This window comes from Bubalus kerabau, chromosome 9 (assembly GCF_029407905.1).
Source record: "Bubalus kerabau isolate K-KA32 ecotype Philippines breed swamp buffalo chromosome 9, PCC_UOA_SB_1v2, whole genome shotgun sequence".
Taxonomy (NCBI): domain Eukaryota; kingdom Metazoa; phylum Chordata; class Mammalia; order Artiodactyla; family Bovidae; genus Bubalus; species Bubalus kerabau.
In genome coordinates, this window is record NC_073632.1 from 108,710,005 (window position 1) to 108,854,183 (window position 144,179).

General features: G+C 43.0%; 1 protein-coding gene across 1 annotated transcript; it reads right to left on the reverse strand.

Annotated features, from left to right (window-relative positions):
• Positions 1–2,378: 2,378 nt before the first annotated feature.
• On the reverse strand, positions 2,379–102,941 carry PDE10A (phosphodiesterase 10A). Its single transcript, XM_055591450.1, has 20 exons — positions 102,789–102,941; positions 81,799–81,919; positions 81,255–81,304; positions 69,646–69,786; positions 66,372–66,527; positions 64,479–64,529; positions 63,048–63,106; positions 61,085–61,136; positions 51,707–51,849; positions 49,318–49,410; positions 46,134–46,320; positions 31,862–32,004; positions 29,405–29,488; positions 27,782–27,932; positions 26,515–26,670; positions 18,551–18,723; positions 10,517–10,628; positions 7,089–7,169; positions 5,521–5,609; positions 2,379–3,280 (listed from the first exon to the last, which is right to left on the reverse strand). The coding sequence occupies exons 1-20, from the start codon at positions 102,939–102,941 to the stop codon at positions 3,163–3,165; spliced, it is 2,313 nt and encodes a 770-aa protein (XP_055447425.1). The 3' UTR covers positions 2,379–3,162.
• Positions 102,942–144,179: the final 41,238 nt, after the last annotated feature.

Here is a 144,179-nt window from a genome sequence, read left to right on the forward strand (position 1 = left end):
GACGAAGGACAACTGTGTGTGAATAATTTAAAACTTGGTCTCTCCTCCAAGGCTGGCTTCTCACGTGCTTCTTGAAAATAACTAAAGCTGGGAAATGGATCACACAATTCCTGCCCTAGTAAAAGGGCTGTATTTGAGGATTCCTTTCCACGTTAATTGCATTTAAGACTCTCCGTTTAATTAAATCACAGTCAACTAGTAATTAACCAGATACTTGCATTTTTTAGAATTTTATTCCACTGTCCAAGTTCAGTATTTCATGTCGTTGTTAGCATGCATTTCCAAGAAAATTTCTAGGTAAAAAATATATTCACTATCTCTGGAAAGAGAATGGAATAATTGCATTTGATGATAAAAACTGTTCTCTATTATAAATGAAAACCAATAAAAATTTTTGAAAATTAAATATTCAACATATACTCACAACTGGTTACCAAATTTATACTGAACAGGGAACTTGGGCCCAATATAAAATACCACCTTAATGAGAAACTCATCAAAACACTTCTCAATGACAACCATCTGTCCTTTAAAGAAAAGATCTGGGGAAAAGACAAGATGGAACTCTAAAAGCGTGTCTGCTAAATAAATCTGCTGAGATACAAAATACTCCCAACGGCGTGTTTTCCACAACAGATTGTTAACTAAACACCGAGGCCCCTTTCATCTTAGGTGAGTCTATGATTCCCAAGTCGCTCTTACACATGATGGAAGCAGTATTAACAGTTTACCTTAGAATACAGTCCTTTGTTCAAACTTTGCTTCTATTATGACGAGTCACAAGAAATTAACCAACCAATAAATCCACATACACTTCTTTGGGAAACTACTGTTCAAACCACATGTCACATCATGTAACACACTTGGCTATGTCAAAATAAGACACTTTTCTCTAATCATCAGGTCAGAACAGCAAACTTAAATGCAAAAATAGCCAGAGGCTTCCCTCCCCAGGACTGCTCTTTGCAGGAGCAGAATTCACACATTCTTTTAAAATCTTTTTAATAACACAGCAGCCTTAAATAATAGTTCCTTCCCCCTAGCAATTCAGTCTCCAGGTTCAGTTAGATGGCCTAAGGCACTCTCCTGATTAACGTTAAATCTCGTGGGTCCAGTTTTAAACATTTGGATGTAGAAAGTTTGGATGTATGCAACATTTTAGAATTCAATTCTATGAATACACTAACGTGAAAGAGGGCTTTTTCTAGTCAGCTTTATATTCAACAATATACATTTTTCCACATGAAAAATCACTGCTTTTGAAGAATGGGGCTGATTTGTACTTTTCACAGATGTGTCTGCATCTCTCTCCCTTTCTCTCTCTCACATATGTATGTGTGTGCATATCTACACACGTGTGTATGTCTACATGCATGTACACGTGTGCACAGCTGCACACGTCCATGTGTGTGTGAAACTAGCCACAGTGGCATTCTCTGTTATTCATTTTATGTCATACTGTAAAATTGTAACGGCAAATGGAGCTCCAAGTCAGGAAGAGGGCCACTTTTAGAAGCCCATAAGGAAACTGAACACAGCGTTAATTTTAAAATAAGAATGATGTTTATCTATAGCTAACTCTGCTACAGACCAATCATATCTTAGAAACATCCGATTTAATAATTTTTGCAAAAACCAAGCTCATATGAACAACAATGTATACAGTATTGGATATGTGAAATAATCTTTTAAAAAATTTATTTCATTAAGAGGAATGTTCCAGTTTCCTGCTACGAGGATGGTGGATAAGCCACTTGTTAGGGACAACTCAGTACTTCAGAGACTCTAATTCCTTCAGGTCAGGACCAGCAGCTTCGGAGGTTAAGCTTTAACAGGCACCAGGAGTGACTGGCTTTGAATCCTTGCAGGAATGGGGCTGACTAAATTTTGTATACTTCTTTCCAAACATTTACACTGTAGAGTAATATGAGCTTACCAAACTGATACAGAAGCACCTTTGCAGACACAGGGTTTTCTGTGGATGTCTGACCTTGAGTGGAGCAGAAAGGGCAGAGGTGGGCCCGGATACAGCTGTGTCCTCTGGCCTCCCTGCTGTGGGCACAGAGCTTCTGAAAGACCATCGGGTGGAAGAGGGAAGGATGTGGGAGAGGAACGCAGCAGGCCAGAGTGAAGATTCCAGGAGGCTTAGATTTTATGGTTTAATTGATTTTAAGAGAAATGTATGGTCTCTTAAATAACCTGTAGAATAAATCTTTCATTTTTGAATGTGAGTTTAAGATTTTGCAATGACATCAAGTGAAAACATAAAAGCATCATTATTAAAAATTCACACTTTACATCCATAAGACTTGTCCGTTGAAAAACATTTGTATGCCTTGCTTTTATTTTGTTTTTGTGTGTGTGTGTGTGTGTGTGTGTGTATAAAGGGTTTAGGAAATTTGCCAAGACTACAATAAAGGAAAAAAAATAAAAAAAATTCTCTTAACATCTTTAGAACTGATATTGGAGTTCTTAGATTTATTATGATGTATATCTGCATCTCTTCTCGAGAGGATAGAAAATCTACTTTCTTTAGTGTTAAATTTACACATCTAAGCCCTTTATATAAATTTAAAGAGTACACTTTAGTCCACCTAACCTTTTTCAATTCACGAGGCTCTGAACCCAAGTCTGACTGTTTCCATCAATGATTGCAGAAAGACACTTCTTGCTCTGTCAGCTCGATGCCACGGGCTGAGGCTGCCTGCCACGATCCACGCTAAGGACAACCAGGTCACACACGAACATCCACAAGCGCAACGTGTCAAAGCTCCTGTTTATAGCCAACAACATCAAAGCAACACTGGCGTGGAAGCCAGAGTGCAGTGCCATCTTAGTACCGTTTCAACCCTCACTAGAAAGATACAGCGGGAAAGTACCCCTTCTAAGCGTCCGTCTCCATAAAGGCCTCCGCCTAGCAGCCCATCACAAAAGGCCGGGCCACGAGTCAGCAGGCGTCTCTGGGCGGCGCGTCTCGGGGCCTGGCCAATCACCGTCGAGGACGCGGCAGGGAGCCATCTGCTGGACGTGCGCACTTGATGGTCCTTCTTGAAGAGGTCTGCATCCCAGTTTAACAGGTGTAGGTTCCCCCCAAAAATAAAAGGAAGAAAAGTCAAAGAAGCAGGATGAGCATTTTCAGGTGGGACGGCCCGCTGGGGGCCGTCAGTCATCGGTCTTCACGGGCAGCCTCTCTGGGGACCCCTCAGCCTCTGGCAGGTCCGGGATCCCCAGGGCGCTCTCCTCACCCCGGATCACCTTCTCCCACTGGCTCAGGTTATTCCTGGAACGAGGAAGGCAGAGACAGGGGACATTTCAGAAAAGACTTCTGGACTCTGTCCCCACACCACCCACTGTGTAACTTGGGCATAACTTAGCCTGCTGGCTTCTGGGTGTCACCCTGATCATATATAATATTCATTTAAAACACTGTAATATATTTTAGATGGCATATTAAAAAGCAGATGTTACTTTGCCAACAAAGGTCCGTCTAGTCAAGGCTATGGTTTTTCCAGTAGTCATATATGGATGTGAGAGTTGGACTATAAAGAAAGCTGAGCACCGAAGAATGGATGCTTTTGAACTGTGGTGTTGGAGAAGACTCTTGAGAGTCCCTTGGACTGCAAGGAGATCCAACCAGTCCATCCTAAAGGAGATCAGTCCTGGGTGTTCATTGGAAGGACTGATGCTGAAGCTGAAACTCCAATACTTTGGCCACCTCATGCGAAGAGTTGACTCATTGGAAAAGACCCGGATGCTGGGAGGGATTGGGGGCAGGAGGAGAAGGGGACGACAGAGGATGAGATGGTTGGATGGCATCACCGACTCAACGGACATGGGTTTGAGTGAACTCCGGGAGTTGGTGGTCGCAGAGTCGGACACGACTGAGCGACTGAACCAACTGACTGGCTGATAACAGCTGTCCCCTGGACCCTGCACTGCAGTTCGGGGTCCTCAGAGGGGGCCACACCCGCTGGAGCCGAGGCCCCATCCCACCAGCTTCAGGCTGTGGAGGCGAACAGGCAGCCCACGCTCCGAGTTTCTGACTCAGTCAGGATTCACTGGGAGAGCAGACTGGGCCATCAGGTCACACACAGGTGGAGAGGAAGGAAGGGGGGGCATCCATGACGACCCCCCAGCCAGGCCTTTGCATCCTGCGGGGCGGAAGTGTGTGCCCCTGTGCAGGTCAGTCCCGCCCATCACACACCGCATGCTGAACACTGTGTCAGGCGTTAAAAATCACCTCAAGTTACACCTGCTACGGACCTTTGAGATTTCCTTGTTAGGTGGTTGATTTGTGCTCCCCTGGCCTCTGGTCTCAAATGCACCCTCAGCTCCCCCACCCCCCCAGTCTCTCTCAGGATCTGCAGCTCAAACACGAGGGCATCTTGGTCTCCCTTCAACGGTGGAGCACTCCTGCTGCCTGGCTGCCCCTGGCCCGCCCCGTCCAACCCCGCAGAGACCCCATCCACATCTCCACCTTGACGGGATGTCAAAATCAGAAGGGAACCTTAGTGTTGGCAAGCACAGAATGCTAAGAGATCTTTGTACAAAGAAACCCCTAAAATATAACCTGAAAAATGTAACGCTTTAGCTTCTGTACCATATCATCAGGTGTCATTTCCCCCAAACCTAAAGAGACTTCTTGGTATACTGGAAAAAAGACGCACACTAACTTTGCTGTGTTTCCTTGGCTCAACAAAACATGCTGGGGCGTTGTGTGCATTGCCACAGGTGCAGAGAAGAAAGAGGACCACTTAAACAGGAGGCAGCAGTGTCTCTGTTAAATCTTCTTGCATGTTAGTTTTATTTGTTTTCCTTAAAAAAAGCCCGTTCGTGAGTTTCAACAGCAGAGGACAGGGGAGCCCTAAAAGCCTCTGATTGTGTCTGCAACCTTCCAGCCACAGGTCTGGTGCACCCACTCCAGCCCCCATTGTGGTTCCGGCCGAGCGGTTACAAAAACAGTCCCCACGCCCACTCTCCTGCAGAAAGCCAACACACGGCTGTTTGCTCATTGCCTGTCACCCTCCCCAGGGGAATTTCCTTTCCAGGTGAAATGAAATCTTAGAAAATTCCCAACGTTCTGAGCTGAGTTTAGCCTTTAAAAAGGATAATGAGAGCACACAGAGAAATCTGAGCTAGAACAGGTCAGCTGGAGGCCTGCCTTTCTTTCGGGAGGAAAACGAAACTTAAGATCGCATTCAAGATCCCGTCTCTACCCTTCAAACAGTAAACTGTGTGATTTAAACTGAGTCCCCTTCCAAACCAGCAGCTCAGAAAAGACATTATCGTCTTTTAAAAAACAGCATCAGCCAGGGGTCTGTGAGTCATAAGAAAGAACATTCCCGCTCCTTTTTGGTGAATGAACGACTTTGTGAATAAACACTCTTGACTTATATTTGTCACACAGGCAAACAGTTACTCTAACCTGTAGTGAAGACATCATATCTAGATGGGGCAAAAAACGCTGCCCAGATTTTTACTTTTGATGGAAAAGCGTCGAGGTGAAGCTGGTGTACATACCTGCAGGCCTTCAGGAGCGGTTCCGTGGCGGGGAAGATCTGGGTGAGGGTGGTGTAGCATGGAATGGCCACGGCATTGTAGAACCCCAGCTGGCCCAGCACAGAAGCGCAGACAAGAAACACGACGGCACGTTAGCAATTCTAGCAGCGCTGTCAAAATTCATCAAGTGCATTTTCTACTTCTCAAGCCCGCCTGAGAATCTAAGCACTCTGGTTTTGCTAAGTAACATTTGCCTCAGTGAACACTCCTGCAGATGACCGTTTAAAATTCATTAAAATATGTTCACAATATAAAACATAAAAAATTTAAATCATAAAAAGAAGCTACTTTAAAACCCAAGTACAGTATTCAGTGGGATTCTTATTATAGATCAGTTGTAATTCATGACCTATTCTTAGGAGTCTTTTACTAAATGGCAAAGAATAATTGCACAATAATCCAAGTCAGAAGCAATGTATTTGGGAAAATACTAGCGGATCGCAGAAATATCTTATTTAAAATTCACTAATACTATAAATGGATCTGGAATTTTGGCAAAAAAAATGCACTGCTCTTAATGGAATCACACGAGAACAAAGTCCACTTTCTGACGGCATTTTCAGTTCTCTTATCAAGAATCCCATTGGGGTCACTGCTCAACTGCCTCCAAGGAAAAGCTAATACTGTCAGCTTCCTCTCTTAACTACGTTACAAGATGAATTCCAAAAATTGAACAAATCAAATGTAAAATGATGAAATTAAAAATAAGCTGAAGAAAATAAAGATATTCTCTCAGCATGGGACAGGACTCTTACAATGTCAAAGCAGGACTAAACTGCAAAATACACTCTCAACAGGCATGGCATGCGTGTCGGTGCAAGCCAGACAGGGAAGGAAAGCGAGCCTCCTGTGGAGGAGCTGGCTATGGAGTCGAGAAAAGTGCCCCTGAGCGACAAGGATGGGCAAATCACACCTTCCCACACTGCGCTGGTGCCCGCCAAGAGACGTAATTAACATCCTTATCGTGACGTCAGAAGATTGATAGTTTTAAAAGACCATCATCAAAGGAATATATCACACCACAGGCGCATACATGCAAAGTTAAGAAGGCCCTAGAGCTCTCAAAGCATCAAAAATTAATGCAAAGTATGTTGTAAGACCTGAAAAGAAAATAATGAGTGCCAGTTTACAGTAAGACAAAACTCAAAATGTACTGAAACATTATTCATTATTTGTTAGGAAATGCAGACCTAACCAAACTCTATAATGTTATTGTCCAAAAAATATCTTTGTACATTCGATGACAAAATATTTTTTGTTTGCTAAAATATATTAACGTTTCAACTTCATCCATCCCCTCTATTTCAAGTAAGAAAAGAAAGCCTGTAATTTACTGCAATTTTATCTGTAGAAAGAGGCGATGACAAGGCTAGTTATGAAGTCTTTAAATCTAGCTAGGATTTCCCACTCAAGGGGCATCTAAATGGAGCAGACTTCAGCGGGTTCCAGCTCCCGTCAGCTGGCATGTGCTTCTTACCCCCATCCGCTGTCGACCACTGTGGACGACCGCTTGACCACACAGCCCATACCTGGCCTTGTGGGACCTCGTCCTTCTTGTCTCTGTCCATCATGGGAATGGGCTGTATCCCCAGCTTCTTCATTTCATCGCCCTGGGAGAAACGGGGGGAAACCAGGCTCTCTCAGTTTCACGCAGAGTTATAAAACGTCGGCATTAACGTGCTGTTCCCTCTGTTCATTAATGTTTTTCAAAATGAATATTATTTCTGGCTAATGACCACACAAATGTCAGAATAATAAAAATGTAGTGTACTGCTGTGGGTTTTTATCCTCATGTTCCTCTCCTGTGCTGAATTACCAGAAACCCAGCCATCACTTCCGCTTCATTTTGTAGAAGTTGGTGAAAGTTATACCAGAAGGACACGTGTGTGTGAGGAGGAACACACGTGTGTGTGAGGAGGAACACACGTGTGTGTGAGGAGGAACACGTGTGTGTGAGGAGGAACACGTGTGTGTGAGGAGGAACACACGTGTGTGAGAGGAGGAACACGTGTGTGTGAGGAGGAACACGTGTGTGTGAGGAGGAACACGTGTGTGAGGAGGAACACACGTGTGTGTGAGGAGGAACACGTGTGTGTGAGGAGGAACACGTGTGTATGAGGAGGAACACAAGAGCAAGGATGGAATAACCTCATGGCCTTCACCTCACTCTTTCAGCTGGTTTTCTCACACGCACCGAGACAGATGAAGCCAGTGTGAAGAGGAACACCGACCCATCAAGAGTAAAGAGCAGCTGCTAAAACATGTCAGTAAGACACAATATAACTGGCTAGAGATCAGCATGAAGGTTAAAATCATGGATGTTTACTGAAGATGTATAGTATCAGGGCCACTGTAAATATTACGTCACTTGATCTTCATGAAATACTATGAGTTAGATATTATTATCCCCATTTTACACATTTAAAAACTACCTTACCCTTTTTATTTCTTTTTTAAGGTTAAAGATTATTAAGTCCTTAGCATTTCTTAATTATTAATATTTTTGACTATTTTGTTGTGCTTGTTTTCAGAAATCTGAAGCATAAAGCATCCTGAGTTTGCTAAGACAGGGTCCCGGGACGAATGATCATAGCCCTCGTTAAGGATGTGTGAGCACAGGACCAGAACGCTGTCTTAACTACGTAAAGTCACTGGAAGCGGTCTGCTCTGAGGTTACTGGTTTAAACATGAACTGCGCTAGTTCTCACACTTTCTTCTTCTCTGCCCTAAGGGAATGAAAATGACCAGGCCCCCTCAAGGATTTCACAAGCCCCGAGACATACAAAGATTTTAAATAAGCAGTGATTCGTACAGGCACCTAGCAACAAACGCTGACGCCGACAAGGAGAACACCTCAGCGGGACGGATGGCCGGTGTGCGCATGTGGTCTGCGGTGTCGGGGCTGAGGGGGGAGGGCTGCGGGGGTGTGGGGCGGGGGGCTCCAGGCGGATGGAATTGCACAGCACAGTCAGGGACCCAGGCCACAGAGGGGCCGTGGGCTTGGCGCATCAAGCTCGTGACTTCTGTCTTCACCACAGCGAGGGGAGACAGGCGGTTGCCGGGAAACAGAACTTGTCCCGAAGCAGCAAGAGTGGCAGCTGAGGCTGAGACGGGTCACAAAGCTGGCCCGAGGTGTCAGCCTCAGTACTACGGTGGGATGATCATCTCGGACAGTGTGACACCAAAGACCCCACACTCTTAGCTACTGTTACACTGATTCTAGAAGACAGGCAAGGAGCCCAGCTGCACGCTGCAATAATCCAGGCGAGAGCTTGTGAGGGTCTGACGGAGGGGAGAGGGTGGGGCGGGGAGGAGGGCAGCGTGGACTTCATGAACATCTGTGAAACCACGGCAAGGCTTGGGCACTGCAGCTCTGCTTCCTCTCTGGGACGGTGAGGTCCTTGCAGATGGCATCTGTGAGCCTACTGGGAGCTCGGTCAATCTCTGTGCACCCCTTAACCAATGCTGTGCTTAACCACTGCACCACTTAACCAATGCTGTGCCTAACCCCTGCACTGCTTAACCAACGAGGAATAGAAAGGGAAAAGAAATCGACACGTTTGTCCCCTTTTGCTTCATGTTTTAGAATACAAATATAGTTGTTAAGGTATGAAGTATATCACTGCTAAATAAATCAAAGTGTCTGCAAAACAGTCAGCAGGCTTCAGACAAGCTTTCTTATGTGGTACGTATAGCATTAACTATGTTACTAGTTTAGACATACACGCAAATTAAGCTGATTATGATAATAAAGTCAAATATTACAGCTCAGACATGTACATTTAAAAACAATCTTGAGTCTGAGAGTAACTAGATTTTCACACACACACACACACACACACACGATAAAATTTTTTTCAAAAAAGAAACATTCAAGAGGATGTATATACAATGTGTACAGCTGAGCTACCAGGGAAGCTGGCGTAGAAACAATACCTTCAGTATAATCAACCCAAGGCCTGTGGTCCTCACTCAATAAAAACTTCTTTGGTATTACTATTATGAGACAAAACCAACATCATAGACCATTTCTATTCATCATTACCTGAATGGTTTACTGTTTTTTTTTTTTTTTTCAGTTTTTATATCTGTTCTTCTATTGGATGAGATTTAAGCTATGAGGTTTATGGTTTTTACCAAACTCTTTGTCCTCCAAATTTACTTTGACTTCTTCTACCCAAATGAGGTGCACAAACATTTTACAGTTTATTTTTCCATAAACTTATTTTTAATATGCAGGGATCTAAGCATCTGTGGGTTCATTTGAACAAGAGAATTATATCCTACTTATTCATGACCAACTCAGAGCAAATTGAGGAGCAAAGACACATTTCTGATAATTTAGATAATTCAGTCAAGAAAAGGTATTCATGAAAGCAATGTACACAGCTGTTTCATATGTCGGGAGTCCGTGAGTGCGTGAGTTAAAAGGTATTCATGAAAGCAATGTACACAGCTGTTTCATATGTCGGGAGTCCGTGAGTGCGCAAGTCAATGCCTGCGGAGCTCAGCATTTGCAGCTTAACTGGCTGTTTGGCACATTCGCAATGTGATCGCAGGTGTCTACGGTACATCATTAGTCCCTCAAATTTCCTGCTGCAGGCAAATACAGCCTGTGTGTGGGTCCCTCTTAATACTTTCTCTAGTGGCCATAAAAGGGATGACCACTAATAATTATTGAAGAGATGACAAGGATTGGCTATTAAATAAAGAAAACTGCTGCACTGCTGTTCAGGGAATCAGTTCCTGAACCGTTTCAGTGGAGAGCAGGATTTACACACGTATCCAAGTCGGACGCTCTGACTTTATACCTGTATGCAGGCTGAACAGTAGGGTTTAAGGCACTGCTCGCAACGTGAGCAGCTACTGTTACTACATTATCCCTGTATTTAATATCCCCTCAATTTTTCCTCACTTCTTGACATCGTCTGCATTCACATGAAACCCCAGGACGTACCTCCGCCCAGAATTCTGCATATATGTCGTTGGCCGTCAGTCTCGTCACTGGCCACAGCTTTGTCACAGAACAAAGATCACAGGCGGTCATCATCAAGCCGATGACACGGTCTCTAGAACACAACGAGACAAGACTGGTCAGCACAGCGTTTGCACAGGTACAGGAACAGCTAGGTAGACTTCTGCAGTTTCAGGACCAAGCGCGGCTTCAGGCTGGCACTGCTGCATGCATCGGGGAGGAAAGACAGCTTTTCAGAGCAGATGCAGCTGGAGGGAGACAAAGGACACAGTTAAGGGATGGTGTCGCTTTAATCGTGAGAACACCGGTCACTGCTCTCCCTAGTTCCATGAAGAGTGCATACTCTGCTCCTGCTTCCTGCTGAAATACGTCATGTTGGCCTGGCCCTGACACCTTCTAAATCCCTGCTATACCTGACTGCCACAAACCAGATTTTGAATTTCATGGAATTGTGAAACTTTAGAGTGGAAAGAAACCTTGGGTGGGGGAGGCTTGGAAACCTATCCAATCCTTTCACTTTACAGAAGGAGAATGTGAGATACAAATGAGTGCAACGATGTCTTCGAGGTGTAAACAGTCCAGGACCGGCCAGAGGACTCAGATTTCCAGACAGCTCTCTCACCGCCTCACCTGCAGAGAAGGGCAGGGTCGCCAACTGCTGTACAAACTCTAACATCCCCACGGAAAGGAGGTTGTTTTTCCTCAATTGCTTTGCACTCACCACCATGTGTTCTAGGTCCCCCCTCCCCCGAAATATGGTTCATTCAGTCTTTCCTCTAGAGGACAAGTAAAAATTGCCTAAAAAGTATTTAAACATACCCACCCCCTATATAATTGTAATGGATTTGGTCTACCCTAAATGAAGTCTACACTTAAGTGTGGCACTACACGCTAGCTATTAAGAGCTTTTAATATACTGACTTAAACTTTTACAAAGCAAATTGCATAATGATAGAAGGCAAATTATGGAGAAAGACGCAAAACTTGGTAACAAGCGAGAAGATGTCGCCATTGCCCCTCCCACCTAAACTCCAGAGTCTGAGGACTCTGCTGCTGCTCAAGGGCGTTGGTCTTCCTGGAGGGGTGCAGACAGACCCCATCTGTGGGCAAGGGCTGCCCTGGGGCCTGAGCCTGTCGACCAGGGCTCGCAGCAGAGCAAGAGGCTTGGCTGGAGCTTCTGATTTAGGGGTGCTCCCTCAAGCAAAGATTCCTGGATCTCTGGGAGACCCTGCTTTGTCTATTATCCATGCTTTGGTGCCGAGCACTTGTGAGGTTTTGCATTAATACTTTCCATCAGCCAATTTCTTTCAGCCCATTAGCCAGGTGGCTCAGTGATAATGAATCCACCTGCCAATGCAGGAGATACGAGAGACATGGGTTCGATCCCTGGGTGGGGAAGATCTCTGGAGAAGGAAATGGCAGCCCACTCCAGTATTCTTGCCTGAAAATCCCATGGACAGCAGAGCCTGTCGGGCTACAGTCCAAAGGGTTGCAAAGAGTTGGACATGACTGAGTGACTGAGCACAGCGTTAGTAATCTCTTCTACAACTTTACTTTTCATAAGGACAAGTGGGTATCGTGTATCTAACAGGCAGTCTAGATGACTTTAAAAATGTCACTGAGACTTAAAACGTGTACTCACCCTGTGACCCCTAAACGGATGTCATGTGAAGATATAAACCCCTTAAATGATCAGAAAGCCCACGTTTTCTTGCTGAGATGGTTTCCTAAGCACTTTGTGGTTTACAGGAAGAATATTTATTTCTGGATTTGGGCTTCTAAAGCAATGACTGTATTTTCTGTTTGCGTAACAGGCCAGTTCATTTAAACAGAAACAGAACATGAAAAATACTATTATTTTGTTAACAAATAATTATTTCATGAGACTTAAATAATTCAGTCTCATTCAATCTACATTCACACAAAAGAATCAGCATTCATTTCTTTTGGATAAATATTGCAATAAGCTTCATCTCAAGAAAGATTTCGTATCTCATAAATCTAAGGAAAAAATGTTAACATAAATGGGCACTAGGAGGCATGTGAACCAATTTTCTCCCTGGGTACCATTAGGGTTGAAAGGATAATAACCTACTTATCATTCAGACTTCACTGTCCAAATTACCTAGAAAAAAATTTTTACCAGTATTTTACTGTTAACCAAACAAATAAAAACAAGACAGATAAGATCTGTATTAAATGCCTTTAAAAAAAAAACTTTTTTTTTTTTTTACTGTTAATGACTAATTAGTTGGATAGTCATGGTTCCCTGGAAATATTAACCTGAATTGGAACTGTGTCGTTTCTATGAATGGGATATAGGCCTAACTGGTGACTCACTCACTTCAGTCGCTTAGTCATGCATGTCTGACTCCATGTGACCCCATGGACTGCAGCATGGAGACCTAATTCATACTGCATTCCAATAGCCAACTCTGAAAGGGATGGAGTTTATGCCAACTGTGCTCTTGGCATGACCCTGCCTGTCCTCCTCACTAAGAAGCTGCAGTGAGAGCCCGGTACGCGGTGCCTCTGCTGCTGACGGTTCTCAGGAGGGCAGCCTCGGGGGGGCGGTTCACCACATTCATTTATTCCAAAAAGTCCTGAAGGCCTGTATGTGTCACACATGGTTCTAGAAATGAGTAAAATAAGCCCTGCTCAGAAGAATTGATGCTTTTCAACTGTGGTGTTGGAGAAGACTCTCGAGAGTCCCTTGGACTGCAAGGAGATCCAACCAGTCCATCCTAGAGGAAATCAGTCCTGGGTGTTCATTGGAAGGACTGATGCTGAAGCTGAAACGCCAATATTTTGGCCACCTGATGCGAAGAGCTGACTCATTTGAAAAGACCCTGCTGTTGGGAAAGACTGAAGGCAGGAGAAGGGGACGACAGAGGATGAGATGGTTAGATGCCACCACCAACTCAAGGGACATGAGTTTGGGTAAACTCCAGGAGTTGGTGATGGACAGGGAGGCCTGGCGTGCTGCGGTTCTTGGGGTCGCAAAGAGTCGGACTGAACTGAACTGAACTTGTAGGAGTAAAGTTCTAGCGGGGAAAAGCAGAAGGTAAGGAGAAAATTTTCATTCAATGAGTCTATAGAAAAATACTTTAAAGGAGGCAAACATATGAAGATGAGTGAGAGTCCAGTGGCGATGACAATGTGCAAGTCCTAACTCGGGAATAAGCGCTGAGTGGTTGTGGAACAGCAGGAAAGCCAGTCCGGCAGAAACGCAGCAGGGAGGTGGGGCGTGGGCTGCTTGTTGCAGAGTCTGGAGACAGACGGGAACATTCTGACGGCAAGCACCTGGAGGCTGCGGGTACAAGCGCGACCCGCCACGTTTTTAGAGAGGCCCCTCAGGAGTGCTCAGTGGAGGACAGGCTGAAGACCTGTGTGGGGGAGGCTGCTGAGAAGGCCTGCAGGAGAACGCCGGCATCCAGAGGCGTGAGCACAGCAGTGTGAATCGAGGCGACGGCAGAGGCCCCTGGACTGCAGAGACCCAACCGGTGCATCCTAGAGGAGATCAACCCCGAATATCCACTGGAAGGACTGACGCTGAAGCTCCAATACTTTGGCCACCTGATGCAAAGAGCCAACTTATTGGAAAAGACCTGATGCTGGGGAAGACTGAAGGTAGGAGGAGAAGGGGACGACAGAGGATGAGATGGCTGGATGGCATCACCGACTCAATGAACAAGAGTTTGAGCAAGCTCAGGGAGAAGGTGAAGGACAGGGAAGCCTGACGTGCTACAGTCCATGGGGTTGGACACGACTTAGCGACTGAACTACAAGTGGAGACAAAGAAAGTAGGAGGAACATTAGAGGCAGTGCGTGAGTATTCAGTCATGTACGACTCTCTGAGACCCCAGGGACTGTAGCCGCCAGACTCCTGTATCCATGGAATTTTCCAGTCAAGAACACTGGAGTGGGTTGCCATTTCCTACTCCAATTTTAAGGAAACGCTATAGTGTTGTCTATCATGGTTGTAGTGATTTACATTTCCACCAACAGTACAGCAGAAACTAACACATTTTAAATCAACTACATGCCAATACAAATTAAAAAAAAAAATCATTTTTTAAAAGCCAAGGAACTGAGAGTCCTAAAGGAAGCAGTGATTCAAAGTCTCAACCACCGCTGATGACAAGACACACTTTAGACATAAAGCTGCAGACAGTGTGGCGGTAAAGCGCTGGAAAAAGTATTGCCAAGAAGTGAGCACAGTCACAGGAAACTAACCCCTCTCACCACACGGGCCGTAGCCTTGTCTCGCTCAGCGAAGCAATGAGCCATGCCCTGTAGGGCCACCCGAGACGGATGGGTCACGGCGGAGAGTTCTGACAAAACGGGGTCCACGGGAGAAGGGAATGGCAAACCACTTCAGTATTCCTGCCTTGAGAACCCCATGAAACCAGGGGGTCGCAAAGAGTCGGACACGACTGAGCGATTGAACTGAACTGAAGCAAGCAAGGGAAGGCTGGTGTGGCTACGTGACACAGAGAACTTTAAGGCGAGAGGTACCATCAGGATAGAAAGAGACTCTCATAGTGACACGAGGCTCAGTCGTGGAGAAGACAAAAGAAATACACAATGTCTAGGCACCTAATGAAGTTTCTAAACACACGAAGCAAAACTGAGAAATATATCAAATTCATAACTTTTTAAATACTGGAAACTGTATTTCCATTAAAAATGGGAAAAATACATTCACAAGTGATAAAATCTATGATATGACCAGTATAATTTTACTAACAAAAAGTGATAGGATCTGTGCAAACAAACCATATAAAATATTATTCAAGACTAAAAAGTCACAGCAATGCTCTTGGATAAGCCGCCAATATACTCTCATTTACAAGTGAAGAGATAAATGCAATAGAGCTGCAATTAAAATCCCAAGGTGGATATTTTTAATTGAAAACAAACCTGATTGATGGAATGTTCTTTTTGTTTATAAGTATTCACTATGAAGAGGATAAAGGGTCAATATGTGTGTAATTTATACGGAAATGGCACAGTGAAAAATGGGCAAAAAGTATTTTAAAATGTTAATAATTCTTGAGTATGGGTATTAGTATACATTTCAGCCTAATTTCTACCATTCTTAAGTTTGAAATTTTTCTTATAAAAATATAAAAATGCATTTATTAAGTACCAATTTCCATGAAATTTTTGGAAAGCAAATGAAAGATGAAAATTATCTTGCCAGGTATGTATGATAAATTTTAACATAGTTATAATAGTCAAAATAGTATGACCACAGTTGAGGATTAGATAATTAACACTTAAATGGCTTAATGAGTCAAAAGAAGTATTCTAGTCTATATGAAAACTTCAATTCAATGGAAAAGAACAGATTGTTAATTGAATGGTATTGATTCAACTCATCAGAAAGAACTAAAGTTTTGTTCATAAAAATGTAATTCTAGAAGCATTAAGATCCAATTACAAAAATATGCAAAGAAAAATTTAAGCACAATTTACATTCCTTTGAGGATAGGGGAGGCCTTCATAAGCAAGACAGGAAGCCAGACTTGAAAAAAACAAATGACAGATTTGGACTCAAGAAATTTAATTTCTTTGCAGTTAAAATACAAATAAAAATTATGAAAGACACTTAAAAGAAAATGTAACATGACAGAGAAAATCTTAATATCCTTAACAAAAATTAAAATGTGAACTGATTTGTGAAAAATTGTAATGAATCCAACAAAGAAAATACACAAATTGTAAACAAAAAGAAGTAGGAACAACAGTCAACAAACATGGAAAGGTCTGGAATGCAGGCATCTATCAGAGAACAGCGTGTTCAAAGAAAAACGGCTTTTTCCCTATGTTAGAAAAAGTGTAAATTTCTACAGTTCTTTTAGAAAATTTAATTTTCTTTTAGAAAATTTTCTAACATCATATGTGATGTGACATATATATTTATAAAGGACAGTAGATAAGAGAGTTGGTAACAGAATTAATAATAGTGCAAAATTCCAGAAACATTTGATTAATAGAAAGAAGGTTTAATGAGCCAACCCCAGAGACTGAGGAAGCTCTATGATCAAGTTTTTGTTTAAAAATATAAGCTCGTGCAGAAACACACAGCCGTGAATAAACACAGGGGAAGGCATGGGATGGTACCACACCAAGCCTGCTATTAGCTGTGGACCACAGACAGAGCAGGGCACCCTCGGGCTTCTCATCCACGCTGTGCGGATAGGGGCCATTCTACGTGAGGGGCTTGAGCAGCAGTGTCTGGTATCTGCAGGGGTCAGGGAATGAATGCCTCCCCCACCGACACACTGACGGTCGGCTCTATTATTGCTTTTCTTGTATATGGCTGCACTCTTTAAACTGTTAAAACAAATATGCATTATCTTTAAAATTACTAATCACCCCGAAATTATTCAGTCATCATAACTATCCAGTATACACCACTAACCTGTATACATGCATGACACACCAAGCATAATATCATTTGCAATTACATTTTTAAAATTTTCTATTTTATAATAATATTATTATCATAATCATTTTGCTAAAAACATGTGCAAGAAACTTGATCCTACTTACACGGCTCTTCTTTGTAACCTAAAGACAATGGAGACACAGAGTTTTCAGCAACAGAGTTTTCAGCAACTCGAAGGATGCCGTAATGTCGGGCATATTTCTCCAATCTTATAATTGCCATAAGAAAGAGAACTGTGAATAAACACCTGTTCCTACAGGTCTTGGCACAAGAACTACACGTGAAATCTGCCAGAGGCAGAGACACATGAAGACTGCAAATTGCTTGGCACCCCTCGGGCTGCAGGCGGAGGAGCGGGTATCTGTGTGACACGGACGCTCCCACATCCTAGGAGGCTCCCGGCAACATGTCCAGATGACTCTGTGAAATTAAGACTCTCTAAGAAATTAAGCATTTCTTTTCCTCAAAGTGACTCCCCGTAAAACGTTTCATGATCATATTCTTGAGGAGATTAAGTTTATTATGCATCTGTATAGTTATTTGTAAACATAAAGTTTTGTGTTTGGGACCCCTGAGCAAATTGCTTCTAAAAACTAAAAGTAGATTCCTCTGGAAAGAAACGTTAGGACCAGTACCTTAATGGATCACAGAGTAGGGCACACAAAGCACCTGAATAAAGAGTGGATTCAAGTTCAGCAAGACTGGAATGAACCAATAAGCAAGTGTTCCCAGGTCTAAAGATGTATCACTTAAGATGGACTTGGTCAGATATGGACCCTGAAACAGCAAAGTCCTAGAAAGAGAGGCTGGCAGTAACCACCTACACGCTGGCCAGGGCAAGAGGCGTTTTAGCCAATGGACTGAGATCTAACGGACAGACGGGTGGCCAGGCTCACAAAGAAAAGACCTGATGCGTTCCTGAATCCAGCAGGCAAGTCACACCTTCTCAGAAAAAAAGGAATCAAGCCACCTCAGCCTGATGCCACTGGAGCATTTAAGGACCCTCATTCTCTCTGTTTTGACTCCACGTTCAAACAGACTCTGGATGGCCACTCAGCTTCCTAAGATTGTGACCACACTGAGTGCCAATATTCTGATGTGTAGAGCTCCAATACACGTTTGTAGATTAATAACATGGAAAGCAATTCTTACACATCAGTCACACTGGCTTGGCGAGTAAGATTTGGATTCTGATGAATCCATTTCTGTTTGCTTCTGAGTCTGAGAGGTCAATGACCAAATGCTGGGTTGTGATAAATCTGAGGAGAGGCGTCTTGCACAATGACTTCCCTTTGACAGTACCCACTCCTACGCGACCAGTGTAAATTCCAATTGGTAGTTTAGTTATCTTCACAACACACTGTCAGCGATCTTGTCAAGCAATGAAATATCCAAAGTAAATATAAAATGCACATAAAACAAACAAAAAGAAAACCCCAAAAATTCCCTTTACATTTCTGTTTTCAAATATAAATTTGAAATTACGCTTTTGTTTTAAAATATACATTTATTCCAAATAACACTACCCAGGCTACTGAACTTTCAGAAGCACTTTTTACCTATGTGATTGGTTATTAAGGTTCAGCGACCCGGTCTGGTACATCTCTTCCAGCTGCTTCCGGTTCCCGAAGTACAGCGCGAGGTCCGTGGCGATGATGGCTTTGCGGATGATCTCAAGCACCTGCTCGTATTCGCTGGAGCTCAGGGTGGAGAAGATGTTGTGCCCTTCCAACTAGGGGAAGACACAAGCAAACACACATGAGCACAAACACCCACACGCCCACAGCAAGCACCGGCTCCCGCCTCTCGACACAGGCGGTGCCGGGAAACAACAGCTGGTTGTCGTTTAGGTCACGAACAGAAGCTGCCTGCAGTGCAGACCCGGGTTTGATCCTCTGGACAAGGAAATGGCAACTCACCGCAGTAAACTTGCCTGGAGAATTCCACGGACAGAGAAGCCTGACGGGCTACAGTCCATGGGGTCACAAAGAGTCAGATACGACTGAGCGACTAACGCTTTCAGGACACATTTGGGGGGAATGAAAGGATAGTTTGAAATGACCAATGAAATCAGTGTTTTGGTTTCTCCTTATGATACAACAATGAAGCTACCTCTTAAATGAACTATTTAAACCACATAACATTTCCCACCACAGAATTCCAGCAATTTAAATATATACCTAGTTTGGGGAATATTTCCAGTAAGTAATTAAAGGATTGGAATATGTAAAATATTTAAGTGAAATAATTTTCCTTTTACACTAATTAAAAATTTTAGTAATTTTCATATTATAGTAGAAATTAATGGGCTTAAAAAATCATCTACACCCTTGTCCATTTCTGCAAGCCTAGTGAATATTAACCTGATTACTCTGTACCAGAGAAGAAAATGTCCCAGTACTGGAAAATTCATAGGCATATTAAAAACTCTCCCTACAAACATGAGTGCTTCTACATAAAACACACATCCTTGAGGCACAAAAACTGGAAGGCCATCCACTTTTTGTCCTCACGGTACCTGGACACAGCAGATCACCACCCTGAACAAGACCAAACACCTGTCATTCAGATTCTATTTCCTCAGAATTATTCTTCTATATGCGAATCTCTTCAACCTTTTTCCAATAATTTCCCTCAGAATTTTAAGTTTTGATTTGTAATTGAGACTAAAATGTGGCATTTCTGTTCAAACAAAAAAGGTTGAGATTCAACTTGTGGGTTCATCAATTATTTTTTAATGATTTATTAGTCAACATAATTATACTGAGCTACTACTGAGTTGGTAAAGAATCTGTCTGCAATGTGGGAGACCTGGTTTTGATCTCTCCATTGGGAAGATCCCATGGAGAAGGGAACAGGTACCCAGTCCAGTATTCTAGCCTGGAGAATTCCACTAGAATTCTCTGTATAGTCTATTCCACTGGATAGTCCATGGGGTCTCAAAGAGTTGGACACGACTGAGCAACAAACGCTTTCATAATTGTACTATAAATTGACTTTTGTTTCCAGTTGTCTTAAACTATATTTACTCACTGATAAAATATGTTACAAACTTGAAATTATTAAAGTACATTTCTTTACAAAATCAGATACCTCAGTAAGACATCATCTGCTTCCTATTACTCTGAAATAAGGCTGTGTGTTCTCCATTTATTTTCAGTTATCAGAATCTTTCTGAATTATTTACTGTTAAGGTATTATATTTATATTTAAATTATCCTATGGTACAATGGTACAACCCAACAATGGAGTTACTTATAATCGGTTCTTGTTCTGACAATGATATCTGTAGAATGGTCTAAGATTATATATCCCTTTCAAACTCATGATTTCACTTTCAAATGATAAAATTTCAATAAATCTTTGATATATAGCTAAAATGAAGCATTTGCTGAAACATTAATGACATTTTTATTTGACTAAAGAAAGCCAGCCCAGCCCTCACTCTCCGGCAGTCCTGCCCCCTCTCCCCACATTATGAATCACTACTGTGGGAACAGTAGGCAGAGGCTGACGCATTCTGGGACTTTGGAAGGAAAAAAGTCAATGATGCATCCAGCATTCAAAACAATGATGCTTTGAAAAATATACAATATTTATTTTGATGTTTAATTGCCAACTGCATCAACCATATACTCGGGAACGTAAGAGCACTGTAATTAAGAACACAGATTTTGGAGTCAAACAACTCTGGTTGTTAATATCCTTCCGCTCCTTACGAGCTGTGTGACAATGAACAAATACCTTAACCTCTTGGATGTACATTACTCTTATTTGGAAAATGGACATGAATAATAATACCTGTCTCTCCGGATTCCACAAAAAGCAATGTATTGATAAGTGCAAAGTTCTTGTTTATTGGAAGTACCTAAAAATGAGGAGGGCTTCCCTGGTGGCTCAGACGGTACAGAATCCGCCTCAATGTGGGAGAGGCCTGGGTTCAATTCCTGGGTTGGGAAGATCTCCTGGAGGAGGGCATGGCAACCCACTCCAGTATTCTTGCCTGGAGAATCCCATGGACAGAGAAGCCTGGCGGGCTACAATCCAGGGCATCACAGAAAGCTGGACACTGCTGAGCGCAGCACAAACTGCTGCAGCAGTGAGTATGCTGGCACGGCTGGTGATGAAGTCTAGCCGTGTGACTTCTGCAGGCGGCTTCAGGGAGAGCGAGGAGAGACAAGCAAACAGGCCTCCATGTCCAGAAGCGAACAGGATGGCCAGAGGCCCCCTCTCTGTTTAGGATTCATCTGTAGGAAAGGCTGGGTTTCAGCTAAGCTCTGCAATAAGCTAACACACTGCAGCCTGTAAGTCGGGACAGTGTTGAGCGTGAGTACAATTCTGCTACAGTTGCAACAGACGACAGTAAATCCCACCTACTGCAGACGGGCTGTGCCACCGAAATGCTACCACTAGAAAAACTCATGAAAATGCCACAGGATCCCAAAATGTTGGGATAAAGGTGATGTTTTAAAAACCTAAACATATTTCAAAAGCACTAGGCAATTTAAGATTAATGGAATAGTGAGACAGTTTTCTGAGTAATGAGAATAATCCTCCCTAATTGTTCTGGTTTCTAAAATGCTGGCTTTTGGGTACCCACCATGAGGTATTCAGTATTCAAAACAATCATTAACATCTTCTTATGAAATACATTAATATTAAAATGAACATTATTATGAATATTAAATAAAGGAATAGTGAATGAGCATTAAAATGGCTTTAGTATTCTAACACTAAAAACACATGGGTGCGTTTTAGATAAGAAAACAGAGCTTATTCAGTCACTGCACACAGACTAGACCCCGTGCCTGAAGTCATTCCACTTGACTCCACGACTCAGCCACCTACACGCCCTGTCCTGAGGACACGTATCTACTCGCTTCCCCCTAAATGAAAGCTGGCAGCTTCCAGTCTCCACACTACGCCCACACTGCTCTGCCCTCTCCGACTCTGAGTCCACAGTAGTCACGTTGCCCACAGAGCCCATGTCAGCAGATGCGGCAGAGGCCCGCAGCGGCGGCGATAAACAGGGCTTACCACGCAGGGGAGAGGTGCACTAAACTCACAGACAGAAGATTCCGGGACATGTGAGATGTCTGCCAGCGTCTGAGGGGCTCAGGGCCGAGGGAAGGGGCACACACCTGCGCCCCAGCTGTGTGGGGATGTCATACAATAATTTCGCTGGAGGAGGAAATGCCTGAGCTGACCCTTGAAGACAAGGAGACGCTTGAAAGAAAGAAAGAAAGTGGGAACTGGACAGGGCAGAGAGTCAGGAAGAGTTTGGGGCCACAGAAGCATGGTAGATACAACGGTTCTGGAACGGGCAGGGGCCGTTCATCAAGGACTGCGTATCAGTTAAGAAAGGAACTTTATTACCCACTGGTCACTTTTATAACAGGAGAATAACACGTTCAGACATATACGTGGAAGGCAGACCTGAGACCCACGAGCCTGGGGAAACGGCGGTCACCAGGGGAAAAAGCAGTCAGACAGACAGCTTCCAATGAAGGCGGAATCTGGGACATCCCGGGGGAAGGTCCCTGCCGGCCACGCAGGAGGCTGCGGTGCCCAGATGGGCCCATGCGGCGTCCACCACGGACGCCAGCGGGCGCTTCTGTCCAGCCGCCCGCGGCCTGCACACAGCCCAGCTCCATCACTGGAGGGCAGACCTGGGGCCACTGAGACAGGGCGGCTCAGCCCCACTGAGAACGGGAGCCTCTCTTCTCTCCTGGTGCGCAGAGACTTCCTCCTTCATTCCTGACGTGATCTCCTGCCTACACCGCCCAGCAGGGTGGGAACTTCCCTGCATCCTCGTCACACAGAGAGATACCCGCCTGGCCCCCTGTACCAGGACAGATACCCACAAGGGTGAACGACAGACACCCGCCGGCCCCCTGTACTGCAACGGATACCCAACCTGCACCACGAATAATACTGTGTGTGTGGGTGTTGGACTGAGGTCAGCTGTCAAGGCCATTGGCTCAGTCTCTCTGTGCATCGGTGCTGCTGTGGTCACATGGGGTCCTCTTCCCCGTGTCCCCCCACCCCCCGTTGTCCAGACTGTCCACTAAGGAAGTGCGGCAACCCACTAAAAGTCAGCCTTGGGGTGAACAAGGCTGATACACACACACGAGTGTGCACACACCTGGCTTGGAGAAGGCCTGTGGGCAGCTCCCCTATCCGTCAGAGTGAACTCTTTCTCTCCGGCCACGTGGCCGGAGGGCGCCGTCGCAGGACCGCTGAGGTCTGCTTGGTGATGGGGAAGAAGTGTGCGCGGCGCTCCGGGCTGCCACGGGCAGAGCCGCTCCTTACAGGGGTCGCTGGCGGACAGAGCTCCCAGAGCAGTCTGTGTGTGCTAACAAAGCACTGCCTGATAGTTCAGCGACGGGACGGTGGCATTTTTACCATTACCCGAGGATGTCACCTTAACTGTATAGCCTGGAAAGCCTCCTGACCACACTCACACTTGGCGGGACTTGGTGACTGGAGGCGGGGAGGGCGACCCTGCCAGGTTCGCTGCGCCGCGATGGGTGAGCAAGGCGCCACCGAAGGAGCTGCAGAAGAAGCACACGGGTCGGCCGCGCGGACGCCGAGTCCAGCGTCTGGAGGCAGAACCTCAGCAAGTCCCGGGTGGACACGCAGGGCCGAGAGGCAAGCCTGGGAGGGCGGTGGGGCTGCAGGAGGTGGGCAGAGGGCAGGGGTCCTGCCTCCCTCTCGTGCTGCTGGGGCGGAGCTGGTGCCCTTCTCACGGTACCCCAGGCCTAAATCCTGTGCTAGGAGGCCCGTCTGCTGTTGGCAGGAATTCTCAGAGGCAGTTGGATGCATCTGAGAAGGAAAACTCAGGAGCGTGTAAAATCAGCAGGGCAGACATCTCCAGAACACGAAGGGAAACCCTCCGAAATACTCCTGCCCATGGGGGTGGGGCCATGAGTCTATTCCCGGCCGTTTCCCCAGTCACAGATGCACAGGAGGTGCCGGTCAGTCCAGGATAAGCCTGAGCCTGTGGCCACGCCTGGTTCCTCTAGCCAGCGACCCCAGTCCTCTACTGAGGACCGCACCTTCTCTAAAGACACGAGAGCAAATGCACAAACGTACCTCACCAGTGACGGAAATCCCTTCTCTAATACTTGGAATCTAATGCCCCCAACAACTCTGTGGATGTCAACAGCTTGACTGAACTTAATTCACTGCCTTGAGTTTCAGTGACCATGTTCTGACCATTCTGGGAACACTGCATTATGTAATATGCAGTCCCCACTTCGCTGAGGATTTGCTGAAAATGAGATAAACCGTTGACACTGCCTTCAGCATCAGCGGCAAAAAAGAGAGGCCGCCTCCCGTGCCTGGTCACAGCCCCCCCACTTCCGTGCCTGGGTCACAGCCCCCCAACTTCCGTGCCTGGTCACAGCCCCCCCACTTCCGTGCCTGGTCACAGCCTCCCCACTTCCATGCCTGGTCGCAGCCCCCCCACTTCCGTGCCTGGTCGCAGCCCCCCCACTTCCGTGCCTGGTCGCAGCCCCCCCACTTCCGTGCCTGGTCGCAGCCCCCCCACTTCCGTGCCTGGTCGCAGCCCCCCACTTCCGTGCCTGGTCGCAGCCCCCCCACTTCCGTGCCTGGTCGCAGCCCCCCCACTTCCGTGCCTGGTCGCAGCCCCCCCACTTCCGTGACTGGTCACAGCTCCCCACTTCCGTGCCTGGTCGCAGCCCCCCCCACTTCCGTGCCTGGTCACAGCCCCCCAACTTCCGTGCCTGGTCACAGCCCCCCCACTTCCGTGCCTGGTCACAGCCGCCCCACCCGCCCGCTGGTATCACTGCCATTATCACTCAGGTCAGGTTTCAGTCCCTCCGGCAGCAATGGACTTCGCAACCCTGGCCTTTTTAAAAGCTAATTCTATTATGTTTAGAAAAGGTTTTCCAAAGAAACGTTATGAAGGCTATCAAAATTCACTGTCAGATTAAATAGCAGAGATGTCATCAAAGCCAAATGCATGAACTCACTTAGGACTCAGGAAGCACACGGGGTTGAGGAGGCCTAAATATCTCTAAGCAAAAGATGCTGACGTCATCTCTGGCATTTGCCTTTCTTCCTGTACAAGTAAATGGTCTCACAGGATGAGTAAGGGCAAAGTAGGTATAAACCGTCATAAAGTTTTATAATATCTGCCTACAGAAAGCTCATTTTAGTATGTGTGTGTTTTAATATATATATGTGCGTATGTATAACACACATTTATTATACACACACATATATAGGTACACACATATCTATATTATATGCATATATGCAAACACATACACACCCACACATATCCATACACATCTTTCATCTTGCTTAAATTTCCAGGTATATATGGATCTATCTACCTATCCATCCAAACCATCCATCCATCCATACCTACATCACTTAACAAAATGAAGGACAGGGACCATCAGGAATGGTGACTCCCTGTGGCTTTCGGGGACAGAACTGGCCTGGGGGACAGGTGGGACGTTCGGCCCTTGCTGGACGAGGCTCTGGCTGGGCAGACCTCTCCCCTCCCCGGCAGGGACTCAGAGGAGCACCTGCACTCCAGCACACTCACGGTCATCTTGGCAGCCCCGAGGAAAAGGGGCGTGGACAGGCACAGTCTGCTGGGCTCGGGAAGATTCGGTGTGCGGCACCCCCAGGCACGGGGACAGGGGGACACTGAGGAGCCCCCTGGAGAAGCTGGCGGGAGGAAATCAGCCCTGGGTGGGCGGAGGCCTGGGCTACTCCAGGAAGGAAGGCTGCCCTGAGCGGTAAACACCCTCTGCATCGCAGGTGACCACAGCGGTCACTGCTGACGTCCTGCCGGGGGTGCCTCACATTCTTGCAAATTCAGAATCCTTCCGGTAACCAGACCCGTCCGTAATCAGGGGACCTAATGAGACGTCTCTTCCTCCTTTGAGGTGCTAACTCTGAGAGGAGGAGACGGGGTCCACTATTCTGAGTCAAACACAGAGCATATTTTAAAAATTGTGACGGAAATCAAACCACTACGAGGTAATAGCTACTTATTTAAGACGAGTTTGAGGAAAAGCTTTAAGTGAAGAAGCAAATGCATCTCACTGTGACGTGAGAACCGTCAGCATCCAGAGCAGTCACTAAGAACATCGTAAAAGCAGTAGAATTACAAACACACAAAAGGAAAAAAAGAACTTCAATGCACTTAAAATCTTACCTGCCTAACTTTAGAGATTTGCTGGTCAGCACATTCTGGTTGTAGAATATGACAATCCACATAGATTAAATGAACTATGTGAAATAGTTCATTTGCTTCAGGGTATAAGGTACTTAAAAATCGAATGTGGTTACAAAATATATATATATATATATATAAATCTTCAAAAAAGAGCCTTTTTTCAAAAAAAAAAAAAACCCAACACTATCTGAGGATGACTCTAAGGAACGGTTCTACAGTAAAACGTGGCTGCTGTTTTTAAAGAGGGCCCCAACTGCCTAAGCCAGGAGTCTCTCGGAAGACGACGGGGCCCTGGTGGCTGACCTGCAGGATGGACACGGTCTGGGAGAAGTGGTGCTGCTCCATGGTGGACGTGGAGTAGAGCGCGGCCAGGGGGTGGTCGAACTTCTGCAGGTAGCTGTTGCTGAATCCCCGGTGGTCCAGGTCGTGGCACAGACACGCGATGAGCAGCCCTTTGCGCTTAAGAGACAACACAGCACAGACGTTCAAAACAAAGAAACGGGGCTCTCACACTGACTTCTGTCACGGATGCAGCCCCCATCCTCAGGAACAGCGGCAATGCCAGATAATCCAGCCTCCTTTTTAACCACTTTGCTTTCTGCGGCTGACTCTGACAGCCAGATTACTATTGAGGTTTCCTGCTGAGCTCTGGGAAAAAGTGTTTAAGTGGGGGCAAATTAAAGCAAGGGTTCCAAAGAAGGACAGATAAAGTGAATCTGCAAAAGGAGAAGGCAGTTTCCATTCTTCTTTCAAAAATCTATTCGACACTAAATTCTAGCGATGGTGTGGTTATCATGAGTGAGGACTGTAACAAGGAAATCATAGAGCATGGGGCAGGCAGCTCCTTTTCTCTGCAGGGTCACGAGTCCTGGAGCAGGAGGAGAGAAGGGGGTTGAGTTGGGGCTTTCACAGCGGCCACTGGGGCCAATGGAGAGAGGACAGCATGGCCACCGGGAAGGTCTGCCTGGGAGTGGCACGGCTGGGGTGAAGGCACTCCGGTGCCCGAGCTCGAGGCTGGGTGGCCGAGGAAGGGCTAGACAGCGGGGCATGAACGGACAGGGGCCCCCGCGTCCTCTCTGACTGTGTCACCAGCTCCAAGGCTGTAGAGGCTGCAAATCAGTGGAGCATCACAGTGCCCCAGTCTTCTTGTGCGGGAAAAGGTCGGATCAGCGTTTATGTTTTAATTGCATTTCATGTTGTGGGCTCTCAGGGGGATAGGATAAGTGTCCATTATCTAGGGCATGAGGGCAAAGACAGCAGCAATTTGCCTCATCTACATCCTTTCAGTACAGTCCGGCTTTACCAGGGAAGAGAGACTACAAAAACCAGTGCTTCGTTGAGGGACATTTTGGTGACACCGGAATGTCCGTTTCTATATTTCTTATACAAAACAATAGGAAAAAAATGCTTGGATACTGCCATTTAAAACTCTGCTGCTCATGAATTTACTGAACCAAAGTTTGTCCTGGAATAACATGGCACCTAATTATATCGTGAATGGGCTGCAGACACAGAGTGTGCAAACCCACTCCAGCTCTCTGAAAACGGGGCAAAGGAAGGGCGCGCGCACCTCGAGGTCGGTGAAGCGCCCGTGGCTGCTCTGCAGGATGGCGTACATGCAGTGGGCCACCGTGACCGCGTGCTTCCAGTTGTGGTAAGGGACCCGGCGGTAGTTCTTCTTCACAGACATGATGAAGCGACACAACTTTTCCAGCTCGAAGCTGTGCGGAAGAGACATCGTCACGACAGAAACTGGTAAAGAAACAACGCGTCCCAGGAGGCAGCTCTGGTCTAGACACACGGGTCTGTGCCCACGCACACCTGCCCCGGGGAGACTTCCGGGGTGCTGAGTGAGCCCCGTTCACCAGCTCTCCGGCATTCCTCCAGCCAGCAAGGAAGGAGGACTCTTTACCGGCTCCCTCTCGGACACTGTAACGGGCCCACCAGCAAGCAGACCCCAGAATCTGCTTGCCTTCCCTGCCATCGACTCCCATCACCGCTTCCTGAACAGTCAACCATCTCCTGCAGCCCACAGGGGCAACAGACAGCAGCATACCATCACCCTGCTCAAGGGCGTTTTGAGAGTTTTTTCTAAAAAAAGTGCATTCACGTTCACAAACTGCAAACGTGCACACCATAAGAGTTTTCTAGATGAGCGGCTATCCTTTGAAAAGGAATCCAACTTACTGTGGTCCACTCAAATTATTAACTGGCAGTGGCAGATGATCACACTCAAATACTTAACAGTACATGAAAGACTATGATGCATGCTCTTATTCTACAGTGTGGTAATAGATTTTGTATTTTTTTAAAATATACTTAGACTTCTTTAGAGCCCCACTAACTCTCTCAATGGATATGAGGCAGCTTAAGACAAAAGCGTATCAATATGAAACAGGGCTCTGGAAATACCAGAGATGAGAGTTCAGAAAACCTCTAAATATTAATACGCATAGCCTTTATGTTTCTCTACTGAAAATTTCCAAATAGTCCCTGAAGTATAAGGTGTGTCATTACAAGAGTTTCATCTGGTCAAACTCTCAACCGCTATCTAAGAAATAAGTTAGGTATCTTGCGCTCATTCTTTTGAAACAGTGATTTATAAAAGCTGCTGATGGGAATAAGAGAAAACAGAATTCAATGGGAAAGGAGTGACAATTTAGCTCTAGAGAAGCCAAGAGCCTCGATAAGCCACTTAATGACTAGTGAAAAAAAGAAAAAAACATTTCTTGCATTTTAACTATGTGTTTAAGCTACATTAAAACAAACAAAGAAACAAACGAACGAAAGGGCTCGCAGTTCCTCTGGGACAGGCCACAGAATAAGGGGGACGTGGAAGGAACGTGCAAGTTAACGCCACTGAACAAAGGACGCCAGTGAATCAGGAGACCTGGTTCCTCCACTCTTGCTCTAACTGGCATGTTAATGTCAAAGGTGAAAGGCGATGCTAAATGTGTGTGTTTGTTCCAAGACACCCACAGGATCAATATGCAATTATTTATCCCAGCTACACCTACATTCTCATCATCACCTGGTCAGACCTGGTTATGAACCAAGGGAATCTAAGAAGGCTGCACGCTGTCTAATAATCTTAGCCTTTTTTTAAAAATTCAAGTGTTTAGAGAAAACAATTTGTGGCATGTTTTAATTATCAACCAAGAACGCGGTGAGGCATCGAGGTGGTCTCGCATACCAGGCTGTCCCACAGGATCGGTGGATCATGTACACGAAAATTCCAGGCCACATGTTTTCAAAGGGGCCAACGTCAAAGTGGAACCTGGAATAAACAGAAAGCACAACTCATGAGGAAATGCAGCGAGCTAGGATAAACGTGCAAATAAAGCAAGTAACTTTTATGTGTATGACGAAACTAAAAGAATACTGGGAGTTCGGCCCCCTGCCTTCTCCCCTCCTCAGTCACATCTCTGTTGTAATCAAATGCTTCCAGGAGGACATTCCACCCACCCCCTCAGGAACTTAGTCCAAGATTTAAGCCACTGCTTAAGTCTCTGTTACAAAGGAATACTGTGGTCATTATCAGAGCAATGAAAAAGGACAACACAATCATGCTCTTAATACCACACACTCATCAGTACACACACCACACGTACATGACATGTGCACTACACAATTCACAGAAAAGGGGGGATCCTATCTGAAATTCTTTTAGTGCTGAAAATCTATTTCCCATTTTAATCCAGAGAAAACTTTTATAAATATTAGCATTCAAAGCTATTACCTATTTTCATATGCTAATTTAGTTGTGGATATTTAACCCCAATAAGCAGAATGCTCAAGTATTAAACCATTTTCCTTTAGGTGCAACGCTTCCGACACCACACGTGTGAGTTTTCCACGCCAAGCAGCTCTCCAGTCCCCTGCAGACACCCACTGATTTCCTAGGACCCAACCCCATCCTCACACTACCTGTTCCAAGCAGCTCTCCAGTCCTCTGCAGACACCCACTGATTTCCTAGGACTCAACCCCATCCTCACACTACCTGTTCCAAGCAGCTCTCCAGTTCCCTGCAGACACCCACTGATTTCCTAGGATCCAACCCCATCCTCACACTACCTGGAGTTGAGGCAGAACTCACAGCTCAGGGCTGGGGCCCACAGACTGCCCCACTTCATATGCCAATCACACGTCAAGGCACCCGCCCTTCTAATCCGTCGGCCTGTCGGCCGTTCCCACAAGCCCCTCCTCGGGGGAGATACTGCGCTAGAACAGCTCCAGAACTCAGAGGAACACCTCAGCTAGACGTCTGGCTTATTATTGGGACACAACTCGAGAACGGCCAAGAGGAAGAGGTGCCCAGGGCCAGGCAGTGGGGCAGGCCGTGCAGCTCCGGCCTCTCTCTGGGGGCACCCCCTTTCCGGCACCTGACGTGCTCCACAGCCTGGAAACTCTCAGAACCCCTCAGTTAGGGTTTTCTGGAGCTTCCAGCACATGGGGTACAGGTAATCAAATCCTTGCTCACCGGTAGCCCCCACCCCCCCCACCCCGTCTCTCTCCCTGGAAAGGAGTTCATGGGCAGGCCCTCATCCGCCCAGAGTCTTTCATTAGCAAAAACTCTTGAGTGGTTGAAAGAGGCTTAATATGAATAACAAAAGATACCTCTCTCACCCAAATCACTCAGGAAATTTTAAGGGTCAAAGGAGCTCTGTGCCGGGAACTAGCGACAAAGACCACAGGCGTGTGTTTCTTATTGTATCGCAGTATATGTGTGTATTAGTTGTGCAGTCGTGTCCAACTCTGCAACCCATGGACCGCAGCCCACCAGGCTCCTGTGTCCTGGGTATCCCAACACATACCATATATACACACACACACACTGTGTAACACATACACTGTCAAAGCATAAACGGAGGCATATTATTTGAGCAAAAACCCATTTGAAAAGGGCAGCACCTGCAAAGTGGTCAGGAGTCATGGGAACACCTCTGCAGAGACCATGCCAAGAAAATGCACCACCTGACTGGCTCCAGCTGAAGCCTAGCCGGCTGTTCAGAACTGCTGTCCTTAGCATTTCCGTCTGGTGACGCTGAGGCGTTTACAGGCTTAGATTCCCATTTGTTTACGAGGCCAGCAGGGCATTAAACGCACAGCAATCTAATGACCTTATTTAATTAATTTAACAACACGATTTTTCTTATTTTAAATAACTGTCAGCTCTGGATCACTTTTGAAGATTTTTTTATGTTGTTATTAACACACAGTGTTGGCTTACACTTTTGATGGGCAATCTGACCACCAGTAACAAATGTTTTAGCCTGGGATTAGAAGCGGAGTGTGGATGTTAAACTGTGTATTATAAAGTCTCAAATTTAACTGGCAAACTTAAAACTATATGGAAATGAAAGCTTTCAGTTATCTGAGATTAAATGCCATTTTGAATAGCAAATATTTCATAAAGTATGTAAACAAGGAAAGCTAACATTTAGGTTGGTTCATTTCAAAATGGCATTCAGACTAGTTTTTCTAAAGATAAAGAGATCCGGCCTTTCCTTCCTTGGAAGGGGGAAAGGGTAAGGTCAGAGACCGCACGTCTAACGCAATATTTATGATTCTACTTTTGGAAGCCATTTCACTCTAAGTTCAATCAGCTAAGAACTGTGGCTGAGGAAGCGGACAGGACAGGACGCTCACAGCTCGATCTCTTTGCACAGACGGCCGGGCAGGTTGAAGTGCATGAGGCCTTGCCACTCCTCCGCGGTGCAGATGCTGTGGTACGACAGCTTCTCCATCGTGACCCTGTAGATGCACTCCGAGTGCCGGATCCTGTGGTACATCTGGAGGGTGGGGCCAACACAGAAAATGTAAACTAACCCGTGCATGGTCGTCATTAAAGTGCAGAGGCTGCTATTAAAAAAAAAACACAACTGCAGCTGGATTTACTATTACTCGTCCTTAACTACTATTACTGCGTATTACCATCCATTAACTACCATCACCATCAGTTCAGTTCCGTTCAGTCGCTCAGTCATGTCCGACTCTTGGCGACCCCATGGACTGCAGCACGCCAGGCCTCCCTGTCCATCACCAACCCCTGGAGCTTGCTCAAACTCATGTCCATCGAGTCAGTGATGCTATCCAACCATCTCATCCTGTGTTCCCCCTTCTCCTGCTGCCTTCAATCTTTCCCGATCTTTCTCACCATCACTATATATTTTCATATACACTGAAGAAACCCCCACATGTGACTCTGAGGACACAAATGGCTTTTTAAGAAATCATATCTCCATTTTAAAAGACTTCTTAAATTTAGTAACAAGTTGTTGTTTTTTTTTTGTCAGATGGCCAGACATTCTATCTAGGTGGAGAGATTACCTGGTACGTTATTCTTGGACTCCCAGCCTTGGTGGGAAATAAACATCTGGTGTTCTTAAGCCACCTAGTCCGCGGTATTTTGTTATAGCAGCGCAAACAGACTAAGACGCAAAACAATTAAATTGAGACATCAGTTGACTTTTTTTATGTGTCTCCTTTTAAAAATATTTAGCTTAACTCTTGGTGATCTCAGAGTCCTCTAGTCCAGGGAGTTTGAAAATTTGTTGATTGTAAAGTTCTTTATTGGCAAAATAAGTTTATAGACGCACATGTAATAAATGTATGCCCCTTCAGAAATCACACACTGTGCTAATATATTGTTTGTATTATAAATTAAAATATAATAGAAATTTTAAAAGATAAAAAGTACATATTTTAAAAATATTTAATTTTATTGACTTAGCATGACTTTTGGTCACACTAAACAATTATATATTTTGAAATGAAGCACTATATGTTATCTATTGTCAAGTTTTTTTCTTTATTACTTGGTGAGATGGTGGTGTTTGATTTAACACTTAGAAACAGTGGTACTACTGGGGAAAAATATGCCAAAAGCGCGTGAGTGCGTGCTGAGTCGTTTCAGTCGTGTCCGCCTCTTTGTGACACTCTTGGGACCAGAGCTCTCCAGGCTCCTCCGCCCATGCGATTCTCCAGCCGAGAACGCTGCAGTGGGTGGGCATGCCCTGCTGCAGGCGATCGTCCCTACCCAGGAATCGAACCCGCTGCCCTTCCATTTCCTGCCTTGGCAGGCAGGCAGGTTCTTTACCAGTAGCACCACCTATTGGAGAAAAATATGCCAAAAAGTTCAGTTCAGTCGCTCAGTCCTGTCCAACTCTTTGTGACCCCACAGCAGCACACCAGGCTTCCCCGACCATCACCAACTCCCAGAGCTTGTTCAACCTCGTGTCCATCGAGTCGGTGAGGCCAAACAGTATGTGGAGTCAAATAGAACAAAGGTAGTACTGCCTGTTCTTACACATCACACTCACAGTTTTGCTCTCTAATCACTAATGTCTTTGACTGAAATTCAGATAAATTTCTATTTTCCCTGATGTAAATCAATTACTTTTGCAAACAATCAGCTGCATCTTTATACACTGTCAATCATGTTCAAAACCAGTGACAATCAGTGAAATTTGTCATACAGCAGATATTAATAAGTTGAAAACTGTGTGATAAAACAGATTTTTTTAAAAATTCAACTTTTGAAGACAAAGAGGGAAACGGAAATAAAAAACATATGGAACAAACAAAACAAATAACAAGATTATGGATGTACTCCTAAACATAAGACATGCCTGGTCTAAATAGCCTCATTAAAGGAAAGGTTATCTGACTGAGCAGGAAGCAAAACCCCAACTCACACTGTCTACAAGAAAGAATCCTACTTTAAATATAACAAAGACTCAGATAGGGTCTTCCCTTGTGGCTCACCTGGTAAAGAATCCACCTGCAATGCAGAAGACCTGGGTTCCATCCCTGGGCTGGGAAGATCCCTAGAGAAGGAAAAGGCTACCCACTGCAGTATTCTGGTCTAGAGAATTCCATGGACTGCATAGTTCATGGTGTTGTAAAGAGTCGGACACAACTGAGCAAATTTCACTCTACACAGGGTAAAAGTAAAAGGCTGGGGATTCGTAAACCTCAGCAGTGGCCACAGGAATGGAGAAGGTCAGTTTTCATCCCAACTCCAAAAAGACAATGCCAAAGAATGTTCAAATTACCGTATAATTGCACTAATTTCACATGCTAGCAAGATTATGCTTAAAATCCTTCAAACTAGACTTCACCAGTACATGAACTGAGAACTTCCAGATGTTCAACCTAGATTTATAAAATGCAGAGCAACCAGAGATCAAATTGCGAACATCCATTGGATCATAGAAAAAGCAGGAGAATTCCAGAAAAACATCTACTTCTGGTTCATTCAGTTTTCAGTTCAGTTGCTCAGTCGTGTCCAACTCTTTGCAACCCCATGAATTGCAGCACGCTAGGCCTCCCTGTCCATCATCAACTCCCGGAGACTACTCAAGTTCATGTCCATTCAGTCAGTGATGCCATCCAATCATCTCATCCTCTATCATCCCCTTCTCCTCCTGCCTTCAATCTTTCCCAGCATGAGGGTCTTTTCAAATGAGTCAGTTCTTCACATCAGGTGGCCAAAGTATTGGAGTTTCAGCTTCAGTATCATTCCTTCCAATGAATATTCAGAACTGATCTCCTTTAGGATGGACTGGTTGGATCTCCTTGCAGTCCAAGGGACTCTCAAGTCTTCTCCAACACCATGGTTCAAAAGGATCAATTCTTCGGTGCTCAGCTTTCTTTATAGTACAACTCTCACATCCATACATGATCACTGGAAAAACCATAGCCTTGATTAGATGGACCTTTGTTGACAAAGTAATGTCTCTGCTTTTTAATATGCTGTCTAGGTTGGTCATAGCTTTGCTTCCAAGGAGTAAGCGTCTTTTAATTTCATGGCTGCAATCACCCTCTGCAGTAATTTTGGAGCCCGGAAAAATAAAGTCAGCCACTGTTTCACTGTATCCCCATCTATTTGCCATGAAGTGATGGGACCAGATGCCATGATCTTAGTTTTCTGAATGTTGAGCTTTCAGCCAACTTTTTCAACTCTTCTCTTTCACTTTCATCAAGAGGCTCTTTAGTTCTTCTTCACTTTCTGCCATAAGGGTGGTGTCATCTGCATATCTGAGCTTATTGATATTTCTCCCAGTGATCTTGATTCCAGCTTGTGCTTCATCCAGCCCAGCGTTTCTCATGATGTACTCTGCATAGAAGTTAAATAAGCAGGGTGACAATATACAGCCTTGACATACTCCTTTTCCTATTTGGAACCAGTCTGTTGTTCCATGTCCAGTTCTAACTGTTGCTTCCTGACCTGCATACAGATTTCTCAAGAGGCAGGTCAGGTGGTCTGGTATTCCCATCTCTTTCAGAATTTTCCACAGTTTATTGTGATCCACACAGTCAAAGGCTTTGGCATAGTCAATAAAGCAGAAATAGACGTTTTTCTGGAACTCTCTTTTGTTTTTTTGGTGATCCAGCGGATGCTGGCAATTTGATCTCTGGTTCCTCTGCCTTTTCTAAATCTAGCTTGAACATCTGGAAGTTCTTGATTCAGGTACTGTTGAAGCCAGGCTTGGAGAATTTTAAGTATTACTTTACTAGTGTGTGAGATTATGCAATTGTGTGGTAGTTTGAGCATTCTTTGGCATTGCCTTTCTTTGGGATTGGAATGAAAACTGGCCTGTTCCAGTCCTGTGGACACTGCCGAGTTTTCCAAATTTGTTGGCATATTTAGTGCAGCACTTTCACAGCATCATCTTTCAGGATTTGAAATGGCTCACCTGGAATTCCATCACCTCCACTAGCTTTGTTCATAGTGATGCTTCCTAAGGCCCACTTGACTTCATATTCTGATTCATTAACTACCCTAAATACTTTGACTGTGTAGATCACAACAACTGGAAAATTCTTAGATGAGATGAGAATACCAGACTACCTTACCTGTGTCCTGAAAAACGTGTATGCAGGACAAGAAACAACAGTTAGAACTGGACATGGAACAACGGACTGGTTTCAAATTGGGAAAGGAGTACATCAAGGCTGTATATTGTGACCTTCTTTATTTAACTTATATGCAGAGTACATCATGCAAAATGCTATGCTGGATGAATCACAAGCTGGAATCAAAACTACAGAGAGAAATATCAACAACCTCATATGTACAGATAACACCACTTTAATGGCAGAAAGTGAAGAGGAACTAAAGAGCCTCTTGATGAAGGCAAAAGAGGAGAGTGAAAAAGCTGGATTAAAATTCAGCATTCAAAAAACAAAGATCATGGCATCTGGTCCCATCACTTCATGGCAAATGGATAGGGAAAAAGTGGAAACAGTGACAGACTTTATTTTTCTTGGGCTCCAAAAGTCACTGTGGACAGTGACTGCAGCTATGAAATTAAAAGACGATTGCTCCTTAGAAGAAAAGCCATGACAAACCTAGGCAGCATATTAAAAAGCAGAGACAGTACTTTGCTGACAAAGATCTGTATAGTCTAAGCTATGGTTTTCCCAGTAGTCATGTATGGATGTGAGAGCTGGACCACAAAGATGGCTGAACACCAAAGGATTGATGCTTTTAAAAGGCAATGCTGGAGAAAACTTTTGAGAGTCCTTTGGACAGCAACAACATCAAACCAGTCAATCCTAAAGTAAATCGACCCTGAATATTCATTGAAAGGACTGAGGCTTAAGCTGAAGCTTCAATATTTTGGCCACCTGATGCGAAGAGCTGACTCACTGGAAAAGACCCTCATGCTTGGGAAGATTGAGGGCAGGAGGAGAAGAGGGTAACAGAGGATAAGATGGTTGGATGGCATCACTGACTCAATGGACATGAGTCTGGGAAAATTCTGAGAGATACTGAAGGACAGGGAAGCCTGGCGTGCTGCAGTCCATGGGATCACAAAGAGCTGGACACGACTTAGAGACTGAACAACAGGAACTAAAGGTTGGAAAAGGTGTTTAACATTTACCACCAGTCTAGATAAAACAGGAACAGCTGCAAATTCCAAATACCTAACAAAGTAGATTTCAGAGTACGATTATTACCAAGGAGATCATTTCAGTGAAAAAGGGGTCAGGCCATCAGGAGAATGAATACATAGGGTCAGTTGGTTTTCAGCAAAAGTGCAAGGCAAGACCTCAGAGAAAGAAGAGTTTGCACCACTCAGGGAGCTGACCAACTGGGCACCTGGATGCAAACAAACAAGTAAATGCTGATCCTCATCTTTTACCATATGCAACAACTTACTCAAGTCAACCACAGACTTAAATGTAAAGCCTGTAAAACTTCTACAAGACAACACAGGAGAAAACTGTTGTCACCTTAGGTTAGAGAAATATTTCTTTGATACAATACAGACAGTATGATCACAAAAAGAAAAAAATCATGCTAGGCTTCTTCAAAATTAAGAACTGTTCTGAAGAAGAAAATGTTAAGAGAATGAGGAGCCAAACACTGGGAGCAAATATTTGCAAATAAGTAATCTGGCAGATGACTTGCATCTAGAATATATAAAAGGACTATCAAAACTCAGTAACAAAAGCCAGAAATCACAAACAACAGGCGAATGACTTGAGCAGACACTTCACCAAAGACGACCCAGAGATGCAAATGTGGAGAGACTGGAACAGTGCCAGTGATGCTGGGAATACTGGAAGTTGGTTGGCTTGGCAGTTTCTTAAACATCCCCCCACCACAAAAGCCCACCAGTCTAGGCATTTACTCAGGAGAAATGGAAGCACATGCCCACACACAGACTTGGACAGCTTTATTTGTAACAGCCAAAAGCGAAATAACTCAAATTTCCATCAACAGGTGACTAAACAAACACCTCATAATGTATCTATACAGCGGAATACTCAGTAATAAAGAATGAACTATTTACACACGCAGTGTCATGGATGAATCTAAAAAATAATTGTGCTAAGGGAAAGAAGTCAGACAGCAAGGAACACAGATTTTATAATTCCAGTCATATAAACTGGAAAATTCAAAGTAAGTTATAGAAAGTACAAGAGTGGTTGCCTGTAACAGGGGATGAAGATGGGGAGGGCTGTGTGGGAACGGGTGACAGAGACTTGTGGGGGTGATGGACACACCAGTCATCAGGGGTGTGTGTGTACACTTGTCAGATTGCATACTCTAAACACATGTAGTTCATTGTATATTTATAAGTTTCAGTAAACTTCTTTTTAAAAACTGCTTGCTCCTAGTCTTTGTAAAGGTATGTGGTAATTTGTGTATGTGACACATAAATTTCAGCAAAAAGTCACATGATGATGATGGAAAATAACTATTTTCAAAGTACTCTCTTCGTAGTATGAATTTATCTGGAAAAGCAATTATCTTCTTATTCGGTGTTAATGTTTCTGGCAATTTGAAAGTTCAGATTAAATGTTCATTTCTTTGAAAACGTCTTATAAGTAAGAAAACACTGTCATTTGTCATCAGAGAAACATCAGCAATTTGGAATTTCCATCTTTTTCTGAAAGAAATATGTGTAAGTAAACAATGAATTCAACAACTATTCCAGGTGCTCTGCCGCAAGTAGCAAAGCCTTCGTAGCACAAGGGAGATGAGTGGACATTGCAAAGCTGTCGTCCGAACATGGTTGAGGAAAAGCTGGCTCAGGTTTAGAGGTGCAGGCTGGACACCCCTGTCCGCTCTTCTTCCTTGCAGAATAGAAGGCCCCTGTCACAGGAGACCGCACCCTGGACATGACACAGCCACCTGGCGGACGAGCCGGGTGAAAGCTCCATCCGTGTACGCACAATCGAGAAAATGGACTTTCCCTCACAGCACTCCCTAACAGAGGTTCTCACATGCTCCCCCCAACCCTCAATGGACCGTCACACCCTCCCACTGGAGACGGTACCGCAGGTTCCGGCAGGAGGGCAATCAGGGCCGCTCTGCGGGAGGTGGAGTGAAAGCAACCAAGTCAGGCGGCAGAACAGCGCTGCCGCCAGTCATTACTACCAGGGGGCGCCTGCTCGGCGGCAGGCAGCCGTTCAGGGCTCCGCACACACTACTTCCCAATCCTCACAAAACACTCTTTTTCAGCATTTTACAAGCTTATGACCTCCGCTGAGAATAAACTACATTTTTATTTACCACTATGTATAATTTTAATAAGTTTATATTGTTCGTAAACATATAAACTGTTAATTTCCTTTTTTTTTTAATTTTGTACTCAATGTAAGGCAGTAACATGAACTTTAACTTTACAGCAAAAAAAGAATGTTTCGGCTAATTTTATAGCTACTTGAGTCCCCGTTTTCTAAATGACCTTCAATATGAATAGTCGAAAATAACTTATTACTAATAAACGATTCAGCTGTCTTCTCCCCACTGCAGGCTGTTAGTGAAGATGGACCACCACGTCGTGTGCTGACTTTGTACAGACTACTTGTCTGTGACAGCTGAGTAGTTAAGTTGGGCTCACTGTCCAGCCAGAAGGGACTGCTAGCAGAGGAGGCCGCCGTCGATTTGGATGGGGGATTAATCTCAGACGCGAGGCTATAGGAAAGGCACAAAGGCAGCAGGACGCCGGCCGAAACAGGAGTGTAACCTAGCTCGTGCCCACCACGCGGTGAGAACACAACTGCATAATCTTATGAAGCGGCACCCCTACCTACTGGCTCTTTGCACAGACATGGGGGCGTGTGGAGGATGCGCTGACGTTACTCACATTCACAGGAGGCCTGGACTCACTTAAAGGTACACCAGGTAAGAACCAGACTCCAGCTCATCTTTCTGGGTCGACCGTCCTCTCCTGCATTGAGCAGCTGTGAGTCTTTACGCAAGTTACTTGAGTTTTCTGCACCCAGGTCTCCCAGGTGCAGACTGTGGACACCGCAGCGCCTGAGTCGGAAAGGACACGCGGTGTCTGTGGGGTCTCACATGTAAGGAATAGCACAAAGTCGGGCAAGTGGCCGGCAATGACCACCTCCTCCAGCACCTCGGCCACGCCGTTGGGCTCCTGAGGGCTCAGTCTGCTGAAGAACTCTAGAGTTTCAGGGCTGTCTGCGCTGCGTCCCACCTGCTGAGGATGTACCCTGGCTCCCAGGTCTGCACTCAGGATGCTCCTCGGGCGTGCGCCTCTCTGAGTGGGAGTCTGCACTCCACACCAACTGGGAAGTGCTACACATAAAGCCCCTTCTTGGTTAGAGAGCTGGCTTTACCAGCTCGCCACTGGCTGCAGGCAATCCATAGATACAAGGGGCTCAACTCCTGCTGAAACAAACTGGGTGCTCTTTCCCATTCACTCAAGTCACATGCCCAACCTAACTGCCGGAATATCTGCTAAAATGCAGATTTTCAATGTGATGTCAGTAGCATTAAATGATGTCATTAATGAAGTCAATGTGGCCCCCTAAATAAACCTAAAACGAAAAACACGGTCCACACAGGTATGGACAGGAAGCCTTGTGCTCTGTATGCAGTAGCATGAAATAGGGCTACAGGGGTGAGGGCAACGCCAGGCGCAGCGGAGGCTGCACCCCGTGCCCTGTGAGGGACCAGAGGCCCGCCTGCGGCTGCAGGGAGGAGTTCCTAGGCTGACGACCCTGCAGAGAGACAAGATTACCTGGGTCTCCCCCAGGGGAAGCAATTCCAGACGGATCTGAGTAAGTAAGTAAAAATCAAGTAAGTAAAGGAATGGAGGAATGAGGAAATCCAGGAAAGAAGAGACCAACACAAGGAAAAATCAACATATTGACATCCCTGCTAAGAACTGAGCTGATAAAAAAGAATCGAGTGACTAAAAATACACCGTCGAAAAAATAAAGCATCTGATGTGTGGCTCCCTCTGCCTGCACGTCTATTCCAGTTTATGGAGACCACGGTACCAAGATGCAGAGAAATGACTTTTTTCCTTGACTAGCTCTGAGACGGAAGTGTTTACAAAGCTGTCTTTCTTGCGGGCGGGTGAAGGGCAGTGCGCCGAGGACTCCAGGGCCACATCCAAAGCAGGCCGGCCACACACGTGCTGCGGGACCTTCCCTGGGTTACTTCATCCATGTATCTGTCTCTCTCACACCAAGTGGAGCTAATCACAGCCTCCCTCGGGATAGCTGTGGGACTAACGAAGGAACCGGGATCCAGGTCTTGGTCTTTACTCTAGAGGTCTATGATCTGACATCCTCCCCTGAAGAAGGCTCTGACAGGAAACTCTCTTGCAAAGAAACCAATCGCTGGCCTACAGACACTGACACACGGTGGGCGCTCTCCGCGTTTTCTTTTTCTTTGGGAGGATGCTTGCCTCAACACAGCCAGTGTTACTGTAAAGAAAGGCAGTACGTTGGTCGTCCCCCTGCATTGAACAGAAACAACTCCAATACCAGCTGCTCCCCAGACGGGAAGGCGTGTGGAGAGGGCAGGGCGGGGGTGGGGGCGCCCCTGAGCTGCGGGGTCAGAGGCTGTCATGCTTTCTGAGTTTGGAGGCACTGTCAGAAACAATGCAGATTTTATAAGCTCTCATGGGGAGAAGATATACTGCCGTTTAAAAAGTGGCAATTAACTCCATAGAGAGCTGATGCGGCGCCACCTGGGCTTCAACACGCACCTTCAGGCAACAACCAGGCCTGGGTCTGCTCGATCTAGGAGAGGTTTAGAGCCCGCCACCAGGCGCTGACACTACGAAATGGTGGCACATACCCTACCTGTCATGGCAGGAGAGCAGAAACAGTTTCAGTGAGTTTCAGTGTTTATAAACAGTGACACGTCAGTTTCACTATAAACGACTCCACTAGCTTTGCCCCAACACAAAAGTAGAATGCCTGTCAACTTACTCATGACTTTTCAGGAGGAGTGTTATCTTTCTTGTTTCACCTTTAGTATGGGGTTGGTGTAATCGTTTGGCCGTGGTTGAGTCCAGGTTTCTGATGCAACAGTCATAGTAAGGAGAGCCTGCAGCGCCGGGGCGAGCTCTGCAACAGCGTTGCTGACCCGGCCTCGCGGCGCCCACCCCGGGCGGGCACAGGAAGTCCTCCAGGGCTGCACACAAACATGCATGGGTTCTAAGAAGATCAAGTTCCACCGCCTTAATGTTTACATGGACTCTTACCTAAAAATGCTCTTTCCCCACCTCTCATTTCAAATCACCCCTTTCTCAAGTTTCACTAGTACGAAAATCTCTTAAATACTGGTGTTAATAACATCTAAAAGTGGTTTCTAAAGCTTTCATAAGGTACTTGAACGTGGACCTAAATAAATTTTCAGCTGACAGATCATTAAAAACAATTTTGATGACAGGGATTGCCATACGCTTTGGCATCTTGGCTCATGTGGAGTTCAGATTAAGAGCAATTGCTATAATAAAACTCTTCCTGCTCCCATCGACTCAAGATGAAAGCAACTCGCACAGCTTCCCAAAAAGTAAAGGTGATAAGCAGAAATAAACGTTATGCTGAAATAGTGGGAGCCACATTCTCAGAGAGCAATATCCCGAAGACGGAGATGAAATAGCTGGAAGGAATTCTCTGGAGTTAGGAGGAAGTTCTGATATGCAGAGAGAGACAGAGAGAGAGACAGAAAGCAAAGAATATCCAGGCTTATGTGTAAACTCTCTTCTGAAATAGTGACAACAGGGGGAAAGGATGTTTCAGTGGAGAAACCAGGCAGACACCTCCTTCCCAGAGCCTGCCCACAGCTGGCACCGTGAACACACAGCCTGCTGAGATGTTCCTGCCAAAATGATAACCTTGAGAGAGCCATGAGGAAATACCAGACAAAACCAAAATAGAAACACCCTACAAAATAACCCGTCCGTACACTTCAAAAGGGCTTCCCTGATAGCTCAGTTGGTAAAGAATCTGCCTGAGGTGCAAGAGACCCTGGTTCAATTCCTGGGTCGGGAAGATCCGCTGGAAAAGGGATAGGCTACCCACTCCAGTATTCTTAGGCTTCCCTTGTGGCTCAGCTGGTACAGAATCCGCTAGAAATATGGGAGACCTGGATTCGACCCCTAGGTTAAGAAGATCACCTGCAGAAGGGAAAAGCCACCCACTCCAGTATTCTGGCCTGGAGAATTCCATGGACTGTATAGTCCATGGGGTTGCAAAGAGTCGGACATGACTAAGCGACTTTCACTTTCACTATACACTTCAAAATGCCTAAGACATAGAAGACAGAATAAGGAATGATTCTAGGTTGAATGCTAAAAAACAGTTAATCACTCAGTTGTGTCCAACTCTTTGCGATACCATGGACTGTAGCCTGCCTGGCTCCTCTGTCCAAGGAATTCTCCAGGCAAGATGTTGGAGTGAGTGGCCATTTCTTTCTCCAGGGGATCTTCCCTACCCAGGGCTCAAACCTGGGTCTCCTGAATTGCAAGCAGATCCTTTACCAACTGAGCCACTTGGGGAAGCCCCAAGGAAGGAGACTAAAGAGGTCTACAAACTTCACTAGGGCGGGCCCTAATCCAATGAGCTATGCCCTTATAAGAAGAGGCGATTAGAACACAGACGATCACAAAGAAAAGACCCCTGGAGACACAGGAAGGCAGGAGGCCACAGGCCTGGAAGAAACCAAACTGCCAGTAGTCAGATCTTTAAATTCCAGCTGTCAAAACCACAGAAACATAATCTTCTGTTGTTTAAGTCACCCAGTCTGTGGTATTTGTCACAAACTGACTCATTGGAAAAGACCCTGACGCTGGGAAAGATTGAGGGCAGGAGAAGAAGGGGACGACAGAGGATGAGATGGTTGGATGGAGTCACCGACTCGATGGGCATGTGTTTGGGTAAACTCCGGGAGTTGGTGATGGACAGCGAGGCCTGGCGTGCTGCAATCCACGGGGTCACAAAGAGTCCGACATGAATGAGCGACTGAACTGAACTGAATCCTGTGTACTCAGTTGCTCAGTCAAGTCTGACTCTGCAACCCCATGGACTATAGCCCTCCCGGCTCCTCTGTCCATGCAAATTTTCAGGCAAGAATACTGGAGCAGGTTGCTACTTCCTACTCCAGAGGATCTTCCCCACTCAGCAATCAAACCCTTGCCTCTTGCATCTCCTGCGTGGGCAGGCGGGTTCTTTACTACTGTGCCACCTGGGAGGTCCATGACATAACATTACAGGTCAAAATTAATTTTTAACACTCCTTACACGTTTTAGACTATTATAATTTTTAAAAAAACACTTTAAAGTATAACATATATTAGAATAAACTTTTGTGGGCTAACAGAAACACAAGTCCAAAGAGAGAAAAGAATGATACTAAGTTTTTCAGTAGTAAGAGCTTCTTATTCTATTTTTAAGTGGACTGTGCTAAGTTGCTTCAGCTGTGTACAACTCTTTGCGATCCCATGAACTGTCGCCTCCCAGGCTCTTCTGTCCATGGGATTCTCCAGGCAAGAATACTGGAGTGGGTTGCCATGCCCTCTTCCAGGGAAGTGGACCATTAATAGGTGTCAAATTATTCTAATACCTGGATTCCATTAAATATATTTAAAAATTATAAAGTCAATAAGCATATAGTGGAAATTATATTTCCTGCAACTTTTAAACTAAGCAGATGCATCTGTCCACGTGTTCACTGATGAGGAGACCTGCCGGTATAAAAGTGTCTGCAGTCAGAGGCGTTTGCCGGCTGCGCTGGCTCGTCTGCGACGGCCGGGTGACCGTACGCCCATGAGGCGGCACGGGGCCGCAGGAAGGACTCGGTGCACTGCCCACGGTCACCCCTCGTCGCCAGACTTTTATTGTTTTGCCATTTGGTTCCGAGTCTTCTCTGCTATTTTCATTACTCACATGGCTGCTCCTATGATTTCCAAAAAGACAAATTTCTCTAAATTACTAAGGTGACAATTCCCATGCATGCTGATTTGGCTTTACAAAAGGTTAATAAAATCTTCTCCGAGTTCAGAATTCCAGTAATGTCACTGAAAGATTACTAGAGTTCAGTTCAGTTCAGTCACTCAGTCGTGTCTGACTCTTTGCGACCCCATGAATCGCAGCACGCCAGGCCTCCCTGTCCATCACCAACTCCCGGAGTTCACCCAGACTCACGTCCATCGAGTCAGTGATGCCGTCCAGCCATCTCATCCTCTGTCGTCCCCTTCTCCTCCTGCCCCCAATCCCTCCCAGCATCAGGGTCTTTTCCAATGAGTCAACTCTTCGCATGAGGTGGCCAAAGTACTGGAGTCTCAGCTTTAGCATCATTCCTTCCAAAGAAATCCCAGGGCTTACTAGAGTTCATAGAATACTAAATGTTTAACTCATTTAAAATGTAAAAGAAAGATGACACGTTCAGCTCTTTTAAAGTGAGACTTCATAAAATAAATGGAACCTGATCTTACTGTTCAGTACACAGAGCTGGGCTGTTGTGAAGATTAAATGAATACACGGCATCGGGGGGCTCCTTGATAAAGAATCTGCCTGCCAGTGCAGGAGACGCAGGTTCAAATCCTGGGTGGAGAAGATCCCCTGGAGGAGGGCATGGCAACTCACTCCAGTATTCTTGCCTGGAGAACCCATGGACAGAGGAGCTGGCGGGCTGCAGTCTGTGGGGTCTCAAAGAGTCAGACACGACTGAGCGACTTAGCACGCCTGCACACAGCACCGCACAAACATGCGGAGTGGCTGCCTCCCTTTTCCTCACAGAGGAAACTTTCCTGCTTGGTGTTAAGACTTGAGTTATTGCTCTCTCTCTCTCTCTTTTTTTTTGCACAAGAGTCTCAAGTGCAGCGCGAACAGCAACCTCTAAGTGTTTGGATAACCTCCTCTACGTCGGTAGATTACATCCAAAACTACATCGGTAGTTATCAGGAAAGGGAAACCGTACACATTCACCTCATTTTTCTTTTTATCAAATTAACACCTTGAAATAAATGAAAAAAAATCAGTTTTCTTTTCTTTGTTTCCTTCCAAGGAATTTTAAGGTATTTCCTAAGATATGCATAACCAGGAATCACTCTTTTGGGTTTATAAAGGAAATGGGGGGGAACACTTTCCAAGTTTATAAAATTTAACACCAAGTAGTAAAAACGTCATGACTTACGTTGGCACAGTGTAAGGCTAAAGCACAGAAGACAGCAAACATCTTGAAGTTGTTCTCGTCTGTCTTGGAGAAGGCGCTGCCGCTGAGCTTGTTGACCATCTGCACCACGCCGATGACGCTGCCGCGGCTGACGATGGGCATACACAGGATATTCCGGGTCGTGTAGCCCGTGTACAAGTCCACCTCTCTGCGCCCGCGGCAGGGGCGAGACGGCAGCACAAGAGACAGCACAGGCAGGAGAGAGCAAACCACGCGCCATCACACACTCAGCCCAGTTCCGCTTCTCCCAGTAAACTGCAACGGAACTGTTAGCTTCTAAACTCAAAGACAGTGGGGACACACGCAAGTGGTTTTTAACAAAACCTTTTTGAAAATATTCTAACCCAGTTCTGCTTTCAAGAGAGTTTTTCAGAACCATCTCCAGGAGGTGTTCAGCTCCTCATCTGGTTCTAATGAGAAGCATCCCGTATCACCAAGTACATCCCACATCACAAAGTACACACAAACTCTGGACTTGGAGGAACAGTCTAATACATTTGGTAAAAATGACCCGTTTGTTTGCACTTGGCCAGGTTTATGAGAGCCGTAAATTTCCTGAACAAACTTAAATGGGACTCCTCACCGTAACAGTTTAGAGCAGGGGTCAGCCACCTACAGACTGTGTACAAACCGGCGCCCTCCAGTTTTGTAAACAGTATAAATGGGACACAACCACACCATTCCTTGACGGATTCCCACTGCCCTGCAACAGAGCTGTGACGCAGATGCTGTGGCCCACAAAGCCAAAAATACCTATTGTCTGATTCTTCAAAGAAGAGATTTGCTGACTCCTGATTTAGGGGAAAAAGTTTCAAAACAGTTTTTGAAAGTAGGAGTCATTCCATAGGAGCAATTTTACAACTACGGGCAGTGAGTTAGACGGTAGCCTTCTCTGATGGGTCTCTCTCACCTAGAGTGATGGTTTTGAGATTCGCCCGTGTTGCACTATCAGCAGCTCAGCCCTTTTGTTTGCTGAGTGTATTCTATGGTGTGGATATGTGTGTGTGTGTGTGTGTGTGTGTGTGTGTGTTCAGTTGTTCAGTCGTGTCCGACTCTTTGTGACCTCATGGATTATAACCCTCCAGGCTCCTCTGTCGGTGGGATTTCCCAGGCAAGAATATTGGAGTGGATACCCATTCACTTCTCCAGGGAATCTTTCCAACCCAAGGATGTAATCTGCGTCTCCTGCACTGGCAGGCAGATTCTTTACCACTAAGCCGCTGCAGAAGCTCATGGTATGGATACATCACATTTTCTTGATCTCTTCACCAGTTAATGGACATTATTTGTTAACTGCCAGTTTGGGGCAATTATGAATAATGCTGCCCTCAAGATTTGTCTACAAGTCTTTGTGTGGACAGGTGCTGTTTTTCTTGGAGTGTTACCCGGAAGTGGAGCTGAACAAGGGCTGTGTGTGCCGAACTTTATAAGACACTGTGAATCTATTCTCCAAGGTGGCTGCAGAAACACACACTCCCACCTGCAAGGTATGAGCGTCCGCGTTTCTCCACATTCTTGCCAACGCTTGCTAGCATCACTTTTTAAAAATTTTAACCATTCAAGCTTGTATGTAACAGGATTTCATAGTCAACTAAATTTACATTTCCCTTAGATCAAATGTCTTTCATGTGTTTAATGGCCATTCATCGATCTTATTTTGTGAAGCATCTGTTAAAATCTTGTGTCCTATTTATTAAATTGGGTTATCTTGGAAGTTTTTTTAATATATATATGCTAGATACAAATATTTTGCCAGATATATATTTTGCAAATTGTTCTCACAATCTGTTGCCTGCTTTTTCATGTTATTTAAAAAGCTTTTATATAAGGATATATGAATATTTTCAATATTTAAGTACTAAAATGACAAGTTGGCTTTTTTAAGACAAAAATTGAGATTTTCAACACACTCAATTTATTGAAAAAATAGGTTACCAGGATACAGCTCTGTTTATATGAAAGTTATGTAAATATGACATTAATCAAACACCTGCGACACTCCCCATTGCTTGTGCTATTTACCTGCCCCTTAAAGGAACCCGGTTGTGAACGCACAGAACACTGCTGTCAAATAGGTGAACCATCACCGTCAACTTTCAGGGCATCAACCTTGAGCCTTTCAATTTCGAAAGTTTTTTAAATCAAATTACATAAATTGGTTTCTAGTTCTCCAAAGTAACTCAAAACAAACAAAAATTTATTAGCAATCCTAACATCCAATAAAGTCTGCAACTGACTGAGCTCCTACTTTGTCATGTGAAGTCGCCAGGCCTTTTCTGAATACTTTCTCTAATTATAAAATTTAAAAAAAACCCTACAAAATAGGTATTACTGTGCCCATTTTAAAGATGAGAAAACAACTGAGGCTGTGACAGATTCAGTCACTCACTTCGGGTCATTGTAAAGGTGACGAAGGACAGAACCAGGATTCAAAATAGGTACTTTTATCACTACGTGTTACAGCCTTTGAAGATTCGGTTTGCTAAAGAATATGCTTAGGACAAAATGATGACACTATAATGAAAAAAAATTTATAAATTTAAACTCTTGCTTTTTAGTTTTCCTTAAAACATTTTAAACTCCTGTAGCTGGAGATAGGGGCTTCCCAGGTGGTAAAGAATCCGCCTGCCAGTGCAGGAGATGTCAGTTTGATCCCTGGGTAGGGAAGTTCCCCTGGAGGAGGGCATGGCAGCCCACTCCAGTACTCTTGTCTGGAGAATCCCATGGACAGAGGAGCCTGGCAGGCTATAGTTCATGGGGTCGCAAAGTCAGACACGAGTGAAGCGACTTTGCACACTCATATGCACAGCTGGACCCACTCCAGTGTTCTTGCCTGGAGAATCCCAGGGTCGAGGGAGGCTGGTGGGCTGCCGTCTGTGGGGTCACACAGAGTCGGACACGACTGAAGTGACTTAGCAGCAGCAGCATGCACAGCTAGAGACTATCAATGGTTTAGAATCCATCATTTTTTATAAAGATCTGAAAACACTGACTACTGATAATAAGTTGGTTCAAAGAAAGTGTAATAGCATCAAAGAGGAAAAACTGACTGCGCTGGGACGTGGCGAGCTGGGGCCCTACCGCAGAGGCTTCAGCTGAGCTGGATGGGAAAGGAGGAGCGCTGGAGCACAGGAGGCCGCCTCACCTGTTGAAGCGCGGGTCTGCGTAGGCATCTGGGATGTTCAGAACTTCCCCGGTCCTTGCTACTTGGCCAGCGATCCCCTTCTCGATTGAAAACCTGCACACACAGAAGAGAGGAGCATGCAGATGTTGCAGAAGAACTTGAGACACGTCACTGCCAGCAAACACTGAATAAAAAAGACTTCTATTGTAAACGCTTGTATTACTATAAAATGTATAAAGGTGAAGCAGAAAAACACTGCACGGTAATCACTTGAAGACCTTACAAGACTTAATTCGTAATGTATTAAATTATGCTGAATCACAAACTGAAATTGAAAAATTAACTAGCCTTCTCCTGCATTGACCAATAATAATCGTTTAGATTTGCAAAATACCTTATAATTTACAAGATGTTTCAACATGAGTTTTTAAAAATAATTCTTCCTGTGAGCTGAGACCCATATGGGTTCAGTAACTTGCCAATATACTTAAAATATGAGTGGCACAGCAAAAACAAGAATGCAGGTTGACACCAGTACACTTTCCACCACACATATAACCAGACCCACAGGTTATATGATCCTGAGATGCAGGACCTCAATTTTAAGGCCTCTGCAATATAACTACTATACCAAAATAACACACTTTACAATTTCTGGTATCTTCACTTCTCTAATTCGTTAAATTTAAAAACAGCCAAAATACAGGCATTATCTGATTATACTTGGATACACTTTAATATCTAATATCAGTCATTTCTTTTATCTATAAGTATATTCTCATATTTATAAATAGTTTTCTCATTATAATATTATAATAATACATGCTCTCATTCAAAACATACTTAACATATCTATAATCACAATAGCTGCATATTTCAGTAGCTGAAAAATAGCTCTCACAATATTACATTTTCAACATTATAGAAAATTATCATTCTTGAAATAAAGCTCCACCCCATGGATTTCCCTAAGGAAAATTCAAAAGAGAACTGACACCAAAGAGAATTAACTTTTCTTAAAACACCAACAAGTGAACCCAGCACTGTATTACGTAAAACACAAGGTTGTCTTTGCCCCGTTTTCTTGTGCTTTGAGCAACATGAACACGACACGTCAGGCGGCCTTGAGCAGAGACCAGAGCCCGTTTCACGGTTCATTCTTGATTTTCTTGGTCTGAGGGTAGCTCAGGGTGGTCTCTATCTCCGATCAGTGGAAACGTAACCGAGGCACACGCCCTTAGTAAGTGGCTGGCACTGACTGCTCAGCCCAGAGAGTTACAGCCCACCACACCCCGCTGCCTGTTCTGCCCGGGCTTGTAAGTGCAGGCTCCAAGTTAATGTCTTCAAAATGAGGCCAATGCCGGCCCTGCTGAGGAGCTCTCAAACCTTCTGCAGGAGAAGTGACTTTACCTAAATGACTATATTGAGACGAATCTACTGACCTCTAAATAAACAAACGAAATTTTTTTTTTTCTACAAAACCCTAAATAGCGCCTGCAGTCAGAGTCCTGTGAGTATGGAATACTAGCATCCCGGGACCACAGAAGGCGAAGCACCCCGTGGCGGGCGGCGGTGTGCGCACATTCCAGGCTCCTGTGTGCAGACAGACGGCCCAGATGAAGCGCCAGGCCTGTTAATAAGGGACAGCGTCTCACTTGGAATGTTGCCACTACTACCGTACGTTAGAGTACCTTGTGGAAAAGTAGTTAAGCATCATACATATGTATAAAACAGAAGACATGCGAATGTCTAAAAAAGACAGCTTCTGAGTGCTCAGCTTGACGCGTACTAGTTCCGTGACAGTGCTCCGTGTAGGTGCCCCGATGGTGGGAGGACTCAGCCCCCAGCCAAAGGCCGTGCTGCTCCCGTAAGTGACAACAGCGGCCACTGACAGATCCAAGAACTCGTTAGCTTCAGGACGCAGCACAAGTGCGCTGCGATCGGTTAAACCGGCTGCTGGGCTGCAGGATACTGTGTTGAAGTTAGGGAATATACCGGGTCAGTTTTCACTGCGGTCCGGACTTGCAGACAGCTCTATAGGTTGCGAGGGGGAGGGGACAAAATTGTCTAAGTACACCTGCTCCTAGACACAGGAGGCCCTGCAGACTCCAGGTGGGGCGCACCTTTACCTACCTGGGAGCACTAGTAAGTTTTTCCAACATGATTTCCAAAAGGACCGCCTCCGGAAGACGGCATTTCCAGGAGTGACGCTAAAGCTTCCTAGGCGCGGTTTCGCTGGCACTGCAATGTCATGCCCAGAAGCACTACCTTCAGGAGGCGGGTCCTGGTGGGAATGATATCACAGTATGACAAGTGCTGTCCGCACGCCTGCGAAGAGGCACAGACAAGTGGGCGACGGAGCACCTGCCCGGCTGCCGCCACAGCAACCGCACGCTCCTGCGCGCTGTACCTGATCTCCTTGGTCTTCTTGAAGACGGGCTTTCCTTCCTTTTCCTCTCCAATATCAAAAAGGTCTGAATATAACTCCTGGTTCTTATGGTCTACCTGGAAAAGGGCACAACGGTCGGCATTCACCAGGTTTTTTGCATATATCTACAGACAAACGAGAAAACGAGAGTCAGCCGGTGAGAGATGCAAAGAGGTTGCAGGTAAATGTTATCAAAAATAAATATGAATTGCGGCTGTTTTAGACTGGAACGGGGTGGGAAATGAGCATTATGATTAGATAAATACAGGCACATAAGGGCGAAACTAATTCTACGTCACTGGCCATGTGCGCGCACCAGCAGCTGCTCTGCATCCTGGCTGTGGTGCCGGGGGCGGGAGCAGGTACCGGCCTCACTCCCCGAGAACCCGCCGCCCCGGCTCCTCTTCCGGAACCTCCCAGGCCTCCCTGGTGCCCTCGTCCAAGTCTCAAGTCAGCTCAAAGGCCAGCTGGAAGGCCAGCATCTATTCCGATGGTGGGTGTTTATGAAACACCAGTTGTAAAAAAATACAAAATACAACCTCTAACGAGACTCCAAGTCTCGTATTTACATTAGCTGCACCTTATTTTTTACACTAACAATAATGTGCAACAATTAGTGTTCTCTATGCGCCAGTTTTTCGGCACTTATGTGCACTAATTCACTTAACCCTCACTAACATTTTGCACGCCAGAAGACCGAGACACAGAGAGGCAACCTGCCTACTACCACATGGCTTGTAGAGGGTGGATCTGGCACGTGAACTCACACGAGCTGCTTCCATGGCCTAAGCTCTTGAAACAAGTAAGCTTTACTCTTTCTGAATGGAAAACTGTATATTAATATAGCCATTCATTTGTCCATCAGTTCCCTTCAACGAGTATTTCTCTAATGCCTAACACTACTCACTGTCCCCAGTTGGCTGGGATTACAGCGATGTCACAAAAATTGTATTTACATATATTCAGAATTCTGGCAACGTCAACCCTTTAGATGACGGACATGAAATGACAGCTCGAGAAGAACCATCACAAAGTCTATGCAAAAGGTTGCTAGGCCACCTTGTGGCCAGAGGAAAAATATATAATCTCGTAAAAACACCTTAGAGATTTCACAGAAAGAAATCAGAGTGGTTTAGGGACCTGTTCTTCCTCATCTTTTGTCTTTGTCTTCCCTGCTGTTAGCAGCTGTATGCACTCACCCAACAAACACTGGATGTGCCTTATGCACCGTGACCAAGTACCCTGGGCATCGTGAGTGTCAACTCCCAGGGGACTTCTCTCCTCCACTAGCTGACTCATGAGCTCCAGGGCAGTAGAAACTGCTTCCTTTCCTCCACAGTATCCCAAGTGCCCAGAACCAGGCTTAGAGAAAGGTCAGCTAACGTCCACAGGTCATGTAAACCCACCTCGCTTGCAAACAAAGTTTCACTGGGACGGAACCATGCTTTATGAGTGGTTCACAGCTGTTACATCAGCAGTCTTGAATAGCTGTAGGCGACTACAGCCCACGAAGCATAAAGCTTTACTATTGGCCCTTCATAATAAGTTTGCCAGGCCTCAGGTTAGAACATACCAGATATCTCTATAACCTAACAACTCTTAATAAACACTTGAGGAGGAGGAACAACATATAGGAAGGAAGGCTCAGGAGATCTTGAACTATTAAGTGACAATAATGCCCCTGAACTGTTGGATCATCTACGGTGAGATGATCCCTTAAGGGTGAGATGGCCACCCTTAGTGGCCATGTCGGTTGCCTAACACTCTGGCACATATTTATGTCAATAGTTGTAAACATCTGGATGAAATGGACAATTTTCTAGAAAAAGAAAATGAATTTGGGAGAGAAATATCTGAATGAAATCAGAATAAACAGACAACTGAAATACTGTAAAAAAAAAATTATCCTCATAAAAGGCATCAGGTCCAAATCATTTAAGAATTTTCAAAAATAAAGTCTCATCTAATTTAAACTAGTATAAGTTCAGACAGATGCCTGGGTCAGGAAGATCCCCTGGAGAAGGAAATGGCAACCCACTCCAGTACTCTTGTCTGGGAAATCCCATGGACCGAGGAGCCTGGTGAACTAGAGTGCATGGGGTTGCAAAGAGTCAGACATGACTAAGTAACCAACACATACACCCAAGTTCAGACAAAAAAAAACTTCTCTAGTTACTTTTACAACCCTTGCTAAGTCACTGATACTGAAAACTGACAAAGATACTATAAAAAAGAAAATCATAGACCAATTTACCTTGGAAAGAGAAGAAAAATTATAATAAAAATATCAGCAAGTCAAATTGAGGATAATATTTTTAAATTTTCAATAATTTAAAATTATACTTTACTCACAACTTCCAGTATTGGAAAGTCTATTATTATAGCTCATAAAGCAATAAAAAAAAAGAGAGAAAAATCACATGACTATTATCATGGCTATCAAAAAAGATATGTAACAAAATTCAGTATTTATGATAAAATTTTTTAAAATAGAAATTTTGCAGAAGAAAAATGTATATGTATGCATACATACATCAGTATACACAGACACCCTAATAATATGTGAAAATTATAGTCTACATCATAGAAAATGATAAAATATCAGAATCATCCTATTAAAGTTAAGATATTAAAGTTATGCACAAGACAAAGAAATGTTATCATAATTATTAATACACAATTAGGTAAAAGACAGAAAAAGGAAATGGCACCCCACTCCAGTATTCTTGCCTGGAGAATCCCATGGAAAGACGAGCCTGGCAGACTACAGTCCATGGGATCTCAAGAGTCAGACACAACTTAGGGACTAAACCATCAGCAGGTAAAAGACCATAGTTCTAATGTTACGCGATGTTATTGAATATGTTGAAAAATCAAGAAAATCAACTGAAAACAATTACAAGTAGTAGGAAAAACTTCTGCTTTAAGATAAGTCACTCTAAATATACATTTATTTTTTAAATTCTCCTGAATATTAAGCTTTCACTTTGAAATGATACTCAGAAGCTGGAAAAGAATTAATAAAGAAATCCTAGGCATATTTTGGTAACAGTTATGAACTCCAAGCCTCAGAAAGTGAAAAGTGAAAGTCGCTCAGTTGTGTCCAACTCTTTGAGACCCCGAGGACTATGCAGTCCATGGAATTCTCCAGGCCAGAATACTGGAGTGGGCAGCCTTTCCCTTCTCCAGGGGATCTTCCCAACCCAGGGATCAAACCCAGGTCTCCCACATTGCGGGCAGATTCTTTACCAGCTGAGCCACAAGGGAGACTGAAGAATACCGGTGTGGGTAGCCTATCCCTTCTCCAGAGGATCTTCCCAACCCAGGAATCAAACCGTGGTCTCCTGCATTGCAGGTGGATTCTTTACCAACTGAGCCACAAGGTCATTATAAAAGCCAACCTGTCTCCTACACACCTTCTCTCTCTCTCCTACATATAAACACAGGTTTACTTATAAGTGGAAATAATTCTTGACAGCAATAGAGGATTTCAAATGCAGTGGAAATGTATCTTCAAATTTCTGAGGAAAACATTTTAAACTTAAAATTCTTTACCAGATCAAGCTAACATTCAGATATGAGACAAAATAAAGATATTTCAGAAGTACAAAGTACTTAGAAAATTACTACTTTTGAACTGTCTTGGAAAAGGAGATGAGCTCAAGAAAAAATTAATACATAAATTCAAAAAAGCATAGGATGACCTGGAGTGTAAGCAAAATTGATGAGCAAAGAAACTACTAAAGCTATAATTAAACTGTACATTTCATTAGTAAATGATATCTATGAAATTACAGCTGTCATATAAAAAAGTTAATTAAAAAGACTGAAAATATCTGGTTGTGTCAAAAATATATATAAGATTAGAAGGCCAAAAAGGAAGGAGTAGAAGCCTGCTGATCTTATGGTTAGTGAAGTCTCCAGAGGACAAGGCCCATACAGAGGTGACCTGCACAGACCCAGAACAACGCATTCCTGAAGATGAATGAGCCCCCAGGCTAAGCAATCATAGGATTCTGAACATTCAGGTCTCTCCAGTGTGATACAAGCTAAGAAACTTCCCCTTGATTCTCTCAGGCTAATGTGAGTTAGGTAGTGACGCCTTTTGCCTTACACCAGAGAGTCCAGACTGACAAAAAAGCTCAAGGGAAGTCTGATATGAGAGAGGGGGGAGAGGGAGAAAATATCCATTAATTGAATTACAGATGAGGAAAAGAATTTAAGTACAGGCAAAAAAGACAGCCATTGAGCAATCTTACTTATGTATGTAGATGAAAAAGTCAGAAAAATAATGGCCACCAATTCAGGAGTACAGACTACAACTACATGAAAAGTGAAAGTGAAGCCGCTCAGTCGTGTCTGACTCTTTGCGACCCCATGGACTGTAGCCCACCAGGCTCCTCTGTCCATGGGATTTCCCAGGCAAGAGTACTGGAGTGGGGTGCCATTGCCTTCTCCAAGGGATCTTCCCGACCCAGGGATGGAACCCAGGTCTGCCACATTGCAGGCAGACGCTTTATTGTCTGAGCCACCAGGGAAACCCCAACTACACAGGGGTCGATAATTCCAGGAATGCAAGAGTCATTTGACATTAAGTGATAAATTATATAGCTCCCTATTCTAATTGATTAAAGGAAGAAAAATTACATAATTTTAATAATGACTTACAAAATTTGATAATGTTTGACACCCAATCTGGTATAAACTCAAAGAAAGGAACAGAAGGAAACATTTTTAAGTTAATCAACAGTATCTACTGGGGGACCTTCAACAATTATACACAGCAAGGAAACAAGAGAAGCATGCACATTAAAGAAACTACAATATATTCACTCTCGCTGGCCCATTCCACAGTGTTCTCAGGTCCTAGCAAACTCAGTAAAAAAGAAAAAAGACATAGTGTAAACACTGCGAAAGTAGAACCACTGCTCTCATGTATCACTATAAATGATCTTTCTTGAAAATCCAAGATTGTAAACTGAAAAAACAACATACCAAATATGGGAGATCAAAGTCAGTACATTCAATCAAGAGAGATTTTTTTAATTGAAAATAAGACAATGCTGTTGTACAAGAAGACTCCATATGCTAAACATATCAACTCTACTTAAGATTTTATCAAATTCAAGGTAATTCTGATGTAAATCACACTCCATGGTGAAGAGGGATATATCATAGGAATGCTAGGTTCATATAACATCCAAAAATCACTCTGGATAGCACATTATAGATCAATAAGACAAAAACTGAAATAAACACATGGTCATCTTAATAAATGCAGAGAAAATAAATGAGGACAATGTCCAACATCCAATCATGATTTAAAACATTAAAAAACTAGGACTAGAAGGGGATGTCCTCACCCTGATAAAGACTACCTAAGAGAAGTCCACAACTAATTCACAAACTTAACCGTGAAAGACTGCAGAATGGATGCAGGATATCCACACTCACCATCCCCTAATTCAGTACTGCCCTGGGGGACCTAGCCAGGACGATTATGCAACGGAGGGGAAAAAAGGTATAGGGATTAGGACGGAGGAACTACAACTATCAGTAAATGTGGATGACATATAAAGACACTAAAGAATCCACCAGGAAACTACCAGAAATAATGAGTTCATCAAGACTGTAGGATAGGGGATCAAGATAGAAAAAGCAAGTTTACTTCTATACATTTTCAATGAAATGTCTGAAAATAAAATTAAGAACACATTAATGATACCATTAAATAGCATTAAAAGATAAAACATCTAGGAGTAACTTTATGTGAAAGTATTAGCTACTCAGCCATGTCTGATTCTTTGTGACCCCGTGGACTGTAGCCCGATAGGCTACTCTGTACATGGGATTCTCCAGGCAAGCCTACTGGAGTGGGTAGCCATTCCCTTCTCCAGGGGATCTTCCCGACCCAGGGATTGAACCCAGGTCTCCTGCGTAACAGCATTAAAAGATAAAACATCTAGAAATAACTTTACCAAAATAAGGGCAATGCTTGTACTCTGAAAATTACAGAATAGTGTTGAAAAAATTAAGAAAATTTAAATAAATGGAAAACGCCCATGTTGCTGTACTGGAAGACTTCATAATATTGCTATGCTATGCTAAGTCACTTCAGTCATGTCCGACTCTGTGTGACCCCATAGACGGCAGCCCACCAGGCTTCCCTGTCCCTGGGATTCTCCAGGCAAGAACACTGGAGTGGGTTGCCATTTCTTTCTCCAATGCATGAAAGTGAAAAGAGAAAGTGAAGTCGCTCAGTCGTGTCCGACTCTTAGCGACCCCATGGACTGCAGCCTACCAGGCTCCTCCGTCCATGGGATTTTCCAGGCAAGAGTACTGGAGTGGGGTGCCATTGCCTTCTCCGTCATAATATTAAGAAGGCAATATTCCCCAAATTGATGGACAGTCAACAAAATCCCTATCAGAAACCCATATGAGCAATTTGTAGAAATTGACAAGCTGGTTTCTAAAATTTATATGGAATTGCAAGGGACTCAAAATAGCCAAAAGAGAAATGAATATGAAGAACACCTTTGGAGGTTCACACTTGCTGACTTCAAAACTTGCTATAAAGCAACAGTGATCAAGACGAGATGGTACTGTCATTAAGCTGGACATACAGGTCAGCTGAACAGAGCGGAGACCCTAAGAAGAAAACAATGTGTGTGTGCTCAACTGATTCCAGGAAAACCGCGTTTAAAGGGGAAATAAGAGTCTTTTCAACAAATGGTGCTGGTAAAATTGGACAGCTACCTGCAAAAGGATGAAACTGGACTCTTACACCATGAACAAAAATGAATTAACATGAATGAATACCCTAACTAAATGTAAAAGCTAATGCCACAAAACTCTTGGAAGAAAATATTGGAGTAAGTTTTCATGGCATCGATTCGGCAGTGGGCTCTTAGGTGTGACAAGTACGAGCAACGAAAGTGAGAAGATAAATCAGGCTTCACGAGAATTAAAACCTTTGGTGCTTCACGCTATCAGGAAAGTGAGAAGATATAATACACAGATGGGAAAAAGATTTTCCAACTATACGTCAATTAAGGGAGTGGTATCTAAAACGCAAGAAGTCTTAGAACTCAACACTGAAAACTAAAGTAAAAAGCAGCCCATGGAGCTGAATCTTTCATCACATGGATAGACAGTCAATATCATTAGTCGCCAGGGAGACGCTAATCAGAGTCACAGTGAGACAGTCCTTCACATCCACTACAGTGGCAATAATCAGAAATTAAGATAATGAGCAAGGTTGGTGAGAGTGGGAGAAACTGGAACCCGTGTGCACCGCTGGCAGGAAGGTAAAATCGTGTTAAGCGCCACGGAAACAGCTTGACTGCTCCTCAAAAAGGTAAGCACAGAGCAATCATAGCGCTTAGCAGTTCCACTCGTACCTAAAACAACTGAAAACAGGCATTAAAACAAAAAAAATGTACCCAAATGTTCAAAACAGTAGCATTTGCATTAGCCACAATGTGGAAACAAATTCAAATGTCTACCAGCTGATGAATGGATTAAAAAACTGTGGTATGCGTATTCATACAACAGAATATTAGGTGCCTACAAAAGGGACGCAGCAGTGGCACACACTACAACACGCGTGGACTTTGAAAACACCGTGCTAGGTGACAGAAGCCAGGCGGCAAAGGCCACCGAGTCAGGATTCCTCTTGCGTGGGATTCAGGTGAGATCCACAGATGAGACAGTAAATCAGTAGCTGCTGTGGCTGGGGGCTCAGGGGATGGGGAACAGACAGGCGACAGCTAAAATGCTCGGCAGTTTCTTTCTGAAGTAACGAAATGCTCTAAAATTCACTGGCGATGGTTGCAGCTATCTGAGAAGATGCTAAAGACCACTGAATTAAGCACTTTAAATGGATTAATTGTACTGTACATGAATTATATCTCAGTAAAACTGTTTTCTAACATAACATTAAGAATACAAGAACTGGTCAATGGCATTTCTTATACTCCTGACACAAGCTATATGTCAGTCCATATTATATATTTTTATGTCTTCTTAAATACTTTTCACTGCTTTATAAATTCCTCAAATTTTGTCATAACCAAAGAGGCTATTTTTCTTTTTACTGTGCAATCAGTTTCTTTTTCTGTCTCAACAAAGCTGACCCTTCAACACTGTCCACACAATAAAAAATCCACATATAACCTCTATCGCCCTCCACATACGTGTCTCCTCCGTATTCACAGTTCCACATCTACAGACTCCACAACTCCGGATGGTGTCTCACTGCAGTATTTACTACTGAAAAAAGTCCATGTGTAAGTGGGCCTGTTCAAACTCATGCAGCTCAAGGGTCAACTGTAAAATCATCAGTGTAACTACTTACAGGGAGAACGTGCGGAAAGCAGTGACCCCTAGTGACCCTCAGGAAGCACTCTGACACTGTGCATGCACACTCACGCCTGACCTGCCAGGACATCAGGGAAGCAGCCACTGCACACCAGTAAACCTGGGGGTGGAAGGGAGCCTCGGTGCGCATGGTCACTGCATCTTGAGAAAGACCAGGAAAACGGGAAGGAGAAAGAACACCTATCAAAACACACAAGGCATGGATGGTCCCAAGCAAGCCGGCCTGGCACGCACGGGTCCACATACACACCACCTCCCGCACCCTGAGCCCCTCCCTCAGCGGACCCTCTCCCGAGCACTAAAGCAGCAACACTACATGTGCGGAAAGCAAACTCTACTCCCTGGAGCCTTCAGTTCTAGCCTGTGAGTCTTCTGGAAGAGAGAAATAACTCAGACTAAGTAGAATGAAACTCAGGGTTAGAAAGAATCTTTGGAAATTCCTAATAGAACCTACATGCAAAAGGTATTCTGAAGAAAGAGAAAGAGATTAAATGCTTTTTCAAATTAGCTCTCCGTTAAATAATGGAAAACTCTGTGGTATTTTTCAAAACATTATTCAAAACCCCTCCAAAATTAACGGAAGTGACAGATCAATCAAGGTGATGCCTCCAGATCACTTTCATCGTATTTATTTATTTATTTATTTTTCATCGTATTTAAAACAGCACGTATGATTGTACGTTAAAATGCTCCATCATATATTAAGACACCCAGGAGTGGTGTTAGTCACGCAGTCGTGTCTGACTCTTTGCAACTCTATAGACTGTATCCCTCCAGGTGCCTCTATCCACGCGATTCTCCAGGCAAGAATACTGGAGTGGGTAGCCGTTTCTTTCTCCTGAGGACCTTCCCAACCTAGGTATAGAACCCAGGTCTTCTGCATTTTAGGCAGATTCTTTACCATCTGAGCACCAGGGAAGCCCATATTAGGACATGACTAAGGCTTAAACAAAATCATTTTTAAAACAGAAGGCAACCTACCATTATGTGTTCAAGTAGAGAATCTATTGCAACTATGTTATCAAAATAGGTTCTGAAAAAAAAAGAAAGGTAAAATCTTTAAGTAATGTTATTAGAACACAGAACATATGAAACTTTGAATACATTTCCCAGTTTTGGCTACATTTAAATAAAAAAACAGAAAGGTATATGCTGTTTGACTGTTGTCCTTTTGTGGAAACCACCAATACTATTATTTTAAAGAGGTAAATGAAAGTTTATCATTGACTTTAGTATAAGGGCTCTAATTCCAGAGATCGCCTTCAGTAATTATTTTATCAGCAAGTATTCAAGGTAGAGAAAAAGTTTGTAGCATTTAACTAAAATGATGAAGAAATAAAACTGGTACATCAAATTCAACATCTCATTAATAATTTTGATATAAAACAAAAATATTTAAATTTGCTAAATCTCATTAATAAGATAAAAATATAAAAAATCACTGAAAACCCCGAAAGCTAAAATGTAGTTTAACTGTATTTTTTTAAAAAAGCAGGGAAACTCATTTGAGAAGAAATATCAGAATACAGGTAATGATAGGAGCTGACAACTCTGCACAAGTAAATACAGACTCATCATTATGAACTGCAAGTAAGTATTTGTGGGGCATATGGCACATACGTTAAAATGTAGACCGGAAAAACAGATAAATCAGCAGGCACGTGTTACAGGGAATATGTGGCAAATACTCTTAACACAGACTGTTGGCAAGGTACCGCTCTCAGTTTAGGTCTGTGAGAATTTAGCCATGTATTCAGGATTAAGATAACTTATAGCAATTAACAATGCCCTTTTCAAGAAGAGAAATCATCTGACTTGAAGCTGTTAATATGCTTAGTTACAACATCCACTGAGGAATATCCTGCAAGGAACAGGTTGAAGAAAATGAGTTTCCCACTGGGGAAGAGATTTCAGGTGTCACATGAGGGTTTTAACTGGGCTTTGGGAGGCTTGCAAAGTGTTCAGATAGGCTAGCAAGAGGCCGAACACGGCTTCCCTTCCCAGGTGTCTCTGAAGCAGTCACATCTGGTGTCCAGACATACTGTTTCATTCTGTCTCAGAGAAGATATTGATAGTCGGCCAAGGAGATCAAAAAAGCACGCCCTCCAACTCAAACTTCCCTAATATTTCAAAACACAAAGATGCAATTTCAGAATCACAAGTGAGGGGATTACAGGACTTGGTGATGAGTAAGCTAGGGACATGTCAGAGGGAACAGCATCAGAGCTGCTGCGGAGTGCTCCTTGAGTTAGTAACCTGCCATGGGGTGGGGCCCTGAAGCTAGCACATCCCGGGGCGTTTTCAGATCTCAACCACTGAGCAGACCGTCAGAGATATTAATACATGGCCTTCCCCATAGCAAGCAAACCTGATGTGGATCTGACATTTAATAAACATCTGTACTTGCTCCACTGCCAGCCTAAGAGAGTTTTCCTAGGTTAAACTCCGGGGAAGTGCACCATCTTTTTGAGAATGACACCTGAGCTACTACACATGGGAAAACCGAAACAATAATGTTAATAGTATGTTGTAATTTACTGACGTTCACAGCAAGGGCCAGAGAGGACTTCGGGAAAATGATAAACCACAACATTTCCCCTCCTTCCACTGCTGTCAATTCTCTCCTACGCAAACAGAAACACTATGGCATCTCTCTGCATAGTCTCTAACAGCTTCTAGTGAGTCATTTACAAACATGCCCAATTGCAAATTAGGCTGATCACATATTCGTCTTTGATCCTTTACTTGTGAAGTGAATGTGGGTGAGAATGAAACTCTCTAAGCCCAAACATGATGGCCCACACTTACCAGATCACGTGCCTGGTAAAGACTGATCTTCTGCTACTGACCGCAGCGGACAGCAGTCTGTCACGGTCAGGGCCGGCACCTGATCTAAACTGTTGACCAGTTAGGGCTTACCACATCCCTAGAAATGAACACTTACTTTGATACGTCAAGTAGAAAGTCATTCAGTTCAGTCTGTTTGGCAAGACCTCTGCATACCTGCCATACAAAACAGTGGCTATTAATTTTGAGGGACTTTTGTTTATTTTAGGAATGAAAATTCCAGAATTTTATTTACCTTATTTATTTAAAAAGGCATAACACAATCACTACTTCAAGGATTTTTAAAAAATTGTATGTGAGCATATATCACCGCTCAGTACTGTCAGATCCAGGAAGTCCTTGATTCTCACATCATTATCTTGAAATATATATATATATATATATATATGCTTTATATTTTATGTGTGTGTGTGTATATATATATATATATATAAAAGCACAGAGACATTACTTTGTCAACAAAGGTCCATCTAGTCAAAGCTATGGCTTTTCCAGTGGTCATGTATGGATGTGAGAGTTGGACTATAAAAAAGAAAGCTGAGCATTGAAGAATTGATGCTTTTGAACTGTGGTATTGGAGAAGACTCTTGAGAGCCCCTTGGATTGCAAGAAGATCAAACCAGTTCATTCTAAAGGAAATCAGTCCTGAATATTTATTGGAAGGACTGACGCTGAAGTTGAAACTCCTATACTTTGGCCACCTGATGTGAAGACCTGACTCATTGGAAAAGATCCTGATGCTGGGAAAGATTGAAGGCAGGAGGAGAAGGGGACAGTAGAAGATGAGATGGTTGGATGGCATCACCGACTCAATGGACATGAGTTTGAGCAAGCCTGGGGAGTTGGTGATGGACAGGGAGGCCTGGCGTGCTGCAGTCCATGGGATCACAAAGAGTCAGACATGACTGAGTGACTGAACTGATGTATACACATACACACACACACACACACACACACATTTTCTCCCTATCAGACAGTTCCTCAGCAATCTGAGTTTGCTGAAATGGACTTAAACAAAACAAGCAGCAGTGGAAGATACAGAACAGAATTCTATTTCTGCCATGTTCCTGAACTTAAGAGTCTGCTTATCAGGGAAACTCTATGCAGTTTGTGACCTTTTAAATTAGATCACATTTTCAAGAGAATCAAGGAACTTGAATTTACGATTATTGTTTTCATATACCACTAAGTTTAGTAGATGCTTTAATTTAGGAAATGGATCATAGAAATATCAACATTACTGCCAGTAGGATATCATTACTGGGCTTTCGGTGGAAAACAAAAACCACGATAAGAAATGCAAATGATTTAACATCCTGTTTAACTATATAAAAGAATTGGTTGGAAGACATTTAAGGCAAGCAGTCAGTAAACATAAGTGACCAGATCACACATTTCAGAAACAGGAAAACATTTACTATGCACAAAGCAGGCCGGGGGTGGCGGCTGGCCCGCCCTCTGCCTGCTGGCGGCGGGCTGCACACCCGCCTTCTCTCAGGCGGCCTGTAAAAGCAGCCCCGGTACGTACCTGCACCTGGTGTATCGCCACTGAAGCCCAGGCGAGGTGCGCCGTCGCGACCTGAAACAAGAAAAGGGAGAGCGTGACGCCAGCCTTCCCCCGCCACGCGCACACCCCAACACAGGCCACCGGCTCCAGTGTGGTGTGGTCACCGCATCCGAGAACGTTCCGAAAACCCGAACTGTCAAATGCACGCAAAATTTCTCTTTTCTATTTCCCACTTCTTTATGACTGAGTGTCATGCTCTTTTGTTCCTCTTAATTTGGGATAAAAAGGAAGATAAATTATTAAGAGCACTGTCATCCATTGAGCTTATGATAATTATTTTTCACTTCAAAGAAATCACTAATAAAAAAGGCTTCTAGTGACAATTTTCTTTCCTTCTTTTTTTTAAAATTAATTAATTTATTTTAATTGGAGGATAATTACTTTACAATTTTGTGATGGTTTCTGCCAGACAGCAACATGAATCAGCCACTGGGGTACCTGTATACAACCCAAACCCCTCTCCCACCTCCCTCCCCACCCCACCCCTCTGGGTTGTCCCAGAGCACCTGTGGGTGCCCGGCGTTGTGCATCAACCTTGCACCGCTCATCTACTTCACACATGGGAATGTACCTGTTTCAGTGCTATCCTCTCAAATCACCCCCCTCGCCTACTCCCACTGAGCCCAAAAGTCTGTTCTTCACATCTGTGTTTCCCGCGCTGCCCAGCATGCAGGCTCGTCGTTACCATCTTTCTAAATTCCACGAACATGTGTTACTAGACAGTATCTGTCTCTCTCTTTCTGGCTTACTTCACTCTGTACAACAGGCTCCAGGTTCATCCACCTCACTGGGACTGACTCAAATCAGTTGCTTGTGACCACTTTAAAAATGAAGAACTGTTTCCCAGACTTCGCTGACAAGTGCTTAAACTACTAGCTATCCTATTTCTTTTGTTTTTTTTTTTCTGTTTATCTAACGAGTATTCCTGGGTGCCTGCTGGGGCCCAGATTGGAGAAGGAAATGGCAACCCACTCCAGTGTTCTTGCCTGGAGAATCCCAGGGACAGGGGAGCCTGGTGGGCTGCTGTCTATGGGGTCGCAGAGTCGGACACGACTGAAGTGACTTAGCAGCAGTAGCTGGGGCCTAGCGCTGTTGTTAGAGAGCAGGTGCCACTCGCGTCTGCGTGCAGGGCTCAGGGAAGATGCCACCCTGAGCAGGTGAGGTCAGAGCGTGCTCCTGGAGGAGGTGGCCGGGTGGGGACAGAGAAGTCGAAGCAGAGGGGGAACCGAGGTGCGGGATCTGCTGGAGAGGGGCCAGCCATGCGCAAGGGCCCAGCGTGGCGGCAGGGAGAGAAGGGGCTGGAGTGGCGAACGGTCACCTAGGTGAGAGGACAGGGAGCTGGCCACCCAGGGGCCTGGACGAGCGTCGCGGGCAACAGAGAGGTCACAGTACTCTTCGGTTTTAGCGTCACTGAGCCGTTCCCATTCAAGGAACAGTGAACAGATGCTGGTGTTGTTGTTACTGTTGTTTAGTTGCTAGGTTGTGTCCAGCTCTTTGCAACCCTAAGGAGCTGTAGCCACCAGGCTCCTCTGTCCATGGGATTTCCCAGGCAAGAATACTGGAGTGGGCTGCCATTTCCCCTCCCAGGGGATCTTCCGGACCCAGGGATGGAACCTGTGTCTCCTGCCTCGGCAGGCACGTTCTTCACCCCGAGTGTCTCCTGCCTCGGCAGGCACGTTCTTCACCCCTGAGTGTCTCCTGCCTCGGCAGGCACGTTCTTCACCCCTGAGTGTCTCCTGCCTCGGCAGGCACGTTCTTCACCCCTGAGTGTCTCCTGCCTCGGCAGGCACGCTCTTCACCCCTGAGCCGCCAGGGCTGTTTCCCAAATGTTTCTAATGCGGGAGCGCTGCTCACCTCCTGGTGACTCAGGCAGAAGGCCTCTTTGCCCCAGTGCCGATAGAGCTCCAGGATGCCAATCAAGTCCCCAATCGCAGTGACGATCGGCAAACAAAGAACAGACTGGATCCGTGTCCCTGATTCCAGCCCGGTACCTCTTGGAAACCGTTCATCCTAAAAATGTAGGACGGGGAGAAGATATAAATTCTTTGAAAGAAATGGAATCATTAATTTAGGATTCTATCAGAAATTCCCTAGTACTTGTAAGCCATGATCAGCCGTTCTTTTCAAAGGAAAACCAAACGACGGTGGTCACTGTAAACCCTGTTTCAGAAGCCCTGACAACACGGCTGTGCTGGTGTTGTGCTGAGTCACTCAGTCGTGTCTGGCCCTTTGCGATCCTGTGGACTGCAGCCCACCAGGCCCCTCTGCCCATGGATTTCCCAGACAGGAATCCTGGAGTGGGTTTCCGTTTCCTCCTCCAAGGGATCTTCCCAACCCAGGGATCAAACCCTCGTCTCCTCTGACTCCAGCACTGCAGGCGGATTATTTACCCACTGAGCTGTTTAAGATAACTTTAGCAACATGGGACACAAACCCAGATAGTGCCTCATGTTTCTTTATCATTGTACAGGAGAATTCAATTAATGAATGAATATATATAGCTTCATGCAATAATAAAAGTAATTACGACGGTTCCCAGGTAGCTCAAGTGGTGAGGAATCCACCTGCTAATGCTGGAGCCGCAGCACACACGGGTTCGAGCTCTGAGCCTGGAAGACCCCCTGGAGGTGGAAATGGCAACCCATTCCAGTATTCTTGCCTGGGAAATCCGTGGACAGAGAAGCCGGGCGGGCCACAGGCCATGGGGTCGCAAAGAGTCGGACATGACTGAGCGCACAAGCAGTTCTAAGCAACACTTTTTTATTCCTCACCTTCTAGTGTCCGAATTAAGAGTTATAGAGATATAAAGTCACATGTAAAAATTACCCCAAATGCCATAGCAAATTCTATTTATATAATTTTTCTCTTATTTTTAAGGTCAGAATAACACAAAACCACAGGTTATATGAGAGTCATTGCAACTGAACCCCAAAGACCCATATTAGGCACTCAAATCAACCAATAATCACCCCTTACCTAAGGAATGAAACTGGTTCTTCTACTTCATTTCCTAACTTAGCAAAACCACTCAAAGGAATACAAGAAAACGGAATGAATTAATACCAAAACATCAATTCTATTTATTCACTTTCTGCAGTCTACAGGAAGCTTTTCATGAATCAAGACTAGCACAGATCTATCCTTTGTAATGTACAGATCTCTGGAAAGCTTGTATATGCCTACAACACAACATTTTAAGTGATAATGTATACCATATCTACTTTTAACATGTACTTCCTAAAAATGAGATGGGCTCGGTGTACACCGTCGTGGGGCTTTGAGGCGCACGCTGAGCTGATCTGCTGCGTCTGGACACTGCAGCAGGATCGGCAGCGCTGCTGGGACCTCCACCAGCAGCGTCCTCATCTTTTCTTTTCCGTGGTGAGAATGGGGAAGATCTAGTCTCTTAGAAAGTTTGACAATTATAATATTCTTGTCTATATAATTATACTGTGAAACATGTATTTTAAGCACTTTTTTTATTTTTGATAAAACTTTTTTCTTTTTGATAACAGTAACTAGCAAACTGATTTGTTCAAGGTCACACAGATCAGATCAGATCAGTCACTCAGTCGTGTCCGACTCTTTGCGACCCCATGAATCGCAGCACGCCAGGCCTCCCTGTCCATCACCAACTCCCGGAGTTCACTGAGACTCATGTCCATCAAGTCAGTGATGCCATCCAGCCATCTCATCCTCTGTCGTCCCCTTCTCCTCCTGCCCCCAATCCCTCCCAGCATCAGAGTCTTTTCCAATGAGTCAAGTCTTCGAATGAGGTGGCCAAAGTACTGGAATTTCAGCTTTAGCATCATTCCTTCCAAAGAAATCCCAGGGCTGATCTCCTTCAGAATGGACTGGTTGGATCTCCTTGCAGTCCAAGGGACTCTCAAGAGTCTTCTCCAGCACCACACTTCAAAAGCATCAATTCTTCCGTGCTCAGCCTTCTTCACAGTCCAACTCTCACATCCATACATGACCACAGGAAAAACCATAGCCTTGACTAGACAAACCTTTGTTGGCAAAGTAATGTCTCTGCTTTTGAATATGCTATCTACGTTGGTCATAACTTTCCTTCCAAGGAGTAAGCGTCTTTTAATTTCATGGCTGCAGTCACCATCTGCAGTGATTTTGGAGCCCAGAAAAATAAAGTCTGACACCGTTTCCACTGTTTCCCCATCTATTTCCCATGAAGTGGTGGGACCGGATGCCATGATCTTCGTTTTCTGAATGTTGAGCTTTAAGCCAACTTTTTCACTCTCCATTTTCACTTTCATCAAGAGGCTTTTAGTGGCAAAAATAAAATTAAAATCTAGATTTTGTGACTCCAATTTAGCACTTTTTCAGAGCAAATTCCTGACACCAATGCACTTGTTTGTATGCTTGTCAGTTTCAAAGTCTGAGCTCACGCAGCAACATTTCATCATGACGCGCACATATACTGGGGGAGACTGGTCTGAGGGCTCCATCTGGTCCTGTTCTCTGTACCCCTGGGCTTGGTCAGACTACACTGAGTCTGGCCCCCTATGTGATTTGGTTGGCTAAACTTAAGGTCATGAATCTGATGCAAGCAGAGGCTTGAAAACTCACCTGCATGTGTCCACTTCTCTCTGACCCCTGCCAGCACCATAAGACGCCAGGCTAGCCTCAGTGGGAGGGATGGGGACACATACAGAGAACAAAGGCCACCTTAGCCTGGCCGGCTCCCAAGGGATGCCCAGACGACCTCAGACGTGTGAGAAAGCTCGGATCAGCAGAACGGCCGATCTAGAGTCAGCGAGTGGTTGCTGCACGACACCACTAAAATCTGGGGCAGTCAGTCACACAGCTAACTCACTCAGATCTGTCCTGCTGGGATACGAACCAGCAAAGAGTAATCATTCAGTTTATATGTATATCAGCACACAGGCAAATGTGGAAAGAAGAACTACTCAAACCTAGCTCTTAGGAGGTTATCAGATTATTTCTTGGAGTACAAAGAATTCATTTACATACAAACCCTTTTATTGATCGCTATCTTGCTTTTATGCTGCTATAACATGGTTTAAGTTACAACATCAAGAGTATATGTTATCTTTCTTAATTAAATACTTCGGGTTACAAATGTCACATAGGGTGAAAAGCCACTCACCCCGAGGATGTCTTCCACCAGCAACGTTTTCCTGGACTTGGCCACGTAGGCAGAGGTGGTGGTGCCCTGGGCGATGGGACCAGCGGGGATGAGCTTAGGTTTTCCTTCCTTGATTCCAGGCGGGATAAACACACAAAGGCTCTGCAAAGAGGAAAAGAACACGTTCTAGAAACTGTCCTGTGCTTTTTGGCACGGGACACAAAGACTCCTAGACATTACTTAACGATGACAAGAAATCTGTGAGCCAAGGGAAAGAGGAGCCCCAAAACAAGGGAGGTGCTTTGCGATGACCACAGTAAGCATCTGAGGTGGAATTCCCACGAGCGCAAGACACGCGCCTGACGCGGGACTCGCACGAATGTCCACGTGTGAACACTCTTCCAGCAGCCTCCAATTTTTATCCACAGGAAATACTAACATGAAGACAGAAATGTAAGCTGTCCCTGGGCTCTAGAAACCACCAGTCAAGAAGCAGACACGATGCACCCCGCTTCCTACACACGTGGCACATGGATCTGTAACTACAAAGTCAATGTGAGGTGACTATACTTTTTCACGTTCATTAAAAATCTTTCTCAGTGTTACTTCTTTTTTTTTTTTAATAATCGACCACTCCATTCCTGAAACTGGCCTGCCCATAATACTACAGATTTAGAATACTCTTGGTAAAATCTTTGCTTTTCTCTGCACATACACACCAAAAATTAAGTAAATAAACAACTGGACAAACCTGGGTGTATCTCTCCCCCTCAAAAGATGAGGCAGATGGAGAACATTCGAAAGTATCTTAAATTTATTTTTTTAAACACGATCAATTATTTTGACTAAACCCAACCACATTTTAAAATAAATTTCTACTAAACAAGAATTGTTAATGAAATCATCTGGGCAGGGGGAGCAATATTTTGACAGAACCACACTGTGATTATCTACGCGATTTAAAAAATATTAAAGTTCTGGTAAATTCTCCCAACACTTTACTTTTATCTTAACTGGAACTGCTGTAACTTAAGGATGAGGGCCTTTTGAACTAGTAAATATTAGGCAATCCTCTGATGTGTTGCTTTTTAGATAATGTGGTTTTCCAACTTTGGAATGTCGAAGACGCAGAAGATGAGGGTTCGATCCCTGGGTAGGAAAGATCCCCTGGAGGAGAAAATGGCAACCCACTCCAGTATCCTTACCTGGGAAATCCCACAGACAGAGGAGCCTGGCGGGCTAAGTCCATAGTGTCACAAAGAGTCGAACATGACTAAGCCCACGTGCGAGCGTGCACACACACACACACACACACACACACTGTCAAAGAACTCTTTCTTCAAATAAAATCTTACAAGGGATTGAGCACTATAAACCTGAGCAACTTCAATCACTGGGAACAGAAAGGAGGAAAACAGAGCCTCGGCTCATTCTGTGTGCTTTAAGTCACCATTATCTAAAGATTATACATTCAAGATAGCTTCATTCATTAGTCTATCTATATTAGCTAGGACTAGGTTTAAGCAGTACTATTAAGTACAATGTCTGTGAAAATCAGTTTTAAATTGCTTCTTTTAAAAGTATTAAGCTTAAAATGTTTAAATACAAGTTACATACTTTAAAAAGATGTTTTTAAATTTAACTACATATGTGATGATAATTGACAATTGGACCATACACATTTTTAAAGTGGCTAGAAACCAGTCACTGTTTTTACAATAGTTACTGTAATCTATTATGCACCAACACACATGTGACATAAGCAAGTTAAGAATTTCATTAGATTTAGTATCTATCTTGCAAAACATCATTCAGTGTTACTCTTTCTTACGATTGACAAGACAGTAGCAAAATGATCCAAGAACAGGAAGAGAGAGGACTACAATAAAAATATAAAAAATACAGTATATGTAGGCTGAATAAAAGTCAGAATTGACAACGATTTTTTCAAATTATGAGAAAGTTAATTACAAGGATGCTGAGTAACATTTCTCTTCTCAAAGTCAGAACTGCAGGAAATGAACTTAAATTGACCCGAGTCATTTGGATAACTTTAAAAGAACTTCCCACGACACCACCAGAAAACAAACGCTGAAGCAAGCTCCCAGCAGAAGCTCTGGATATTTTTTAACACTTGTTGACTGCCTGTGTTTGTTGTTTGAAGATATACCACAGACACTTCTTTCGGCTGACTTTTCTGTAAGACCATTAAGGCTGAATTTACTAATATCTTCAAGTTACCTTTTGCTTCATAATTCAGTAATGACGAAATAGCTTATATGGTCCTGGATCATTTATTTAATATAAACATTGATTGCCTCTATGCAGACTTTCTAGATGATGTACAAGAAATAGACAAGCAAATAATGCACCGTGGGTACATGGCAAGCTACTCTGCTACTAGACTTGCTGAAAATAAATGATTTAGAAATCCTTCAATTACCTGACTGAATGTGGTAAGCTTCTCGTGGAAAATAATTATCAAAAAAAATTATTCTTTACAATGGGGACTTTGTACTTGTTTTACTAATTTGATTATGATTTTTGTTCACATTTATCAAATAGAAAGGCTTACAAATGAGAACTGAGAGCAAGCGCTAACAAAAAAGTAAGTTGTCCTGTGAGGGCCGAAGGTGCTGGTCTCGTGAAGGCAACGTGAGGGCTGAGCCAGTCAGACACCTGTTTTGATGTTCTCACAGCTTCAATGTCTCTCCTCTGTACTAGAAGCTTCCTCCTCTTTTTGGGTGGCATTTTTTTTAACTCCACATGGTTCCCCTGTGCAACAGCTCCCTTCCTGGCATCATTCCTGATTAAATCATCATTCTCGGATTCATCTGGAGTGTGTGTTCGGTAACAGCATGTTGTACGTGATCTCTGAGGTTGATCGGGCTAGTGGGCAGTTATTACTGCAAACAGAGTATGTCAATAACAAACCTCCAAGTTAGAGGCTGAATATTACAGGTATTCGGGAATAGAGGAAAGTTTGTTAAATCTACCTTAACTCACTCCACAGAAATAATTTTCAAAAAGATAGTTATGGATTGAATAGTCTTCCTTTTCCCACTGGCTGAACTGACACTTTCATCACGTAAATCCTCAAGCACACCTGGGCCTGTCTCTGAACTCTCAGTCCCGTGTCACTGGGTTTATTTCTCACCACACTGTTTTAATTACTGTAATTTATAGTACATTCTGTGACCTGGTAAGCCAAGTCTTGCTTTGGTTCTTCATGTTTCAAAATAATCATGATTTATAAGACACACTTTGCATTTCGCATTGATGAAGGTCCTGCACTAACGCATTAACGACTGATGGGTGGAGGAAAGTTTCCATAAAGAAATGGAAAAATGGAGCAGAGACTTTGCTTTTCAAAATCAATCATTATGAGTTTTTTAAAGAAGTATTTTTAAAGAACTTTAATACAATACTTAAGATTTACTTTCAATTCAAAGTTATTACAAAATGTTGGTTATATTTTCCATATTGTAATAAAACACATCCTTAGAAGCCTATCTTATACTCCAAGGTTTGTACCTCCCACGCCCCCATGTCAATTCTTACGAATTTTGACATAAGAATTTGACTGGGATGTTCAAATTAATAAGATGAGAAAAGATTATACTCATTATTTATTTTCACAGGAAGATGAATGAAAACTTTCATCAAATATCACTGTATAACATATTAAATATATTAAGGTGATTATATATACATTTATAATCTATAACATCCAGTGTTGAGATGAGTCTCTAAAATTAATTTCTGCTCTAATGTTGTATAAATCTCTGAAAACTTTTATTAGCACAAATTTTTTAGAGGCTAGAGATGAAAAACTACATGAAAACCGAAAACGAAGAAAAGGTTCCAAGTTTCACATCTCAGCCATCCCTGCCTTCTCAAGAAGAGCTCCATGCATCAGGGCGTGCTCCTGACCCCGGCCTGCGGGTCACTGCAGCTGAGAGTGCTGCAGGGGGCCTGGACAAGGCCCTTCACCTCCCAGCGCCAGCAAGGAGACTGGCCACAGGGCTGGAAATCAGTCCAGATGCCAGGCAGTGGCAGGGCATAAGTTAGGTTTTTCATTATTTCAAAGAAACTCATGATGACCTATCCAATATTTTTGTGGTAACAGTACATTTCCAAATATATTTCTAAAGTTAAACCATTTAAACTAAAGGAGATTGGTAACAGTAGTCATAATGACTAAGCTGACTCAAGGAAGAAATAAAAAAGCATTCAAGTTATTTAAAAAAAATCAAATTTTTAGAAATAGGTTCAGTGGAAAAAGAACCATAGACTAGACTACTGCACATTATTTGTTAAAAATAACAGCAGTTTCTGATGAATTGGGAAACTGATTCATTGACATCAACCACAGAGATGTCTGCTTTATGTGGTAAACATCTGCTTTCATCTTTCTTCCCACACACCATTCAAAGTTCAGTTTATTCATGAAACTTCTCTTTTATGTTACGGTTTCAACTCACAACCAGTTAAAGTTCGGAAACACTTTTTAAGAAGAAAATAAATTACTGAGGCTTACCATTAAGTTATTTTTCTTGGAGACACTAGATGGCACTGGAGAGTAAATGAATTTCGCTCCGTGCAGAGGGCAGGAGCAACTAGCCCCAAGTTCCCTGGAACGTGAGCCAGATCCCTAACTTTGCACAATTCTTACTAAAGTTCACCGTGCATTGACAAAGTCACATGGCTACTCTAAACTAATACATAAAGAGCTATATATGAACTTACTTTATGAATTATAAAGTCTGATGAATAATTAGAGATCACAAATTTTTCAGCTTTCACAAACTACTCTTATAGATAATATATATAAAAAAATATATTAGAACATTATAAAGTATGCTACATAGTAACTGAAGTATGTGACTAGGTATTAAGCAAAAAATCTCAATCGTGAAAAATTCAGTTTTTCCCAACAACTATTTCAAGAGCACCCTGTATACGCTATGTGCCGGACACTGGCATTGGTCAGAACACAAAAAGCTTCCTTGCTAGATTTCTCACAGACTGCTTTCTCCTTCCTTTTCCCTTCTTGTCTACTAAGAGAGAGGTCTCCTACGCTCTGTTCAAACAGAGCTCACCATCCAAGCTCATTTCAGTGTTACCAAGCCCAGACCCCACCAGCCAATCAAAGGTAGGGTCCCGGAGCACCTCGGCTCCTCTCTGCTCACGTGTCATCATGCAGTATAATTAACGGTGGATTTCTTCATTTCTCCTACTGACTGTACGTTCTTTGAGGACAGGAATGGTTTTTATCTATTTGTAGGCTCAGTAAATTCAACACAGATTTTGGTACATGGCTGGTGTCTAAAATGGCTTGTTAAGTGACATGCATAGACTAACGCTTAACCAATGGAGGTCAAACTAAGATTCAAAGGTTTGAGAATCTTGTCAAAATCCCAAAGTAGTGAATTGGAACTCACACAATCCAACTCCAGAATCTTTACTCTTTGGAAAACTGAACAACTAACTGGGGAGCTTTCCTTCTCTTCCCAAGCTCTGGAACAGTGTGGCCAGCCAGGCATTCCCTCTGCTGAAGGGCTGACCCCAGCTGAGCGCGAGCTCAGAGTAAGGAACCAGCTCTGGTTCGTCACCCGCCGTGTCCCAGGGCGAACGACAGCCCGGACAACGCTGCTGCTCACAACGCTGTCAGTGTCCTACTGGCTTAAAACCCCACATCACTTCCACACTGCCTCCAGCTTCTTCCGCTTACTGGTCTGTTGGTTTTCTAGCATCATTTGGATAGATAGTTTTCTATCATCAAATGGAACAATTTCTATTTTCCTCAAAAACTGTCCATTTCACCTACATTTTCACATTTGTAAATATGCTTTCATAATTTGCTATTTTCCACTCTATTGTTTTATTGTCTTTTAAATTAGCTTCAAAATGAGTTCAATAATCACATTTAATGTATCATTTTTAGTGCTTTAATACCATTGAAGTTGTCTTCTACCATCTCCTAAATTTTCTGTGTTTTAATTTTTTTTCTCTCTGGTAATATGAATGTTGGTTTTAAATTCTACCTGTATAACTTTTGATGTATTTAAATATTATTTAAGCTATATTTTTCAATGTAGCAATTTCAGAAATTAAATTATTTCTACTGATTCTCATTGGTGAAAAAAGAAATGAATACTTTTGTAAGAATGATTTAGACCATGCCATGTCTGTCTTAATCCTTGTATTAATATTTATTGATATCAAGACTAAAGTTTTCATTGTAGTCTATTTGGGTTGCATTATTATAATTTTGTCACTAAAGTATATACATTTTGTTTTGAAAGTGAGTCACCAAGAAATACTTTTAACTATGACTCAATATCCAGAGACAATTTTTAAAAACATTGATAAATATCTATAATATGTTGTCTTTCATGTACAAAGGAAGAAATATAAGAAAATATACATGTATCTCCTCATCTATGCAAAAACAATGCTATACTTTATTTCATACAGTTAGCTTACATTTTAGAAGTATGTCAACATCTGTTGCAAGCAATATGGCAGATTAGATAATTTGACACTCCTGAAAAAAACAATTGTAAAATTATTTAAAGGCTGGATAAAGAATATTTCACAAATATTTTATAAGGCATTGCTGGGCTGAGAAGATTGGAAGGATCCAAAGAAATCTAAAAGGAAGTAAATGAAGGGACTGGGAGGTGAGAAAATTCCAATTTTCTTTTTTTCCTTGAGAGCATCAGCTAAAGCCTAGATACAGAGTTGGCCCTTGAAGCACACGGGTTTGATCTGTGCGGGTCACTTACACGCGGCTCTCTTTCTACAGTGCCAAAGCAGCGCTGCACACCCACAACGGACTGAATGTGCACAAGTGCACTTGTGGATTCTGAAGGCCAGCAGTAAAGTGACCCATGGATTTGTTCGAGGGTCAACTGTATTGACCTCAGCAGAGTCGCATGGCTAACGGGAGACCAGAGGTAAAGCCTGAGGCCTCACTACTGGGAAGTCTAATAGGAGGCCCCCAGGCAGGCCGGGACCAGCCCAGGGCTATGGGCGACCAGAGGCAAAGCCTGAGGCCTCACTACTGGGAAGTCTAATAGGAGGCCCCCAGGCAGGCCGGGACCAGCCCAGGGCTATGGGCGACCAGAGGCAAAGCCTGAGGCCTCACTACTGGGAAGTCTAATAGGAGGCCCCAGGCAGGTCAGGACCAGCCCAGGGCTATGGGCGAACAGAGGCAAAGCCTGAGGCCTCACTACTGGGAAGTCTAATAGGAGGCCCCCAGGCAGGCCGGGACCAGCCCAGGGCTATGGGCGACCAGAGGCAAAGCCTGAGGCCTCACTACTGGGAAGTCTAATAGGAGGCCCCCAGGCAGGCCGGGACCAGCCCAGGGCTATGGGCGACCAGAGGCAAAGCCTGAGGCCTCACTACTGGGAAGTCTAATAGGAGGCCCCAGGCAGGTCAGGACCAGCCCAGGGCTATGGGCGACCAGAGGCAAAGCCTGAGGCCTCACTACTGGGAAGTCTAATAGGAGGCCCCCAGGCAGGTCAGGACCAGCCCAGGGCTATGGGCGACCAGAGGCAAAGCCTGAGGCCTCACTACTGGGAAGTCTAATAGGAGGCCCCCAGGCAGGCCGGGACCAGCCCAGGGCTATGGGCGACCAGAGGCAAAGCCTGAGGCCTCACTACTGGGAAGTCTAATAGGAGGCCCCCAGGCAGGTCAGGACCAGCCCAGGGCTATGGGCGACCAGAGGTAAAGCCTGAGGCCTCACTACTGGGAAGTCTAATAGGAGGCCCCAGGCAGGTCAGGACCAGCCCAGGGCTATGGGCGACCAGAGGCAAAGCCTGAGGCCTCACTACTGGGAAGTCTAACAGGAGGCCCCCAGGCAGGCCGGGACCAGCCCAGGGCTATGGGCGACCAGAGGCAAAGCCTGAGGCCTCACTACTGGGAAGTCTAATAGGAGGCCCCAGGCAGGTCAGGACCAGCCCAGGGCTATGGGTGACCAGAGGCAAAGCCTGAGGCCTCACTACTGGGAAGTCTAATAGGAGGCCCCCAGGCAGGCCGGGACCAGCCCAGGGCTATGGGCGACCAGAGGTAAAGCCTGAGGCCTCACTACTGGGAAGTCTAATAGGAGGCCCCAGGCAGGTCGGGACCAGCCCAGGGCTATGGGCTCGTCTCAGTCTGAAGAGTGAAGACACCACAGCTGCAAGGGGATGACAAGGAAACCAGAGCACCTTGAATTTATTGCTGCAGAGAAAATAAAAGTCTCATCTGAGAAGTGATAACTGTGCATCGTGTGGATGTGAGGCTTGAATCCATACCACTCAGTGGTCGGGAAGAAAATCTCAACACAAGTTAGTCAACATAGATTTCAATTGGTGGTACCTTCAGTGAATGGCAAAAACAAGTACATATCTGATCTTAAGAAATAGAACGGGGAAGGAACAACCTCAAGAATATCGACTGAAAGGGGCCAAAGGAATAATAGGACTTACAGGAGTAGAACCCAGTCATTATCCCCTAAAATTATCCTTCTAGGGAGAAAGGCCTCTTTGTGAGGCTTATATGCTGGAGAGAAAACTGGATAAGCAAATAATCAAACAAGGCACAGATAAACACGAAATTACAGGTTCAGCTCAGTGCCTTGAAGGAGAAGGATCTGACATTAAGAAAGCATAGCAGAGTGGAAGCTGACTTAGGAAAGTGAGGAAAGGCTACCGTTTCGCTCTGTACCCTGCTGCTCCTAGGGCTGCACTAACAGGATACACTTGGTCCCTGAGATGTGGGAAAAAAGGGGTAAAGACCCCATCAGCCTGGAGAGAACCACGGAGAGTCAATCAACTGACCTCAGGGATTTAGAAGGAGGTGCCAACTAAAGCCTGAGAAGACATCACCAATCCCTTAGTTAAGTTACAAAGCGAATAAGTAAAAGTGAAAGGATTAGATACATGCAGATGATATTTTAGGGGCTTCCCTGGGGCTCAGTCAGCAGTGCAGATCGCTTCCAGCACAGGAGACCCAGGTTCCATCCCTGGGTCGGGAAGATCCCCTGGAGAAAGAAATGGCAACCCACTCCAGCACTTTTGCCTGGAGAATCCCATGGACGGAGGAGCCTGGGGGGCTGCAGTCCACGGGGTTGCAAAGAGTCGGACACAGCTTAGCAACTAAACCAAAACAGAATTACATTTGGGATATTCGAGCTGCAAAAGCTTTTTCTAAATCATAATCAGGCAGAAGTCTGCAACAACAGAGTACAGAAGTATAGCCAAGTGATTAAGAGCAGGTGGTCTGGGAACCTAAACCCCAGCTCCGAGCCAGGCCCTGTTAGAGGCTCCTGCACAGCGGACCAGGCTCCCAGTCGTCTGCCCTTTCCACCTCCGCAGACAAGCTCTCCCCACCTTCCCATTCTCCTCCACACAGAGCAGAAGAGGGCCAGCCCACAGGGCAGCCTCGCCTCGGCCCAGGGTTCATATCATTTCTTTCCAGGTAGAACAGCCAGAACACTGAGTCCACAACCCAGGTGTCAGCAGGGAATCGACTGGTCCCAGTTTGGGTCATAAACATCTGTGACTGAAGGTCAAGGGTCACAATACAAACACAGCTGCTGTGGACCAGTCCTGAGGCTTGTGTGGAGACATCAGGCAAAGAGCGATAAGACGGGGACTACGGTAGTTACATGGTAATATGCATACCAGAAACCGTGACAATTATTGTAAACTATTCTCTACATCTGCATGTACAACTACAGCTACGTTTCCATTTACAACCTAGATGTCCACTGACGGATGGATAAAGAAACTGGGGAACATATACACAAGGCAATATTACTCAGCCGTAAAGAGGAGCACATTTGAATCTGTTCTAATGAGGTGGATGAAACTAGAGCCCATTATACAGAGTGAAGTAAGTCAGAAAGAGAAAGAGAAGTATCGCATACTGACACATATGTGTGGAATCTGGAGAGACGGCACAGATGGATCTATCTTCAGGGCAGCAGTGGAGAAACAGACATAGAGAACAGACCTCTGGACAAGGTGGGAGGAGGGCAGAAGGGGAGCGGTATGGAGAGAGAAACAGAAACTTACGATACCGTTTGTAAAACAGATAGCCATTGGGAATTTGCTGTATGACTCAGGGAACTCCAACAGGGGCTCTGCAGCAGGCTGAAGGGTGAGGCGGGGAGGCAGATGGGAGGGAGGTCCGGGAGGGAGGGCCATGGGTATGCCTATGGCTGATTCTTGTTGATGATTTATGACAGAAAATCTCAAAATTCTGTAAAGCAATTATCCTTCAATTTAAAAAATGTTAAAAATATACTGTAAATTATATACTAACTTTTTTAAAAGGAAGTCTTGGTTTTTAAACAAAAATTTCAAATTTTAGAAAAAAAAATTTTAGAATGACTAGGACAAAAATCTATTCGTTATTTCAGTAGCTTCATCATTTTAAAATACTACCAGTGTGTAAAACAGAAAGCATTCACAAGTAGGAGTAATATCTGAATAATTCTATTTAATAAACCCTCTTGCTGACTGCTCATACGAAAGAAAATAAGAGACAATACAGGTGAATACATAAATGAATAAGAAGCGGTCCTTATCCTCAAGAGCTTTTACTCTTGTAACACAGATCATCACAACATAAGGGGAGCAACGGTTGTGCAAATGAAGTGGTCAGTTATGAGTAGGGGCACCCAGCCAATCAGGACTTTTTGTGCAATGACTTTCAGGGTTTGGACTACTCTACTATTCATGAATACTGCTAAAAATATCAGAATACTGTGTCTCTATTCCTATTAACATTTTATATAATATAAATAGCATACATTTTGCTTACTCACAAAACAAGTATCACATTGCAAAAATACATACCAAATCTCAAATAACAATGCCTAACACACAAGAAATACAGAGCAAAAGTTTGCAAAATAATGTTATAACTGAGTTTTATTCACTTAACCTATGAAGATAAGTGTCGCTGGTTCAGAGTATTTTTCTAAAATGTTACATATGTGTTAACACCATAACAAAAAATCAAATGCCAGTAACTGAAAGTCCTGAAATGGTTCTGGAAGTGCCTAAGCAGCTGCACTTGACGGCAGACGGTGCTTTAGTGAGTCAGTCCAGGAACACGGGGTCCAGCCTGCTCTGCCGACGGGTGGACCGGGCACCCCTGAGCAGCTCCAACCAAGAGCAGCCCAAGGCACCACCCCACAGCTCAGGAATCTATACGCAGCACCTCCGTCCCGGCACTTTTCAGAGTTAGCTTTACAGAGTCCACAAACATCACATAAAACTTCTGCCCTCATTTGCTTCTGCTGCAGATTGCGTGTAGAAAAAGGGCATAGACTGCCCCCGACACCCCAGCCCACAGTGATGAAATAACTCCTGCACAGAACATGAGTCTAGAAACGCCATTCATGAACTAGCACACCACAAACCAAACCAAAACAATAAAAAAAAGTTAAGATTTTCATGACTAAACGTCACCATGTTGGTAAACTCAACTGGTAACCACCACGTACAGAAACAAAACAGAAAATGCTGGTTAAAGTACTTAATGATGATGCATTTGCTGTTTGCAACATAATTTTAAAGCTTATAACATCCTCTTATCTAGAACACCTAAATCTAAATTTACATACTTACGTTATTGCACTCTCCAAGGAAATACAGTGCAAATCCGTCAGCTTTTGTGGCTGCCAAAGTAATAAAAAAGGAAGAAACTAATCTCAATGGGAGAATATAACATGCATGAATTCTCTAAGGTGAGACTTCAAATATGAGTCTTTCGAATGCGTTTGTTAGCATAATTTTCATACAGTAAACTGAACTAAATAATTTATGGCTTTACTAAATTACATACTTAGAGTATTTTCATTTCTTTTCATTAGCTATTTCTGTTTTTAAGATGTGACATTCTCAAAGGTACACAGCAATGTACTATGTAATAACATATTGGTCAAAGTTTAAATATTAGAATTATTAGAAAATATTTTTTAAAATTTGAGACATTTAATTTTAAAGCATTTAAAAATAGACAAATGACATTTATAATACTGAATAACCAATATAATATAAGCATCAACCAGAAAGAATGATGTACATGCCTACATGACATCACTAAAGAGAACATGATTTAATTTACTTTGGTATAATCTTTCTACTAGGAGGAACATAAAACATTCCTTACCGATTTTGATGATGCTGCTCAGTTCATAGAGGAGTAGCTGGTTGTCTCCTCCTGTATCCAACCGTTGTTCTATATAGCTATTTAGTTCATACACAACTCCTTGCATATTTGTATCTTGATACTTTGAATAAAAAACGAAAGGCATAATTAAATATAAAAAAATAAAAATTCCTTAGTTTGTCACGTGTGCAATTAATACACATGGCTTTATATTATATATTAGCTGTTCATGATGTTTTTATAGAGCATGACTTAATTATTATAACGTACCATAAAAATAGATTGAAAGTTAAAACTGCTACAACTTAGGATATCTATAGACTCCATGAATGAATATTTATATTAAAATATAGAACGTTACAAATTTGTTTCTGAAGTTTTAAATACAACGTGGTCAGGCAAGCTGGATCAGTAAAGACAGTTCGGAAACGTGTTAACTGACTGAAACGTCCTAAGATGCCCCGCGCTGGATGAAACGGTGCTTGTTTATTACTCTCCACTCTCTGGGGCCCATGCAGTGACCCCTGGACCCAAGTGAGTCTGATCTCAACCCTGCCACGAGAACAGGAAGGCGAGGCTCTCTCAGGAGCCGCCCCTGCAAGGGCAGCAGCCCCACCACAGGCCCACGGAGCTAGCCGCACTGGGGCGCCAGGGCAGGAGCCGGCAGACAAAGGTCTGGGAAGACGGTGGAGTGTCTTCTTCAAAGGACTGAAAACCCATCTTCTGGTGAGCTTCATGCCACGGAGCATCCTTCCCAAGCCTCCTCTCCAAACCACGGACATGGTGAACTTTAAAATAAAATTGTCGCACTCTGAAGCTCAACAGACTCCTGGGGCTCCCCAGTGCACTTAGCCTAAAGGCTTCTCCCAGGGTGGTCTCTGAGCTCTGCAAAACGTGGTGATCGTCTGCTGAGGAAACCATCTCAGGCCGTCTCTCTTTTATTCACTCACTAGGCCACTCAGCCATCTTTCACTCCAAAAGCCCTACCGCTGGTTGTTACTGCTGAGCCCTGCACCCATCCCTCTGCAGGATGAATACACAGAAGAACGGATGAAGAGATCAGTCAGTCGCTCCACAAACACGCACTGCCAGAGCCAACGATCCACTACCTACACAGGTGCTCTTCCCAACACGAGAAACGCTAGAGCCTGGACAAGATAAAATTCCAGTCCTCAAGGAACTTACACTCTAGCCGGAAGAAAATAAGTAAGCAAGCTATACAGTGTGATGGAAGGTGATGGGCATGACGCAGAGAGGAGATCCGGGAAGGCTGACGGTAATCAGCTTTGGAGGAAAGGACGGCTTTTTAAACGGGATGGTCAGGGACGGAAGGATCCAGGGACACGAGCGACACGGACAGGCTCCGGTGAAGCCTAGAACCATGAAGGGTGGGGCTGCCTAGCGCCCCTGGCTGCCTTGTAGAAGGATGCTGGTTGCCCACCACCTCTCTCTGCTACTGACCCATTAACAGACTTAAGTCCAGGCAGACCCCAGAAAATGAAGTATCAAGGATAAACTGTCAAGAGATGAGACAGATGAGATTCAGCTAACCCATACAAACCTGGGCTTCCTTGGTGGCTCAGAGGGTAAAGCGTCTGCCTGCAATGCAGGAGAGCCGGGTTCAATCCCTGAGTCGCGAAGACCCCCTGGAGAAGGAAATGGCACCCTACTCCAATATTCTTGCCTGGGGAATCCCATGGACGGAGGAGCCTGGTAGGCTACAGCCCATGGGGTTACAAAGAGTAGGACACGACTCAGCGACTTCATTCACACGTAGAAACCTGGGAAACAAATGAAGATGGACCTCACGGGGGCTAGGGTCGGGTAGAATAAAGATAACACTGGATCAGGGTGCAGTAAACAGAAGTACCGGGTTCAGTGGGCTTGCACTCGGGACAGCTGAAATCTGCGCCGCTTCCTCCCCCTCAATGGCTGATATTTAATGCAGCTGAAAATCAGAACTTGCCCGGTATATATTCTAATCTTGGTGAGACTGGAAGGCTAGCGGGGATTCTTCCTGTCAGACCCAGTGACCCACCCCTTAGCTATATCCGATGGACGCTCCCTTCCTCAAGGCCATGACAAGTACATTCCCCAGGCCAGGCCGGCCTGTGTGCAGAGCTCTGGGCTGTGGGCCACGGGTGACTCTGGGAACCACTGCGGTTCAAAGGGTTTTCCTGATTCACTGAGCATATGGGATCCTGGCCTCGCAGGGGACAGGAGGCCACGCATACTAACCAGAGACAAGGCGGGTGCTGTTAGCACAGTGGACAGAACTGGAGCGGCGATCAGAATGACCCGGCCAGCGGAGGGCTTCAACCGCACCAAGCACCTGACCTAAGTGTCCCTGCAACCGAAAGAGACAGGGCGACCTCCTGCCTCGAGGAGGGTTTTTAGTCACGCAGTAGAGGAGTCCCCGTAAAAATGACAGCAGACTGACTTTTCCCTGACGATGTAATTCTGAGAACAGGCCCTTCAGTGTGACCGGAATGCAGTGCTGAGACCAGTGGCCAGCTGCTCTCCATCTGGGACAGGAAATGGGTCGTCACACACAAGCGAGAACAAGGAGACACTTGGGGTTATGGGCACTTTATCACGAGGGTTCCTTTCAAGTCTCCGAGCTTTCATTTTTATCATTTGTGTAATAAGAACATTGAGATGGACTGTATTTAAAATATGTTTCAATAGTAACCTTCGGTGGCAATCTATGACCTCAAATTTTGTTGCTGTTTATATTAAACTTCAAATTCTAATCTTGAAAATAATACATGGGTTACTTTTAGCAGACCCTGTTTCCTTTGATTAGCAATAATTGCATAAATACCATAAAAGCAAAATATTTAACTATGATTACTAATTTATGCTAACATAATATTACCTCTCAAATATCAAAGGTTCAGATGGTAAAGAATCTGCCTGCAATGCAGGAGACCTGGGTTCAATCCCTGGTTTGGGAAGATCCCTTGGAGAAGGGAAGGGCAACCCACTCCAGTATTCTTGCCTGGAGAATCCCATGGCCAGAGGAGCCTGGTGGGCTGCAGTCCATGGGGTCGCAAAGAGCTGGACACGACTCAACGACTAATACACACATCTTCACAGTTAGTGGATCATTCAAGTCCCAATATACTAAAAATGTTAAAATATATAGAAATATGAATAATAATAACAATTATTTGGCCTCAGGCTTATGGCCATTTTGCTAGTCATTAGTACTATTACTAGAGGAAAAGCAGAGGAAGCAAGTGGGGATGAAAGTCAGCTAAGGCACTTCTCTTACAGAAACATGATGAAGAAAGTTTACCCAGGGATCAATTCAATTCAGTTGAATAAACTTTCAGTTCTATGTCTTGACTAATAGGAAATTACAACAGTATATTAGTGAAGTTGCTAAGAACTTGTATTTGCACAGCAGTTCAACTCCGCCAAGTGCTTTCACCACTGCCTTTATTAAAAGAACCCACATAAAGTATGCACTGAGTATCACAGACATTTCTCAATCAAGAGGAGTCAGAACTCGAAGGTTCAGTGAGTTGGGCAGTGGAAACCTTAGAATCAAACTGGACACAGTCACCCTCATTGCCTGTTCCACGTTGGTTTTCAAGCAGTACTTGCTTTTCATTAGAGAAACCACACACACACACAAAGGATTTGCAGAGACATGACTCCATTGACAGGAGTGTGGTGATCTAACATTAAAACGGGGAACTATGTCAGCCAGGCGCTGAAATTGCGAGCTCCATCAAGCTCTGACAGATGGTGTTGCTTCCCGTGAAACTGCACCATGTCCTGAATCGTCCCTGTGAGTTTGCTGTGGTGCCTGAGGGCATCTGGAACACAACTTGGGGACCAGGGAATAGCCACTCTGTCACCCAGAGAGAAATAAAATTTTACATGACACAAGGATTCTGGAGAAGATTCTTGAGAGTGTCCTGGACTGCAAGGAGATCAGACCCATAAATCCTAAAGGAAATCAACCCTGAACATTCACTGAAGGACTGATGCTGAAGCTACAATACTTTAGCCACCTGACGCAAAGAGCCAAGTCATTGGAAAAGACCCTGATGCTGGGAAAGATTGAAGGCAGGAGGAGAAGGGGGCAACAGAGGATGAGATAGTTGGATGGCATCACTGACTCGATGGACCTGAGTCTGAGCAAGCTCCAGGAGTTGGTGACGGACAGGGAAGACTGCTGCGCTGCAGTCCGTGGGGTCACAAAAGTTGAACATGACTGAGCAACAATAACAGTACTGACTGAATCAGTTCAGTCGCTGAGTTGTGACTCTTTGCAAACCCATGAACCGCAGCACACCAGGCCTCCTTGTCCATCACCAACTCCCAGAGTTCACTCAAACTCTTGTGCATCGAGTCGATGATGCCATCCAACCATCTCATCCTCTGTCGTCCCCTTCTCCTCCTGCCTTCAATCTTTCCCAGCATCAAGGTCTTTTCCAATGAGTCAGCTCTTTGCATCAGGTGGCCAAATATTGGAGTTTCAGCTTCAGCATCAGTCCTTCCAATAAACACCCAGGACTGATCTCCTTCAGAATGGACCGACTGGATCGCCTTGCAGTCCAAGGGACTCTCAAGAGTCTTCTCCAACACCACAGTTCAAAAGCATCCATTCTTCGGTGCTCAGCTTTCTTTATAGTCCAACTCTCACATCCATACATGACCACTGGAAAAACCATAGCCTTGGCTAGACAGACCCTTTGTTGGCAAAGCAATGTCTCTGCTTTTTAATATGCTACCTAGGTTGGTCATAATTTTCCTTCCAAGGAGTAAGCGTCTTTTAATTTCATGGCTGCAATCACCATCTGCAGTGGTTTTTGGAGCCCATAAAAATAAAGTCTGACACTGTTTCCACTGTTTCCCCATCTATTTCCCATGAAGTGATGGGACCGGATACCATGATCTTAGTTTTCTGAATGTTGAGCATAAGCCAACTTTTTCACTCTCCTCTTTCACTTTTATCAAGAGGCTCTTTGGTTCTTCTTCACTTTCTGCCATAAGGGTGGTGTCATCTGCATATCTGAGCTTATTGATATTTCTCCCGGAAATCTTGATTCCAGCTTGTGCTTCTTCCAGCCCAGCGTTTCTCATGATGTATTCTGCATAGAAGTTAAATGAGCAGGGTGACAATATACAGCCTTGATGAACTCCTTTTCCTATTTGGAACCAGTCTGTTGGTCCATGTCCAGTTCTAACTGTTGCTTCTTAACCTGCATATAGGTTTCTCAAGAGGCAGCTCAGGTGGTCTGGTATGCCCATCTCTTTCAGAATTTTCCACAGTTTATTGTGATCCACACAGTCAAAGGCTTTGGTGTAGTCAATAAAGCAGAAATAGATGTTTTTCTGGAACTCTCTTGCTTTTTCCATGATCCAGCGGATGTTGGCAATTTGATCTCTGGTTCCTCTGCCTTTTCTAAAACCAGCCTGAACATCTGGAAGTTCACGGTTCACGTATTGCTGAAGCCTGGCTTGGAGAATTTTGAGCATTACTTGACTAGCGTGTGAGATGAGTGCAATTGTGTGGTAGTTTGAGCATTGTTTGGCATTGCCTTTCTTTGGGATTGGAATGAAAACTGACCTTTTCCAGTCCTGTGGCCACTGCTGAGTTGTCCATATTTGCTGGCATAATTTCAACTTGAATAGCACAAGAAAGTCCTGTATACCATCAATTATTTACATTTGATCATATTTGCCTTAGCTCAGTCAGTAAAGCATCTGCCTGCAATGCGGGAGACATGGGTTAGATCGCTGGGTCGGGAAGATCCCCTGGAGAAGGAAATGGCAACCCACTCCAGTATTCTTGCCTGGGGAATCCCATGGTCAGAGAAGCCTGGCAGGCTACAGTCCATGGGGCTGCAAGAGTCAGAAATTACTTAGCGACTACACCACCACCATATTTGCCTTATCCTCGTGGTAAATTCTTTCCCTTCCTTTCCCACTTCCCTCTCTCTCCATGTATGTCTTACCTATCTATCCATCTATACACACACACATAGATACACATAAACTAGAAATACATATTTTTATGAATATTTGAAAAGTTGTTATATACCTTTAACCGAAACCTTTAGTATATATTTCCTAAGAAAAAGAACAATAAGAGAACAAACACTGAATCTGTACAGAGTGTGAGAGACACAGGTCAATATAGTTATCATAATCAGAAAAATAGATAAATTCATATTCAAATTTCATACCTTGTCCCAATATTTTCTTTATAATTATCCCTTCCTCACTGGCCGAGGCTCAAATTCCAAATCGTATATGCCAGTTAATTGTCATGTCTCTTTTGTATACTTAATGTGGAACAACTCCACAGCCTTTCTTTGCATTCTTGAACTCAATGTTTTTGAAGAATATGAAGAATATTTGAAGGCAAATTTTTATTTGCCTGGTATTTTCTCAAGATCAGATTTAGAGGTTTTGTATTTTGGGCAAGAGTACAGTGAGGTGATGGAGCTAGAACACCATCGTCTATCCTGTATTTGCTCTTTGGCTTTCTGCTGGGAAGAAGAGTTTTCTGTTCTCCCTCATTCATTCATTTACATGAGTATGGACTCACAGATGCTAATTTTATTCAACCTGTGTAACTAATTAATATTAATTAATACTGTTATACATGCATTTTAATGCTCAAATTGTCCCAAACTTGACCAATGGAAACCCCCTCAAGATAGCTCCTATGCTCTTTTCACAAATCTTCTCGATTCTTTCAATACTTTCTTACTTTCTCATCAAACATTTTGCTAGCCCTTGATCCAGCTATTTCTGCTTCTCAAAGAAGCCCTAGTTTCTTTTGTGGCAAATGATATTTAAAATCCAAGAGCTGGAGCTATATGTGCCCACTACTCTCATTGATTCTAAGCTTCTCATCAACACAAATATAATACATATATATATATATATATTTGCATGGCAATTAATCTATGACAAAGGAGGCAAGAATATCCAATAGAGAAAAGACAGTCTTTCCAATAAGTGGTGCTGTGGACACTGGACAGCTACACGTAAAAGGGTGAAACCAGAACACTCTCCAGCACCATATGCAAAAATAAACTCAAAATGGATGACAGACCTACATGTAAGACCAGATACCAGAAAACTCCTAGAGGAAAACGTCGGGAGAACACTCTTACACAAACTGCAGCAATGATTTTTAGATCTGTCTCCCAGAGTAAAGAAAATAAGAGCAAAAAAAATTTTTAAAAAGGACCTAATTAAATTTAAAAGCTTTCGCACAGCAAAGGAAATCATTAACAAAACAAAAAGACAACCTACTGAGTGGGAAAAGATAGCTGCAAATAATGACTGACAAGGAGTTAACACCCAACATATATAAACAGCTCACCAATTCAACATCAAAAAAAAAAAAAACAAAAAAACGAAGAAACTGATTTAAAAATTAGCAGAATGAAGTAGACATTTGTCCAACAATACTAAGCATCACTAATCATTAGGGAAATGAAAATCAAAACCACGATGAGATATCACCTCACACTTGTCAGAATGGCTACCATCAAAAAGAACACAAATAATAAATGTCAGTTAAAAGGGAACTCTTGTGCGCTGTTGGTGGGAATGTAAATTGGTACAGCTACTGGGGAAAATAAGAGGTTTCTCAAAAACAAAAAATAAAAAATCAACCTAAAAATAGAACTATGTTATGACCCAGCAATTCCATTCCTGAGTATATATCCAAAAAATCCAGAAACACAAATTAAAACAGACACATGTACCCCAAAGTTCACAGCAGCTTTAGTTACAATTGCCAAGATATGGAAGCAACCTAAGTGCCCATCAACAGATGAACGGATAAAGATGTGAGATATAATGGGATACTATTCAGCCATAAAAGAGGAAAAATTGCCATCTGCAGCAACAAGGATGGACTTGGAGGACATTATGCTGAGTGAAATAAATCAGAAAGACAAATCCTGTATGACATCACTTATATGCGGAATCAAGAAAACTACAACACACCAGTGAAGAAAGCAAAAGAGAAGCAGGCTCGCAAGAACAGAGAAAAAACTAGTGGTCACCAGTCCGGAGAGAGGAACAAGAAAGGGCAACACTGGGGTAGAGGGTTAAGAGGTACAGACTATCACATATAAAGTAAGCTACAGAATACGCTGTACAGCATGGAGAATAGAGCCAACATTTATAATAACTCTACATAGAGCATCATCTTTAAAAGCTGCTGTTGCTGCTGCTGCTGCTAAGTCGCTTCAGTCGTGTCCGACTCTGTCCAACCCCATAGACAGCAGCCCATGAGGCTCCCCGGTCCCTGGGATTCTCCAGGCAAGAACACTGGAGTGGGTTGTCATTTCCTTCTCTAATGCATGAAAGTGAAAAGTGAAAGTGAAGTCGCTCAGCCACGTCCGACTCTTCGTAACCCCATAGACTGCAGCCCACCAGGCTCTTCTGTCCATGGGATTCTCCAGGCAAGAGTACTGGACTGGGGTGCCATTGCCTTCTCCCACTTTAAAAAATGTTAATCACTAAATTGTATACCTGTAACTTATATTGTGTAGCAACTATACTTCAATAAAAAATAAGATTTTTAAAAATTAAAGCATAGTTCTCAGAAAAATATAGAAACAAAATTATACCAGGCAAATACTTAAGAGGGTTATTCCTGGGTCAAAAAGTACATGTATGTTTAACTTTACAAGAAAGTGGCAAACCTTTTTCAACGTTACATATTAAGAATAAAGTTATCAAAATGATTTGGGTATTTTAGGGGAAAATAAGTTATAAATAAAGGTCATTTATTTCATACAAACACCACAGGCAGGAGAGTTCTAACTAAGCATGGGCGATCACAATGAACAGTTAAGGAAATTTGTGGGCCTCAGAGGCACTGTAGGAGAGAAAGAGCGGGGAAAGAAGGCACCACTGACTCTTTGCAAATGCTTATTGTAAAGTTTAAAAATCCTTAACAGCAAGCAAGGGATTAACAGATATTCATCCTGACACCAAGGGGAAGCTGCCTAGCTTGTCCTGCACTTAATTGAGTGCACAGGGAAGGCTGCACGAGAAGCTGGTTCAGAGTCCTCCACAGCAGTCTTCAGGAGCTCAGAGGGAGCATCTTACAAAAAGCCACAAAGGATGGAGAAACATGGAGGCCGAAGAGCAACAACCAGGACGAGAGGACAGAATGACCGCAGGTTACACTCAGGCCAGGCAGAAAGTTCATGTTAAAAGTGGTGAAAGCAAGCACGCTACAAATGAGGGAGACACTCTTTCGAAAACATATCACCAGCTCAACATGAGGACAGTTCAGTTCAATTCAGTTCAGTCACTCAGTCGTGTCTGACTCAGTGACCCCATGGACTGCAGCACGCCAGGCCTCCCTGTTCATCACCAACTCCTGGAGTTCACGCAAACTCATGTCCATCGAGTCAGTGATGCCATCCAACCATCTCATCCTCTGTCGTCCCCTCCCTGCCTTCAATCTTTTCCAGCATCAGGGTCTTTTCCAATGAGTCAGCTCTTCCCATTAGGTGGCCAGAGTATTGGAGTTTCAGCTTCAACATCAATCCTTCCACGGAATATTCAGGACTGATTTCCTTTAGGATGGACTGGTTGGATCTCCTTGAAGTCCAAGGGACTCTCAAGAGTCTTCTCCAACACCACACTTCAAAAGCATCAATTCTTCAGCGCTCAGCTTTCTTTATAGTCCAACTCTCACATCCATACATGACTACTGGAAAAACCACAGCCTTGACTAGAAGGACCTTTTAAAAACTAACTTTCCTAAAGAATACTTAAGTTTTCAAAGGATTATTTTAACTAATGTAATTTAGGGCAAAAAAGTCCAAGAGATGAAAGGGCTTTTCATGATGATAAATTAATTTAGGAAAATGACTCCATGAGATAAGATGTCTTCAAATCACTCATGTAGTAAACATTTCTGATATGTCTAAGACTGTTAACAGAAAAAAATTAAGCAATCACGAGCAGATGAATAAAGAGAAGGTTAAAGAAACAAAAGATGTATCCAAGTGCTTTACCCAGTAGATGGATTTCTGAATGTCATTATGTAAATAAGTCTTTTTAAACAAATATTTCCTCAGCAATGTGTCAAGCACTACTATTGTAAAAGTATCCAACCAGGCTCTGTCACTCATGGAATTGAAATCCCAGTGGGGAGAAAGAAATATATAAGAAAACAGTGATAATGTCTATGGCAAAAATGTGTGCTCAGTCATGTCCAACTCTGTGTGACCCTGTGGACTACAGCCCTGCCAGGCTCCTGTGTCCATGGAATTCTCCAGTCAAGAATACTGGAGTAGATTGCCATATCCTTCTCCAGGGGATCTTTCCAACCCAGAGGTGGAACACAAGTCTCCTGCATTGCAGGCAGATTCTTTACCATCTGAGCCACAAGAGAACCCCTACCTGGGAAGCCCCAAAAAAACATACTATGATTAAGTTGCCATCTTTAATGTAATAAACTATGATCTAGGAGAAACTGGATTTTATGCACAACTGTTCTTTGACTAGATCATTACTATATTCTTGCTTCATACAACAAAGAAATGTGCCCAAAACAATGGACTTTAATTAGCCTCTGATTCTGTGACTGGGCTTCCCAGGCATCACCTGTGGTGAAGAATCTGCCTGCCAGTGAAGGAGATTAAAGAGATGCAGATTCAATCACTGGGTCAGGAAGATCCCCCTGGAGAAGGGAATGGCACCCCACTCCAGTATTCTTGCCTGGAGAATCTCATGGACAGAGGAGCCTGGCGGGTTACAGTCCATGAGATCACAAAGAGTCAGACACGACTGAGCGACTTAGCACTCCTTCTCGTCCTTCCCTTCTGTTGCCAAGAACAAACTATACTAAGGTCAACAGCTTCATACAGTTTCTCTGCTGTTAATATTTTTCAACATCTACACTCTCTAAAACAGAGTTGTGGTTGCCAAGAATGGTCTTAAAAAACAGGTAGCAATTTAGAATCTTGTTAAAGAAGAATGTGTTCGGTTCCCATTTTAAAAATATCATCATGGCTTGATAGTGTGTTTAATCACTATCATCATGATTAATAGGATCTGTGTTCTTCTATATATCACCAATATCATTTTATTATCACCGATCAGGAACAAACTATAACAGACAGATGGTTTGTGTGTCTATCGTTAAGATTAGGGGTTTCATCCTTAGCATGAGCAAACAAAAATCACTGTCTTTAGCCACCATTTTCCAGTATGTAAATAGCATGAAACATGTTCTTATAGCAGATTGATGCATTCAGCTATACAGGAGATATTCTGCCATTCAGTCTCTGCAGAAGCCAAGGTGCTGAGAACTGGTCCTCCACACAGGCTTCCGAGGTTTCTATGGCTACAGTTAGTAACTAGCCGCAAAAGCTTCGAAGTGGAATTTAGCTAAAATGAATACTGCGCTTTGTAAGAAATTTTGCTTTGAGTTCCACAAAACTCACGTTGGAGTGCCCTGTGTCATATGGAAAACACAGCCACTGCTGGCAAGCTTCCGGCCAGTATGCCTTGGGAAAGCGGGTGATTCTTCCATCAGGGTGAGAAATCCTTGTTCAGTTCAGTTCAGTCGCTCAGTCATGTCCGACTCTTTGCAACCCCATGAAGGCAGCACACCAGGCCTCCCTGTCTATCACCGACTCCTGGAGTCCACCCGAACCCATGTCCATCGAGTTGGTGATGCCATCCAACCATCTCATCCTCTGTTGTCCCCTTCTCCTCCTGCCCTCAATCTTTCCCAGCTTCAGGGCTAAATCCTTGTTAGGCTGTTTGCTATTTCAAATTCAAAATGCCAGAATTTCACGTTACCTGCCTGGAACGTTCCATCTCTGCCGTTCCTCTGGCTTCTCAGTCCTACAGTTAGGTTGGAAATCAATGGGGCGGTGACCTGCCTGTCTTCCAGGTCCTTTGCAACTGTCATATCCAGGTGTCCAAAGACCCTCTTAGCCAAAGCCTGATTAAAGGAACTGCACTTAGGGAGACTTTAGAGGACATGCTTTCTGTCTGCTTCTCCACCGGGTCACAGCACCTGAGTCCCATGACTGTCAGCTGGAGGGAGGGGCATAGGGAACATGAAAAACTACTCCAGGTATTTCTACAAGAGTCTGCCTACTCTTGGGCTTCCCTGATAGCTCCATTGGTAAAGAATCTGCCTGCAATGCAGGAGGCCCCAGTTCAATTCCTGGATCAAGAAGCTCCCCTGGAGAACGGATAGATCACCCACTCCAGTATTCTTGGGTTTCCCTTGTGACTCAGCAGGTAAAGAATCTGCCTACAATGTGGGAGACCTGGGTTCAATCCCTGGGTTGGGAAGATACCCTGGAAAAGGGAATGGCTACCCACTCCAGTATTCTGGCCTGGAGAATCCCAAAGTGCGGGGAGCCGGTGTGAGGACCTCCACCCGTGGCAAAAGTCATGAGGAAGGAGGCTAGACATATGCAAAGGGGGGATTGAGCCTCAGGAGTTCACCTGGAAATTCTCTAGCATCTACCCCCAAAACCAGAGTCTGCCTACTTTACTACTTTGTGCTCTCACCAACACCTCTGACTTTATGGGGGGGCTGTCCCCCACCACCTCTTTCGGAGAAGGAGTTAACTTAGAGCTCCAGTTAATAATAATTCCTGGGCGTGATAGGAGTGTTTCAACCTACAAACTCCTCTGAAGGTTCTCTAGCCTGCCTGACAGGCTTGTCCGGCCACATGTGATTGCTCACAGCCTCCCAACCGTGAGAGGCAAGAGATGCTTTAAACTTTCTAAAAACAGGTTCTTTAGAGAAGTTAGAAAACTATTAGTATAAGTATAGTGGGCTGATTAGAAATTGTATTGGTGAAGGGTTTTTCATTTGTTGAGCCAATGTTTACTGCTAAGTCTCCACATGCCCTGTCCTTATACACATTAATGAATATATAGAAGAAATAAGTATTAACCTTTGATATTAATCAGGTTAGACCTTAGGCTAAGTAAATTCTTTCCTTAATTAAAACCCACTACACCCTCACCCTATAGGAATCTAACTTTATCTGGTACCTTTGGAAGGTGGCGTCTGTTTCAAAAATAATCACCCCTGGAGAAATAAGTGTTCTGGTTGACTGACCGCTGTCACAAGGAGAGAGTCATAAATTGTCAGCAGGCCCCCCTGGCCAGAAGATGATGTAACACCCCTAAGACCTCTGTATACATTTGTATGAAGCACCTGACTTTGATAAAAGTCAGGACTGCTGTCCCCGCGTGACTTTTGTATAACACCTCAGTGTATAAAAACAGACCCTGGAAAATAAAGAATTGGGATCAGTTCCTCGAAATACTGGTCAACCCATGTCGCTCTCTCTCTCTCAAACTCTGGCTGAGTTTCCATCTGGAGCACAGAGCCCGCCAAGCCTACTAACTTTGCCTGGGTTTCTAAGATCTGACCAGGGAGGCCTCAGTGTCTCCTCTCCTTCGGGAGAACGGAAGGATGCCTGCGGCCTATGTAAGCGGTGCAAGCTTCTTGTCTTGAAGTTTTATTGGTTTCCTGCGTAAACCAAGCTACTCAGCTTCTTTTCTCCACTGAATTTTCCTACTGAGCTATCCTTATTCTATTACTCTTTATATCTCTAATTAATATTTGATTAAAGCCAGTGTATCCAGTGAACTCGCCGAAGCCGTCTCCCCTTCGAATACCCTGGATCAGCCGGGGCTGGACCTCGGCACCAAATGTCCGTCTAGTTAAGGCTATGGTTTTTCCTGTGGTCATGTATGGATGCGAGAGTTGGACTGTGAAGAACGCTGAGCGCTGAAGAATTGCTGCTTTTGAACTGTGGTGTTGGGGAAGACTCTTGAGAGTCCCTTGGACTGCAAGGAGATCCAACCAGTCCATTCTAAAGGAGATCAGCCCTGGATGTTCTTTGGAAGGAATGATGCTAAAGCTGAAACTCCAATATTTTGGCCACCTCATGCGAGGAGTTGACTCACTGGAAAAGACTCTGATGCTGGGAGGGATTGGGGGCAGGAGGAGAAGGGGACGACAGAGGATGAGATGGCTGGATAGCATCACTGACTTGATGGACGTGAGTCTGGGTGAACTCTGGGAGATGGTGATGGACAGGGAGGCCTGGCGTGCTGCAATTCACGGGGTCGCAAAGAGTTGGACACGACTGAGCAACTTTCACTATTTCACTGCCTGTTCTAGTCATGTGTGTATCACCTTCACTTACTGAACACTGAACCACATTTTAATAGTATGTCTTTGAAACTTACTAAAGATTGACATAAAATCAGATAAATAGGTTTGCATTATCATGAAATTTAATAACCATAATAAAAACTGACAGGTATCCTTCCCTAAGAGATGTAGAAATGAATAAAGGATACCGTATTTATTTATTTTTAGGATACCTTATTAAATGAGTGGGCAAGACCAGAAGAGGGAGCACTCATGCAAGACCCCAAACAGGAAGAGACTACCCTGCATCTCCAACTGGAAGAAGGTTCCTTACCACCTAATTACCCAGGAAAGGATGGAAGATCTTCTCCCCACCCAGCAACAGCTCAGCCAATGAAAAGCCACTACACTCCCCCCTCCCAGTTTCCAATGGACTCCGTGCTTGTCAACAGCCCTTCCAAGCTTCCCCCTTTTCCTTAATAAAAGAGCATTCCTCTTCTTTGTCTAGGCTTGCGTATAGTTTCTGCTATAGCATGCTTATCCCAAATTGCAAATCTCTGTTATTCCTGGAAAAACACACACACACACACACACACACACACACACAAAGAACTTTGCTGGTAAAACAACTGTTTTATTTCTAAGGTCAGCTTTACATAAATGAAGACTGACTTAGGTTCAGGTTCACATAACTGGAAGCTTAACAGCCAGCTAGTCTGCTTATTCATAGAAAAGTACTGACGATCTCAATTTTTATTTCTCCTCCTCTGTTTCTTCCTCTATTTGTTTATTTGGTTATATTTTTCTTATAACCAATTAAAAATTATTTTAAAAAACAATATGCTGTGAAAAGAAACTGAAAGTGAATAAATGTGAGTCTTCTGTGAAGGGAAAGACTGAAGTTTGCTGGGGAGGCTGCAGAAGGTGGGGGAGGCCTCTGAGACTCAAGAACTGTGGCCGCAACCAAGTGGCCCATGTGACCCAAATCATCACATTTTCTCTCCACTGGATTATTTCCATTTGTATGCATTTGTTGCTGTTTATTCCATTTTTTTAGAAGAAAAATAAAACATTTTAAAAACAAAATAATATCTTAGGGGTGGGGAGTGAGCAAAATGGGTGAAAGTGGTCAAAAGATGCCAACTTTCAGTTACAAAATAAGTAAGTCTCGGGCTCTAATATACAGCGCAGTGACTATAATTAATAAGACTGTACTGGATATTTGAAAGTTGCTGAGGGAGTAGATCTTAAAGTTCTCATCGCCAGGAAGAGGCAGTTCATAACCATGTGGCGACGGATGATACCTAGGCCTGTTGCGACGATCCTTTCACAGTGTGTGCGTAACTGAATCGTTCTGCTCTGCTCCTGAAACTAATCAAGGTCACGTGTCAATTACACCCGACTCCCTGTCTAGCTACCACATACTTTCTCATCTCTCTTTTAAGGCAAAACTCCAAAAAACAATTGTATGTATTTGCCGCGTGCAATTTCTCCTCCCCCGCCCCCCAACTCTAATCGCCCAGTGGAACAGCTCTAATTGAAGTTGCCCGTGGCCTCCACGCCGTAAGATACAAATGCCAGCTCTCAGGCTTTATTTCCCTGAAATGCTGGCAGCATTTAACACACCAGTGACTGCTCTCTTCGTCTGGACCCAGCTTCTCCTCCACTCCAGGAGGCACAGGCCCAGGGTTCGCCTCCTGCCCAAGGACCCCTCCATCCAGTCTGCACAGGCCTTTCTCCCATGGAAGACTTGCGAACGCCCTGTGCCAGGGCCGTGGCTTCGTCCTCTCTTCTCAAACCACACTCACCTCCTAGGTGAGCTCACGCAGTCTCAGCACTTCACATACCATCCCATATGCTGGGGTTCTTAATCATCCATATTACTACTAAGGCTTCTCAAATTTGTATCTCTAACTCAGATCATTCCCCTGAACTCCAGACTCAAATAGTCAACTAACTGCTCAACATCTCAGCTTAGAAATCCACTAAAGGTCTCAGACTCCACACCCAGGGGTGACCCCTCTCCCTGCTCTGGCAAACACTCACATCTGAGTGCTGGCAACCTTGACGTTCCTTCTGCTCAAGCAAAAACCCAAAGGTATCATTTCTCTTTTTTGTCTTTTTTTCTATACCAAGCATCCAATTAATCAGCAGGTCTTGTTCACTCTACTTTCCAAATATGTGTAGAATTCAGTCTGCCAAGTCTCCGCACGGCCATCACCACCACCTTCATCTCTTCCCAGGATGGCTGCACTGTCCTCCCGCTCGTCAGCACCCTTGGCACTGGGAGGGCTGCTGTGTTTATGCACTTAAGATCCCCGCGCTCATGTCTGCACTAGCAGCACCGGTCAATATGGGCTCTATCTTGTGTAATTGCTTTAGTTTTTGTTTTAGGAATAAACTTCCCTCTTGAGATAAAGTATCTTCTTAGCTTTTGAAATACATATTTTATATTATGTAGAAATTTTCTCCTTTTTCATGTTTGGAGGAATCATCCAGTAAAAACTTTTAGGCATCATGCATTGTAAGGGGTGCAGAAAGCAATGGCACCCCACTCCAGTACTCCTGCCTGGAAAATCCCATGGATGGAGGAGCCTGGAAGGCTGCAGTCCATGGGGTCGCTGAGGGTCAGATACGACTGAGCGACTTCACTTTCCCTTTTCACTTTCATGCATTGGAGAAGGAAATGGCAACCCACTCCAGTGTTCTTGCCTGGAGAATCCCAGGGCCCGGGGAACGTGGTGGGCTGCCATCTATGGGGTCGCACAGAGTCGGACACGACTGAAGAGACTTAGCAGTAGCATTGTAAGGGGACTTTTACCAACTTTTCAGTTTTTTTCACTGGTTAACAAGATATTTAGTTTTCTTAACTTTCCTTCAATAAACTTTAATAATTTATAATTTCCTTAATATTGGCCATTATGTCTAAATTTTCAAATGCATTAGTATATATTAATATGATTCCTTATTAAATTATTAATAATCTCCTTTTTGCCTATAGTTATCTTCCCTTTCTTATCCCCTAATGTTTGCTATTTTCTTATTTCTTGAATAGATTGCCAAAACCATCTACTTTATTGATCTGTTTAAGAAAATATCCTTTGCATTATTAATTAAGCCTATATTTTAAATTGTGGGCCATTAATTTCTTTTCATTAATTCCCTCTGCTTTTAAAAATTTTATTTTTGGTATTCCAAAACTGAATAAGACTATGCATTTTCATCCTCTTTTGACTGCATACCTCGGGTCTGGTAGATTTTATTCCCATTTTACATTTGAGGTTTTTAAAGGTTATTTCAAAAGGTCACCCAGATAAAGACTGGCAAAGAACAAATTCAGATCTGTGTGATTTACACTGTTCCAGAGAAGTTCTTTTGAATGTATCACACATGAAACATAGATGCAGTTCACACAAAAGGAAACAAAGTTATCAAGTGGCAATGTGTTCATTTCCTTTAAATGAAAACAGTAAAACAAAGTCATGCCATTGACATATGAGAAGAGATACTACTGCTAACTAAATTGGGTTAGAATGAAATCTTAACTGGAACAATAATTTGATAAACCAACTTCTCAACCTGTAGTATGTATTATAAAATACATATGTCTTTTCACCAAGTAATTTCAGATCTTAGCATTCTTCTTCAGGACATATTTCATAAGACTAAGACTGCTAAATGAAAATTAAGACTATACTGAAACATATTGATAACATTCTGAGGGGCAAAGACAGTACCCAAGGATTCTCCTCTCTTCACAGAATTTTCTAGGCAAGAACACTGGAGTGGGTTGCCATTTCCTTCCCCAGGGGATCTTGCCGACCCGGGGCCGAGCCTGCATCTCCTGCACTGCAGGTGGATTCTTTACCACTGAGCCACCAGGGAAGCCCCCAAGAATTCTAGAGCTGGTTAAATTTGTCATATTCTAGTACTCAGCACCCAAATATTCTTTTTCTCTTGATGTTTTCTCTCCCTTTTCTTGTCAGAAATCTTTCTGATTTATAAGCTGGAGCCACTTACATCAAGAACAATAATAGTAAAAGAAAAGACTAATTGTCCTGACTAGAGGCTCTGACTGACACACATCCCTGCAGGTCCCTGTCCCGACGGCTATGACCAGGGCTCTGTCCCTCCTCTTTCAGTTCTGGCCCGCATGACTGCATTCTATGACGTGGACCTCCCTGCCCCCGGGCCTTTGCACTTGCTGCGCCTTCTGCCACAGTGCACTTCCCCCAGCTCTCAGCATGTCTCCTTCCTCCACCCCCTGTAATGTCTTCCCAGTTACCTGGAAGGCATCGCCGGCTACACACTCAAACCCCAGCCTGTCTTCTTCCCTGGCCTTGTCTCTATAGTAGCGCCATTCCTAATCCACCATCACTCTCTATTGGATCATTCTGCTTTCTATGTGTTTATTTATTCTGTGTATTTGTAATTTAAAAAAATTTTCAACTGTCTCCACCACCGCCTCTCATTCTATGAGAACTGGGGTGTCATTTTGCACTGTATTCCTAGAACCTAGAACAATGCCTGGCATACAAATGCTCACTAAGTATTTGTCTGTGGAAAAGAAGTAGGGAGGAGGAGGGAGGCGGGGAGGGAAGGAGCAAGAGAGGAAGAAAGAGGAGAAAGGACCGAAGTCTTACTGATCTGACTTGACTTCATGTCAAAAATATCTTAGTGTACCAAAAGATCAATAACCATAAATGTCCTGGAGTTTCTCTGAAAAGCTGATTCTCCCTAAATCCTATTACAGACACGGAGCTGACAAGAACTACCTGGCCTACCCTGTCTTATCAGGGGTCAAGCCACAGTTGGTCTACAATGTCGTGCCCCAGAGCTGCCACCTTCTAAAAATACACTGAAATACAGTAGGCTTTGTCAGAATGTCAACCCAACCCTAAGGAGATGTATGGGAAAAACCTGAGTGAGTGTGTTTCCCTTGGAAAGACAGAATGCAGTCCCTCTATTTGAGGAGTTCTCATGTGGATCAGAGAAGGCAATGGCACCCCACTCCAGTGCTCTTGCCTGGCAAATCCCATGGACAGAGGAGCCTGGTGGGCTGCAGTCCATGGGGTCGCTAAGAGTCAGACCTGACTGAGCGACTTCACTTTCACTTTTCACTTTCATGCATTGGAGAAGGAAATGACAACCCACTCCAGTGTTCTTGCCTGGAGAATCCCAGGGATGGGGGAGCCTGGTGGGCTGCCGTCCATGGGGTCACACAGAGTCGGACACGACTGAAGCGCCTTAGCAGCAGCGGCAGCAGCATGTGGAGCGGCCTGTACATACCAGCCTTTTTTGAGTTGCTACAAAAGTCAAAACAATGCTAGCAGACAGCAGTTAAGGAGAGGCTGTTTGGCTCCCAGTGCAAAGTATCTCACAACAATCAGAACTGCCTGGAGAGTAAGAATCTGCCTCCCTGGAGAGCAAGCTCTCGACAGTGGGTGTGCCCTGTGACCGGTCACCATCTACCTAAAGCTTGCACTTGTTGTTGTTGTTCAGTCGCTAAGCCGTGTCTGACTCTTTGCAACTCCAAGGACTGCAGCACTCCAACCTTTCCTGTTCTTCACTATCTCTGAGAAATGTAAGTTGAGAAATGTTAAATACATGAGCTGATGACCTAGACGAGTGTCAGTTGCAAGAATCTGTAAGTTTTTCTTGTTGATGTTCTAAATATACTCCAGAACTAGGTTAGTTTTGATACTGGTTGGATAGCATCATTGATTTGATGGGCATGAGTTTGAGTAAGCTCTGGGAGTTGGTGATGGACAGGGAAGCCTGGAGTGCTGCAGTCCATGGGGTTGCAAAGAGTAGGACACGACTGAGCGACTGAACTGAACTGAGATATATAAAGCACACCAAGATTAAACAGTGAAGAAAAAGAAAATCTGAAAAGACTCATAACTAGTAGGAGATTGAATCAAAAGAAAAATAACTTGACCAAGAAAAGCCCTGGACCTGATGGCTTTACTAGTAAATTCTACCAAACATTTTCTTGTTCATTGTTCAGTCGCTAAGTCATGTCCAACTCTTTGCAACCCCATGGACTATAGCATGCTAGGCTTCCCTGTCCTTCACTATCTCCCAGAGTTTGCTCAAACTCATGTCCATCGAGTTGGTGATGCCATCCAACCATCTCATCCTCTGTCATCCCCTGCTCCTCTTGCCTTCAGTCTTTCCCAGCATCAGGGTCTTTTCCAACGAGTCAGTTCTTCACATCAGATAGCTAAAGCTTTGGAGTTTCAGCTTTAGCATCAGTCCTTCCAATGAATATTCAGGACTGGTTTCCTTTAGGATGGACTGACTAGTTTGATCCCCAAGGTTGCACAAGGTATTTCTAAGTCTCACTTTAACTTAAACATTGGTATGCCATTTTATAAAGCAAATTCTGAATATCAGAACTGACCGAGATCTGGAGTACATTCAGGAAAAAAAAACACATAAAGATCCTGGCAACCGATACTCTTCTAGATCATCAGCTCATGTATTTAGCACTTCTCAGCGGGAGATGCATTTCTCTAAATCTGGCCTAAAATAGGAGAATCTTATAAAATAATAGCAAAGAAGAAAAGCACTGTGTATAGCCGCTCCTCACTTCTCATGGCCTTACAGACAGCACGCCATGTCGTCTGCGTCTCCTCTCTGCTCACCCAGCAGGAGGCACTGTTATACAACGTACGCTGCCATCTGCACCCACAATGCTTGGTGGCGATATTTTGCAAAATTAAACTATGCAAAGATGCATTCAACCAAAAGGACTCTTCTTTGTTCACACAGCTATTTTCCCCAAATAGAGCCTGGCAAGAATAAGTGAAAGCGTGGACTGCAGCAACAAACTCACCGATGACAGACACTGGGACAAAAGCTTTAAACGGGGGGACGCTGGGAGGCAGCCCACTAAGCGGGCGAGCGGAGTCAGGGCGGTGACATCAGCAGGCAGCAGGAGGACCGCTGTCCACTCCACTGCCAACGGAACAGGACGGAAGGAAGGCATGCGGGCGGGTTGGAACCACCTCCTGGGGCATCTCTTTCCCACTTCCCTTCAGAACAGCAATATCTAAAACCTTTCCAGGCTTCTAGAGGCTAAGTTGAGGTTAGGGATTCACTACAAATGAAAGCTATTCTACAACAAGAATGTGATGGGTAAGTTGTATCGCAGCTTTTTCCCTCCTGTCCTTGATGTATAAACAGGTGGTACCACCTCGGAGCTCTGAGATAGTGGCTTTACCAATATCAACACCTCAGTATCTCATGACAGTCCAGGTCCACTCGTGAGGATCCTCTGTTATCCTCACACATTGCTTTCAGCTGTTTCTGCTGCTCTCAGTAGCTGTAAAAATTCCAGGCTGATCTCTCTGCCCCTGATATACGCTGAAACACTCAGACTTGGGAACGTTCCAACTGCAAGCCCAGAAGACGCGAAGCTAACAGTGCCAAACCCAGGAAAACCCTGAGACTTCCAGAATCTGAAGTCTGTTAGGTTGCGATGGGCAGGGGGAACCCTGCCCGGCCTCCAGCAATAGCCCTGGTCATTTTAAAGATTCATTTCTTCAGATAATACAAAATAAAGGAATGTATCTGAATATGTGACTCTGATTAACAGTACTTCAGTTTCTATCATATGATAGAGTGATCGCTTACACAAAGCTGTATCAGGTATAATTCCGACTGATTATTTTCAACACTGATTCCACCTGTTAAGATCTTTATCTGTCAACAGGATATAGAATTATAAGATCCATTTTATGTGTAATCACAGAATTATCATTTTGTAACGGTTCTTGATACCACATCCCACAAGCTCTTAAATTTGCTAAGTCTCTTAAAGCATTTCTCCTGGGTGTGAAAACAGTGTATTTAACATTTGTGAAAGTACTGACGAAAGTCACGCCCTCGATCCGGGCGGAGTCACCTTTTGCTCCCGCAGAGAAGGTGCATGAACTCGCAGGCACGGCCAGCCAGGCAGCACGAAGCCACTGGGCAGGGGCCATGAGGCGGCGGCCGGAGCACCTGCCCCCACCTGGGAACGCCGCGGCCTCACCTTCGTGTGTTTCAAGAGAAGCCAGAAATCCCATCTTAATATGCACTCTCTCAGCCTCTGACCGTTAGCAGCAGAAAGCTCTTGAGCACGTGCAGGCCGCGCGGGGCACATCTGCTCGCTGTGATCAGTTTGAGCCCTCTGCTTTGACACCTCTCTCCCCACTGGCTTCACTCCACGCTCACGAGTGACGCTTTGGAGAGGGCACTCAATTTTGTAATTATTTTTCTAACACTTTAGCATGTTAGAGCACTGAAAAAATATGCAAAAGAATGTACTTTCTATATTGTAGTAAAAAAAATTATATTCACATTACTTACCCTGCTGACTTCCTTAGGAGCTGATTCATCTGGGGGATGAAGGGAGGGAGAAAAAAAAAATAACGTTAGAAGCTCTGGGTAGTTTCTGAAGAACACAGAACATGTCATTCACTCTCTGGAAACCAGAAGGGTATTTGCAATGCTTCCTCTTGCAATGTCTAAAAATTTGGTTTTAAACCTCTGTAAGGTAAAAAACATAATATATTTAGAGTTAGATGTATGTACGTAGCAATTTTGGAGGGAAATGAAATAACACAACAGCTTGTTAATCATTTTCATGATTACCTTTTTAGAGATTCTCAAATAGTAATGCCTGAAAATATGGCTACACTGTATTTTATCCAATACATATGCCTAAAAATGAGATTGTAGTATTTGCAATATTCTAAATGACACAATCCGCACGAATGTCTCAGAAGGCCATTAGCACCTGTGCTGTCAGGGCAGGTGCCAGCATTCCGCACTTGCTGGCACGAGAGCTGTGTCTGCACGGCCTGGTGAAGGCACAGACCACTCCCGCCAACAGGCTGCTCTGCAGCACGGACCCGGGAGGCGGCGGGCTTGTCTCCACCAGCAGGGAAGCACTGCTTTCTGGTAAATTAAGACTGACGGGTTGCCCTGGTCTAGGTGAGGCCCTCTGACGGGCTCTCCCTGCGAGGCTGGCTAATGGCCAGACTATGCCTGTGTAACCAACAGGGTATGAGAAACAAACCGGCCAAGACGCCACTTTAGGTCCGCCGGCTGTGAGCACCCCGTGCCCGGGAACTAGTTCTGACCCAGAGAAAATGTGTTGACGTGGCCCTTCCAGAGGATGCGGGTGGCGGGTGGGGGCTGGAGACCCCTCGCTGGGAGGCAGCCTTTAACGCTGCTGCCTTCTCGGGCCTTGTGTGGCAAGGAAGCCCTGTCTTACTACCACCATCAGTACACACTCAGCACACCAAGTTTCTAACGTGTGTATACCACACCAGAGCACAGCCTCATCTGCCTTAACACCGACAAAGGCGTGTCCCACAGGTCCAGAGAGGGCACTGATTCTTCTTTCTCCTTCAACATTCTTATTAACTAAACCACTGAGTCCTGGCATTTCCTCTTTTTTTCTAATCTTTTTCAGATTTACGGCTTACCACCCATTTCCACAAATAATATTAAGTATAGTCCCAAAGCACATATCAACCAGTGGCCTCTAAGCTGATCCCTGAATTCAGTATCTGCCCTGGGAATCATGTATACACACACACACACACACACACACACTGACCCACCCAGTTTATCTTTCAAAAATATTCCATCCATCACTATCTATCATTCCAGTGGTCAGGTATGGATGTGAGAGTTGGACTATAAAGAAAGCTGAGCACCAAAGAATTGATGCTTTTGAACTGTGGTGTTGGAGAAGACTCTTGACAGTCCCTTGGCCTGCAAGGAGATCCAACCAGTCCATCCTAAAGGAAATCAGTCCTGAATATTCATTGGAAGGACTGAGGCTGAAGCTGAAGCTCTAATACTTTGACCACCTGATGCAAAGAACTGACTCATTGGAAAAGACCCTGATGCTGGGAAAGATTGAAGGTGGGAGGAAAAGGGGACAACAGAGGATGAGATGGTTGGATGTCATCACCAATTCAATGGACATAAGTTTGAGCAAGCTCTGGGAGTTGGTGATGGACAGGGAAGCCTGGCATGCTGCAGTTCATGGGGTCGCAAAGAGTCACACATGACTGAGTGACTCAACTGACCTGAACTGATCATGCCCCTTGGATGCTTCAGAATTTATAGTAAATTAGACATCAAAGGGCTTCCCAGGTGGTGTTAGTGGTAAAGAACCCACCTGCTAATGCAAGAGACACGAGACACTTGGGTTAGATCCCTGGGTTGGGAAGATTCCCTGGAGGAGGGCATGGCAACCCATTCTAGTATTCTTGCTTGAAGAATGCCATGAACAGAAGAGCCTGGCAGGCTGCAATCCATAGGGTCGCAAAGAGTCAGACACAACTGAAGCGGCTTAGCATGCACGCACACTGCCTCTACCTGGGGACTTTTTCAGAATTAGCAAGGTTGGATCTATCAGATAGTACGTGTTCAGTAAACAGTAGCTATTCTTGTATTACTATGTTAACACATCTTTCTTATACAATTTTGTTATATTTGTTCCATAATGATTTGAATATTACATCTGATTTCCATAAGAATGTAACCATGTTATAGGGAAAACACAGACTTTATGTTACATACTGAAGTCACTTGATTAAAAAATTTTTCACTTATTCCTTAACCTCTTATTCTTTTCTAAAGCTCTCTGAACTATTTGATTTAATCATCACAACAAATTAACAGATTATAAAGTTGCAGAGACAGATACATTTCTAACTCTTTTAGATTTTATCGAAGAAGTTCAGTAAACGGGGGTCACAAGTGAAGGGTGATTAACGCAGGGCGACGGCAGGTAGCGCTCATGCGCACAAGCTGGCTGCAGCACTAAGCGGAGCGTCCAGGCTGTGACCCTCTAGGGCCGTCCACTGTCCAATCATCACCACGACTCGGAAGTTAGTTCAAGGGAAGAAGAGCTCGAATGTCCAGACGTCTGCATATACACGTCCCCTTCGCTTTTTCCGTCAGTTCTGCCCAGTGCTTCTCCAACTCGAGCGTGCAAACGATACTCTGCTGCTAAGTATTTATACAAACCAACTCCTCTTTTGGTTTGATGGACAGTTTAAAGTATTTGAAAGAAAAATGCTATCTGTATCTTAACATCTGGCTTTTTCACCTTGTGTACAGATTTAAGACTGTATCTTCTACGTCTTCTTCCGACTAGGAAGCCAAACAGTTTCTGCTAAGTGAATGTCAAGTCCATTACATTTGGGGAATTCAGCTGAGGGGATTAATGAGCGCAGTGAACTGGTTAGGAGAAGGGAACCTGGCTTCCTGTATTTGGAAGTTCCATCGAGCTCTCTTGCCCAAGGAAACGGCCAGCACCCTGAAGACACAGCCTGGGTGAGTGCTGCGCGGTGGAGCGGCGGGAGGGGGGCGCCCCAGAGGCAGCTCGGCAGGAGGCTCAGCGCGCCAGGCCGCCGCTCACTTGCTGTCCTAACTCTGGGCAAGAAGTCTGCCTGCCTTTGACGGCCTCTAAGTCTGAAGTGCAGCAATATGTGAACCGTGAACTTCCAGATGTTCAAGCTGGTTTTAGAAAAGGCAGAGGAACCAGAGATCAAATTGCCAACATCTGCTGGATCATGGAAAAAGCAAGAGAGTTCCAGAAAAACATCTATTTCTGCTTTATTGACTATGCCAAAGCCTTTGATTGTGTGGATCACAATAAACTGTTGAAAATTCTGAAAGAGATGGGAATACCAGACCACCTGACCTGCCACTTGAGAAACCTGTATGCAGGTCAGGAAGCAACAGTTAGAACTGGACATGGAACAACAGACTGGTTCCAAATAGGAAAAGGAGGTGGTCAAGGCTGTATATTGTCACCCTGCTTATTTAACTTATATGCAGAGTACATCATGAGAAACGCTGGACTGGAAGAAACACAAGCTGGAATCAAGAATTGCCGGGAGAAATATCAATAACCTCAGATATGCAGATGACACCACCCTTATGGCAGAAAGTGAAGAGGAACTAAAAAGTCTCTTGATGAAAGTGAAAGAGGAGAGTGAAAAAGTTGGCTTAAAGCTCAACATTCAGAAAACTAAGATCATGGCATCCGGTCCCATCACTTCATGGGAAATAGATGGGGAAACAGTGGGAACAGTGTCAGACTTTATTTTTGGGGGTTCCAAAATCACTGCAGATGGTGACTGCAGCCATGAAATTAAAAGATGCTTACTTCTTAGAAGAAAAGTTATGACCAACCTAGATAGCATATTGAAAAGCAGAGACATTACTTTGCCAACAAAGGTCCGTTTAGTCAAGGCTATGGTTTTTCCAGTGGTCATGTATGGATGTGAGAGTTGGACTATGAAGAAAGCTGAGCGCTGAAGAATTGCTGCTTTTGAACTGTGGTGTTGGAGAAGACTCTTGAGAGTCCCTTGGACTGCAAGGAGATCCAACCAGTCCATTCTGAAGGAGATCAGCCCTGGGATTTCTTTGGAAGGACTGATACTGAAGCTGAAACTCCAGTACTTTGGCCACCTCATGCGAAGAGTTGACTCATTGGAAAAGATTCTGATGCTGGGAGGGATTGGGGGCAGGAGGAAAAGGGGACGACAGAGGATGAGATGGTTGGATGGCATCACTGACTCAATGGACGTGAGTCTGAGTGAACTCCGGGAGTTGGTGATGGACAGGGAGGCCTGGCGTGCTGTGATTCATAGGGTTGTGAAGAGTCGGACATGACTGAGCGACTGAAGTGAACTGATCTGAAGTCTGAAGTGAAGCAACATCCAGTCCACATAATTTGACACTGAAAAATAGTTTTCTTTCCACAAGAACAATCACAAAGTAACAAAGGCCCTGACTTGGGGACTTCCCCGGTGGCCCCTGGAGGCTGACTCCGTGGCCCCTGGTTGGGGAACGAGACCCACAGCGAAGGCCCAATGCTGCCAAACAAGCAAAAATAAAACAGGAAAAGGAGAGCGGTGGTCCCCAAGGTGTCTGTCCTTCCGTGGACGGGAGGGAGTGACGGTGGACCAGGCGACAATGGGAGCCATGGCAAACGGAAGGCGAAGCTTCTCTCTCAGCCCATGGCTGGCTCCCGCTCAGCGACCAAGTCCCGAATAGGCCGGTGGCCAGTGGAGGGCCCGGGCCCCGACCTAGACCGTCCTATGAACCCACAACTCCGGGACGACTCTGCACTCCTGGTGCACACTCATGACCGAGCGGCCAGGGCGCTCACTTACAAGTGAAAGGATAAGGAGTCACGGCAAAGAGGAAACGGACATGGAGGCCAGATTTTGAGTCCTTCGTGACCATCAAGTGAGCAACCAAAACAGTCCCACTTTTCACGTGGCACTGCAGTTCTGTAAACGCTTGTTTACTCGACAAATGTGCACTGTGGACCCGTTATGTGCCGGGCATTTATCCTTGTTCTTAAGGAGCTTACTTTCTAATAGGATGAACAAACAAGAAAAATATTTAAGCAATTTCAGAAAGGGAATATTGATGCTTGTTAAAGAGAAATTTTTTTTTAAAGACAAGAAGAAACCATCTTCAATCTATACATCATTTTAATGATTTTTTAAAGCCTTAGAAAAAACAGCCCTTGCAGCAAAAAATTTCCTGGAGAATATCCAAGTACACCTTCCAGCAAGTACTTATTTTTGAGTTAAGTACTCATTGGAAAAGACCCTCACGCTGATTGAGCGCAGGAGAAGAAGGGGACAACAGTGGATGAGATGCTTGGATGGCACCACCGACTCGATGCACGTGAGTGTGAGCAAACGTGGGAGAGAGAGGAGGACAGGGAAGCCTGGCGTGCGGTAGTCCACGGGGTCACAGAGAGTCGGACGTGACTTAGCAACTGAACAATAGCACCAAAAGTACAGAAAAAATGAAATCAGTATCTTGTGTAACAGACTGAAGCCACAGCTACACTGAATATAAAGTGTAAACAACTGTCTAAGATAGGCCAAAGAATCCATCCATATGTGACATCACGAGCTCTTCTAATTTACCAGAAAATATTTTCATAAAATGTCGAAAGTAGTTAAAAATCAGTAAACAAAATCAAATGAACATTTCAAAATATAAACCCTCACAACCATACCTTCAAGACTGTAGAAATGGAAACACAGATATTAGTATAAAAATAACCTGGAGGTTTGAAGCCAAAATGGCAACTAATATCATGATAATTTGCTAATCATCAACTTAGAAGTAAAATGTAATGTTCACTGATGTTACAGGAAGAAGAAAAAATGAAAAAAGATTTTGATAGGTGGTTTTAATACTGTGAGATGATAAAATACTAAATCCCGATATTTGTAGATAAGTCCATTAAATATATAAAAAACAACATGTCCCCAGTATTTTAGGAGGAAATGAAAAATTTTATTTCCTGTTAGATTACTATTCTTTTTTATTCCATTGTTATCCCCCATGAGTGAATGAATGGCTAGCAGGACAACCATTTCTCTAAATCTTCTAGCCATCTTCCGTCATTAAATCTTTAGGCAAATAAGGAGAAACTAAATATAGATCAGTAGACTAAACAATGCTTTTAACAAAAGAACCTCACCTTTCCCCTCAACAGGCCTAGTGGTCATCTGTAAATCTGCATCTTAAAATGTAGATCTGTGAAAAAATTGAGCTCACATTTTCTCTAAGAAATGTTTGTAAAAATATGGTCAGTGTGTTTAAAAGTAGCTACTTTAAGACATATGCAGTGATATTGATTTTTCATTAGCAGCTTTACTAAAGCCCAATTTACATGCCATAAAATTAACCCATGATAAGTATACAACTCAGTGATTCCAGCCGATTTACAGAGGTGTGACGGGCTCTCACCAATCCAGTTTAGACACTCTGCCCCTCCAAGTCCCCTTATGCCCCATTACATTCAATCCCTGTTCCCACCACAGCCCAGTCACATCAGGGACGTCTCGGTTCTCAAAGACTCACCTTTTCCGGGCATTTCAAATAAGTGGAATCACACAATACAGAACTAGCTGTATCTGGCTTCTTCCACATAGCACAATATTTTGAGGTTCATCCATGTTAGAACATGTATCAGTATTTCTTATTACCAAATAGTATTCCTATTATATGGATGTATCACATTTTAGCCATTTACCAGCTAATAGTCATTTTAATTGTCTTTGATTTGGAGCTATTCTGAACAATGCCCCCTAGGAACTACTGGATACATATCTTTTGTATGGACACACTTTCCTTTCTCTTGGATAGACACTTAGGAGTAGATTTGATGAATATTAATAAAGTAAGTTTAACCTTCTTAGAAACTGATCAATTGTTTTCCAAAGCACCATTACCATTTTACTTTTCCAAAAGTGAATTGCACAGGTATCAGTTTATCTTCATCGTCATCAATACTGGACAGTGTCTGTCGTTTTTCTTTCATACTTGGTAAGTATACAACATCTCGCTGCGTTCCCCTAACAGTTATTGATGTTGAGAAGACTTACCCGTCATTTGCATACTTCTCTGGGATAACGCATATCCAAATCTGTTGTCTGTTTATACATTGGGTTGTCTATCTTCTTATTGAATTTAACAAATCTTTATATATTCTAGATATGTTTTTAATGAAGTCTATTTTTCCAAAAGAATTTTTTTTATTTTAAGGATCCTCCTTTGGGGGTATTGTATAAAATAACTCTTTGGCCCACCCAAGATCATGAATTTTTTTTTCCTATTTTGTCTAGGAATTTCAAAATTTTAGCTCTTTCAATTAGGTATATGATCTATATTAAATTAATTTTAGTTTATAATGTGAGGAAAGAGTATTTTTAAATATTGCATCTGGATATCCAATTGTTCTATAACAACTATGCTTCCTTCTAAGGAATTGTTTCAACATCGTTGTTGAAAATCATTTGACCCCGTGAGGGTTTTACCTGGACTCTGGATTCTGCTGCATGGACCTAGCTGTAACTCCGCTGCACGGACCTAGCTGTAACTCCGCTGCACGGACCTAGCTGTAACTCCGCTGCACGGACCTAGCTGTAACTCCGCTGCACGGACCTAGCTGTAACTCCGCTGCACGGACCTATCTGTAACTCCGCTGCACGGACCTATCTGCAATTCTGCTGCATGGACCTATCTGTAACTCCGCTGCACGGACCTATCTGTAATTCTGCTGCATGGACCTATCTGTAATTCCGCTGCATGGACCTATCTGTAATTCTGCTGCATGGACCTATCTGCAAGGCAGGACAACAGAGCTGAAATACCATTAGTACAGTAAGTTCTGAAACCAAGTAATGTAACTCCTCAAAACTGAACTTTACTTTTGTGATTATTATGGCTCTTTCAGGTCCTTTACCTTTTACAATCAACCTCTCAATTTGCATAAAAAAATCCCTCCTGGATTTTGAGAAGTAATGAGTTGAATATATAGATTAATTTGGGGAGAACTGTCATCCTGGCAATACTGATTCTCCCAACCCATGAACATGACATCTGTCTCCACTTATTCAGACTTTTCTTTCCTCCCTCTCAGCAAGATTTATAGATTTCAGTGTATGAAATTTGTGTTTTTTTGCTAAATTTATTCCTAAGCTTTTTAATTTTTTGAGGCTATTATGAATAAAAGTATTTTCTTAATTTCTGACTGTTCCTTTTTAGTAGATGGAAATGGATTGATTTTTGTGTCTTGATTTTTTTCCTATATCAGTCCTTGTCTCCTGAGACCTTGCTCACACATTCATTAGTTTAGCAGTTTTTTGTGGAATATTTGAAAATTTTCCACATCCAGGATCATGTATCTGTGGGAAAAGGATTTAGTTCTTCCACTTAAACCTGGATACGTCCTGTTTTTTACTGCTCAAGTTAACAGTTCACGTCTCCTAATTCTCTGACAGTTTTCATCATGAATGGATATTGAATTCTATCAAAACCTTTGTCTGTATTAAGATAATTGTGTTAACTCTAATAAGTTTAAATAATTGATTTACTGCTATTAAACAAACTGGTATTCACACAGGGTCATACCATATTTTTAATATGTTACTAGATTTGGTTTCCTGATTTTATTTAGGGGTTATTGCATGTATGTTCAAGGGAGGCTTGTCTTGTGATGTTTTAGTCTGGTTTTCTTATCAGGTTAATACATGACTCAAAGAAGAAGCTGGGAAGTTTTTCTCCCTCCTCTCTTTCCGAAAAGAGCTGGAGAAGGATTGGTAGTAACTCCATTTACAATACCTGATATGATTCATCAGTATAGCCATGGGAGAACAAGCTCTGGGTTGTGGAAATATGTTTAATTACTAAGGCCTGTTAGATTTTCTATTTCTTGTTATGTCAGTTTTGGTGATTTGATCTTTCCAGGAGTCTGCTTTATTCAAGATGTCTAATTTTTAACAGGAAGTTTTGCATTCTCCATCAACTGCTGATGGATCTGTCCAGCAGAAGGGGACAATGCCCAGAATCCCAACCCTCTTCAGCTCTGCTCGAGTTCTATGCTGTCTGGGCCCTTTCCAAGGGGAACCAGCGGAAGCTTTTCCAGGAACGTGTGCATGTCCTCAGTCAGGAGCCTGTCTGTCTCAGTCTCACCGAGATCTCAGGCTGGCACGGCCTGAGATTTGCCAGCCCTCCCCCACTCATTGGCCTCCAAAGCTCCAAAGATGGTGGCGCCTCCAAGTTGAATGAACCCTTTCAACTTGTAGAGAAGCTGTCAGAGCCTCTGCTCCAACCAAGGGGACAGGGCGCAACGGAAGAAGCTCCAGGCCATAACATGATGAATAGCCACGGTTCTTACCTGAATTTACCTGAAAACGGAAGGTCAGTTTTCAAATTATGAATGTCTCTCGAATTGCTGTATACCTTTGGTTGACATTCAGAGACTAAAGTGGCTGGTTTTGTCCATTACTGTCCAATTGATAACTGCTTCTTGAGGAAAGACTTTGCTACCTTCTTCACTCAGTCATAGGTGGAAGTCCAGCTTTGCATTAAAAGTCATCATTTTCACTGAGTAACAGCAATTATCAACATGTGGTCCAGAGGCCTCTGGCATCCCAGAGACCATTCAGAGGGCTCACGAGTAGACTATTTTCATAATAACACTAAAATCCAACTCACTTATTTCTTATTTTTTCACAAATATACATTGTATTTTTCAGAGGCTACATAATGCTCCTACAGTACATGGAATGCATCCATTGTATCCTAATATTTTCTAAAATGTTTTAAGGTCACTGCTTTAAGATATCAGTATGTGAGTCTTCAGAGGCTCTTCATGTTCTCAGTGCTCTGCAGCACTTGCATCTGCCGCCTTTGGACATGCCTGCTCCAGCCTCTGCAACTTCAATAACATCTGATAAATAGCTATTTTGGATTCCCAAGTTCTTTGCACCTACACAGACACAGAAAAATGTACACTTCACCCCAAACTATTATTATTTAGAATTTAATATTTTAATTATTTTATCCTAAAAACAAAATTCATACATAGTGTATTTTCTTATATTTAAGGATAGGTCATTAGCCTTTAAAAAGGGGAGCTTAGTTGACTCATTTTCTCAACCTACAGCTGCACCGTTTATGTCTAAAGACACTGAAAAAGATGAAACTGACTTATGAGAAGATTCTCCGACTCATGGGAGGGAGGAATCTACTCCAAAGGAACAGGGTGAAACTGTAAATAAAAAAAAAAATAGGATAAAAGATCACTCTTTTGGCTTTAATAATTTACCTTATCCTGCAGGTCAGGAAGGAGAAGGAAATGGCAACCCACTCCAGTGTTCTTGCCTGGAGAATCCCAGGGATGGGGGAGCCTGGTGGGCTGCTGTCTATGGGGTCGCACAGAGTCGGACATGACTGAAGTGACTTAGCAGCAGTAGCAGCAGGTCAGGAAGCAACAGTTAAAACTGGACATGGAACAACAGACTGGTTCCAAATAGGAAAAGGAGTACGTCAAGGCTGTATATTGTCACCCTGCTTATTTAACTGATATGCAGAGTACATCATGAGAAACGCTGGGCTGGAAGAAACACAAGCTGGAATCAAGACTGCCGGGAGAAATATCAATAACCTCAGATATGCAGATGACACCACTCTTATGGCAGAAAGTGAAGAGGAACTAAAAAGTCTCTTGATGAAAGTCAAAGAGGAGAGTGAAAAGGTTGGCTTAAAGCTCAACATTCAGAAAACGAAGATCATGGCATCTGGTCCCATCCCTTCATGGGAAATAGATGGGGAAACAGTGGAAACAGTGTCAGACTTTATTTTTTGGGCTCCAAAATCACTGCAGACGGTGACTGCAGCCATGAAATTAAAAGACGCTTACTCCTTGGAAGGAAAGTTATGACCAACCTAGATAGCATATTGAAAAGCAGAGACATTACTTTGCCAACAAAGGTCTGTTTAGTCAAGGCTATGATTTTTCCTGTGGTCATGTAGGATGTGAGAGTTGGACTATGAAGAAGGCTGAGCACCAAAGAATTGATGCTTTTGAAGTGTGGTGTTGGAGAAGACTCTTGAGAGTCCCTTGGACTGCAAGGAGATCCAACCAGTCCATTCTGAAGGAGATCAGCCCTGGGATTTCTTTGGAAGGAATGATGCTAAAGCTGAAACTCCAGTACTTTGGCCACGTCATGCAAAGAGTTGACTCATTGGAAAAGATTCTGATGCTGGGAGGGATTGGGGGAAGGAGGAGAAGGGGACGACGGAGGATGAGATGGCTGGATGGCATCACCAACTCAATGGACCTGAATTTGAGTGAACTCCGGGAGATGGTGATGGACAGGGAGGCCTGGCGTGCTGCAACTCATGGGGTTGCAAAGAGTCGGACACGACTGAGTGACTGCACTGAACTGAAGTGATCCTCCTTATGCAAAAGAACATTTGCCAACAGTACTGTGGTACCAGTTAAGCTGCACAGTTATTTTGAGACCAATCATTCAGTGTATAAAGAGAAAGAATTGAATATTTTAAACGTAGACATGGTGCCCCCTTTAAAAGCCCCAAATTGCTTATAAGAGCTTTTCACACTAGAAATGTCACAGCCACTGACTTGCGGGTAAGTTAATGTTATTGTATTGACCAGAGAAGCACCCACAGTGGCTGAGAAAGTGATAAAATGTTCAGGGGGTGCTGCCGGATGCCTACTGCGTGAGAAGTCAGCCCAAGGACTCAGAGTGCAGTCCTGTCTGCAGGGATAAAGTAACCATTAAAGACAGTCGCAAACATCTTCAAAACTGAAATTCTGTTTTATGGTGAATGAACCTATAGATGTGGCTGATGTCATTATTTTCGTGGTATTTGTCTGAAATCCACACATAAGAGTCATCAAAGACCTTTCATTTGAATATGGGTTAACAAATCCAAGTGATGCTGAGCTATTCCAAGAGTTGAATAACTTTTTCAAAGTATCACCTTTTATCCGGGAACATCTGGATTGACACCTGTTTCGTGAAACCGCCTGTGGCCGCCCAGGTCCAGCGGCCACTGTCATCGCTGTGTGTGCCACACACTAGCAAAATACATAGGTGTCTGTGTGTAATGTTAGGTAACAAGCACAAATGGTCATGAAATACTCTAAGTGTTGAATAACATTTATAAAGCTCTCACAGACTCATAGAAAAAAAAAAAGTCACTTTAGTTTAAGGATGTCCTTAATGTAGCAGGCCACTGCCGGGAAACTTGCGTATTTACCATCAGCAGAAAGCAAAGGTCACCAACAGACAGCCAGATGAGTGACCTCAGGCCCAGGCATGTCCTCCCCACTCCCTCGGGTAGCTGTCCTTCTCATCACTGACACATCTCCATCACAGGACACGCCGGGTCACATGGCACCAGAAGCGAGGTCACTCGCCTCACAGCCTGGGTCTGTTACAGGCAGACTGCGCGTGTTCTAAGTCCAAAGCCCAGCCTCTTGTATCGTCCAGTACACAGGACAGAGAACATTCTCAGGGGTGGAACACGCTTCTTCCCGACCTGAACAGACCACCAGCTGTATGCTAACTCTTTTGTAGTGGGAGGTGCATGAGGTAGTAATTTTCATATTACTTTGCAAGCAATGACCCAGGATAACTGAACCTCTAAAATTTTCACTGATTTTCAGAGGACCTCGGAATCACTATAGGATTTATCTCCAGTGGTAAGCTGGTGAAAGTTTAACAAATGACTCCTGTGGGAAAGTATGCTCTAATTTGTAGCATTCCAATCTCTGTGGTATAAATATTCCTATGATGTACTAAAATCAGCTTGTACAGGCTTGAAAGAACCAATTATTAAATTTTCAAGAATTTTGCAAGCTGGTTGTTAAAACAGCCATTATTAAAAACCTAATTATATAAACAAACATTTTAAAGGTAATAAATATTGAAAACTCACCATTCTCTAATCATTTTATGACATTTTACTGTGATCTGCCCCCTTGAGGCCATGTCTACTGCACCTATGACAGAAATTCTATGTAACAGTGTGCTACTGTGTATCTCTTCTTAATTCCAAGCTCGGTGACCTCACATTGGTAGAAGGATACAGAGTTCAGTGCTCCTGTTGATCAGCTCTGAAGGAAAATACATAAAACTCTGATTTGTAGCATTTGCTGGTTTCTGTGGTGTAAACACTTAACCCATGGCTGATTTCAAGCTACCAACTTTGATGTCAACTGGATCATAGCATTCCGGGAAATTTATTAACTGGCTGAGCCAACATAAGCCACTCCCCTACACGGCTACTTCCTTCCTTTATATTCATCATTCATTTTGTTGTCAGGTAAAACTTTGACTTTTCAACACATTACATGAAAGTCCAATAAGCTATTTAAGCAACTTGTATGGACCTACAGTTACATGTATGAAACACTTTACAATTATTTTTAAAAGATCCGTTTCACAGATTTACTTTCACAAAGTTCCAGAAGTAGTGGTGCAGTCTGAAAGGGTCAAACCATCAGAATTTTAAATGAGGGTAAAGCTCACTTAAAAGGAAAGGAAGCACTACTTATACATATAAAATCAGAGGAGGGAGCAAAATATTAAAGATCTAGTTTTGTTGCATTTCAAAGCAAAAAAAAATTTTGAAATTTAGAATATACAACTGATGCTACTTCACTTTATTACATCAAAGGATGTTTAATGAATAAAGAGTCTGAGTAAAAAATTATATCTTGTAAAATAAGGAAATACAAACTAATGGGGGAAATACCTTGTAAGATGCCTGGGGGTGGGGGAGAGAATTTTGAAAATTAGTCTCCCCTCTAGACAACAAAGGGCTTCCCTGGTAGCTTAGCTGGTAAAGAATCCACCTGCTATGCAGGAGACCCCAGTTTGATTCCAGGGTCGGGAAGATCTGCTGGAGAAGGGAAAGGCTACCCACTCCAGTATTCTTGGGCTTCCCTGGTAGCTCAGCTGGTAAAGAATCTGCCCACAATGTGGGAGACCTGGGTTCGATCCCTGGGTTGGGAAGATCCCCTGGAGAAGGGAACGACTACCCACTCCAGTATTCTGGCCTGGAGAATTCCATGGACTCTATAGTCCATGGGGTCACAAAGAGTTGAATGTGACTGAGCTACTTTCACTTTCACTAGAAAATAATTGCACTGGCAGAATCTGTTGGATGTAATTATTTGAAAGTCTGGAGCCTACTGAAGGACTGAAATTTCCAGGGAACATCTGGATGGTAAATTACAGTTAATTTTGGTCAGTTTCAGCTCCTAGCACAGTGCCAGCTCTCTGCTCCCCACTCCATGGCAGGCAGCTGTGCAGCATTCTTGCAGTAGCCTGCACAGAGCTTGTGGGAGTCAAGGTGGATGAAAAGGACCTCTACCTTCAAATATCAAGAGCCTGCGATTCGGTCACTGACTGCTGTTTCTGATTTCAGAGGTGTAAACAAGGAGGTGGGTCAACATTGTTGCTGCACTTCCCCCAACTGTTCCTCTCTTCTGGCTAAAGAGACTGTCAAGAGGTTTAAAAGGGTACTCCTCTTTTTCCCCATCCTCCATTTCTGTCTTTTCCCCTCTGGGAGCCAGGCATTAAAGACATTCCAAAGCATCTGCATATACCATGTATGTTCAGGTAAAGACACAAGCTTAGAAAAGACCTAAGAACGTTTGGAGCTTACACTTTAAGCTGATCCTCTGCACAGAGCCTACAGCAATGGAAAAACAAACGAAAAATTACAAATCCTGGAGAAAGGAAAGAATCTGGCTTTAAGAGTTATGTATTACATGCAAATACACAATTAAAAAAAAAATCAAGGCACACAAAGAAACAGTACAGTATGGCCCAGTCAAAGGAAAAAAAAATAGAGCAACACAGACTCTCCCTAGAGAAAGAACTAATGGCAGGTCAGCAGACAAAGATTTTAAAAGACTTTAAACTTGCTCAAATTGAACAGAGCACAGAGGACTTGTGGAAGACCACCACGTGAACAGACACATGTGTTGTGGGAGTCTCAGAAAAGGAAAACAAAGTGTAGAGAATATTGAAATAAATCTCTGAAAGCTTCCCAGATTTAATGAAAGACGTGAATATAAACATCCAAGAAGGTTAGATTCCAAGTAAGGTGCACTCAAAGGGACCGATACAGGACATATTATAATCAAACTTTACAAAAATAGAAGGAGAGAGTTGAAAGTAGAAAAAGAGAAAGCAATTCTTCACACACAAAGACCTTCAATAAGATTATCCACAGATTTCTCATCAGAAAATTTGGAGGCCAGAATGCAGTGGGCCAATATATTTAAAGTTCTGAAAGAAAAAAGTTTATCAACTAAGTATCCTATATCAGTAAAACTATCTTTCACAAGCAAAAGAAAAAGTGACTCATTCTCAGGTACAAAAGAGAATTTATAACCTTTATTACTGCTTTACAAGAAGTGCCAGATAGAGTTCTACAAGTTGAAATAAAAAGACATCAGATAGTAACTCAAAGTCATATGAAAAAAATGAATGGCTCAGTAAAAGTAAACAGGTGCAGAATGATTAAAGCTGGTATTACCAGGTGGCTCAGTGGTAAAGAATCTGCCTGCAATGTAGGAGACCTGGATTCAGTCACTGGGCCAGGAAGATCCCCTGAAGAAGGAAATGGCAACCCACTCCAGTATTCCTGCCTGGGAAATCCAATGCACAAAGGAGTTTGGCAGGCTACATACAGTCCATGGGGTTGCAAAACAGTTGGACACAACTGAGCGACTGAACAACAAAAATTACTTTAACAACTGTTTGAAATTTTGTCTTCTACATGATTTGAGGCTAGTACATTTTTTAAAAGCTTGTTTACAAGTTAGTACTGATATTACTATAATTTTGCAACTCCACATTTTTTTACCTAAAAAAGTTACAATAAACAAAGGACATTGTATGTTAATAAAATGCTCAAAATAGCAACAAGTTAAAAAGTTAAAAACATTTACACACCGGATAAAAGGCCATGAAAATACATGAACACAAATGAATGCATTGAAAATAGAAAGTCAGTTCCACAATAATAGTTCAAAACTTTAATACCCTAGTCCCAGTAATGGACATACCAATCAGACAGAAGATAAGCAAGGAAACATCAGATCTGAACAGCATAATCAACCAAATAAATCAAACAGATATATATACAGAACACTCTACCCAACAATAATAACATATGCATTCTTCCCAAACGCACATGGGACACGTCACAGGACAGACCACATGTTAAGCCCATAAATCAAGTCTCAAAATCCCTAAAAAGATAGATGCAAAGCATCTTCTTCAACCACAATGAGATGAAGTTAGGATCAACAGCAACAGAAGAGCTGGACAAGTCACAAATTTGTGAAAATAAACAACACCTTCTTAAACAACCAGTGGCTCAAAAAAGAAATCACAATAGAAATTAGAAAACACACAAAGATGTAAAACAGGAAAGAAAAACTGACAAAGTACCAAACTTATGTATGGGACACAGTAAAAGTAGTGTTAAGGAGAAAATTTATAACTAGAAATGCTCACATTAAAAAATAAGAGAGATCTCAAAACCACAACCTAACTTTACAACTAAAGCAACTAGAAAAAAATAAGCCCCAAACCAGCAGAAGGCAGAATATAAAAAAAGATTAGAGCAGAGATAAATGAAACAAACAGAAAAACAAAATAGAAAACCAGTGAAACCAAAAGCTGATTCTTTGAAAGGATCAAAAATTTGATAAAATCTTGATAGATGGATTAAGAAAAAAAGACTGTAATTACTAAAATAAAAATAAAAGTGCAGCTATTACTACTGATTCCACAGAAATAAGAAGGATTATAAGAGAGAAGCAGGAACAACTGCACATCAACAAATGGAATTAACTGGATGAAATGGACAAATTCCTAGAAATATAAAGGAATTTAGGACAAATTCCTAAAAATTATAAAATATAAACCAAGATTAAATAGTGAAGAAAAAGAAAATCTGAAAAGACTCATAACTAGTAGGAGACTGAATTAAAAAAAAGAAAAAAACTTGACCAAGAGAAGCCCTGGACCTGATAGCTTCACTAGTGAATTCTACCCAACATTTGTTGTTCGTCATTCAGTTGCTAAACTGTGTCTTATTCGTTGCGACCCCATGGACTACAGCACGCCTGGCCTCGCTGTCCTTCACCATCTCCCAGAGTTTACTCAAACTCATGTCCATCGAGTCGGTGATGCCATCCAACCATCTCATCCTCTGTCGTCCCCTTCTCCTCCTGCCTTCAATCTTTCCCAGCATCAGGGACTTTTCTAAAGAGTCAGCTCTTAGCATCAGGTGGCCAAAATTTTGGAGTTTCAGCTTCAGTATCAGTCCTTCCAATGAATAGTCAGGACTGATTTCCTTTAGGATGGACTGGTTGGATCTCCTTGCAGTCCAAGGGACTCTCAAGAGTCTTCTCCAACACCACAGTTCAAAATCATCAATTCTTCAGCGCTCAGCTTTCTTTATAGTCCAACTCTCACATCCATACATGACTACTGGAAAAACCATAGCTTTGACTAGCTGGACCTTTGTTGGCAAAGTAATGTCTCTGCTTTTTAATATGCTGTCTAGGTTGGTCAGAGCTTTTCTTCTAAGGAGCAAGTATCTTTTAATTTCATGGCGTCATATTTTTGCGCCTTTCCATGCTGTCCATGGGCTTCTGAAAGCGAGAATGCTGAAGCGGTCTGCCGCTCCCTTCTCCAGTGGGCCGCCAACATTTAAAGAAGAGCAAACACCATGTATTTTCATACTTTTCCAAAAAGTTGAAGAAAACATTTTAAACTTTTTTGCCTGAAGCCAGCATTACAAAGATTAACTACAAGAAAAGAAAACTGCAGAAAAATATCTCCTGTGAATATCGATGCAAAAATCCTCAATAAAATACTAGCAAACTCAAGTTATCACCATATGAAAAGGATTATATACCATGATCAAGCGAGATTTATTCCTGGAACGCAAGAATGAATCAACCTACAAAAAATGATCAATATGCCAAATTAACAGAAAGAAGGGGAAGAAAACACAACATCTCAATTGAATCTGAATATGCATTTAACAAAATTTAGCACCTTTCATGATAAAATGCTCAACAAACTAGAACAGAAGCTGTGTCAACAAAATGAAAGCACATAAATGAAAACCCATAGCAAACATCACACTCAATATAAGAGAAGCCTTTCCCTTAATATCAGGAATAAGCCAAGGATGCCCACTTTCAATGCTTTTATTCAACACAATACAAGAAGTTCTAGAGTGTATAATTAGGCAAGAAAAATAAATAAAAGGCATCCAACTTGGAAAGAAGTAGCAAAAAGACCTCTCTTTGTACATGACCTCATACCTAACAAACTCTAAAGATTACACACACACACACGCACGCACACACACACGCGCGCACAAATTCAAATTAATAAATGCAAAGTAGCAGGATACAAATCAACACACAAAAGTCAGCTGCATTTCTACATACTAACACTGGATAATGCAAACATGAAACTAAGAAAACAATTCCATTTACACTAGTCTCAAAAAGAATAAAATACTTAGGAAGTATTGATAATTTAACCAAGGAGGGGAAAGATTTGTACAATAAAAGCTACAAAACATTGATGAAACAAAGTAAATATAAATGGAAACACATCCCATGTTTATGATGGGAAGACTTAACATTGCTGCAATGTCAATACTAACCACAGCAGTCTATGAAGTCAATACAATCCACACCAAAATCCCAAAGATGACTTGTGAGCAAGTAGGAGAACCTATCCTAAAGTTCACATAAAATCTCAAGGGACCGCAAAAAGCCAAAACAATTAAAAAAACAAAAACAAAACCAAAGCCGGAGGACTCACATTTTCTGATTTTAAAACTACAGTAATCAAACCAGTGTGGTACTGGCTTAAAGACAGACATGTAGGTCAGTGGAATAAAATAAAGAGTTCAGAAATAAACGTTCACATACATAGTCACATAATTTGACAAGAGTGCTAAGGATACCCTTGATGAAAGGAAAATCTTTTTGACAAATAGCGCTGGGAAAAACTGAATATCCACATGTGAAATAGTGAAGATGGAGTCTTTTCATCATATAGAAAAATTAACTCAAAATGGATCAAAGACCTAAAACTATGAAACTTAAAATAATGGGGAAAATCTTCATGATAACAGATTTATCAATGATTTCTTGGACACAATACCAAAGGCATACATGGTAAAAGAAAAAACTGAAAAACTGGGCTGCATAAAAATTGGGGCATCAAAAGATACTACCAACAAATTAGAAAGGCAACCCACAGAGCTGGAGAAAATATTTTTAAATAATATATCTGATAAGGGATTAACATCCAGAATATATAAAGAACTTCTACAACTAATAAACAACCGAAATTAAAAATGAGCAAAGGACTTGAATAGACACATCAGCAAAGAAGATAGGAAAGTGGTGGCTGAGCACATAAAAGCGTGCTCAACACCACCAATCATCAGGGAAACGCAAATCAGTTACAAGGTGCCACCTCACATCCACTAGAATAGCGATTATCAAAAAAGTAGAAAACGAGTGTTAGTGAGGTTGTGGAAAAACTGGCACCCTTGGGCGCTGTTGGTGAAGATACTAAATGGTGTTTTGTTATGGAAAACCATAGGGTGGCTCCTCAATTGAAAACAGACTTGCTGTCTTGGAATTCCACTTCTGAGTATGTTCCCCAAAGAACTGAAGGCAGAGACGGAAGAGAGATCTGCATAACCACGTTCAGAGCCTCCTCATTCAAAACAGCTAACCATGGAAGCTCGACAGATAAATGGGTAAGTAAAACGTGGTGTCAACATACAGCGGAGCAGTTCTCAGCCTTAAAGAGGGAGGAAATTCTGATACATGTCAAAACACGGATGAACCTTCAGAAGATTATGCTAAATTAAAAAGCCAGTCATAAAGAGAATACTATATGATTCCACTTATATGAGATGAAAGTGAAAGTGAATATGAGATACGTAGTCAAAATAACAGAAAGTAGAACGGTGATTTCTAAGAGCAATGGAGAAGGGGGGATGGAAATTATTGTTTAATGGGTCTGGAAAAGAGTTATGGACATGGATGGTGGTGATGGTTGCGTAACATACCAATGAAACGTATATCTAAAAATGGTTCCAAGGGCAAATTTTATGTGTATTTTACCACTGTTCTAAATACTGAAAAATAAAAATGATTACATGAGAGGCAGGTCGCGTATTTGAGCAAGACTTTCAAGAAGCATATTAAGTAGAATATTTTCATAAGAAGGTAGTACGTATACAACACTTCCAGTCATACAATTGATACTAGTTGCACAGCGGCTCATAGTGAATTTTTCATGTTTTATGAAAACAAATGCTAGAATTTATATGCTTTTTTGAAGTACAATGCTTGTCTCAAAAGTTCCTTCTCACTTTCCTTACTCACACACTCTTTAGATTTGCTTGTATTAATATGTCAGATCTAAACACTTTAGTTAAGATGCGAATTTAATGAACTTGAGCAAATAAAAAAGGTCATAATGCACTGAATTGGCTTTTAATTAACAAAAAGTCCTACCTATTAGTGAGACAAACATCATATTTTATGTGCTCAACAATATCAGAAAATGCTAATATATTATAGAATTGAAGAAATTAAATGAATGTATACATTATGAACAACTCTATTGCATAAAGTACAATACTTACTTACACAGAGTTTTTAGAATTCTCTTTTTAGATCATAATTTCTTAAAAGAGTTTAGCCTTTCATTAAAAGCCAGGCATTAGAAATCTGGGATATTCTTAGATTGAAGTAATTCTCAATTTTTTTACTGTCATACTCCTTTTACACTCTTAAAAATAAACGAGGAGCCCATGCTTTTGATTTATGCCTGTTATAAGTACTAATATTTGCTTTAATAGTAATAAAAACTGAGTTGATTAAAATGTGTATTTATATTTTAAAATAATAATTATAATCCTATTATATATAACACACATACCTGTTTTTACAAAAAAATAATATTTTCCAAAACAAAAAAAAATAATTACTGGGAAGACAGGCTTATTTTTATATTTTTATAAATCTTTGTAAAGTCTAGATAATTTAAAAATCTAGATTCTTTTTTAAATAGCTAATGCACTTAATTTTTGTGGCAAGTTATGGTTGAAGCATACAAAGAAAATCTGATCTCATAAGATATGTAGTTAGGGAATGGAGGAAGACTTCATAGACTTTTCAGGTATTACTAAAAGCATATATTCTTCTTTGAAGTGAAACCACCATTTGCCATGTAACAGTTTCTTAAAGGTTGGTTAAAATGTGAATTCTGAACCATTCTGATTTTTTTGGACTTAGTTTGTGTGGTTGATGCTGGGATGAATCATCCAAATTTATTGAATGATGAACTAACTGCCCCTGGGAATACTCTTGGTACAAAATCCATACTACTACTACTACTAAGTCGCTTCAGTCGTGTCTGACTCTGTGCGACCCCACAGACAGCAGCCCATCAGGCTCCACCATCCTCGGGATTCTCCAGGCAAGAACCCTGGAGTGGGTTGCTATTTCTTCCTCCAATGCATGAAAGTGAAAAGTGAAAGTGAAGTCGCTCAGTCAGGTCTGACTCTTAGCGACCTGACTCTTAGCCCACCAGGCTCCTCCGTCCATGGGATTTTCCAGGCAAGAGTACTGGAGTGGGGTGCCATTGCCTTCTCCGATGCACACATGTTAAAAAAAAAAAAAAAATAAGCTATCACCCTTCCAGATACCATGTCCTGTCCTTCTCCTTCCCAACAAAATCTTAAGACTCGTATTTACACTTCATCTCCAGGCCCTCTCCTCCTACTCTCTTAATCCCATCCCAATCAACTCTGCCACTCCGCCAAAACCATGCTTAGCAAAATCACTAACCCTTCCACACTGCCAGAGTAAACAATCACTTCTTCATCCTCACCTCACTTTATCTGCCAGTGGCATCTGACACAATTGTTCACTCTATCCCATAGGTCTCCTGCCCTTGGCTCCCAGGACACCACACATTTTTGGTTATCTTCCTAACTCACTGGACACTTCCCTTCTGTTTCTGCGGCTAGGTCCTTTTCTCCAGTTTCCTGTGTTGAAACTGTACAAGTCCTAGAGCCTCTGCGTACACTCACGCACAGTCTCACAGCTCTAAATGTCATCTATATGCTCATGATTTCCAAATTCATTTCTCCAGCCCTAAGCACACTCTGAATTTCAGACTCAAATATCCAGCTGCACATCTGACTACATTTCTATGTCTAATAAACGTCTCAAACTTAACATGTCTATGACTGAACTCCTGATATCCATTAATCCCCCAAAGAACTGTGCTCTAAGAATAATTTTCTCATCTTCAAATTTCTCTATATTTCTAAAATCAGGATTAAAGAGATGCTTTCAAGTTAAAAATTGCTATTAAAATAGACCTAACATATCTGTCGCTATAAAGTAATTTTATGTTCATTAAATTTGCTATGAAGTAATTACATGTCCCTTCGGAGAAGGCAATGGCAACCCACTCCAGTACTCTTGCCTGGAAAATCCCATGGTTGGAGGAGCCTGGTGGGCTGCAGTCCACGGGGTCTCAAAGAGTCGGACACGACTGAGCAACTTCACTTTCACTTTTCACTTTCATGCATTGGAGAAGAAAATGGCAACCCACTCCAGTGTTCTTGCCTAGAAAATCCCAGGGATGGCGGAGCCTGGTGGGCTGCCGTCTATGGGGTCGCACCGAGTCGGATATGACTGAAGCGACTTAGCAGCAGCAGCAATTACATGTCCCTTAAATTGAGAAGTATATATGTGCATAAATTAAATGTGGAGAAATGGGAATCTTCAACATCACTTTAAGCCACCCTTCTAAATATATGGAAACTATTCTGCTAACATTTTTTTTTAATTATCTATTAGTAGAAATTGGGATTGTTCTTGGGCAAAGTTAATTTTGTTGTTGTTAGTTGCTAAGTCCTGTCCCACTCTTTGTGACCACATGGACTGTGGCCCACCAGGCTCCTCTGTCCATGGGATTTCCTAGGCAAGAATACTGGAGAGAGTTGCCATTTCCTTCTCCATGGGACCTTCCCAACTCAGGGATGGAACCCGTGGCTCCTGCACTGGCAGGCAGATTTTTAACTGTTGAGCCATCAGGGAAGCCCCAAGAAGGTAAATACATGATCATTCCAATGTTGTAAACAGCCCATAAAAACAGCAGGATTATAGCAAACTGTCAGAATACTGCAATTTTAACTGTATTCTCTGACTGTAATTACCTATAACCACCATACTGCTTCCCTATGCTAACCCTGATATTCAAATATAGTATATAAAACTTCTAAACTGTCAACTTAATAATTGTTTGGCTGAGTAATACTCCATCGTGTATAGGTACCACAGCTTATCTATCCATGCAGCTATGGATGGGCATCTAGGTTGCTTCCATGTTCTAGCTGTCGTAAATAGTGCTGCAATGAACACCGGGCTACATGTGTCTTTTTCAATTTGGCTTCCTCTGGGTATTACCTAGGAGTGGGATTGCTGGGTCATATAATGGTTTTAGTCCTAGTTTTTGAAGGAATCTCCATACCATCTTCCAAAGTGACTGCATCAATTTACATTCCCACCAAGAGTACAAGAGCATTCCCATTTCTCCACACCCTCTCCAGCATTTATTGTTTGTGGACATTTTGATGATGGCCATTCTGACTGGTGTGAGGTGGTATCTCATTGTAGTTTTGATTTACGTTTCTCTCATAGTGAGCAATGGAATATTACTCAGCCACAAAAAGGAACACATTTGACTCAGTTCTAATGAGGTGGATGAATCCAGACCCTGTTATACAGAGTGAAGTAAGTCAGAAAGAGAAAGAAAAATATCATATACTAAGGAATATATACGGAATCTAGAAAGATGGTACCAAAGAATTAATTTGCAGGGCAGCAGTGGAGAAATAGACATAGAAAAAAGACTTATGGACATAGAAAGAGGAGACGAAAGGCTGAGATGTATGGAGAGAGTAACGTGGAAACTTACATTACCATATGTAAAATAGATAACCAATGGGAATTTGCTGTATGTCCCAGGGAACACAAACAGGGGCTCTGTACCAAACCAGGGGTCGGGGGGAGTGGGATGGGGTGGGAGAGGACATATGTACACCTATGGCTGATTCATGTTGAGGTTTGACAGAAAACAAAATTGTGTAAAGCAATTATCCTTCAAAATTGCTTCATTTCGAGTTACATTGTTCCCAAAGATCTATATATGTCAAAAAGAGGCTCTCTGTGCACTCTTCTTATGGATCTAGATTAAAGAGCCCTCTCGTACCATCACACATGAAGCCTTACTCGGTGGCACTGCTTCTGATGACAATATAAACGCACTCGGTGGCCTGACGCCACTCCACGTGTGAAGAACGCAGGAACAGGGGGCTCCCTGGCTTTCCAGCGCGTAGGACTTGGCACTCTCACTGCCGAGGTCCTGAGTTCAATCTCTGGTCGGGGACCTAAAATCCCACAAGCTGTGTCGCACAGCCAAAGCTAAAATAATAGTAATAAAAATACAAGCACAATGCAAGGACAAATGACAAGCGACTATGATAGTTCCAAAGTGATGTTGCATTAACGGACGGAAGAATGTGGTTAACATGAGAACTAAGGGAGCTTCTGGGGTCCTGTGCTTCTCCTCTGTCATTTATCCATATATAATCATTAGAGGAAAAATCCAGCCATTGAAAAAAATTTTTAATAATCATAAATATCATATTTCACTTTGAATTACATATATAATTATTCCCTTTACCATGCTCAACAACTACAAGGCCATCAAAGAATAAAATAACAGCTGCCTTTAAGCAGTCGTCCTTGGGCACTAACAGACCACACACCTTCTTTCCGCTATGAGCAACATGTAAATTACTCTAAAAGTTCGTCTCTAATTAATATGAAGAGCCATATTTTTAACATAATGAATTAAGATAACAACCTTGTATCGAGAGAGTTAATTCTTAGGTAGGTTGATAAGGAGTCCAGGGCCCTTGAGGAGGAGAAAGGGGTCTGGGGCCCTCAAGGAGGAGAAAGGGACGGACATTTTTTTGTCTACATTCCTTCATCTTAGTCGCATAAGACTTTTTTTCCTTAAGCTTTGAGTTGTTATGGCAACAGTCTATTTCTTCTAAGACTTTCTTTAAGCCCAGAGCTAATGATTACCCAACAAAACAACTCATCCTGCTAGAGGTTATGTTATTCCTTAAACTCAGTACTAATGACTATATAAAAATAATGTATCTTGTTCAAGGACAGGTTTTTCCTTCTTAATAGGAAGCTTCTGACTAATCCTGTTATCTTAAGACATAGATTGTGGGAGTGGGTCTGGTAAGACCTTTCAAACTTGAGATATTCTTTTAATCTACTCTTAGTAACCAAAAAATAAGTATATGAAGCCCCACCTAAACTAGTCAGCGGGACACTCTTTGCCCTCTCTGATGTCTATGTCAGAAGCTTTTTCTATCCCTTTTGCACTATAATAAAACTTTTGCCCTATAATAAAAGTTTTGCCACCTGAAGCTCTGAGTGCCTGAAGCCTTATCTCTAGTCCCGAAGACTAAATTCTCCTCTTCAGAGATCGTGAAACTGATGCCATTCACCACAAGCTTTCAGTGTCACTATCAGACCATAAATCAAAACTAACTTCATTATATACATTAGAGTGCTTTTGAATTATTCATTCACTTTTCAATCTTTTATTCATTAAGTGAACATTTAATATAGCCCATTATGTCAAACACTGCTTAGCCAATGCATGGAGAACTCTTGTCATCAAATGATTCCTTCTTACAGTTTGAAAATTAGTAAATACAGTAAATCTCTGAGATGGGGAATTGCCTGGTGGTCCAGTGGTGAGGACTTTGGGCTCTCATTGCTGAAGCCAGGGTTCAGTCCCTGGTCAGGGTACTAAGATCCCACAAGCTGCATGGTGCAGCCAAACAACTTTTTTTAAATCTCTAAGAAATTGAACATAAGTAGGATAAACATTAAACAGATGGCATTTCCCACATCTAAACACATCATACTGATGTCTTAAGTGGACTCAGAAGACTCAAAGATCCCTATCAAAGGGGTAAGAATAAATCTCATGAAAAAGACCAAAACGTAAGTCAATACATAAAAACACTCTGGTAAAAGCAACGTGACCCAGAATGGCCCATGAAATCGCTCTAGGGAGCAAGTTAAACTCTAGGGGGTCACTTAAAGCTGCGCTACTCTTACTCAGAATTCCACAAAACTGGATAACTGAATGGGGTTTAGCAGCCAAATGAGTAAACAGATGGTGGCACACCCACACAACAGAGTATACTCAGCAGTGAGAAAGTGAACGTGAAGTCGTGTCCGACTCTGCGACTCCATGGACTGCAGCCCACCAGGCTTCTCCGTCCATGGGATTCTCCAGGCAAGAATACTGGAGTGGGGTGCCATTGCCTGGAAAATCCCATAGACGGTGGAACCTGGTAGGCTACAGTCCATGGGGTCGCAAAGAGTCGTATACGACTGAGCAACTTCACTTTCCCTTTCTCCAGGGGATCTTCCCCACCCAGGGATCAAACCCAGGTCTCCTGCATTGGAGGCAGATGCTTTAACCTCTGAGCCACCAGGGAATGAGACGGACAAGTGACACAGGCAACATGCTCGGACGAGTCTCAAGGCATCGTATCGAGTGATAAAAGACATCACAAGACTTCATTTACAGACACTCTGGAGAAGACAAAACTGTACTGATGAAGAACAGAGAACTTTCTGCAAGGGAGTGAGTTGACAGAGGGTCTGATTATGAGAGGATAGAGGAAGAAAGTGTTTCAGGTTGATGCAACTGTTCTGAATGGTAGTGGTTACATGAATCTATACAAGTTTTAAAACTCTGAGCAGTACACTCAGAAACTGCACACTCTTCTTTAAAAGCATTAATGTGTACGGCTGTCATTTTGTCAGTGATTTGTATGGATCAGGAGCTAATCTCTACATAAGCCCTGTGAAGTAGGTTTTATCCCCATTTTATTTACTTACTCACTTTATTTTTATTGGGGAATAATTGACATACAACATAACATTAGCTTCAGATGTACAACATGATGATTCAATGTTTGTTTATACTGCAAAATGATCGACATAATACAGCTAATTAACATTCATCACCACACATAATTACAGAGCTTTTTTTTTTTTTAATCCCCATGTTAGATATGAGGAAACAGACTCCATAAGGTTAAAGTACAGAAATTAAATGAGGTCTTTGGGCTAAATGTTAAGTGGTAGAATCCAAGTTTAAAACTGGAGTTGTTCTTCTGAAGTCCTCATTTAACAAGCATTTACTGGAGGGGCTAGGCAGCAAGAACAAGGGTGTCAGCGGTATAGGCTCTGACCCTAAGGCCCGCAGCCACGAGTGATGAAGGGGTCACCTGCGTCGTCACCAGAGGGGTGTCCAGGAAGCGAGTGAGCGGACCCCAAAACCTCTGGAGCGAGTCGTGTGTGTTTGTGGTTAACTATTTATGAAATTTGAAAAAGCCAGGCATTTAAACCGCGGGTGGTGAACACCGCTGTCTCGTCGCACTGTGGCCTCCCCTCTGTCACTGTCATTTCGAGCAGCGCTCGCAAGGCCACGGTATTTTTAGGGCACAACAAAAGGGAAGTCGACCTGGACACAGATTTAATCCAGATTTATCAGAGTATATTTATGAGTTTCCCAGTCTCCTCCACGGACATTTGAACCAGAATACCTCTGACACAGCCTGCACCAACTCACCTAGTGCAGAGACACTGGGGTCAGTGACAAACCGCTTAACGTGCTGTCGGTCCCAAAGAAGAACTAAAACAGAAAGAAATTTGGAAGATCTCCAAATATTACAGCTTACATATGAAACACGTTGAGGTGGGTTTTCCCAGATTTGGCAACAGTCCTAAAATACTTCATGGCGTTACCAATAATGAATTTTAAAGCTAAAAGAAAACTGTCTAACTTACCAAAATGAAAAAAATTCTCTCAATCATCCTGGCAGAAGACTGAATTACTCTTTTGTCCTTTCTATGGAAAATGATATTACAAAACCATGACACAGAGATGCAGGAGTATAGGGCCAAAATACACGCAAAAATCAGTAGCAAAGGGATGTCTCAGGAAGCTAGTCAATACAGTACTATGTTACTTTTCTAGATTTCTGTGATGTTTGCAGGTTGCTCAGCTTTTAAAAATTCTTAATTTAACGTCATTTATTTTCCCAATCCAAAGAAATATTCACTTTTGGACACACATAGAGATTATTATACTTTTAAATGAAATAAGTCAGACAAAGAAAAGCAAATGTCATCTATCATTCATACGTGAAATTTCTTTTTTAAAAATGACAAAAAATGCACTTATTTACAAAACAGAAACAGACTTAGAGATTTCAAAAGCAAACTCATGGTTAGCAAAGGGGAAACATGGAGGGGCGTGGGTAGGTTAGGAGCTTGAGATGAACACACACACCACTGTATCTAAGACATGGCCAACAAGGACCTGCTGCACAGCAAAGGGAACTCTACTCAATATTCTTCCATATGAGAAAATAATTGAAAAAGAATGAATATACATGTATACGCTTAACTGAATCACCTGTACCCCTGAAACTAACACAACATTGTAAATCAATTATACTCCAATAAAATAAAAATTTAAAAAAAGAGAAATACTCACTTTTACACCCAATTCACTTCAAAAAGGTCTCTCTCAAGCCCCACAAGCCCCAGACCCCCTCCTACACACCAGTGTCCCAGCACCACAAAAGCAAGCCGGCACCGTGGGAAGCACCAGGCCATCTAAGTCAACACTTTAATTAAACATTTTGATAAAACGCACAAGGTAAAACAGACTGTTTTAACTGATTCTAACTGTACAGTCCAGCGGCGTTGAGTATATTTCACATTATCCTGCACTCACTCTCCAGACCTTTTTCAATCTTGCAAAACAGAAACTTTGCACCCACTAAACCCTTAGTTCCCCCTGCCTCCCCTCCAGCCCTGCTGCTGCTGCTGCTGCTAAGGCGCTTCAGTCGTGTCCGACTCTGTGCGACCCCATAGACGGAAGCCCACCATGCTCCTCCGCCCATGGGACCCTCCAGGCAAGAGCACTGGAGTGGGTGCCATTGCCTTCTCCGCCCGAGCACCACCCTTTCTTTCTTAGAGACAGGGACCTGTTCGAGGTAGCTAGTATTAGTTGGAATACATAGTAGTTATCCTTTTGTGATGGGATAATGTCCTCGAGGTGCATCCATTATTGCAGCGTGTGTCAGAATCCCCTTCGTTTTCACGGCGGAAGACCTTCACGGAAGGTCCGCTCCGCATTCAGCTCTTCTCTCATCCGTCCGGGGACGCTCGCGTTGCTCCCGCCGTTTTGCCACTGCAAGTAACGCCATGACCCGTAGGTGCGTGTGAAGATACCTTCCAGGCCCCGCTTTCAACACGTGTGCTCATATCCGGGCTCTGATACTTAAGAACTCTATTTCGGTTTGCTCCTCTGTAAATCGCGGGTGATAATAATACCCTTCTCACAATATTACTGTAAGGATTAGCTGAATTAATATACATAAAGCACTTAAAATAGTAGCTGAGGGAAATCCCTGGTGGTTTAGTGGTTAGGACTTGGTACTTTCCCTCTCAGGGCCAGGGTTCCATCCCCAGCAGGGGAAAAAAAAAAACAGTAGTTGGCAAATAAGTACTACATTATTATTTGCTATTACTATTTGAAAAAGTTAATCTTTTACTCAAATTTCTAAAACTTTATTGAGATCTTTGCTTCTTTTCACTATTTAAGTTTATATATATATATATATATATATACACACACACACACACACACATAGGAGCATTTTGTATATTTGCTCTTTCCTGATAAATTATTATTGTTGCTTTTTCTTAATAGTATAAAAATCAGTTTTCAATTTTTTTTGTTTTATAAAACAATATGGGGATTTTCTGCAATCTTATAGGCCTCACCATATGCATTCATTCTTTCTATAAATGTTTAACAGTCAGGCATTAATTTCATTTCATAAGTTTTGATTGATTTATATTAGCAATCCCCAGCTTTACTGAAACTTTGCTTGTCCATATTTAACTTCAGTATATTCATTCAGTGAATATTTAGAGCAAGGATTTAGATCAAGTATAACAGGATACTGTTCTAGGATATAGAGCTGCAATTCTTAAAACAAAAAAATTTTAATAGCTTAAATGTGTATTGGGAACATACAAGTCTTATGTTAAAAATATAAGAAAAAATATTTTGCTTCTAAAAATCACTTATTTTTCTAATTTCCTTCTTAGAGTATCAAACACAAAAAAAGAACTGAAGTGCATATTTTAGAAACTGCCAGTACTTTAACATATTTTAAGTTTCCTTTCTTTGTATCATGCTTTCATATAAACAATTTATGTAGAAAACTCTAATAGGACTTAGTCTAGAAATTAATTTTCTCAGCCCCACAGAAAATGAAATGTATAGAAACCTGAAAAGACACTACGGTATGAGGATAATTATAGGTCAAACTGAAAAACTGAGTGCCTCCGCTGATATCTAAAAAAAACTGTTCAAGGCTGAGAGAAATACTATTAATAAGTCCATCGCAAATAATTCTCATACATATACAATTAGGAAAATAAATACGGTTATTTCTATATATTTTAGATAAACTCTTAAGTGAAAAACATCATACAAATTCCAAAATAAGGAGTTTTGACTATGATTGATCTAAGGACCCTTGATTTTTGAAATTCTTAGACTGAGGTTAATTTCTAAAACATCCCTAGAATTAATGGTTGCTTTGTTGATTGTAAATTTTTCATGTTTACAGTTATTTCAAGGTAAATCATTCCCTTTATCACTTTTATCATTTCCTGTTCAGCTGTTTTGAAAGTTGGAGAACCATCCTTGCTTTGTTGTGTCTCTAGTCAATGTTCTACGCTTTATGAGTCACTCTTGATAATGCTTCATGATTTACACAGATTAAAGAAATCAGCGCTTTCTCTCTTCCCGAATCTTCTTCACTGGATGTTCCCTTTTCCTCAAATACACTCAGTGTTTTACCATTAGGTTTTAAATTGTGCCCAAAGCAAAATGAATGCTTATTTACCCAACTTGAAAATAAACTTTCCAGCAAAACATTATTCCTAGATATTTCATAATTATCTAATTCCTTGATATTAGAGAAATATACCCTTTTTGCTTCTATTTCAAAATATTGAGCTATTGCATTAAGATACCTACAAGTAAGTTGTCATTTGACTTTGGCAAAACAAAGGTCAAACCAAAGCCCTGAAAAGGCCTTGGGCCACCTGCTCAGCTCACACCCATATCCCCCATGAAGCTCCAACAGAGCCCCTTCCTTTTCGAGTCCTCCAGCTCTTTCCCTCTCTCTGCTCTTTAGCAAACCCATCCATCAGGCCTGAGCTTAAACACAAACCTTCCTTTTTAATACTTTTTTAAAATGTTTTTTTAGTTTTATTGGGATATAATTGACATACAGCACTATATAAGATTAGGGAGTACAGCATAAAGATTTGACATATACATTGTGAAATGATTATGACAATAAGTTTAGTGAATATCCCTTGTCTTAGATAGATATGAATTCTAACAAAGGAAAAAAAATCTCCTTGTGATGAGAACTCTTACAGTCGACTCTCTTAACAACGTGCGTACACACCGGTGTTAACTACAGTCGTCAGGTTTTACATTACATTCCTAGAGCCTCTTGATGGAAGTGAAAGAGGAGAGTGAAAAAGTTGGCTTAAAACTCAACATTCAGAAAAGGAAGATCATGGCATATGGTCCCATCACTTCATGGGAAATAGATGGGGAAACAATGGAAACAGTGACAGACTTATTTGGGGGGGGCTCCAAAATCACTGCAGATGGTGATTGCAGCCATGAAATTAAAAGACACTTGCTCCTTGGAAGGAAAGTTATGACCAACCTAGAAAGCATATTAAAAAGCAGAGACATTACTTTGCCAACAAAGGTCCGTCTAGTCAAGGTTATGGTTTTTCCAGTAGTCATGCATGGATGTGAGAGTTGGACTGTGAAGAAAGTTGAGCACCGAAGAATTGATGCTTTTGAACTGTGGTGTTGGAGAAGGCTCTTGAGAGTCCCTTGGACTGCAAGGAGATTCAACCACTCCATCCGAAAGGAGATAAGTCCTGGGTGTTCATTGGAGGGATTGATGTTGAAGCTGAAACTCCAATCCTTTGGCCACCTGATGTGGAGAGCTGACTCATTTGAAAAGACCCTGATGTTAGAAAGATTGAAGGCAGGAGGAGAAGGGGACGACAGAGGATGAGATGGCTAGATGGCATCACCGACTCGATGGATATGAGTTTGAGTGAACTCCGGGAGCTGGTGATGGACAGGGAGGCCTGGCGTGCTGCAGTCATGGGGTCGCCGAGTCGGACACGGCTGAGTGACGGCACTGACTGGTAACTGGAAGTCTGTGCCTTTTGACCACCTTCACCCACTTTCCCCCTGCTGCCACACCACCCCTGATGACTGGTGACCACAAATCTGGTCTCTTCTACAATTCTTTTATTTCACATAAGAGTGAGATCGTACAGCATTTGTCTTTCTCTGAGTTAGCAAAATGCCCTCAAAGTCCATCCAGGTTGTAACAAGTGGCAGGATTTCCGCCTTCTTTAATAACTGAACAATACTGCACCGTGTGTATACAGACCACAGTTTCTTTCTGTGTTTGGCAGTGGAGATTTAGGCTGCCGCGCAGCCTCGCTGTGGTGAGTGCTGCTGCGGTGAGCCTCCCGGTGCAGATGCCTCTTTGACATGGTGTTTTCACTTCCTTTGGGTGTATTCATTCCCAGGAGTGAAACTGCTGAATCATATGAAAACTGTACTTTTATTTTTCTGAGGAACTTCCGTACTGTTTTCTACAGTGACTATCAATTTAGATTTTGCACCAATAATGTACAAGGATGCTCTTTTTCTCCACACCCTTGCCAGCATTTGTTATCTCTAGTCTTTGTCGATGGCCATTCTACAGGTGATGCGGTTTCAATTTGCGTTTTCCTAATGATTCTGGAGGGGCTTCCCTGGTGGCTCAGATGGTAAAGTGTCAGCTACAATGCGGGAGACCTGGGTTTGATCCCTGGGTCAGGAAGATCCCCTGTAGAAGGAAATGGCAACCCACTCTAGTAGGAAAATCCCATGGACTGAGGAGCCTGGTAGGCGACAGTCCATGGGGTCGCAAAGAGTCAGACACGACTGAGCGACTTCACTTTCACTTTAATGATTCTGGAGGTTGAACATCTTTTCATGTACCTGTTGACCATTCCCCTATCTCTTTTGGAAAAATATCTATGCAGGTCCTTTGCCCATTTTTACATTGAAAGACTTACTTTTGTTTTACTGTTGTTGCTACTGAATTGTATGAGTTCCTTACACATTTTGATGAACTAATCCCTTATCAGATAGACACTCTGCAAATACTTTTTCCCGTTCTGTTCTGTGTCTTTTCATTTTGCTGTTTCTTTTTGCTGTGCAGAAGCTTTTAGCTTGATGTAGGCTCACTTGTCTGCTTTTGTTTTTGTTGCTTGTGCTTTATCACATCTAAAACATCGCTGACAATGCCAGTGCCAAGGAGCTATTTTTCCTTTGTTTTCTCCTACGAGTCTTACGGTCTCAGGTCTTACATTTATGTCTTTAATCCTTTCAAGTTAATCCTTGTGGAAAGGATCTAAGTTTGTTCTTTCACACGTAAAAGTTCAGTCTTGCCAGCACCACTTGTTGAAGACTGTCGCTTGTCTTTTTAGTATACTTGACTCCATTGTCAAATATTAGTTGACATATGTTTGGGCTTATTTCTGAGTTCTTGAGTCTGTTCCATTAATCTATTTTCTTTTTTCATGCCAGTACCATACTGTTTTAAGTACTGTAGCTTGAAATCAGAAAGTGTGACACTTCACACTTTCTTCTTTCTCAAGATTGCTTTGGCTTTTCAGGTCTCTTTTGGTTTCATATAAGTTATAATACCTTTTTCTACTTCTATTCGGAGAAGGCAATGGCACCCCACTCCAGTACTCTTGCCTGAAAAATCCCATGGACGGAGGAGCCTGGTAGGCTGCAAGTCCATGGGGTCGCTAAGAGTCGGACACGACTGAGAGACTTCCCTTTCACGCATTGGAGAAGGAAATGGCAACCCCCTCCAGTGTTCTTGCCTGGAGAATCCCAGGGACGGGGGAGCCTGGTGGGCTGCCGTCTGTGGGGTGGCACAGAGTCGGACAAGACTGAAGTGACTTAGCAGCAGCAACAGCTACTTCTATTAAAAAAAACTGCCACTGGAAGCTTAACAGGGACTGTGTTAAATCTATAGATAGTTTGGGGTAGTATGGAAATTACAACAATATTAATTCTTCCAGTACATGAACACAGTACACCTTTCAATTTATTTGTGTCTTCTTCAATTTCTTTCATCAGTGTCTTGTAGTTTTCAGAGTAGAGGTATTTCACCTCCTTGGTTGAATTTATTCCTTAAGAATTCTATTGCTTTTGATGCTATTGTAAATGGAATTGTTTTATTTCTTTTTCAAATAGTACATTGTTAGTATATAGAAATACTACTGATTTTTCAGCAATACTTTATCATATTCTTCAATTTTCCTGAATTAACTGATTAGACCTAACAATTTTCTGGTGGTGTCTTTAGTACTTTTCTCTATATAAAATCATGTCATACGGCAAAACCAATACAATCAAGTTTTTAAAAAAAAAAGAAAGAAAAAAATCATGTCATCTGCAGAAACAGTTTTACATCTTCCTTTTCAATTCTGATGCTTTCTGTTGCTTGTTTAGTCTGGGGCTTCCCAGTGCCATGTTGAATAGAAGTGGTGAGAGTTGGCAAGCGTGTGTCGTCCCTGACCTTAGAGAAAAAGTTCTCAACCGTAACACCTTGTAAACTGATTTGGGATGAGGAGATTGGGTGAAAGTGGTCAAAAGGTAGAAACGCCAAGTTATGAGGTGAGTGAAGGTTATGAGGTGAGTGAGTCCTGCGGCTCGGGCGCAGCACGAGGGCTGTAGCTACCACTGCTGCATGGTGTGTGAAAGTTGCTAAGAGAGTAAACCCTAAAAGTTCTCATCACAAGAAAAAAATTTATACAATTGATTTAAATAATTATGGCCAAACTATTATTTTTTGCCCTCTTCAGACAGCAAATTACAAGTGAATTCATATTCCATGCTTATTATAGCAAATGCTAAGCTTATAAAAGAGAATTTGTAAATTTGAGTAAAATAACTGGTAAACTTAAAATGATAACTCTGAAAAAACCGAGCTGAGTGCTTTGCTAGACTCCATTTCAGCTACCAACTTCTTATGTGATAATCTACGTGACCAAAGATAATATATTGGGGGAGGGGGAAGAAAAACCAACAATAAAGGTGAATAGTAAAAACAGAAGAAATGTCTATTCCTCCCTGCAACAGAAAAGCGGCCAAACAAGCAGAGGATAATTGGCTTAAACTGAATTAGAATCAAAGAAAGTTGGGGCAAAACCTTCCATACAAGAAAACTAAAAGCTTTCTGTTAATATTTCTTTTATTTATTTCTTATTTTAAAAGCAACTCATATAAGAAGACTATAAACACATCTATAAATCCTCAAAATCCAAAACCACCACAGTGATGTACACTTGACTAGCTTTGCCCGTGTGGTTTTTGTTTGTTTTTCAGTCTGTGTATTTTTATGTGGTCGCTGTCTTGCTAACAGTGATAATACGCATGGTCCTATAACTCAGCAAACTCTAGCAAAGCTATCAGTTAGACATCTATTTTGGATTTTTACACTGTTTCCACGTTTCCTATTACAGCCAATGAAGAACATGAAAAAATAGCTAAAGTAAAATTAGAGTAGAAAGACCAAAATTTAAACAGCATCTTCTCTTGTTCTTAAAATAAAGAAAAAATATTTATGATGCACAATCTATAGCAAAATGACTTCACACATATGAAAACTTCCAGCACTTCAAAAGCAAACAAAAGAAATTAAACTTTTAAAAATGACAAGAAGAGTGGCTGCACTTGCTCATTTCTCAACTTCTGCCTAAGCTGCTGTGTTAGCCGACCTGCCTTTAAGCGCCTCCTACTTCCTGTCAAATTGCTTCCACCCAGAATTTCCTGTGCCGAACCCTGCTCTCCAGGGTCTTCCAGAAGTAAAGCACAGCAAGTCCTGAAGCTCTGCCTCTGTCCCCCAGCTCCCCCAGCCAACAGTGGAACCACACTTCCTCGTCTCTGGGCTCCTGGATGGCCAAGACTGGGGTTCTCAGATGTTAGCTTGCATTAGAATTACGGGGGAGCGGGGGCTTGTGAGAACACAGACTGCTGGTCCAACCACAGACGTTTCTGATTCAGGAGGTCTAGGGTGAGTTTCAACCTGTGGTATTTCTAACTAGTTCCCAAGGGATGTTGATGCTGCTCTGAGGAACCAATAGCCAACCCAGCACCAACTCTTGCAAAAAGCCTTCTCAATTTTCATACCTCTCAATGACCTCAGTTCTCACAAGTGTTGTCTTGATAAACTATAGCACACAACTTAACACGCTTATACTATACACCCTCATGGCTGTAGTCTCCTGGTTTCACATCTTCTTTTCCTACCATAAGACTGTGAGTCCCTCAAGGGCAGTAAACACAAGAAACAGCGCTCTTGTGACTTACAATCATCCCAGGATGGGCAGTCAGATACGTAGACATGCTTACAATATACCGGCTCTGAGTTCACAAGCAAACAATGTGAATTTTAAAATCTCAAGCAAATTTAATTGTACTAAAATGTTCTATTTGTTAGACATTATGCTAGGCTGGGCTTCCCTGGGGGCTCAGTTGGTAAAGGATCTGCCTGAAATGCAAGAGACCACTTGTACTGCAGGAAGACCTGGGTTCCATCCTTGGGTCGGGAAGATCCCCTGGAGGAGGGCATGGCAACCCACTCCAGTATTCTTCCCTGGGAAATCGCATGGACAGAGGAGCCTGGCGGGCTACAGTCCCTGGGGTCGCAAGGGTCAGACATGACTGAGTGGCTGAAGCAGCAGCAGACATTATGTTAGATGTTTTCAAATACACACTGTCAACAAATACTAAAATAAGTTTAATTCTTAGATTATGTGTTTATCATGTCTTCCTCTATCAGAAAGTGACCATGAGGGAATCAAGCTTATAGTCCTTGTTCTCCAACTACACTTCCGTAACATGTACGCAAGCTGAATAAACAGCTAGACAAACGAGTCGTACCTGGCCACATTCCAGCTACAACTCACCACTGAAATCAACGTTTCTAGAAAAGATTATTCAACCTTTGGTCAAATCATCCAGATCAATGTTACATCTTCAGGATGTTTTAAGGAGTAGATTAAAACACACACACACACACACAATTAGATCACTTATCTTTCACAGGTTTTTTATTTTTAAAAATCTGTTATATGAAACTAAATTTTAAATGCTGAAAAAAGTCTATTAAATAAATAGATGCAATGATTTTTATTACATACTTTTTCTATATGTACAGTTAACAAACAAAATTTTTATAAAGAGAAGCACTGACCAAAACAAGGTCTTTTCAGCACTCTATCAGCTCATAACATTTTCATTAGTTAGAATCCCTTGCAAACAAAAGTTTTGCTTAGGAAATGTAGTAACAGTGTTGAATGCACAGACATTAGCTGCCACCAATAGGAATTTTACAGATAATATATAAAAACTGCTTCAATCTAGTCTGTAACAAAGCTGCTGCTGCAGCTGCTGCTGCTAAGTCGCTTCAGTCGTGTCCGACTCTGTGTGACCCCATAGACGGCAGCCCACCAGGCTCCCCCGTCCCTGGGATTCTCCAGGCAAGAACACTGGAGTGGGTTGCCATTTCCTTCTCCAGTGCATGAAAGTGAAAAGTGAAAGTGAAGTCACTCAGTCGCGTCTGGCTCTTTGTGACCCCATGGACTATAGCCCACCAGGCTCCTCCGCCCATGGGATTTTCCAGGCAAGAGTACTAGAGTGGGGTGCCATTGCCTTCTCCCAAAGCTACTAAATTTATTTGAATTAATTTCATAATCACTAACAAATTTGTGATGATCTGATTTAATCTTTGAAATTATCAAAATCCCCATCAACTTGATTGGATTGCTGAGGAGCTCAAACACTCTCTAAAAAGAATATATGAAAGATACATTTTTAAAAGCAGTATTTAAAATTAACAGAATTAATGAAATATATCAAATAACCCTTTACAAATGAATTAATATCAACTTTATCTCCCTTCCACTTACCAGATGGTGAACTCATGTTTATTTATAATTCAGATCAAGGCATGTAACATCAACACATTTTCTTTTTTCCATTATGAAAAAAATATGAAAGCTCTATGTGAAAATGTAACTTCAATTTTTGAGAGAGCAAGTTCAAGGAAAAGAGAGAAAGTGCCCAAAGTGAAGTTCCCAGTAAACCATTTCAATTATGTTTATTCTTTCTCATGGTATGTCTTAATGGGTCAACCCTAGTGGCTCAGATGGTAAAGAATCTGCCTGCAATGCAGGAGACCCAGGTGTGATCCTTGGGTCAGGAAGATCCCCTGGAGAAGGGAATGGCAACCACTCCAGTATTCTTGCCTGGGAAATCCCATGGACAGAGGAACCTGGCAGGCTACAGTCCATGGGGTCACAAAGAGTCAGACACAACTGAGCAACTAACACACACACACCTCTTAATAGCTAATACATCACTGATCAGTGTCTTACTTACTGAAATCTTTTAACACTGTAATTCATGCTTTGTTAACTTAAGATCCTGCTGCTGCTGCTGCTGCTAAGTCACTTCAGTCGTGTCCAACTCTGTGCAACCCCAGAGATGGCAGCCCACCAGGCTCCCCCATCCCTGGGATTCTCCAGGCAAGAACACTGGAGTGGGTTGCCATTTCCTTCTCCAACGCATGAAAGTGAAAAGTGAAAGCCAAGTCACTCAGTCGTGTCCAACTCCTAGCGACCCCATGGACTGCAGCCTACCAGGCTCCTCCATCCATGGGATTTGCCAGGCAAGAGTACTGGAGTGGGGTGCCATTGACTTCTCTGAAGATCCTGCTACATTACATATACTAGCATAGAAACTCGGAGAAGACCATGGCACCCCACTCCAGTACTCTTGCCTGGAAAATCCCATGGATGGAGGAGCCTGGTAGGCTGCAGTCCATGGGTCGCTGAGTCGGACACAACTGAGCGACTTCGCTTTCACTTTTCACTTTCATGCGTTGGAGAAGGAAATGGCAAACCATTCCAGTATTCTTACCTGGCGAATCCCAGGGATGGGGGAGCCTGGTGGGCTGCCGTCTATGCGGTCGCACATAAAAAAGCGACTTAGCAGGTCGCATGACTAAAGCGACTTAGCAGCAGCAGCAGCATAGAAACTGTATGCCACATAACAAGCAGGGCTGACGCTACCTAATCCAAATTTTAGGTTGCGTATAGTAGGTTTAGGGGACATAATATAAATCTCACTAGTGCTAAGTATGAAATATCTAACAGTTTTATTTGAGTGAAAATTAAATTCCATCTCAAGAATCATGGAGAGGTGAAAAAAATATAGTAACTACATTCTTTGAGTAAAAAAAAAAAGAAACCATTCATGTAAACATTGAAGGTAGCTAACAGCACAGATGTTTTCATTCTTAATTACCTGACATTTACAGATACATATGACAGTGAGATGGTCTGCTACTATATTTTAGACATAGAAGTATAATAATAATAAAA

Coding starts and splice junctions, on each gene's coding strand:
- PDE10A (XM_055591450.1), bottom strand. CDS start 102,941: ATGCCTTCCTTCCGTCCTGTTCCGTTGGCAGTGGAGTGGACAGCGGTC. Junction 29,489..31,861: donor CTGTGCAAAGAGATCGAGCT/GTGAGCGTCCTG, acceptor TGTTTATTCCAG/GTTCCACTTTGACGTTGGCC. Junction 26,671..27,781: donor GGCGCTTCACCGACCTCGAG/GTGCGCGCGCCC, acceptor TTGTCTCTTAAG/CGCAAAGGGCTGCTCATCGC.